This window comes from Varanus komodoensis, unplaced genomic scaffold (genome assembly GCF_004798865.1).
Source record: "Varanus komodoensis strain SLA01 unplaced genomic scaffold, ASM479886v1 scaffold30, whole genome shotgun sequence".
Taxonomy (NCBI): domain Eukaryota; kingdom Metazoa; phylum Chordata; class Lepidosauria; order Squamata; family Varanidae; genus Varanus; species Varanus komodoensis.
In genome coordinates, this window is record NW_025335762.1 from 3,791,582 (window position 1) to 3,935,760 (window position 144,179).

The 144,179-nt window shown below is 45.4% G+C and overlaps 1 protein-coding gene across 2 annotated transcripts; it reads left to right on the top strand.

The window, feature by feature from the left end:
• Nucleotides 1–42,093: 42,093 nt before the first annotated feature.
• On the top strand, nt 42,094–100,647 carry LOC123027062 (zinc metalloproteinase-disintegrin-like NaMP). 2 transcript variants are annotated; one of them, XM_044437407.1, is made up of 25 exons: nt 42,094–42,225; nt 55,937–56,049; nt 59,334–59,410; nt 63,438–63,516; nt 71,180–71,256; nt 71,793–71,988; nt 73,361–73,423; nt 75,195–75,266; nt 75,344–75,513; nt 76,879–76,963; nt 79,344–79,474; nt 83,101–83,278; nt 84,360–84,449; nt 85,479–85,674; nt 86,205–86,307; nt 86,934–87,090; nt 87,973–88,053; nt 89,226–89,304; nt 90,453–90,555; nt 91,343–91,439; nt 92,937–93,005; nt 94,293–94,340; nt 95,270–95,347; nt 97,387–97,461; nt 98,161–100,647. In XM_044437407.1, exons 1-25 carry the CDS (start codon nt 42,174–42,176, stop codon nt 98,191–98,193), a joined length of 2,502 nt encoding a protein of 833 aa, XP_044293342.1. In that variant the 5' UTR covers nt 42,094–42,173; the 3' UTR covers nt 98,194–100,647. The 2 variants fall into 2 exon arrangements, with proteins under 2 accessions (XP_044293342.1, XP_044293343.1); XM_044437408.1 differs by lacking the exon at nt 73,361–73,423.
• Nucleotides 100,648–144,179: the final 43,532 nt, after the last annotated feature.

Below are 144,179 nucleotides of genomic sequence, written 5' to 3' on the forward strand. Positions count from 1 at the left end.
GAGAACCTCTCCTGAGACATGGTGAGAGGATTCTTCCTCCTTCTAGGGACATTCAGCACAACCTCTCTCTCCCACACGTCTGATTCCTCTCCCTACAAACAGGGTAAAGAATTTCACAAACGGTTAAAAGAACCAACACCAGTATTTATTTGGCCTGACCAGCAGGAGGCAAGTTTTTTCTGTGTCTGGGAAGCCATCTTTTCCGCAGTTTAAGCCACGGCCACTGGGTAGCAGAACAACACCACAGAAGCAGGAATGGGTTCTCAGTTTGAAATGCTGAGATACTGAAATGGGACCCTGGAGTTAGGGAAGTGTAAGGCATCTTGTGGGCTTTCATGATTTGGATTCTCGTTCATCAGACCTGCACCGGTGCTGACATATGGTGGTTTAAGTTGAGCAGGCTTGCAGACGTCCATCTCTAAGACCGGCTGAAATCTGCACATTTTAAAAAATAGTTTCTATAAATTATTTGATGTTTGCAAACTGGAAGCTAAGAGTGCCACAGTTCTAGTGTGATTTACAGAAGTCACACCAAGGACTGTGTAGTTTTCAGCTTCCAGTTTGTGCAAATTTTACCAGGACTATAAAGTTCTCTGCTTTTGATTGGCATATTTCCTATTGTTTGCTGTCTTCTTTTTAAGTCAGCTCTTAAAGATGGAAGTGCAGAACCCCTTTTCCTGATTCTGCCTGCTTCTGAAGGAGATGGGAGGGAGATCTGACCTCCAATGACTCGGATTTCCCAGCACTGGCATATCCCCACCTGGAACTCTGTGTATGGAAAGAAGCACGTGCTTTTCCACTGGTCCAGCCATGATCCTTTGGATTCTCCTTGTTCCAAGAGATGCCACAGGTAGCATTTTGGCAGAGTGTTTTCCTTGTCACCCCCCGCCCCCCACATTACACCTTGACCTGTTGTGTTTGTATGCGCGCCCAACAAGGATGGGAGACAAAATGATTCAGGTTTCATTTCAGTACAAAGTTAGAAGTCCTGCATTTCCCAAACCTAATTATGAATGCTCTTTGCCACCAAAATCCACACATTTATGAAATGTGTAGTACAGTTCATAAGAAAGAGAAACTGTATGAAAATGCATGCACAAATTTGTACATTTGAAAATAATGCTCATATATTTTGGGAAGAAATCTGCAGGAAAACAATTTATTCATGGGAACTCCTTGGAAGAAGTGTGCATATAATTTACACATTTTTTCAAAAATGAACATGAAAATAGATGCAATTTCTCTGCAGGCTAAAAAGAGTGCACAATGCTTGGAGCTGGATTGGATTAACTTTGTGTGTTTATTTATTTATAGCTGAGATTCACCCCTCCCTAGCACGCACCCATGTGGTAAGGGAGTGATTATTCTGGTTGCCATGTCTTTCCCACTGTACTGGCTGTTATGTGGAAAGCTCATCTGAGATATCAGGCAGTATAGAAATGTAAGCGAACACTTCTAGTTTCCTCCATCAGCATCCTTTTTGTGGGCAAATCAGAACAGAGGATGTAATACCAATAAGCTGGAGTAGCACTGGAGACCATCAAAAGGTTGAGAGACCTGGAGGCCCACGTGCGACCGATAGATTAAAGGTTCTCCACCACAAGTCTAGAAACTGGCTTGAAATCCATGGCTCAGTGGCAAATTTTCAAGGCTTTCTCTTCATGCAGTTCAAGCCATTTTTCACCACCATCAGGAGCAGGTATTTTATACCGCTAATCACAGATCTTAATCATCCATTCAAAACCAAGCCACCTTACAATGCTTCACATTCCAACAGCGAACGATCTGTAGTTGTTGGGAAAATTCCTATTTTTTTCAGTGCCTGTGAGGATATTCTCAGCTAAAATCAAAGGGAATGCTAGCCGAAAGGGCATGTGTTGCATCTTTGGAAGGCCTTGCTTCCCCGGCGACATCGCAGGAGCTCCATGGAAACCTATAGAAGGCATTTGGCCTTGCATCCAATCACATCACTCTGTCAGCATATAGGTGAGGCTGTAAGTCTCACCTCATGGTTGCAGAAGAAAGCTCCTGCTTCATCACAGCAGTTTTTCAGTGTATGCAAACTGAAGCTAAATCACAGCTCTTTATAGGAACAGAAGGAGAGACCAGCAGCAATTGCTGTTCAAGGAATCAGGGTGAGCACAGACACTCATGCCTGACTTGGTGCCTGTGATTCTCTTCAAGGACTTTCTTCGGCTTTCATGGTATTTGGAGCAGGTACTCTGATGCCCACTGACAGCCCTCTTGCTGCCTGCCAGGATCCATGCCCCTCCCGATTTTTATTTCATCAAGGTCATTTTAAAATAGACACACAATTTCAAAACAAAGCACTGTCCTTCAGCATGGACTTCATATGGATTCAAGGGAATAGCTTTGGGCATGTAGTCTCTGCCTCTAACTCAGACTTTGGACTGGGGCAAGTTACCTTTCCTTTAGTCTCACCCGTCTCCCTTCTCATTCTTGTACCTAGTCATTCCCACCCTGCCAGCCATTTTAGGAATGGCCCAGCTGCCCTCTTGGAGCCATTTTGTGACAGCACCCCCAACACTCTCTCAAACTTCCAGATGTGTCTATCGTTTTCCTGTTATATGGGGTGCTTTTATTTGTAAATGCCTCTTCCCATGGACGAGTTCAGTGCACTCACAATCAATGTCCGTAGCTGGGTTTTGCATGTTCTGAAATCTAGCAGTGAGGGCCAGATCCAGGTTGGAGGGAGCACCTTGCAATGCAGTGAGTCCTTTGCTTGGCCACTCCTTTCCCCAAATAGAAACACAGAAACAGAGCAAGTCAGAAGGAACCTCCTGGGCCATCTAGTCTGACCCCCGACTCATGACATGCCTACCATAGCAGCGGCAAGGGTCTGGCACTCTGCACTGGCACCCGGGAGTCGCCTGCTGTTTTGATCTGCCAAATGTCCTGGATGCAGCCTTGACCTGAGATGTCCTGGGGAGTGAAAGTATGGGATAACTCCAGGCCCAGATCCAGCAGGGGGCATGGGGGGGGGGGCTGTTGAGGTCCCAGTCGCTGCCTGCAGGTGTAAGGGCAAATCTGACCCTACCACTAGTGAGAAAGGAACAAGTGCTTTCCAACTGTGTGTACAGGCAGCTGGTTTGTTGCCACATTGGCTCAGCTCCTGGCGGAATAATTTATCCTCCAGCTCTAGCTCTGTTGCTGTAGATTCGTTCTGGCCTCTCTGGAACAGCCACTATTTTATTTTGGATCGGCTGCTAAAAGGCAAAGGGATACCAGATCCCCTCAATGAGCTCCCACTACTGACGTTCGCTGGGCTTTGTGCCCCCAGTGCCTTAACAGGCGAGCTGGGCCTCCCCTCCCCTCTGCAGGAAAGGGAGCGTCGCATCGCTGTGTGCAGCCCGGGCACAATTCTTGTATAAGCTCCTGCTATTGTTTGGAAGTGGCAGTGGACTGCTAGTTTCCCCCACCCCCTGCCAAACCCGAAAAACAGGAACAGAAATAACACAGTGATTTCATTTGGGGAAGCAAATTTGCCACTAGCAAGTCACATCTATCATGTTTGTGCCTAACCTAGGCAGGTGGTTGTTCCTTACCTACTTACAAGATTTGACAGTTCATTGATTATAAGGCAGCAAAGCTGAATGGGCCACTAGATTTCTCTGTGACTCGGAGCTGCAGGTATGTGACCTGGCTTGCCGGTAGCAAGCCAGAGTGTGTGTTGTCATGTGCAGATCCTATGTTATGATCTAACCCTGGATTGCTCACTATGAAAAATGCAAAGTTCACAGACTGAGAACAAACCAGGCTTTCTCCTTCTGGGTTGTTAGTGGTTAAATCTGACTCAGAGCTAAAGTGTTTGCATGGAATGCGAGTCCACAATCACCTTCTATCCAATGACATTCTACTCTCTGGATTGTTGCTCCTGTATGTCTGCGATAGATGTGTATGCTGCACGTTTGTCATATTCCGCTTTCTATTTTTTGTGTACACCTAAAGAGCTTGGGTGCATATCCTAGGTATGTGGAATGACTGAAAGCTGCAGTGGATGATAAGAGAGAGAAATGGGGACTGGGGGAGAATGACTATTCAAATTCGTCAAAAATAAGTGGCATGGGGCAACCTCCCCCAACATGGATCATAATTTGCTTATGGGCTGATAAATCTCTCCATCTAATTTCCAGTTCACACCCTCAGTTACTCGGTGGCATATATATGAACGGCTGCCAAAGCTCAGATCTCCTCGCCCACCCAGCAGGGCTCCTGGCTGTAGCACCCCTCCCAACCAGTCCTTCGAAATGCCGCAGCTGCAGTTGGGTCTCTTTGCAGGTGGCCTCCCACTCTGACAGCACCTTCTGGAAAGCCCATGTCATCCTGCACAGCTGTGTGACCCCTGGGTAGTCCGGGAAGGGCTGCCAGACTGAAAGGCCATCTGCAAAGGGACCCGCTTTGCTGCACGGGAGGCATTTTCAAAGTTTCAAAGAGGAAGAAATTAGAAAGAGATGCTTATTCATGCAGAGCCACGTTATCAATCTCAATTCCATTTTATGTTAGACAGTTGCTCAAGTTCAGCCTCTATGCAGGCATTATAAATTTAACAGGGCTGATTAACCAACAGTCGAATTTCAAGTTACAGTGGCATCACTTAAAAGAAAAGAAAACTGACACCATTTTCTTCTTTCTGGTGATTTTCAGGGGTGGGTGGCCATGAGACTGAAAATATCAATAAAGAGCAGGAAACATTGCCCACACTCTGATCTGTCTTGGTGACATCATTTTAAAGACAGATCTGATTGGCCAAGTGGCATTATGGGGAATACTGTTCAGAGTGAAGGTACTGCTTTCTGCCATTGCTCTTTATGATGTCATGGAGCCATTGCCGACTGGCCGCATGACGCTATGTCTGGTTGCTCGCTTAACTCTAGCACTGGGCTGAGCAAGTGGTTGCAGAAAATACCAGTGAATGTGATCCAGTAATCGAAGAGGAATAGGATGGAAATATTGGATTGTTTTCACAAATGTTTCTATGGTTTCTTGTTGGCTAACAGTGGCCACTCAAAGTCTCTCCCATCTCCATTTCTGAAAAAGAAAAAGAAAAAAAGGGGAAAAAGACACTTTAATTCCATCCTGTTTGTATATTCATTGAGGGATATTATTTGGCATATGAGAATTAACACACACATTGGTATACATTTCTCCATACTTACAATTTGTGTGCACAGTTTCCCCAAATACACGTCCAATTGTTCCTAATCTTTGCATGTTTCTATGATGATTTGGATTGGAAAATCTCTCCTCAAAATCGTAGAAGCACAAAAAGTAGATGATAATCGCTTTCTGTTTCACATGCCACTTTCTAATTGTCCTCTGTAAGGTTCTTAGCTCAGCCTTCCCCAGTATGGTGCGCTCCAGATGCTCCGGACCAGAACTTTCTGCATTTCTTACTGTCAGCCACGCTGCTCTGGCTGATGGGAACAAATGCTGAACACCCCTGGTGGACACCAGGTTGGAAAAGTCAGCCTCAGATGATTCTGAATGTTCTCCAACTACTGTCTGGTAAAGAACATGTGATGGCCACACAGCAAAGTGCGAGCTCCTTAGCTATCGCAATCCTATTAGTATTCCATTTCTCTCCTGAGAGCGTTCTGGAAATGTAATGGACCCTCTTTGCTTGCTTCTTGAAGCAAACATGGTCAACGGCTCACTGAGCAAAATGTTCTCATGCCATCTGGACACAGCCATCCATGCTTCATTATGGAGCTGACCATCAGCGTGGGAGGTGAGCTCCTTTCAACTCCAAGTCTATTGTTTGGCAAACAAAAGGAGAGACAGTCAGAACACAAAGTTGCTTTTGTGGGAATGCAGAGGTTGGCCAGCATCAGTGATCTATCGGATTTGGCTCTCATGATGCAACAATGTAAATGAGAGCTCACCTGGAGAACCCGAAGGAGGCTATTCTTTCTCCCAGCAGCTGTTCTTTGCTATTACAGAACATCTTGTTCTCAGTGCTGTTTTGCTCTTGTGTGTATCCTTTCCCAAAATGAATGTTCTCTGTGCAGGAATGGTAATATCTGCCCCTGGTTGTCTGCCTGTTATGCACCCAGATGAATTTGGGTGGGTGGGTGTTTCTATCTGGCCTTTTTCCACAGATGCTGGGCCAAATGTGACTCCTAAAAGACAGTCTGGAAAGATATGCCCAGACGCTTTTAAAGCAATAGTTCTGCATCTTGCTGGGCTATGTACCCCCAGATGTTGCTTAATGAGAGTTGGTGGAGAAGAAAGGCCCTCAGATTGGGTGGCCTTGTTTCCATTTGCACTCCATTTCTCTTGCAGAACATTTTCTGAAGTGTAAAAACTAAAGGCAGAAGAATGTTAATTGGAGAGCTTTTCACTTCCAGTTCTTTGACATTTCCTTCAGACTGACTGAGAAAATTGTCTCTTGTCACACCGCTTGTGCATACATGGGATGAGGAGGAGTAACAAGAATGTCTCTTTGGGGCCATAAAGCAGGAAGAAATTGTCTCCTGGAACCAATTCGCTTTCTTCCTCCGTTGCGGCAGAACTAATGGACGCGAGCCGGGGGCACGCTGGGAACAGCGCGGTTCTTCCCGGCCACTCTAACTCAGTTCTGCAACAAGCTGACACTTCTTTCCCACCAGTTCTGTCAGAATCCTTAAAAACCTCCCAGGAGCTGGTCTGAGAGGCACACGTGTAAGATGGGCACCGACATTAGAGACGGGTTGAACACTGAGGCAAGTCATTTATTAACAGAACGTTTTGTACATAAGGGATGACTAATATTTACTGTGAGGGTTTCAAAAGACTGCTCAAGAAACACTGTTGTTGTTCCAAGCATCGAAGGGTTTGTTATCCCTCAGGCCAAATTCCCTAACCCTCCGCCCCAGCCAAATCTCGTTACAGTGAAACCGGGCTTCTGCACGCAGGCTTCCTGTGACGCCAAGGTAGGGCTCCGGTGAACCCTATCGGAATCCGTCCCTCCAAGCCACTGTGGGCTTCCTCTGGTGCTTGGCTGGTCTTGCGACGTGAGCCGAGCCGAGAGGAAGTCTGTGAGTGCTCGTGCATCCCCGGTTGCACAACTGACCCCTTCCTCCGTGTCAGTTGCAGTGGCTCAAAAGTCCCTTGCAGCTGGCTTGGAAGAGGACTCCTGCCTGACAAGCATCACGAGGGACTCGCTGTCCTGGCAGGCCATGGTGACCAGCCTTCTTCAACATCAGCTGCAGCTGTCGAAATGGCAGCAGTTCCTGGCTGCAAGAGAGGTGCTGTTTTGCCAGTTCGTGAGGCTCGATTCCTGGCAAGCTCCTGCAAGCCCTGGGAGGCCTCGCCAGGAGTTCAGAGTCTGGGCTGCTGCAAAATGGACTGAAGTCCAGGGAGCGGACCTGAGGGTACCTGATGGACTCCCACCCCTGGACAGATTCCTCACACATCGCTACACCAAAGCTCCTCCAGTGGCACTGCTGGCATGCTTTATCTGGGGTTTCGTTGCCTGCTTTCCTTCAGCAAAGATACTTGGGCAGACTCTGGGTATAACAGACCTTCACCACCATCCTAAGGTCCTCCCATAGGGAAGGAATGGCGAAAATGCAAGCTGTATAGTTACTCCTCTGCTTTCTCTTAGTCTTTCCCAAACACCACTCACCAACCCACAGAACTTCTCTCTTTCTCACCACGGCCAACTGTGACTCCTTAATTAACTCAACTGATTGTCAACGGACATGCCCTGACTGTCATTTCCCACAGCTCTTTCCCCCTTAGCTAGAATCCTGAGCCAATCAGAATTGGATTTGCCTGATCCAGAGCCCACGTACAAATATCCCGAGGAATTCTCTTTCTCTCCCTTCCTTCCAAGCATCACTAAGCATCCACCACGCGGGCCTTTGACAAAACCCACGCAAGATTCGCGGATGCGCTCTAGCCTCACAGAAGCATTGCAAGATACAGACCTTTCTTCACATGTGAGATTAGCATATGGGGAGAGCAAATGGCAGTGGGGGGATAAAACCATTGGCAAAGGAGGACGGAACACATGAAGGGATTGTAGCACAGGGCATTGGGAAAAAACCCAGCAGCAAATGACGGCTAAATCCAGCAGCAGCCTTGGCTGTGTGGGGAGAAGTGGCGCTGCCTGTACCCACCCATTTTGCTCCACCAGCTGCATTTTCTTCCCCTCCTGCAATTAACCCTTGTGGCATTTCGAGGTTCCAGAGGCCTGTGAGCATGCTCACTTCTCACTTGGTTGGCGCATGCTTGCTGCTACGGTCAGGTGAGTGCATATTTGTGCTTCGTCACTTGGGATTGAGCATCTTGTGTATTTCCACATGGAGGGATAGCCCCTAAATGTGTCCAACCCTCAGTCTCCAGAGCCTATTATTCGTCCATCTAATCCCTTTCCTCTCTGGAGGCTGCGTATTCTGAGCAGAAACCTCAGGGAACGAGTGAGTCACCCCCCCACCTTTCACATCAGTCCTCCTTGAGGTCCCAACTGAAAGCCGAAAGCCGCCCACAACTGCTTTCCCTGATGAAAGGAGCCCTTGGAGGAAACAAATGCATGCGGCTGACCAGACAGAAGCCGGTCCCTTTAGCCTCCTCTTCATATTTAAAGTAACCAAACAGGCTTTCTCATTTCCCCCCTTTTATCAGATCTCTTCCTGGAGAGTGACGAATATTCCCTTTGAGCAACCGGTGACCTCATCAGGCAGTCACCAGACCAGTCAGCAAGATGAATTCATGAATTAAAAGAGAGCTGTCCCTTGCAATGTTTTTAAAAGCACGCCTTCACATTCTTTTCCTCCTAGCCTTCGCATTTTTCTGGACTTCAGATCTCACGATGCAGGAATATCTTAGACTGCTCCTCTCTCTATGTGTGTGTATCTAACTCCTCATTTCCTGACATTCTGATCGCGAGGATTACACTCCCTAGACTTTGCACAAAAAGCACCCGGAATTGAAATGGTTGGTTTCAGCGAATGAGACAGATCAAAGGCTGCATGGAGCGGCCAAAAGCACAGTGCTGATGCACCTTGTCCATCACAGTCAGCCAGAAGAAGTGGCAGATGCCCGAGACATCCGTTCTTCCCAACACTTCAGAGGAAGGCAGGGATTCCCTCTCTGCTTGATTTCCTGCCGCCCTGGGCAGCAGGAAGAAGGGGTGAAGCAGCAAAATGGAAGCTCAAGAATTCTCCAAATTACAACTTGCATTTGATTCCAACTTATGTTTGTGTTGAATCATGAGCTTTGTTTTCTGTTTCCACATGAACTTCCATGCACTGCTTTGGCATATTTCCTAAACACACAGCTCAGTGGTGAGAATTTTTCAAATAAGCACATTTTGTTTCCCTTGAGTAAAGTGTATTTGTGCACATTTTGCATACATATATTTTCATGCACGTTTTTCGGTGTCCATGGTTTTCAAGGACTGGCTTTGTTTTGCGAATCACATCACTAGTTTGGAAATGTACTAACTGGGTACACTCGTGTTGAAATCAAACTGAAATGGCTTATTCAAACTTTCCCAGATGACCATTCCAAATGTTGAACCAACTTGCCACCTGCAGCTGTAGGTGTCTCAACATTTTAACAAGAGGTGAAAAATGAATTTAATAGACTCCTTTAATTTTAGCTACAGAACCCAATGGGCACCACCACCATGCCAAATGAATTCAAAATGCGAAGTGTTTTTCATTTGCATGTAGAGAAATGTTACAGAAAAGGAGAATGAGAGATAATTTAGCTCCTCCAATTAACCTCTATCACCCCAGCTGACATTTTACTTAAAACGCTCAAACACTGGAACACTAAATGTTATGCTTGAGAGATCCATCTTCACAGTTTCTTTTAGAAAATGACTGTGTGCACTTCCCAGAGGCATCTGAGGATCAGATCTTAAGTGACCTACTTTCCCCCACTTCTCTGAAGGTTGCGATGGGGTCCTCAGCAGTCCTCACCAAATTGCAAACTAAAATATCCTTTGGAAGAAAAGCTGCATTGAGGTACAGATTTAATTGTACATTTTGAGAGGATCTCTCTCTCTCTCTATCTATTGATCTGTCATCCATCCATTGATCCATGGCTAAGGCAGACATAAAAAGAAATGATAGGCAAACACAAGCACACTGATGGATCACGAAACAGATCAAGCCGTCCTTCCTCCTGTACCATAAGGCAGGGGAGGCAACTGCAGTATTGGCTCTTCGGCCATTGCTCCCAAGGGCCCTGGTCATTCTCTTCCCTTGCAGGGCAGAGCTCTGGGCGGCAGCTCCTGCATGAACCTGCTGAGCTCAGGGATTGTGGAGGACAGATCCAACTGTCAGCCTAGCAGTTGTCTGGAGAACATCAAGCCACCCTTTGTCTCTGGTGGAAACATGTCTCAGGTTGGCCCTGCTGGCTCATGCTGAATTTATGGATCTGTCCAGCCTGGAGAGGGCATCCCAGTGGGGGCAGGGAGAGGGGAGGTTCTAGGACTACAAAAGTTGTGGCCCTCTGGAGACCCCTAGAAGGCCACTTCTCTTCCCCTGAAGCCACCCTTATTTCCCCAACCACCTTACCAGACAGAGGTTTTCCAGCTTTTGTGCACTTCCCTCCTTTATTCCAAATCTTTGCAATATTTCTTTTACCAGTTATGGAAAGGAAAAGCTTTATGCTAAAATGTACAGGTAGGCTTGGGTATTTTTTTTGGAATGGCTTCTTTTGCCTTTAACCATGCACGCACTGGAGAACTTATCCAGAATGGAATCTGGTCCTCAGGTTGAAAGATGCTCTGGACCCTGGCCCTTGTTATTTATTTTATTTCACTTACTGCATGGATACTCAGCCTTTTTTCCTGCAAGAACCCAAGGTGACTCAAAAGGTTCTCCCCCTCCCCCTCCTCCCCCTCCCCATTTTATGTGGGTGGGTTAAGCTGAGAGTTCATGACTAGCCAAAGTCACCCAGTCCAGCACACAAAGGACCACGACCCACTGTTCTCCACCGCGCATGCATGCCGAACCTTTCCTCTGGTGTTAGGCTTCCTTTTTCAAAACACTGATCCAGAAGGAGAGAAAATGCAGTCACTGTAAACATTACAAAAAGCTTCCCATTTAGTAAATGCTGTTTGACAGTTGAACAGGCTGTCTGTGGAAATGGCGGGGTTTCCTTTGCTGGAATGTTCCAGGTGAGCCTGCTGTCAAATAATTGGTAGTTATTTATTATATTTATATCCCATCTTATCCCTTCTTGCAAGGAACTGAAGAAGGTTCACAGAGTTCTTCTTCTTTAAAGGAGGGTGGTGACTTTGATGCCAGTGGGGTCCTCATTCATGTCAGCATTTATTTTGAGCTTGATAGGGGCTATCCATGGTGGTGAACTTGTTTTGGGAGAGAGTTCAGCACCATGAACAACTCCTTTAAATCTCCAACACACACACGCACACACACACACCCTGTCAGGGGTGAAAAGAACCTCTTTCATAGGAGTCCCTGGCCTCCCCCTGGCTTCTGTTTCATTCCCACTAGTAGCTGGGTCATTGCAGCTTTGGTATTTAGCTGAAGTTCAGTCCAGACGATGATCAAGTGGAGAAGTTGGAGAAACTGCATCAGACTTGAATGCGTTCAGATTTCTACTAATATGCCCTACAGAATACAGAGCAAACAGTCTTTCCCTGAGTCAGGACCTTTCGGGGCTTTATTTTCGGGACCTTCTATTTTTAGCTTTTCACATGCTTAGTCAAATTTAGCCATGGGAAAGTTAAAACAAACCACCTACTGAAAATGCACATTTCCTCCCATAGACTAAAGCACGAGCTTGCATGTGGGGAGTGACATATTTCAGGGGGAATTTGTGCATTTTCTGTGGTGCAGATTTGCACAAATGCATATGAATACATTTCAGCAAAATCCAGTTCTACCAATGAGCAGAGAGAGAAATGAGAGGCACCTGAAAACCTGCAAAAACAAAGATGGAAGAGATTTAGCTAAGACTGTATATCCCTACTGCCAAGTTCCCTTTTAATTCCCTTACTCTGTGAGTCTGTCTCTGATTCCCTGACCATTGCTCTTGCATGCGGCAGAATGTCGATCTCAAAGGCCATTTCTGCTACATCCGCTGGCTTTTTCTTTTCTTTTCTTTTTTTAATTTTAATTTTCTTTTTTTAGGGCAGCCAGTAGCGATTCTCATTTTGTGCATAGTCCTCAGGTGAGTGGCTGGATTATCCAAGGCTCCCTGGACCGAGATTGTGATCTTTTAAGAATGAACGCACAGCTTGAGGAAGGATCTATTCCTGAAACTTCTTTATTTTTATGTGTTTCACCCACTCGTCTGCTCTGGTGTCAGCACTTCCAAGTGAAACTCAGAAGGCAAAACAGTTGAGTCTGTCTAGTAAAATGACATCACTGGTGGTAGAAACGAACGGCAAACAGAAACTGGTTGTAAAAGTAAACATGGAGTCACATAAAATGTAGAATTCTCTTGACTTCAGCTCCAATCCGATGACATCTACACAGTGACTTGGGGCCATAGTATTGTGCGAGATAACTCCTCTGAGGCTGTAGCCAGAGGTTCAAGTTCAGAGGGATTTTCCCAAAGTTAGAGCTTCCCCTGAGGTTGTACCAGCTACCAGGGTGCTTCCCATGACAGCTCTCCACAAGCTCCAAATTGCACCCTCCTAGAGTGGGGAATGGCACTAATAGGGTCTTCTGGTGGATAGAGAGGGGATGCCAAGGATCCAGGGGCCCTACACTCTCCTGTCCATGGCCCAGCCAACTTTTCCAGGAGTGCACTGGAATTTTCCCTCCTGCTTGGAGAGAGCAGTTTTAGTTCCATCCACGGATGGAGGAGATGTTCCAACCACCCTCCTGCCTTCCACACTGCCAGAGAGAATGCGATGCTCCAGCTTCTGAGTGCCCCAGAGGACGGGTGAGAAGAATTCATGGCTTTAGCAGTAGCCATTGCCCACTTCATGCACAGTGGGCATCATATTTATCATGATCATTTTATAAAGTGCCTAAAGTTTTCTAAAGTGCTGAGTGAACTCCTTCCATAGAGCCCTTTCAGTGCAGGAAGTGCAGACATTCTGGAAAGCTGCAGACGTGGAAAGATGTATACCAGGAGGGAAACAGACCTCGGCCAGCCTGATTAGGAAGACTTAAAAAATTCACAATAACATACTATAAAAGGCCTGGTGAATGAAGTAGTCAATGCAGGCCTCTTTCATGTGGGGAAAACACTACAAGAATTTGGAGGCCAGATTTCGATGCAGCAGCAGCTCCACTTCATCCCTGGAGCTGGACACGAAACTGTCCCCCTCACACCTGCTTCCTCCTCTCCAGAGAAATGTGGTAAAAATGTTCCCCCAGTTTCTCTGCCCACAATTAGGGTGCAAAATCTCAAAGGGCTATTTCTGAGCAGTTCTAATGAAAAGTTAAGGCTTTTAATCCATCACACAAGATCATAAACAAAACAAGATGAAATGAGATGAAATGAGGTGGGATGGGACAGAAAGGAATGAAATGAAATGAAATGAAATGAAATGAAATGAAATGAAATGAAATGAAGCAAGACAAAACAAAGCAGGACGGGGAGGAAAGGGAGGGGAGGGGAGGGGAAAGTGCTCCTTCTTTGACCATGGATGGGGACAAGTTAGCCTTCCTTTGCCATTGCGTTTTTCCTGGGAGGTGGAGATGAGTGACAAATTCTCCCCATCAGGGCTTTTAAAAAGATGGATTTACCAGATTCACACTTCTTGTGCCTTTCAGTGAGGCAAAGCCAAGCTACATTCCAAAGTTTGCTTTGTGTCAGCTTTCCAATTCAAGCAAGAGCTTTCCCTAGAAGCAGAAATGACACAACTGAGACTGCCATACTTTGGACACATCATTGGAAGTCAAAACTCCCTGGAGGAGAGCATCATGCCTGGGAAAGTGGAAGGCAGAAGAAGACAAGGAGGACCAGCTATGAGAGGGATGAAGCCACAGTCATGAGCTTAGGAGAGCTGAATGGAGCTGTTATGGAGAAGACTTTTTTTTTGGGGGGGGGGGTTCATCCGTAGGGGCAGCATAAGTTGGCAATAACTTGATGGCACATAACAATAACAACAGCAAAGCTTTCCAGTGCAGCTCATGTGGGGAAAAGACACACAGACACGAGCACATTGGCTTGCAGGGGGCACAAAATGGTATATATGAGAATAAGGCACATAAAACATTTTAGCATATGTACCTGGGGGGGGGTTGCTTCAAAAAAGAATCCACATAAACACATGTATATTAATGCAGATGTGTGGGTGGGAAAGAAGCAAGGGTTTCCATATTTTCCCCTAATGGCAAGCTTGTGCAGAATTGGCACACCACAAGCTTAATTTCCAAGAACCAGCAGGACTTGGCAAGGGACATCCAGATCTCACCAAGGTGCACCTGAAGAGAAGCAACTTCCCCGTAGCTGTCAGCTCTATGAATGGTTTTCTTTGTAACAGTGGCTACTATCAAGCTCATTTTTATTTGTAAGGACAAACATCATAATAGTTCCCAGAACACACCATGGGGAAGCCCAAAGACAACTCTGAATTGTTATTTATCACTGATATTTCACACAAATGCACTTCGCCATGGTGGATTACTCCAGTCTATTCTCGTGGGATTAGGACTGTCTCTTTCTGTGGAACTCTGTGCTCTTCTTGAGCTGGCAACGATTCAGTGAAAGGCTGGTTTGGGACAGCAATGGCTTTATGTGACTATGTGAGGCACAGCGAGGAATCCTTTGGCCCAGTTTATACAATAGGCAAGGCTGTGAAAAGCGCAACAGGTAAGGTGGGCTTGGAATTGATTTTTCACTCTTTGATAGAGGAAAGAGCCACAATATATTGTGCTTCAGAATTTGCTGCTCTCTCAATTTCTGTTTAAAAGAAAAGAAAGAGAAGAGCATGTTGTAACTGCTGACTGTATCTACCATTTCAGGGTGCGAGTTCTAATGAAGTTCTGTGACAGAGCCTAAGTTACACAGTTCTGAGAAGACCAGCTATGCTTCTCAAGGAAACAAGGTAGGAAGAGATCAGCACCATAGAAAGCTCTGAGCTGTACCAGGGCTCGAAGTCAAAAAGTGTTGCCTTAAGTTGCTCCAGGAAGATTCGGATAGAAACAAACAATTAGGAGTTTTGTTGCCCTTAGTCCAGTTGGCTATGCTTCTAAATGACAAGTCGGAACAAAATCGAACCCATCCTACACATGGAGTAAAATATCTCATATTAGTAAAGTGGGACATACCTGGCCGGCTGGCATTAGGCAGGGGCCAGCTAGTCACGTCCCAAGCATCTATACAATACAGAACCTCCGATGCAGCTGCACAATCACAGAGAGTCACCAAAGGCCAGAGATGGAAAAATCTCTCACCTAGAAGCTTTCATCATAGCCCTAAGGTGGTCTTGCCCCCAGGTGTGCCAGTGACCCTGTGAATTTGAATTGCCAACTGGGAGCCCCGGCAGGGATTTCAACCCAGTAAGTGTTCCGCAGGGGTCCATTTAGTCCCCCTTGCTATTTAACATCTACATGAAACCGCTGGGAGAGGTCATTAGGAGGTGTGGGCTGCGGAGTCATCAGTACGCTGTTGATACCCAGCTCTACCTCTCGTTTTCAACTAATCCAGGTGAGGCAGTGGCTGTACTGAACTGGTACCTGGCCGAGGTAATGGGCTGGATGAGGGCCAATAAACTGAGCCTTAATCCAGAAAAGACAGAGGTTCTGTTGGTAGGTGGGTAGGGCTTCGGGATGGGGGACCTGGACCTTGTCCTGAACGGGGTTGCACTCCCTCTTAGGGACAGGGTTCGCAGCTTGGGAGTGCTCCTCGACCCTGAGCTGACATTAGAAGCTCAAGTAACAGCGGTGGTGAGGAGCGCCTTCCTTCAGCTTCAGCTGATCCACCAGCTGCGTCCCTACCTGGAGAACAACTGCCTGGCGACTGTGACACATGCGTCTGTAACTTCCCGATTAGATTTCTGTAATGGGCTCTATGTGGGGCTGCCCTTGAAGACAGTCTGGATACTTCAACTGGTGCAAAATAGAGCTGCCAGGTTGCTGACTGGGACTGGGCATTGTTCTCATATAACCCCAGTTCTCCGTCAGCTTCACTGGCTCCCCATCGAAGTCCTGGCCCAATTCAAGGTGTTGGTTATCACCTATAAAGCCCTCAACGGCTTGGGACCTGGATATCTAAAGGAGCACTTGCATCCATATATGCCCTCCCACCCCTTGAGATCGGCGGAGGAGGCCCTTTTCTGGGAACCCTCCGTGAAGGATATTAGGAGGGTGAGTACCCGGAGGAGGGCCTTCTCCACGGTGGCGCCCCACCTATGGAATGCGCTCCCCAGAGAGGTCCGCCTGGTGCCGTTGTTATTTGTTTTTCGGTGCCAGGCTAAGACCTTTTTATTCAAACAATATTTTAAATGTTAATTACTGTTTTTAATTTATTGGTTTTAAATTATTGCCGAGATGCTCCAAAATTTTTAATATTATTTGATGTTTGTTTATTCTTCCTTGTAAGCCACCCCGAGGCTTTCTGCGATGGGGGTGGCATAAAGATGTTATAAATAAATAAATTAAATAAATAAATAAGTGACGGCCCTGCTACCTGGTCATTCAGGGTATAAAGGGAGCTCTGCCATGTGCCCTGGTCGATTGCCTCTTCGCTGTAATCAAATTTATTCTTGAGAATAAAACTTAGCCTTATAATCTCTCCATAAGTTCACCACCATGGAGCACCAAGGTATGGACCCTATGTGTCCAACAGTAAATATACAGTGAGATGAAATAGTCTGGCAAGATTACATAGTCATACTAAGATCTGACAAAAGAGCTATATCTATATTAACAAATATTGTATCAAAGTTAAATGATGTCCTAGTTGCAACTGCTAAATAACACTCCATTCTGGCCATTTCTAGGATCCAGAAGCAGAGGCAGGAGGGGTGCTTGGTCAGGGCTCCTTCCACACATTCCACTTTGGAACGGGCCATTCTGCTGTGGTTATTTGAAAAATGCATGTTATATGATGAATGGTTTTATTTAAAAATGATTTTGCATATTGTGTTTGGCTTTGCTGGTAGCTTGAGGGTTCTGCTTCAGCCCATTTGTCATGCATGTAACAAATCACTTTGAACTTTGCTTGGGTTCACCATTTAAAAAGTCCTCAGACAACCGTTTAGTACGAAGAAAGGGAGTGGGATGACTAGGCCGGGCTTTTTTGCAATAACATGAGAAAACCCCAACGACACCTTCCTGAATTCCTTAAATGAAGAGACAGCACAACTGCAGAGTCATTCTGGTGCAGCAGTTAGATATCTAAAACTCCTAAACAGACCTAGAATCTGTAGATTGCAAAAGTGCTACAGGATGAATTTTACCACTGGCAAACCAACAGAGATGGAAAAAAGCTCTACAAAAGAAATGGGAAGTTGGGGTTAAACATTTTTGCCTGCTTTTTTATCAGGTGAGAGAGAGAAAGAGAGAGAGAGAGAGAGAGAGAGAGAGAGAGATTGCAACACCCCACATGAATTTTGGGTGCTTACCTCAACAATACATGATTTCAGATTCTCTCACAGACATTTCTGGAAGCACAAACAGATGAAGAGGCTGAACAGCACAAAGCTCTTTTATTTTAAAGTTAAAAGGAAGAATGCTGCATGGCCAGCTCATAAAGCTATTCTGGTAAGCCCCATGTAGGAATATCTGAAACATGCAGTTCAGTTCATTTCTTTAAAAAAAATCAGAATTCACCTGGTTCACACAATCTGGACTGAATATCAACTTGAACGTAATCCCGGAGGACTGTGTTCAAGGCGCAGTTAAGGGCCTGTCCATGAAGATGGTAGTCCTGTCTCTCATTTGATGCCTCAAACCTCTGGGAGCCAGTTGTGCCATTGTACCACCTTGTTGCCCAGGTGTGCTCGCTAGAGGACTGGTACGGGGTCCTTGTTGCATCCTCTGGCAGCTCATAAAATGTAGGCCCATCCTCTGTAGAGGAGGGCACGTGGATGGAAAAGAGGAGGGTTGGGGAATGGCCTTTGTCACACCATCTTGGGAGCTTGCAGGGCCAGCAGCAAAGGTAGGCGGTGGGTGCCCTGCTGAAGTTCCACACCCCAGCAGAGAGTCCTGACAAGGTGGCCCTGTACCTGGGGCCCCCATCAGCCTTCCAACCTGCTTGTTCGCCCAGCTCTTGCTCTGCCCCATGTGACAACAGGTAGGCACTGCTGGTACAGCTTGGATGGTTGGGGCTTCTTGGTGGGAACCCAGATGCCATTAAGGGCATCTCCCACTGCTTCTGGCCTGAGGAGAAAGAGGTCAAAACCTGAGCCAGTTCTCTTGTTTGTGCAAAACCTGAAAGGTTATTCATAAAATGGAGTGCCTGATTCTATCAAGGTGCAATATATAGAGTCTGAAACAGCCAAGACAACAAGGATGGCATGAAGCTGGAGCAGTAGATGGCGCAGCCGGCTTACGCACCAGCTCTCAACCTGTTGAGCAAGTGATGGCAAAGATGAAAAAAGGGGGAGGGACCGGAGCAGCTGGTGACCATGGTGGTGAGGAAATGGAAAGGGTGCCTTACCCAGACAGGGTCCTGGATTGGGGGCCTGTTCATTCCACAAGGAGCCCAGCTGTCTGCCTCCCTGCCATGGCTGGATTCTGGCTTTGATATGGCAGAGCAGACATTTAGTCAACAAGGAAGCCACCTCCGTCCAGTGTTGCCTTGTGGGTCGCTGCACTGGATGTGGGCCACCCATCTCGAGCAATGTGATCTCCGGGAGACTTAGGGGCTGCATGAAGTAACATGGCAGGATGCAAACAAACAAGCGCAGTCTGGGTATGGATGCCCCGGGAGGCATGCTCTGGAGCTGCATAGCGTTGCCAGGGGACCATTGCTTTTGAGGGGTTTGATTAAGGACAGAGGGGTTCAATCAAGCTTGCATTGAGAGCCAGTGTGGGGTAGTGGTTATGAGCAAGGGACTGGGACTCGGACGACCTGGGTTCGAGTCCCCGCTCAGCCATGGAGCCAGCAGGGTGACTTTGGGCCAGTCACAGACTCTCAGCCCAACCTACCTCACAGGGTTGTTGTTGTGGGGATAAGATGGGGGAGGAGAATGATGTAAGCTGCCTTGAGCCCTGTGTAGGAAAAACGCAGGATATAAATAAATAAATATATGTCCCTCCTGTGCATTGCAGTTTGCAGAACTCTGGGGTATTGGTTTGGTCTTTGTGAAAGCATTAGGAAATTTTGGACTCTCGGCTACATGAGCTTTTAGGGACCTTTGTTATTTTGTCGGTAAACTGCATTCCTTATGAAGCTACAAGAGTTTTGCTTTGATGCATTTTTTACCCGATCTGTAAGTCAAAACCCTAAGCACATTTTGGGGGCAAATCTTACATATTCACAAGCTTGCATTTGACGCACACAAAAACACAATGGGGGAATTGCTTCTGCCAATGGGGGAAAATACACATCCAAGTATTTGATTTTGTTCCATTGGAATGACAACAGGCGAAAGGCTCCCAGTTCAGGAGGAGACACACCAGGCTGCTTGGTAGAACTGGGAGAACCTTGATGAACTTGGTCAGCATGGATTCTCCTGAGCGTTCCTTCGCTCGCTTCAAAATGTGCCAAGCCGTCCCTGCTCCCCTTTGGCCACTTCTGCTGAGGGGCCACTGCTCATTCTGCTGAGTCAGAACCCCTGGACCCCTGCTGCAGAATCTGCCCAGATAGTGGCACTACCAAGCTCTGTGCAAGCAGCTGCACCAGCTTGGTGACACCAAGGCATGAATGAATGAATGAATGAATGAATGAATGAATAGATGACTTCTTGAAAGTCTCCCCTTGGGTCCACAGCTATATTTACTTATTACATTTCTGTGCTGTACCCATAGCTGGCAGGGCTCTCTGGGCAGCTTGCAAGAAGTAATAGCAAACAATAAAACAGCAGTTAAAGCTAAAATCCATTATAACAATAAAACCAAACAATTTCAATCTAAGAGCGATCAAATCAAAATTATGAATCAACCAAAAGATGAAAACAATTAAAAGGTATAAGTACAATTTGGGGACAAAAGGACACAAAAAGGCAGAAGGAAGAGCAAGAAAACATGTCAAAACCAATGACCAAAACATGTATGAAATGTGAAAGTTTTCACTTGGTGCCGGAAGAAGAGCAGGTGTCCAAAATGAGGTGCCAGTACAGAGGAGGACCTTTTCCTGGCCACTCCCCCCTTCACTTCATTAGGGGGTATTTCTTGGAGAAGGACTTCTGGAGAAGATCTCAGTGATCACTCAGGCATATGCAGTGATGGATGCTCCCTCAAGAACCTGCACTGTGTATAAGCCATACTCAGGTTCAGGAAGTCTGGGTGTCAGACCTGGGGTGCAGGGGCAGGTGTCTACAGAGGGATGGTGGAGGTCTTAGCAGAATGAAAGAGGACTAGAGGCCAAGGCAGAGCCAGGAACAAGCAAGAGCAGATACTAACAAGCACGGCAGGTCCAGAAACAGAGGCAGAGTCAAGAAGAGGCCAGGCTCAGATACTTACAGGGCAGGGCAGAGTTAGAGGAGCAGGCGAGGATCAGCTACTGAAAGGTACTGCAGGTCCAAAGGCAAGCTGAGGTCAGGTACTAGCAGCGTAGAGCGGGCAGGGAGCAAGGTCAGGTCAGAGAGTGAACAAGGGACAAACAACAGTTAAGTGGGGACATGCTAATGGCAAGGCGGGAGCGGGAGCTGGCAGGAGGAAGAGCACGGCCAAGGCAAGTTTAGGAGTAGGAAGATCGACCTGCACCAAGTGAATGCACCAGGTGTATTCCCTGAGCAGTGCAGGGGAACCTTCTTTCAGACTTTCCCAGAACTCCTAGCTGTGCTGAAGGGTTGCACGGGCTCTGGTCCTTGCAAGCAGGGATCTGTGAGGGACCTGTCCAGGGACAGCACCCTGGGGAAGATGCTCCTGCCCGAGCCATGGTGTGGGAACTTTGTAAGAATCATGAAAATAGTTTGTGCCCCTTTGACTAACACTTCACTAAGAAGTTATCCAAGTAATAGAATCATAGAATGGTAGAGTTGGAAGGGGCCATGAAGGCCATCGAGTCCAACTCCCTGCTGTTGCAGGACACCACGTTACAGCATCCCACTCAGAGGGCTGTCCAGTTTCTTTCTGAATGTCCCCAGTGTGGGAGAGCCCACCACCTCTCCAGGCAGCTGGTTCCACCTTCGTATTGCTCTGACAGTGAGGAAGCTTTTCCTGCTGTCCAGCCTGCATCTGGGTTGTCTCAACTCGAACTGATTATTCTGTCCTACACTCTGGCATCAGCCAGAAGAGATTCTGGCCTTCCTCTTTGTGACAGCCTTTGAGGGACTTCTAGACTCTAGAAGTCTAGAATCTAGAGGAACATCATGTGTCCCCTCAGTCTTCTCTTCTCAAGGCTGAACATGCCCAGTTCTCTCTGTCATGTGCCTTTGAAGCAATCCACCTGTCCCTCCTTTCCTTCAAACTTTGCAGTGCGTGCAAAGTAGAAAGGGGAATCCAACCCAAGAAAGAATGCTCAGTTGACTTCTACCTGGGAATCCTAAAGGTCCTCATCTGATAAAACTTGCCTTGCATTGTCGGAGTGCCTGCTCCGACAATCGGCGCGAGAAAGTTTAGAGAGAGAAATAAAACACTGCAGACGAGAGATAAAGTTTTAAAGCATGCTTGGTTGGTTGTTTGGGAGAACAAAGAAGATCTTCGCAGAAAAGTCTACTGCGTCAACACAAGCAGCCCTTTTTATTATTTCACAGATTGATACATTTATACTTGCGTAATCCAATAGCCATCGAGTAAAGCAGTGAACACCCTAGTTGATTGTGCGCAAGCGCAGGATTCACAAAGGCTTATTGATTGCTTATGCGCAGGCGCGGGTAACAGGAAGTGTACTTATTGCTATATATGGTCACAAGCCTTATATGGTTACACAGGTGAAGTACAATGCTATTAGCTGAGTAAGTTGCAATACTATTGGCTGGTAAATTACAATACTATTGGCTGAGCGTAGCGTGCCTAGCTACAGCATGAATGCGGCGAGGCAGGGATGAATTCCCACATTGCATAAATCCGTCTGGCCTCAGCAAGTGGCTGCGGATAGTTGCAGCTACACTTCCTTACCTTTTGCAACTCACTTGAGTCCAGTCAGGGCCATGAGGCTGAGTCTAATAGAACGCTGATTTTTCAGAAGCCTCAGAATGACCCTTTAATGCCATATAGGGCACTGGAGAAAAACAAAAAATGCAAATCTCACCATTCCTGGAATATGGTTTCCAACAGTACAATACATCTGTCTGGGGTGATGACTCTCTTTTCGTCTGTTGCTTTGAATCCAGAATTGCATTTTGGCATCAGACTGAGCAAAGCAAGTATGAGACTATTATTAACATTTCAACCTTGGGGAAGTAAGTTATTATTGCGACTTCTCTTGCTGTGGTTGCAACTTTCTGAACTGAGAAGTTATTACGTGACAGCAATGAGATCACCAGCTTCTTGCAATCGTTAGCACCGTGCCAAAAAAGGAGAGAAGGAAGGCAGCATCTGGAGACTGCATGTGCTTCAACTGACCCCATAGGAACTGATAACACTGCCCCTTGCTCTCTTTTCCATGGAAGCCTCAGCTGAAGGAGCCCCCTCTAAAAAGCAATGTGCCTGAAGTTGCATTTTGATGCCACTGTGGCTGAGAAACTCAATGGTTGCCATGATCTGTGGGGCTGGACATCTCTTTTCCTGTGATGCTCTAAAACTGGAACTTGCAATCCAAGGGAAATTGAGGAGAGTATAAAATGTGTTCCAGGTTTTCCCTCCCTCCAGGGAAAGAAGCTGTTGTACCAACGAGGGGCCCTACTTACCAATGGGAAGTCCGGTGTGAAAAACTATTGGAGAATTTTTCTTCCCTCTGGAGGAAGTTGGTGAAATTGTGTCCCCAATTTCTTTGGCCCCAAATAGGGTGTGGGATTCTGAGGGGTTATTTGTGCAGGTGTAGTTTCTTCAGGATCTATTTGGGGCCAGGATCAAACACACCTGGATCCCCCAAAGCATCGTTCGACATGGCATCCCTTCTCGGTGTGGAGGGGTGCACAGCGAGGGCCACCCAGTGGAGAGGGAGCTCAAGCTGCCAGGGCCAATGGGAGCTTGAGGAAGCCCACTGCCATGGTGGACTTCCCTGCTGGGAAAGAGAGGCCAGACTCCCCTGAGCTGTGTGAGACACCTGGGAGGTGCCGGTTGGCGAGGATTCCAAGGAGGGTGCTGGACACCCCATGGCCTAGCTGACCCAGCTCGCAGCCCTTGAGTTGAGTGGAAGACATCGCTCCATCATTCCTGCTGAAGGTTCATTGGCTAATCCAGGGGGCTTGGTGCCTGGAATGCAAGGAGGCGCCATCTTGTCCTTCAGACCTCAGGTCTTGGCTCATCCTGAAACTCTGAGGTCGTTCAGCCTGAGGAGGTGAATTCTGGGGAAGCTTTCAGAGGCTTTAGGGCCTTGATGGGAGCAGGGGAAGGCCAAAGCAGAGGGGTTAATACTTGCATATTTTAATTAAAGTGGTTCCTGCTGGAAACGAATCACCACAGCCTACCCTAGCTTTGTTGGGTTGAAGTGCGCCCCGGTGGCCATTTTGAATATTCTCTCCTCAGGGGAAGGTAGCCATGACTTGTGCTTAAATCCAAAGCTGTTGAGAGTTAAATGACCATCCAATAATCTATGTTCTGTTGTAGGGTACCCATGCAGTGATTCTTTAAGGATAAGCACCAATTTGTGGCAATTGCTACAAGGAAATAAAACAGTGGGGCTTCTTTCCTCGAATAATTCCTAAAATGTACAATATAAACATGAACAGTAGCTCCACCAGTCTTCTAATACTAAAAGCTGCTCTTGCGTCTGTTGGGAAAAGGATAGGAAAGGGATGGGCCAGGACGGGCTGGGGAAGGGACGGGATGAGACGGGCTGGGCCGGGACAAGATGAAAAGCAAAACAAAACAAAATTGATAGGAGCCACTTGGTTTAATTTATGTATGGCCTCCCACCCCTTGAGATCTGAGGTGGAGGTCCTGATCTGGGAGCCCTCCTTGAAGGAGATCAGGAGGGTGGCTACCCAGGGGAAGGCCTTCTCTGTGGTGGTGCCCCATCTATGGAATATGCTCCCCAGTGAGCTTTGCCTGGCACTGACACTTTATTCTTTTCGGTGTCAGGTGAAAACCTTTTTATTTTCCCACTATTTTAATGTTTAGTTGGTTTTAATTTGGGTTTTTTATCTTGACTTGCTGGATGCTGTGCTTGTTTTGTTTTGTAATTTTATTTGCTATTGCAAGCTGTGCCAAGATGTCAGTGGTGGACTGGGTACAAAAGTTTTAAATAAAGAAAAATGTATATTCATTCCAAAATGGATGCATCAAGGAACAAATGAGTGCCACATGTATGCGTCTCATTAATCCGTTGCAGGGACAAAATGGTGAGAAGAGGGTAAGCCTGCTTTTGGATCACGCGCTGGCTCAGCTAGGCCCAGGGCTAGCAGAAATGGTTCTCTGTCCTCACCCATTGGACTCTATAAAAAGGGAGCTGAGTTTATTTCTGTGATCTCCACCATTCTTTTTCCTGCTTTGAAATTCTCCATGGCAGGAGGAAACGCCAATTGTGATGTGAACTTTTGCAGCATCTCTCTCTTTCTAGATGTAGCTATGTGGAAGCCTTTCCATTGTGAGGATCAGGCAGTCCACAAGGTGCCGTGGCAGAGCAAAGTTTATCAAGGCAAGCTGGAGCATCTATCAACACACGCCAAGAATATTACTTAACAAAGGCAGCTTGCCAGGATAGAACCAGGAACCTGTAGTTCTGCACGCAGCTGCCCCGTGTGGTGAAGTGCCAGAACTGCAGCTTAGAAACTTCTTTTTTCTAACAACAAAATATTTTCCAGACCTAGACTGGGCCAGTCCCTCAGCTCCTCAGTTCTGAGGAGTCTCAGACAAGACAACTAGAAACATAGAAACAGAATGAGTCAGTAGGGGTCTCCTGGGCCATCTAGTCTGACCCTTGACTCCAGCCAGCTCCGCTCATGACAACTCCGATGCGCTCCATCCCCATGGCTCTTCCTTCTCCACTTGCTCTTTCTCATCATTGCTACTGCTTGCTTACTGGACAGAGAGACAGCCAGGGAGCAAGCAGGTGGTGCATTTACTGTTCCTCTTTCTCACCACCATCTCTGGGCCAGGCTGAGATTCAGGCGGGCAAGTGGCTTGCAATACAAAGTGGAGAAGCAGCTCCACGGGGTTCTTGCTGGTAGGCCTCAAAGGTGAGCGGTCCTCAACTGGTGGCCAATCACGTCAGCCGTTGAGGCAGATCCTGTAGACTTTATTTTAAGGTGCCAAGGCCCTTTAGGACCTGGAGAACCAGTGATCAAGTTACGTATGAGATAAGAGTAAGCTAAATGGCTGTAAGCAGCAAGTTGTGATTAGGTGAGGGAGAAATTCTTTCCTAAGTACTGTAAGACATCATGCAGGTGGAACTTTTCTGAAGAAAGCTGAGGCTTTATTACAAAGGAAGCCTTGTCCTTTTACTATTTGGACCGTGACTCAGGTGTGATTGGGGCCCACTGTATATAGCATCTCAGAGAACCAGTGTTACCCTTTCTGCAACCTCTAGTGCTGTTCCTGTTAGCTGTGCAGGTGTGGAGTGGGACAGAAGACATGGCCTCCCCAGAGAGAGAGACTCTGCAGGTTTCCCTTGCTCAGTTTCATGGGGCAGTGATGGGAAGGCCGGGTGGTCTGCCAGACTGAAAGTCTTGCAAGCCCCGTTGAGCTTAAGCATTGTGCTCCAGTCTTCCCAATGGAAAGTGATGATTTTCTCTGGGTCTTTTTGGAGCAGGCAGAATGCTTATCAGAGCCTTGGAAACTAGCGGTCAGCGAAACTCTGGCTTGTCAAAGTGGTCTAATTTCCAGCACAACCCTTGTCCCAATTTATGCCTCTCAGATTATGAACTTTGAAAGGAGAGGGGGTTGGCATAAAAATCATTCTGGTAACCTTTTTTCATAAGTATACAGCAATCACTCAATTTTTAAATGTACATTTTCCCATCCTATTGACTAAAGCATCTTGCATGCATTTTTAAATCATATATTACTTACGTATATTTTTCAAATGGATGCATTTTTGAATAGGAAAAGTCTACTTTCCATGTACAATTTTCAAAAATACCCTTGCCACCCATTGATAAAAGCATGAGAATCCACCTTTTTTAAAGAATTCTAACCTTTTTAAATGCATTGTTTTGAATTCAGGAATTTGCTCACATTTTCAGAGAATATGTTTACTAGCTTGTGTTCTCTTCCAGGAAATGTGAACTGGACAAACAGGACATTTTCACATGTTTTGCGAACACAAAAGAATTCTCGTGCATTCCTGGGGGCAAGCCTGGGGCTTCCATTTCATCTCAGTGATGCTGCTGCTGGATGCCTCGTTCCCGCAATGTTACCACAGGAATAAGACCAGGTAAATCTACGCCGTTCGTGCTGGAAACCTGTGCTGGAGAGACATTCTGGTTTGCTGGAATGGAGCACCAGGGGGCATGATGAAATTTGTCCACATGATAGCACTGACCCCATTGAGCCAAAAATGGGATCATTATGGGGCAGGATTGTGACAGAACATCCCACGGTACCATAGTCCTGAAGGGCAGAAGAGAATCCTTTTCACACATTTCCAGCTGTGTAAGGACATGAAGTCTTGAGGGTGTTCATGAGCTGATTCTCTCCTTCCTGGACTTCAAGACAATGTTTCGGAATGCAGTTCCTTTATTGAAACTCTACCGTTTAACTCTAAAGAGCCTTCCACTGAAGCTGGAAGAAGCCTCTGCTCGTGTAAAGAGGTGAATCCAAACTGGAAACCACCCCGTAGGCCCTCCCTTTCAGCAAGTCTGCCAATTCCACCTTCAGGGGGACTCTCTTCATTGCAGAGCAAGATGGAGAGAACGTAGACGCCCCTCCAGCTGGGCAGCTTGTCTCTCCCAACATCTCTTCCCATCATCAAGAATGGTGCCTCACATCTGCTGCCCCTCCTCTCCTGGAAACCCTTGAGCCTCTTCTGAGACAGACTGAGCATCACTAGGCAACCTTGTGGGCAACCCAGGCACCTTCACTCGGCAGCCTTGAAGGAGCTTCCAGGGGTCTAGTCCCACTTGCTCCTGCCCTCCCCCTCCTCCTTTTGAGAATCCCACTGCAGCGTCTGCAGTGAGTGAGAGGCTGGTCCACTCTCTGCAGGCACATAGAAACATAGAGAGTGAGCAAGTCAGAAGGGGCTTCCTGGGCCACCTAGTGTGACCTCCGGCTCCAGCCGGTTACACTCATGACATGCCTACCATGTGCATGTCTAGCCTATCCTTGAACACCCTCACCGATGGGGCCTCAACCACCTCCTGTGGAAGCCCACTCCATACCCTTGGGGTCCTTTCTCTGAGAAAGTTCTTCCTGGCATACGACCCTGAATCTTGGATCCCTGAGCTTTGCCCCACTGGAATGCAGCCTGCCCTCTACTGCAGGGTAAAAAATATTGTGACCCACCTCTGTGTGGCACCCCCTCACATACCTGTATGTTGCTAACAGGGGTATGAGACGAGACTGAGGGAACTGGGTCTCTTCAGCCTGGAGAAGAGGAGACTCAGAGGGGATATGTTGGCGACATACAGGTACGTGAGGGGATGTCACATGGAGGTGGGTAGAGACCTCTTCTCCCCTGCAGAGGAAGGCAGGACGTGCTCCAACGGAGCAAAGCTCAGGGAACCCAGGTTCCATTTAGATGCCAGTAAGCACTTCCTGACAGTTAGGACCCCGAGGGTGTGGAATGGGCTTCCACGAGAGGTCGTTGAGGCCCCATTGGTGTGGGTGTTCAAGGATAGGCTGGACGTCCACATGGTGGGCATGTCGTGAATGGAGCCGGGTGGTGCCGGAGGTCAGACTAGATGGCCCGGGAGACCCCTTCTGACTCGCTCTGTTTCTATGTTTCTATGTCCCCTCTGAGTCTCCTGCTCTCAAGGCTGAAAGACCCAGCTCCCTCAGTCTCTCCTCATATGGCTTCCCCTGCAAACCAGCCTCCACCCTAGTGGCCCTTCGATGCACTGATTCCAACCTTGCTGTATCCCTCTTGTAATGAGGGGCCCAGAATTGAACAAAGTCCTCCAGCCACAGAGTATACACAGATACATGCATATCATGCCTTGACACGTGATGCTGGGAGCCATGGCCAGTAATGTCTCCTGAACTCATGGTGCTGCTGGTGGTGCTGGTAGAAGACGAAAGTCCAGGAATATCCTGTCAGGTCTGAATCCTAAGGCCCAGGAAGCTGATCTCATTAGTCCCAATGGATCCTGGAGCATGGCTTGCATGGCTGCTCCTGGCCACAACTACAGGGACTGCAACGAGGCCTGTAAGGAGCGCCATCTTTGGAAGGAAGCCGGTGGCTGCCTTGCACAGCCCCAGTGGCTGTTCTGGAGCCAGCAAGGTGTAAAGCTGCCCCCTTTGTTTGCGTTTTTATATCAAGTGTACAGCTATGAGATGGCCAGATAAAAATGTTCAGTATGTACTTTAAGTGGGCGGGGAAGCAGCCTGAACCCATCAAGAGGACATTTTGACAGGACATCTGAGTTAAAGTATTTCTGCTTCCTCCTTTGCGGGAATCTGGCAAGAAATGGCTTTATCTGGCTTTCTGCTCCCAAACCCGTGTCGTTTAGGGAGTGCAAAGAAGTATGGAATAGGGCAGAAAAGGGAAGAATGAGGTGTGCATGGCCCTGCTTGCAAGGCGAAGGAGAGCAGGTTTCTAAAGTGGGTGCGGAGAGCTAAAATGTTTGCTCTGTTTCCTGAAGTGGAAATTGCTTCATGAAGTGGAAATGAGCATTAGCTGCTGCTAGTTCAGAACACCTTCCGACTGCCTCGTTACCTGGAGTAAATCAAGGTGCAAAGCTGGGATATGCGGAAGGCTGAAGGAATCCAGGCAAAGGCAGGCTGGAAATGCTGATGGCATTTGGGGCCATTCAGCCTTCAATATCTCATGCAGGACGTCTTTCTCTTTTCACTAGGGTTGCTTCAAATATTATATTCATATCCATATTTTGTCCTTGGTTTCAGAGATTTATTTATTTACTATTAATGTTTTTATACCCCATGATACAATAAAATACCTATATGGTGATAAATTAAGTTTTAATTTGCTTGGTCTCATTTTAAATGTGGAGGTAACATATTATGAATTCTTGGTTTTCAGAGGCTTTGGGGCGCTTACTACGGGGAAAAAGCTCCCATTGAAATAAATGGGAGCTTTCCTCCTGATGTTAATAGTAGGTTGTAGGAAGTAGGGAGAGACTCCAAATCAGGACCAAAACAGGGGCAAAGGCTTAAAGAATGATTGAAAAAAGTAAACCGTGCACTTGTTGGATAGCCTGTGGCTGGGCAGCAGTCCCATGCGGAGGGACACAAAATTGTGTGCATGTGCGTGCGTGCGTGCAATCTCTTACTGATGTGCAGTCAAGATCCTCCTGCTTTGAATCCACTAACCCAGATTGGCAGTTGTATTTGCACAGAAAGGGAGAAGAGAAGCCCACCTGCCCCAGGCATGTCTTGCCTAAACAACAACCCTTTCCAGACTCGTTCTGGCTTGTTCCTCGGCCCTGGCTTGGTCCTGACTCCTGGCTTCATTTTAGTCCTGCTTCCTGGTTTGTCCTTTGTTTCTGACATCCTCATCGATGCTAGGCTGGGAAAGAAAACTGCAGTGGATTAAATGCATTCCGATTTCCCCCAGCCCAGCCTGCAGATGCCACAGTAGATCAACTTTTGCTGGAGGCGCAGAGTCAGTGGGGCTTCTGGGCCATGTTACATGTTCAGTGGCTACAATAGAGCCACTGACAAATATGCACATTCCTCCATAAAGTGTGAAAACATATATTTGGGGGTGATTTAGACATTTTGGCTGATTTGTGAAAATGAAAGCATGTGGATTTGTGCCGATGCACAACGGGTTCCCGTGGTTTGAGACCATGGTGGATGCACGGTGGTGTGCTAAATGCTCCAATGTCCGCAAAATGTTGAGAGAGTGGCATTTGTTCTGTTTGCATATTTTGATCCCTAAATCCTGGCCCACTTCTAGATCATCTCAGGCTGTTTCCCTGGTCCAGCCCGGACAGAGTGTATGCATATTGAATTTTGTACCATCTCCAAAATTGTTTTCTGAGTCAAAGCACCAGATTTTCCAGATCAAACCACATCTTTTCTCGTTGTTTATGTGCATTCCTCTGACCCCTTTGTGCAAACGAAGAGCTGAGCAGAGCTTCAAGTTGCAAGGTTTAGCAGGCGCGGGCATTTGGGAAAAACTTTGATGCACACAGTACAGCCCCTTTGCAATGTGACAGAACTGAAATCAAGATATGAAGCAAACGACAGACAGGGCTCATTGACGTGAGTGGCTTGCAAAATTAGGAAATCTCTGTAACTTATCTTGCATCAGACATGTTGTCTCCATCAAGAACAACCGAACAAACAAAAAGGACAATACAATAATCACTGCTTTCATTTTTGCTTTTGAAGAATAACAGAAAGTAAAATAAGAAATGTATAAAGAAACATTTGCTGCGTTGAAAAGGACCGAGGGATGAAAGGAGTGGGGAGACACTGAGCACTTTGTTTGCCATCAGACAATTTCAACAAGTGATCAAAAGGGGAACATGTGCAAGATGTGAGAAGGATGATGGAAGGGAATGATTTCATCAACGGCAGGGCAATCCATCAGAGGCAGAGGAGAGGGAACCATGATGTCAGTCCTGCCGAGTCCAAAGCCAAGCTGAATTCATGTGTGCTGCTCAGGGCAGGAGCCTTTACCCCTTTCTGGCTCTGAATGCTACCGAAGTCCCAACATGTTGAGATAAGAGCAGTGGTGTTTTCCATGACCCCAAAGATCCTGTGGACCTGCAGAACATTTAAAAAAATATATATATAATCATGTAAATTTGGCCATAGAAATATTTATTTAAAAACCACTGTCCAGAAATGTACATTTGCTCCAAAGATTAAAGTTTGCAAATATGGATTTTTCAAGGATTTGTGTATTTTCCAACATGTGAATGTGAAAAATTTTGAATCTGAATGCATTTGTATGGAACTGAATGCCATCAATGAGTGGATGGTGGAATGCAAGTTTCCAATCCATGAAGCAAAAAGGGAATGGCTTTGATGACACCTCAGTGCCACTGCATATGCTTGCAAGTGAGAATTTGCACAAATCTCCACAAAGAGTTTAAAAGAACTGTCCAGAATTCAGCAGAAACTGCAGGTCTTGGAAAATGATCCTTAACTGCAGAACCCAAATACTGGATTCATAGAAATATGATTTAATTAGGCTCCCGAAATGCATGGAACCTTTCTGGTAAATGTAGCCAGTTTTATTCCTGCAGAAATTTGGTGGGAAGTTTGAGGCCCACAGGGGGTCTGCGGGGAATTGAAATTGGTCTCTGAAGTCCCTGAAGTTGCCCATCCTGGTTTAGGAAAAATATGGCAGCATCCAAGGGATGGTAGGAATTACTCTGAGAGTTGCCCTTAGTTTTCTCAAAAATCCTTTATGCTTCTCACCATTTCCCCCAGAAATTCTGTTTAAGAAGTTCTTGCAGTATTTGCTATTTAAGTAACACATTGGGTGTAATTAAGGAATTGTCCTGAATACATTTAAGGAATTGTCCTTTGTTCTGCCATCTAGGGCAGTTGTCCCACAGGCTTTTCAAGGCATCTTCCCCTTCCAAACAGCAATGCAAAGTGGGCAAATACAGCCACAAAAGCAATAGAATTATGTGTACATGATTACGATGAATTATACTACAGGTGGGAAGGACCTTGGAATTGCTGCAGATCACAAGCTGAGTATCAGTCAATAATGTGATGTGTTCGCAGACAAGGCAAATGCTATTTTGGGCATCATGAACAGACATACCACTTCCAAACCACTTCCCATCTAGCGCTGGTTGAGTCTCATCACGATTACTGCCTCCAGCATGGGCACCGCAGTTTAAGAAAGATGCAAGCTAACCGGAAAAGGCTCAGAGGAGGACAGCAAGGATGATCCGGGGACTAGAGACAAAGCCCTGCGAGGAGATACTGAAAAAAGAACGGGCGAGGATATGATAGTACTTTTCAGGTACTTGAAAGGCTGTCACAAAGAGGATGTACAGGGTCCCCTTTTGATCTTCCCAGAGAGCAGGACAGGGAATAAGGGGTTCCAGCTAAGGGAAGCCGGATTCTAGTTGGACATCAGGAAAAACTTCCTGTTAGAGCAACAGGACAATGGAAAAAATTACCTGGGGAGGCTTTCCCACACTTGGAGGCATTGAAGATGCAGAGTCCTGAACTGAGCAGGAGGCTGGACAAAATAGCCTTGTTTACTCTATATATACACAATCCAACTGACTGGTCAACCAACAAATATTGCAGTTCTCACAGGATGGAACATTTAAATTGTTTGAGTTTGGTAGATTGGAAAAGCTAATATAGTTTCGACTTTTCAAATGCTTTTCCAACTCAGTCGTGTTCTTATCTTCTTTTATGTAACTGAGTAATATCTAAAAAGCATTCCATTGCCTCAATACTCTTTGTTGCAACCTGTTCTCTTCATGTCTTCCACTTCTACTCCTTAAAAAAAAAAGCAGCAGGCACATTGTCTTCCAAGTTTTTTTGTTCTTTATTTATTTAGCTTTTGAAAGTACAGTTTGTCCAAACTAATAATAATTTTCTGTGGACTGAGATTAGAAGAAATCATTATGAGATCCAGATGGACACAGCAGCAGTAATGCCTGCACTGATTCAATTTTTCAAAAAGGATCTTTGACTTAGCTTGAGTGTACCAAGAAAATTCATATTAAGGCAATATTTTGTTGTCCCCAGAATTTAATTTAGAGAATATTCCTATGCATATAGGGGTTATCTCAAAATACAGTGTCTTGAATTTGTAGCAAATCTCGACCTACGATTAAAGGTTACAGTCTAAGGACTGGCTTTGGTGCATCCTCGTGGTATATAGCAATTAATGTTATTTATAGCAAATCCACCAAGAACATGCAAATGGAGATGGAGGGATGGGTAGCTGGGAAGACCTTGCGAAGGTACAGCAGGTCATGGGTAGGCAGAGAAGGTGTTCGCACTGGGTATGAAGGGCAGAAATCTACAGCCTTCTAGTCCAGTAGCTACATGTGGTCAGGCATATTTATACAATGGCCCTTAGTGTGTTTTAAGGCACTTGTGCGCATCTGGGCAAAGAAGCAAGAACAAAGGAGCGTGTTGATGAAGTCAGACACCAAATCCCAGGACACTCAAATCTAACCAAGATGGCAGGTCTGAAAACAGAAATGGGCAGCTGATGGTCCACACTGTCTGGTCTGCAGCACGTGGCAACTAGACGTGGGCAAAAAGTCTCAACTGCCCAGATGGGAACCTTTTCCAAAGCCTTATTGCCCTGTGTGTATTGGTCAGGTAGGGATAATTAATCCTGTTTGTATCCTGTGTGGAAAAGGTCCCTCGGTGACAACGAAACTTGAGGGAAGGAGGAGAGTATATTTCTGAAATGTCAACTGTGTTGAAAAATCCAGCTCCCATGTGGGTACAATTTTGTTGGTGTCAGAAGAAGAGAAAGAGGAAGACAGGGAGAGAAAGGGAGAAGCTGAAAGAACTGCTGAGAGGAAGGGGAGAAGGAGAGCATAAAGCTGGCGGGAAGAGCAGAAAAGTGGAGAGAAACTTAAAGCAAGAGAGAGAAGGGGAGAAAGAGAGAGGGAGATAACAGAAGAAGTGGAAAATGAGAAGGGTGGTAGAGGGAAAGAAAGAGAGAACACTGGAGAGTAGATAGAAAACAATGCTGGGTGTATGCAGACCAAGCCAGATCCATTGCAATCAGTTCATTGCATCACTGTTAGCGTGACTGACACCAAGTTCCATTGATTTCAGTGGGTCCAGTCTAACAAAGTCTGGATCTAACACATAGAATGTAGTATCTTAAAGTTAGACCTGTGAGTCATCAACACAGATCATAACGATGCGATTATACCAACTTTGGGGGTTTTGAAACTCATTGTGACCAAGTGAGATTGGCTTTTCCTGAGTGCAGCTTCTGCTATTGTTCGGTGGCTAAATGGCGGGGGCCACCATCAGTCCTGCACCATCAGCCCAGCAGAGGAAAGAATGAACGAGATTTCCTCTGCACATGCCAGGGAATTTTGGGCCATGGTTACGTAGAAAGTACGTTGGACGCCGTGTTCACTGGAGGCCCAGTAAAACTGAGACATCTACTTATTTTGCAAGAAGTATGACTCATATCTGCAACAGTGACTTTGGTTTGAAAATATGTAAATTTCTGATTGCCAAAGAAAGCTGAGTGCTGTGAAAAATATATGGGATTCATTTTCAATACAATCTGTGAGCGAGTATTAGTCACAGTAACTCCTATCCACTGTTCTGGGAAAAACAAAATATGAATGCACGTGAATTGTGTTTTTGTTTGCAAATCATGCAAATAAGTGCTTTGCAACCCGAGCATGAATGCAATTAGGAGTACTTTTCTTGTCTTTTTCTTTGTTTTTTTTTTAGAAAACTTAGCAAGTGAATGACTGAGTGAAAAAATGCACACTTTGAAATGCAAGCAATATCAAGTGTCCTCTTCCAGGAAGGAAGTGACAGCTACACCTTCTTAACGGGTTTCTGGTAACGGAAGAAGTACGGCCACCACCAGTGTCATCATAGACTCATCTGAGTCCATCTGTCTGCACAAGCAATTCCTTTCTGTTTCCCACGTTGCCCTACTCTGTCCAAGGGATCCCTGTATATTTGGCAGTTCTTTAGGAACACACTATTGTTAGTGACCTGACTAGATTGTTGGGTGGCCAGATGGCCATTTAGGACCCCCCTTGTAGTGCTACCACAGGCTGACAGATCATAGCAACAGAATCAAACCGTAGGCTTGTTTCTTCACTGTCCAGCTTTCACACCCATTCATGGGGATCAGCAAAACAAGAGTGTGGGTGATGCTGGCTTTGGTCTGCAGTGAAATGTCCTGACAAGTGACGAACTTCTCTAGTGCTTTCACTGCTGCCCTTCCGAGTCCCAGTCTTCTTTACATTCTTTGGCTGCGTCTGCATTTGAATTGAGGACTGCGCCATGGCATGCAAAACCTTTCTCATTTCCACTTCTTCATTGTTGGCAGTAAAGATCTGTAATTCTTCTGTAGCCATAAATCTGTCCAACCCCCTTTAAAACTGATCAAATTGGTGGCCATCAGTGCATCTCAAGGAAGCAATAGCCCAGCTTTGGTCCAGAGTCCAGCTTTGCACACAAATGTGTCTATAGCCAAACCTCAGTCCCAGGGGCTATTCCTATTCCTCCAATATGGCCCCTTGAGGTTTCCCAAGTGGCCATGACCCGCCCTGCTTTTCCCAACTGCTGTTTCCTTGGCGTTTTCCTGGATTTTGTGCGATCTCCACCTCATATAAAGTTTGCTAAGTCTTAGTTAGTGGCAGTCTAGGAGTGAAAACATGAGTCTAGCTTTGGTTTATTCGTTTGTGTTTCTTTGCCTGACCTCATTTAGACTTCAGCCTTCAACTGCAGCCCCTGAGAGCTTCAGCAAATTGAATTCAGCTCTCATTATTAAAGCATTTCTGCACTCCTGCTTGTTGTTGTTGTTGTTGTTGTTGTTGTTAGTCGTGAAGTCCTGTCTGACCCATCGTGACCCCATGGACAACACTCCTCCAGGCCTTCCTGTCCTCCGCCATCCCCCAGAGTCCACTTAAGCTCACACCACCTGCTTCAGTGACTCCATCCAGCCACCTCATTCTCTGCCGTCCCCTTCTTCTTTTGCCCTCAATCGTTCCCAGCATTAGGCTCTTCTCCAGGGAGTCCTCCCTTCTCATTAAGTGGCCAAAGTATTTGAGGTTCATCTTCAGGATCTGGCCTTCTAAAGAGCAGTCAGGGTTGATCTCCTCTGACTGGTTTGATCGCCTTGCGGTCCAGGGGACTTGCAGGAGTCTCCTCCAGCACCACAATTCAAAGGCCTCAATCCTTCGGCACTCAGCCTTCCTTATGGTCCAGCTTTCACAGCCATACATTGCAACTGGAAAAGCCATAGCCTTGACTATACGCACTTTTGTTGGCAGGGTGATGTCTCTGCTTTTTAGTATGCTGTCTAGATTTGCCATAGCTTTCCTCCCCAGGAGCAAGCGTCTTTTAATTTCTTGGCTGCAGTCCCTGTAGTTTGCTAGCATGTGAAATGAGTGCAATGGTGCGGTAGTTTGAACATTCTTTGGCATTGCCCTTCTTTGGGATTGGAATGTAAACTGACCTTTTCCAATCCTGTGGCTACTGTTGAGTTTTCCAAATTTGCTGGCATATTGAGTGTAGCACTTTTACTGCATCATAAGATTTTAAGATTTTGAATAGCTCAGCTGAAATACTGTCACTTCCACTAGTTTTGTTGTTGCTCAGACTTCCCCATTTGACTTCACGTTCCAGGATGTCTGGCTCCAGGTCAGTGACCACCCCATCGTGGTTATCAGGGACGTTAAGCTCTTTCTTGTATAGTTCCTCTGTGTAATCTTGCTACCTCTTCTTAATCTCTTCTCCCTCTGTTAGGTCCCTGCCATTTTGGTCCTTTATCATGCCCATCTTTGCATGAAATGTTCCCTTCATATCTCCAATTTTCTTGAAGAAATCTCTGGTCCTCTCTATTCTATTGTTTTCTTCTATTTCTTTGCACTGTTCATTTAAGAAGGCATTCTTATCTCTTCTAGCTATTCTCTGGAATTCTGCATTCAATTGGGTGTATCTTTCTCTTTCTCCCTTGCCTTTTGCTTCCCTTCTTTCCTCAGCTATTTGTAAAGCTTCCTCAGACAGCCATTTTGCTTCTTGCATTTCTTTTTCTTTGGGATGGTTTTAGTTGCTACCTCTTGTACAATGTTGTGAACCTCCGTCCATAGTTCTTCAGGCATTCTGTCTATCAGATCTAATTCCTTAAATCTATTTGTCACCTCTACTGTATATTCATCAGGGATATGATTTCGGTCATACCTGAGTGGCCTAGTGCTTTTCCCTACTTTCTTCAACTTAAGCCTAAATTTTGCAACAAGAAGCTCATGATCTGAGCCACAATCAGCTCCTGGTCTACTTTTTACTGACTGTATAGAGCTTCTCCATCTTTGGCTGCAGAGCACATTGTCAATCTGATTTCTGTGTTGACTGTCTGGTGATGTCCATGTGTAGAGTTGTCTCTTGGGTTGTTGGAAAAGAGTGATTGCTATGACCATCGTATTCTCTTGACAAAATTCTACCAGCCTGTGCCCTGCTTCATTTTGTACTCCAAGGCCAAACTTGCCTGTTATTCCAGTTATCTTTTGGCTTCCTACTTTAGCATTCCAATCCCCCAGGATGATAAGGACATCATTTTTTGGTGTTAATTCTAGAAGGTGTTGTAGGCCTTCATAGAACTGGTCAACATCAGCCTCTTCAGCACCAGTGGTTAAGGCATAGACTTGGACTATTGTGATGTTGAATGGTTTGCCTTGGATTCGAACTGAGATCATTCTGTCATTTTGGAGATTGTATCCCAGTACTGCTTTTCCTACTCTTTTATTGACTATGAAGGCTACTCCATTTCTTCTGAGTGATTCTTGCCCTCAGTAGTATACCTGATGGTCATCTGAATTAAATTCACCCATTCCTGTCCATTTTAGTTCACTGATTACTAAGATGTCAATGTTCAGTCTTGTCACCTCTTGTTTGACCACATCCAGCTTGCCTTGATTCATGGATCTTACATTCCAGGTTCCTGTGGAGTACAGATCTTTGCAGCATTGGACTCTCCTTTCACCACCAGATACATCGGCAACTGAGTGTCCCTTCGGCTTTGACCCAGTCGCTTCATTCTTTCTGGCGCTACTAGTACTAGCCCTCTTCCCTTCCCCAGTAGCATATTGGACACCTTCCGACGTGAGGGGCTCATCTTCCGGCGTCATATCTGTTTGCCTTTTGGCACTGTCCATGGGGTTTTCATGGCAAAGATACTGGAGTGGGTTGCCCTTTCCTTCTCCAGTGGATCACCTTTTGTCAGAGCTCTCTGCTGTGACCTGTCCGTCTTGGGTGACCCTGCACAGCATAGCTCATATCTTCATTAAGATAAGCAAGCCCCTTCGCCACGACAAGGCAGTGATCCATGAAGGAGGCACTCCAGCTAGAAACTGTTTAATAGGTTGGAGGGGACTCTTTCTCTCAAAATTATAATAGGGTGGGCATAGGCGAGATGTTTATGTACGCAGCTCGGCAGCTATATCAGGCAGGTACAGTAGTGGTCAAAAATAGATTTAATATACCTGCAGTCCATCTTGAACCAGTGAGCTTAGGGATAGCAGGTAGCCCATTTCTGCTTAACCTGTACATCTGCACCGCTCAGGTTTGGGCAAAGGAAAGGGCTCCATGCATTTCTAGACTAGCATGCACCTGTTGCTCTTTAAAAATGTCTGAGTCAGGCCTTTCATCATCAGTCTGAGCTATAAAGTTACCTGCTTTTTCTGGCTGTGGGCCTCCTCCTTTTTTTCTCCACACAGGAACTGGGCTGGAACATTACTGAAAATTGCTTCACGTAGTGACCCTGGGACTTTTTCTCTGTCACAAATAACTTCAAATGAAAGTGAAGGAATGCCACTTCGAAAGCTGGAAGTCTCATGCAGTGCGAATGTTCCAGAGATCTGAAGGCCAGTTTCAAAACATCACATGCATGCACAAAACCTCATGGTTAGATTAGCAGTCCTTCATTCCTGAGTTTTGCGTGTTACAGTGGGAAATGGTGGCAGTGGATGAAGACAAAGATGAGTTCTTGCTCCACTTTTAAAAACCACTGCAAAAGGGAAATGCTCTCCATGGATAGATCCATGCGGTCTAAACATGGGCATGTCACATGTATCCCCCAACAAGGAAGTTCTAAAAGATCTCTTGATTGCACATGATGTAAGCACTGGGAAAAAAAGAATGCACAAGCGGCCCGGACTTGTGATGCTGGGTTGTTCTGTAGCAGAGGGAGCTGCCCCCACCTCAAACTCCTTTCACGGCAGAAAGGCCAGCAAGGAACACACACTGGGATAACATTGTCTGCTTGTACCACCCCACCAAGAGGGGCGGAGCTGTTTTCCTAGAAAGGATATGCAACTCGGCAAAGCTAGGGCTTGTTCAAAGCTGAGTCGTTCTACTAGTCCTTCACAGGGTACACGGGCTGCCAAGTGCTTCCAATAACACACAGGGCCCTAAACGGCCGGGGGCCGGGCGATCCGAGGGAGTCCCTTTCCCCATATCTGCCCTCCTGATCTCTGTGCACCGCATCCAAGGCCCTCCCCCCGCAGGCGAAGTGTGGGAGCCTGGCAAGGAGGACAGGGTCCTCTTGCATTGTATCCCAGATGTGGGATTCAATTCCACAAGTTGCTGGTACCATTTTAACCTTAACTTTATGGTTTTTAAATTTTGGTTGTGAACTATGTTGGATATTTGTTTTATATCCCCTCTCAGTTTATTAATTTACCATTTAGTTATTTATTTTGTTCCTCCTCTTCCTCCTCCTTGTTATTGACACTATTCTTTTATTGTATTGTTGAATTTTACTCTCTTTGATTATATGTAAACCTCCCAGACAAGTTATGGCTAATTGGATGGCATATACACGAAATAAAACAAATAAACAATAAATGATCAGATTGGGAGCTTTGCTCATTCTTTTCACATGAGAATCCATGGAGAGAAGTCTTACAGGAAAACAACATTCATGGCACCTTCAGTTATCTCACAGGGAAGAGCAAAAGCATCACAAAAACACAGTATAAAAACCCCGTGAACGAGGCAAAACAGTGGAGGTCTCTTTCATGGGGGACGGCAACTTCCAGGAATTTGGAGAACAGGTTCAGATGTTGCACTAAATGCACTGCTTCCTGGGAGCTTTGTGCCAGCCTGGTGGCAGATGCCAAGATGAAGGCTGGCCTGCCAGTGCAGCGCACTTCTTGTGATGGTAACACAACCCCTGGCCACCCCCACCAATAAAAATCCTTGTGAAAGAAAGAAAGGAACCCAGACCTCACTGAGCCTACCTGTAAGAAACCTTTGAGAATTTGTCCTTTCTGTGGAATTCAAAATTTCTCCCCACCTATACAGTGGAGAGTTTTGAAAAAGCTATTTATGCACAACTCTAGGTGCTGGAGGAGACTCCTGCGAGTCCCTTGGACCGCAAAACGATCAAACCGGTCAGTCCTAGAGGAGATCAGCCCTGACTGCTCTTTCGCAGGCCAGATCCTGAAGATGAAACTCAAATGTTTTGGCCACCTAATGAGAAGGAAGGAGAAGAGCCTAATGCTGGGAACGATTGAGGGCAAAAGAAGAAGGGGACGGCAGAGAATGAGGTGGATTGATGGAGTCACTGAAGCAGTCGGCGTGAGATTGAGTGGACTCTGGGGGATGGTGGAGGACAGGAAGGCCTGGAGGAATGTTGTCCATGGGGTCACGATGAGTTGAACATGACTTCGCAACTAACAACAACAACTAGGTTTCAGTGGATTTTCAAGTGAAAAAAGGTTCTGGCAAAACCACAGTGCAACCACTCCTTGCATATTTGTGCATATTTAGACAGAAGAAAGTTAAAACTCCAAGCACTGTTCACCAGCATAGATCGTTATCGCTCAATCCCAATAAAGAGATTGCCATCCATAAAGATATAGATGCAGACCTATGCCTGTCCATCCAGAAGTACCCTGCTCATTCAAAGCTTTCTTTTCCAAGAGTATGCCAAGCACTAGCACAAGAACAAAAGCCCATTGTTGATTTCTTTTATTAAAAATAATATATAGCCTACATTTATTTATTTATTTGTTTGTTTGTTTATTTATTTATTTATATCCTGCCTTTTTCCTACAAAGGGCTCAAGGCAGCTTACATCTCCTCCTCCATCTTATCCCCACAACAACGACCCTGTGAGGTAGGTTGGGCTGAGAGTCTGTGACTGGCCCACAGTCACCCAGCTGGCTCCATGGCTGAGTGGGGACTAGAACCCAGGTCGTCCGAGTCCGAGTCCCATGCTTTTAACCACTACACCACACTGGCTCTCCCCAGACATTAAGTCCCTAGAACAAAAAAACTGCTCTTAAATAGCAGGCAGACCTAATACAAAGTAGTAGAAAACCAGATCTTCATCTTTTCCTTTCTTTTCAGTCTTTGTAGCTTTTTTCACCTCAGCTTTGTTAGGACATGGGTGCTGTTCATTTCCCCACACCTGTCTTAATTCTAAGCCTACCCAGGGTTTTGGTGTGTGCCACCTTGAGACAAACAACATGCAACAGTGTCTAGTAAGACAAGTGTCATGTCTGTTGCTGAAAAGCACCTCTTTTTCAGTCAAAACTTTCAAACTGAAACTGGAGCTCACTTCTGTGGAGAACAAATTAGAATTGCCAGTGGGAACTTTTGTTGCAGCCAGACCCAAAGTCTTGCGCTCCCTAATGTATTCATAGTGGCATATGACTCTTTTAGTGGGCAGTAGTAAAGGGGAAGTACACAGGTTTCCTTGCCAGACGGAGCCAGTCTTTAATCCAAAGCTACAATGATTCTGCCAGTCTTTAAAGTGCCACAAACTTCTTAATTGTTTGCTTCCACTGAATCACTAGAACTAGACTAGTGCATGCTAACAGTGTTGAAAGCCTTCTATAGTGGAGTTCCTCCTCCTCCTCCTCCTCCATCATCTTCATGGAAAACTGCTTAATTTAAGAAAATATATAATAGTGTTGGAATGACTCCCTTTCTCTTCTGCTAGCAGAAAAAAAGGAAGAAAAGAAGACAGATACCCACTTATTAGCATCCAGGCCAAACAAAAGAGCACCCCTAAGCAATGAAATTCATCCTGTCGGTCATTGTTTTGGGACGCACACTGAAAGAAGCTGTCCATATATCAGTGGAGTGACATTCACTAAGTCGGCTTGGGGTTGGCACTGTTGCAACCTGGAAGTTGTGCAACACCTTTGGTAAACACTTCGTCATGTAAGAACAAGAATAAAACGGAAAGACTCATTTCTTACTTCTCACATTCAAAGTAAGGACAGCACAGGTCAGCCCCTACGCTCCTGAAATCAAAGGATCGCTCCTTCACCGGATCAGCACCTAACCAGAATGATCAAAGCTGTCTTTGTTATCACGTGCTTGGTACTTATTCAGCATCAAGGTAAGGTCCAGTTTCTTTGAAGGTGTTTTTAAGGGGAAAAAACTTGAGCAGTACCTAAAGTATGTAGCACCAGATTAGTTTCTATATAGCTTTTGTGAGCCTTTTAATGATTTACAAGCACATGTTCTGTGTCAGTTTCTACAGATAGATTAAAAATTCCCCCCACATCCAGGAGCTTGCATTTGTGCCGCTGAATGAATGGATGTGTTTCCCAGTGTTTTATATTTTCAAATGTCCAAAATAGATCTTGCAACCATCAGGATGTCAGGTTGAAAAGAAAAGAAACTAGCTCTACTTAAATCTAACAGTTTGTCGGAGCGAAGCAGCTTGTTGAAAAGAGATCACATGGAAATGGGACTTAAATGGAGAGGCAAATAGTATCCGATTGTATTCCATTTTAAGTTGAAAAGAAGGGGTCATATATAAATCATCAGGATAAAATAAATAAGCATCAGGATAAGCATGGATTGCATTTAGAGAGGTGGTCAATGATATTGTTAACATTATTGAATGATGGAGTTCTCTGTATCAGTGTGGCACAGTTTGCCTTTGTCAGTGCAAAGTTGCCAGATCTCTGCTTGCAGAAGAAGTCAAAACTCACGTACTTTTAAATGAATAGCTATTTGCGATGTGGCCGTTTTATGATTCAGCATAACAGTGCCTGTAAGCATATTGGGTTAAATCCAGATCTACTTATGCTTGGAGCAGAGCCATTGATTTCAATGGGACTTAAGTAATTCATGATGTACTTCTTGTATTGTTTTCCGTAAGTGTACACCATGTTTGACAGAGGCTTGATCCAGCCAATTCCTTTGACACGTATTCCGAGTAGAGTTATGCAGGCTTCAGGTGCATACATGGAAAGTTGTCTCAGAGTGTCTCTCTCTGTCTCTCTCTCATGCGCGTGCTCTGAGCATTTAATAGCATAGCATCCCAATAGGAGAGTGTAATGCCTAGAGTGTGAGACGAGGACTGGGGCCCTGCCCAGATCTCTCAGCCCAATTTACCTCACAGGGTTGATCTGAGGATAAAACTGGAGGTAGAGAAAAAGCTGAGCTTCTTGGCAGGAAGGCTTTCATGTTAAATAAGTACAAAGAAATGTTGTTGTGAGAATAAGAGCAGGTAGAGAAGGAGCAATATGTAAGCTGCCTAGAATTCCTTGAAAGAAAAGGGATTTATAAATTTTATTAATGCATTTATAAATGTAATAAATAGATACATTGCTTATATACAAATACACATGTACAGAATCAATCAATCAATCTTGCCGGGACCTTGAGATGCAGCTGGGAAGAGAAGATTCTGCTGCAGTCTTCATCGTGTGGGCTACCCAGTTAAGATACTTCCTTAGTTAAAGGCAAGGGCTTGTTTGCTTCTCTGATTGAGAAATGACACGGGTTTGATCAGAAAAAGTGAAGAAAAAATATGCTGAATGGGCGCTAGTCCTGCGTGGGATGGACCCATTGAAATAAATCAGGCATGAATGAGTTGTACCATATTGAATAAATGTGTTATGGTCATTAGATGCATTCAAATTAAAATAAAACATCAGTGACACAGTCTCTGTTTCCAGTAGCGTGAACAGTGCCAATCATCTGAGATTTCAGATGCATGAGGATTACAACCTTGACTAGATTTGGGGCCTGCGGGGAGGGGGCAGCGCAGTTGCAAATTAGCAACAACCTCACCACACACGTCAAATAGGATAAGCTGCACCATTGTCACGCTAGCAGAAAACAGATATTGTCCTAATCGGGTCAGGCGATGGGGAGTCCTTCTCAATCTCCAGGGCAGCCTTTCCTGGGCTGGTACAGTTCCGATCACTCCCAAACAGCACAGCCAGTAAATGTGCTGGCCAAGGGTTGGGAAGCTGCAATCTCCTGCTCCGGAAGGGCACCCATTGGCAAAGACAGCTTGAGGGTCCAAGGCTGCACATTTCCCTGCCTAATAGTGCAATAGCGTTTTGGATGCTGAGGAAATGCAATGCTAGAAAAGATACTAAAATAGGAAACATACCTTGGAATTGCATGGGCAGAAATTTCACTGGATTCTTCCTCCAGGCTTCATGAAGCATGTATGTGGGTGCCTACAAATTCTTCTGTGGATTTGACACTGTCAAATCCAAAGTGGTGTCAGTTAGGCAGATATGAACTAGTCTCTGAAAAAGTATATTTTGCCACCTGTTTTGCTTCTTAAATTATGGGCCTGCACTTCCTTCCTTATTCAGAAGGAGCAATGCAGAAAGTAAAGATAATTTGCCAGCCAGTATGAAGAGAGAGTTTGCTTTTCAAACGATGGTTTGAAACCAAAACAGACCAAAAGCACAAACAGGACCATTCAAAACATTTTGTTCAACAGAGCTGCTTACAGGAAACGTAATTCCGTTATATACCTGAACGCCAAACGAACCGTTACATTGTTAGGTATTTTGCCCCTCTTGCATATTTCCTCTTTAGAAAATAGATGGGGTGGCATGTGCACAACTTCAGTTCTTTTCCTCCTGTCCTGACTGGAATTACCCTTTATTCTCAGCACCTGGGAATGGGCTCCAGGAAGACCTTTCAGCTCACTGCAAATACTGAAGCGCTTATAATGTTAAATCCACTCTGTGTTTCACAGTCTGCCATCTTTCCTTCCTTCCATCAACATCTCATTCCGAAATGTATTTTAGGAAGGTTTGCAAATTCTGTTCCATATTTATTTATTTAGTAAACTTCTATGCCGCCCCATTCGCCGAAGCCTCGGGGCGGCTCACAGACATAAATGAACTTCGTTAAAATAATATAAATTAACAGTATAAATATGCGTGCATGTGCAGGAGTGTAAGTGCTGTTTTGGGTAATTGTCCTTCCCCTGCAAGAGAGTTAGGAAGAAGTGGCCCATAGGTCTGCAGAATCCATGCAACTTAGAAAAAGCCCGAATCTGCTGCAGAAAGTTTCACGGGAATTCGAACTGATTTGAACCCATTGTGGATTTCTCCCATGTTTCTCATTGCAAATAAAGAAGTGGAAAAATGTTCTCCCATTGCCAGTCAGGTCTGTGAGGAGGACCCGGGAAACAAAGCCACTGCTTTGAATTGTATATTGTTTGACATGGCACATCACAGGGTAGGAGGGTAGGAGAGATATAATCAAAGGCAGCTCTGCAGATCTCAGACCACATATCCCGTATTTATTTTATTTCATTCATTTATAATTGAATTAATAATCCACATTAACCAATAGTCCAGGAGGGCCCCCGGGGTAAATTTACAAAACATGTGAAAACAAAACAAACAATGACAATGGAAACAATCTGCCACAACATAAACACGAACCACAGCAATATGTAATAAACATGCAATATAATATACAGTGTACAGCTGAGATTAAGACGGTGCAAGTTAAAAACTAAAGCATACCTGCACCTCTGTGTGTGCCTCACAGCACATCCCTGCATCTCTTATTTCCATGTATTTTAGAACTCCAGGGGTGATTGTACAAGCATTTCTCATGTGTGATGCCCCTTACTATTTGTGTGTCCAGCAGGGCTTAACCATATTAGTATTAGTATTGGAGTAATTAGAGTACATGGGAGTATTAGATCTACTCAGACGCCCTACCTGGGACTGTATAATTGTACCTCGTATCTCCTCTGAGATACACTCCATGCCAATACCCGATACAATTATCTCCCATGTCTTTTTGTATCTCCTGATATATTTCATAGCTTCATTTGGTGTGGGCTGCAGCTGTTAAATCACTCATTTGAAGGAGATGCCTATTTTGCCGGCATCCCGAAATAGCTCCCACATCAGCTCTTAGCATGTTCTGTTCCCCTGGTTGCGGCTGAAGAATTTGCTTTTAGGTTGGCATCCCTGAAATTGGCTCTGTGCACCCACACAGAAAAGAAAATCCATAAAAGGGCACCCACCCACTTACTCATTCAATAGCAACTGGAATGGTGCCAGTTGGAGCTGGTTGCTCATCCTTTTCTTCTTCTTTTTTGCAGCTTACGCACCAATTTCCTTTCCTTTGAAAATGTTACAATTTCTTTGCATCTGGTGACTTGTCCCCTTTAAATATGCCCCTTTTCCTCCAAGGAGCTGAAGACAGCTTCTTCCTATTTCATTCCCAAGGAGCCAGCGAGGCGGGTTTGGACAGGGGTCAGTGGCCAGCCTTCATTTTTGAATGGGGCAGCCACATTTCTAGGTGGGATTTTTGCAGAGAGGATGATCACAGGACCAGCTAGTCCCCCACCCACATTCCTGCACTCTGTGATGCAGAGAAGACAAAGGCCCGGCCAGGGGAGGGCAAGGGCACTGGCCTCCTTTTCACTTCTACTGCATGGAGAATGTGTGGCCTTCCAAAATGGTCTATGCAAAACTCACAATACCTTAAAAATTAGAATGGACACCAGGAATGAAATGATGTGCATCCTTTTGTTTTGATGAGGAAGAAAGAATGTGAAGCATACAGTGAGCAAGGAGAAACCAAAAGGGGCAAAGCAAACAAAATATTTCTTGCTGTAACAGACAAGTTTAAACAGGTGTGGACGTTGTTTTCTCAAAAAATCATTTTAATCTTGTGTTGTGACAGCACTGAAGCAGAAGAAAAGTGCATTGCAAGGTGACCACAGGCAAACGTTGGGGAGAGTGATGCTAGGAACAACAGGGCTATCTTTGCAGTGGAACCAGTGAGGCCAAGTCCTCAGCTTTGTAAAATATCTACTGTGCTTCATTTTGTACACTTAAAAAAATGCTTGAGAAACATTCAAGGATGTTTTCAGAATGGCAGTTTTACAATTCACCATTTCAGGGGAGAGAAAATAAAATGCACAGTGCCTAGAAATTATACTTTAGAACACTGTACCTTTTGGCCTTTCCTAGAATTAAAGTAATATAAATAACTATCCAAATTAAAATTATCTATCTTTTCTAAATGCTTGGAAGACTCTGAAAGTCTCTGAGGCTGATTGAACTGAGTTAAAACCAAAAGTTGGTTTGAATTGCCAGTGACTGTGCTGCAAGCAGAAGACTTCATAGCAGCCAGAAGTTGCTATGTGTTTGCAAAAAAAAAAAAAAGCAAAGCAAAACGAAACAAAACAAAACCACTCTTTTCTGGTAAACTTCTTGGAACACATTTGAATTGTCCTTCTTTTCTACAAAGTGTTTGGTCAGAGAGAAATCCTCCTTTGTTGAGATTGAGATTCCAGGAAGTAAGTGAGTTACTAACTGAACCAATGGCACTGCCACTAATGGATTGGAACTAATTGTGGAAAGCAGTTGGACTAGTCTTCTTCCCAGAAACCCTGAAAAATCCTCATGCTGAGCTGCACATTGGAGAAATCAGGAATTAGGTCTGATTTACAGTCAAGGCAGTCAAAAAGCCAGCAAACTGTAGTATCCTGAGCAGAGTGGGTTCCGCTATGGCTCTTTCAATTTTTGTCATCGAGTATTCAGTCCTGCTTTTGCCTACATAAACTCTTAAGAATAAGCTTAACTCTTGAGTCTTACTTCAGGCAAACAAACACACTTCTTTTTGTTGGTTGGGATGGGAATACAACTGAAAGTGGAAGGCAAAGTCCAAGGAGTGGAGTCACACCCTCGACTGCTGATGGCAAACCTTTTAGAGACTGCAAGCCAAAACCCACTTATTCATCACAAAGTGCCAACACTGCAATAAAACCCGAAAACTGAGGTTTTAGTTTAGAAAAAACAACTCACAGCCAGTCCAAGCAAATATATATATCTCCTTGGCAGTGTACTGACCGGCCATGCGAAAGCTCGGACGAGTCGCGGCTCATGAGTGGTGGCTTGTGATGTCATTGCCTGGTGCCGCTACTCCTTTCTGAGTGTGCGCGTGACCCCTGTGTGCGCTGTTATCTGATGCTGGGGCCGCCTGCCTCACATGCCCACTGCGGCATGCATGCCATAGGTTCGCCCCCACTGCTCTAGACCCTAATGCAAAGTATTGAACTCTTCCAGGATCAAGTTACTTTGCAGGGTGTCTTGTCGGGATCACTTAAGTAAAACGGGGTGATTGCGATCATGGAAAGCCCTGTGCCGCTCACAGAAGGTCTTGAGTGAGCAAAATTTCCGGGGTTTTCCAGATGCACCTTACCTGCCTTATACACTGGTTTTTTTCCAGAGGGTCTTTTCCTTCTATTCCTTCTGTCCTTAAAATAAGCTGTCATTCTCTAAATGGAGGCTGCCATTGTCTGTCGTGACACAAAGGGCAATCGCCCCCTGTGGGGGGAGAAAGAGCAGCTTGAGGGGAGGCAATGTGCCCTTTTGCCCCACTCTGGCTACAGGGGTACAGCCAACGAGCTACGGCGCTGAGTGGGGGCTAGAACTTGAGTGACCTGCCTCAAGTACCGCTCCCATAATCCACTGGCTCATCTTTAAAGGTGGCCTAAAAGCAAGCTTAACTGAGTGAGTTATCTCAAGAAACCATTTCCTTGAGTAATCATGAGTCAAACTCAAAGCATCACAGACAAATCAATACAATCAATATTTATTAAAAATATCTAATATGTGTTGCTCCCCAGAATGGTTTGCTTACTAGATGCCTCTGAAATCAACGAAGTAAGAAGTATTTGGTTAAATAAGGACTGCAGTCTGAGATCTCCTGATTTTTGGTAGCAAGGCAAAAAAATATGTTGGGAATAGGAATGGGTGAGAAATTGGTCCATTAAGATTTTTATACACATTCACCGAAAAGCAAGTTTCTTGTTGACATTTGAGCTTTCCGATGCAGGTTCTTTGAGGGAGATGAGGGAATACACAGCAAAATGTAAACCAAGATTTAGGCACATTAGTAAAAATATGTACAAAATGCATGGATACTTATTTGTTATATTTGTATCCTGTTATTTATCATTTCAAAGAGCTCAAGGCAGATTACATGATTCTCCTCCTCCTCTCAATCATAACATCACAACAACAACCCTGTGAGGTAGGTTGGGCTGAGAGTCTGTGACAAGCCCAAAGTCTCCCCATTGGCTCCATGGCTGAGCGGGGACTAGAACCCGGATCGGCTGAGTCCAGTTCCACAGTCTTAAGCACTAAACCACCCTGGTTCTCCTTAGAGAAAGGTGTGCAGAAAACCACATTACAACAGTGAAAAAACATTGGGAAGATGTATATATTTGAAAACCATACGCAGATGCATATATGGAAAATATGCATACAAAATGAGAATTTGCATGCAGTTTTAAAAGAGTATACACAAAACTTCCGTGTTTACATGAATATGTGATGAAATGAGTTACAGATCCCACCATATTTATGTGAATCCATATTTACGCACAATTAAGAATCTTAAAAATACAGTTTCTCCCCATTCCTTTGTGTGAGGAGAGAGGGGTTACAGATATCATCAAAATGCTGGAGGAAATCCACAAGACATACTCTGACTCTTTTCTACAGATTATTGCAACGTTTCCCAACTTGGTACCCTGGATGTATAAATCCAACAGACTTGTCTGGTTTGGGATAAGAGGAGTTATAGTCAAAGCAAACATATATGCCAGATACCTGACTGGAAAGGCTAGATTAATAAGCACCCATGAAGGTCCCTGCAGGTAACAAGAATGTGTACTGTAGTTATTCAGATGTATCTTAGAGATGCGTTCCTGTCATCAGCTGTACCAAGAAACATGGCCTACGAGACTCCATTGAAAGCTATGATTCTGCAGTGGGTATAAGAAAACAATTCCCAACAGAGAAGCATAGAGATGAGGACTTATAGGCAATCCTGCTAGATAAATGGATTCCAAAGCATCCTCAAGTGGTGGCTGTCCAGACCTTCTTCTTGAAGTTCTCCACCTGCCCTGCTTCCATCCCCATTGCTCTTACCATTTAGAAGTTCCTCCTAATAGTCAACCAAAAGCTGCTCATTAAAGCTAGTCTTATCCTCTGGGGCATGTCCATGCCTTTGTCCTCTTCTGTGTCAGCCCTTCAGGATTGGAAGAGTGCGATCATGTCCCTTCTCGGTCTTCTCTTCTCCAGTTCCTTCAACTTTTCTTCTTAGGCCTTTTCCGTTCCTGGGGCAATCTTCATGGGCTTCTTCTGAGCCTGTTTCAGCTTGTCTCCATCTTTCCGTGGTGGGACACCATGGAACTCCACACCAGGCATACTTTGACCTATTTCAGGCTGGTACAGATCATGGTGAGAGAGCCACACACTCAGTAGTGGGTGTGTGTTGTAGCCTAGTTATCTGGCATTCCTATTCACTGAGTGGTAAAGCAGCTTCATGTACTCCCTAGTTCAGTATTTAGTGAGAAGCACATATCTTTGTGCAGTGAAAGCAACTGTCAGTAAGTTAGTCATTGCTACTAATGTTTCATAGCCCAAGGCTGGTGTTATATCTGGGGTATTATACATATACAAGTGCTCAGAGTAGTAAATGAATAGATGAACTCTTTTACCTCTGTTTGGCATGTTCACACATGATCTATAAGAACAAAACCAACAAAAAAATCCATTGCACAGAAATAGTTTTGAATTAAAAATACAAGCAGTCACAGCCACCCAAAACTTGGGCAGAAAGTATGATTTCCTTTTATCCCAGCGGACGAAAAGTGATAGTTTTGCTGAGCGAATGTATAAACCACATGAAGACCTGCATCCTTTTGTAACCAGCTGGGTGACTTTATTCACTTTGGCTGCTAAATTGACTAGAGCAAAGGTCTGAACAACTGGGTTGGCTGGTCATGCGTGACCTTGTTGTAGAGCTTCTAGAAATCAGGCACAATTTATTTGAATGATCCTTCTTCTGTTTAACCTTCTCTTTTAACTGTTAGGTCTTGTTTGAGAAATTTGAGAATCTTCCATTCTACGCAAACAAATTGAGTATGCAATTTGTTTGCAAAAGACATACAAGCATTTTGTTACAGTTTTAAAAGCATCCTTGCTCACTCTGCCTGCAGCACCAAATGTGAAAGGAAGCAGTTTTAACATATATATTAAAATATCTGTGCTGTTGTAAACTAACCACAGAACTCCAGTTATTGGGAATTACAGAAATAAATAAAATGCATGCACTTTCCAAGAATTGCAATGGCATTTGAAAAAAGCATCTATATTAAGAAGGCACGCTTTGAAATATACATGGCTTTAACAAAAATATGCATTTTTGCACCGTAGCTTAACAGAGAAAAGTGTGGACTTTTGAAAAAAGATGCACATGCAAATGTACACACTTACTTTTGTTAACATGCATGTTTACTCTTCAAGCAAACTTTTAAACAAAGTTTGAAGTAAAGGGGAAGAAAGTTGTACTGAGCTTCAAGAGGAACATTTCAACGCGCTCCACCCTCTGGTTTTTCTTCTCCTACAATTGGTCCACACTCAGCAAATTATGGGTATTTTTGGCATTCAAAAGAAAAACCAGGACCACCTTCTATAAGGGAATCTTGTCTCTCTGAAAATTAGTTTGTTCTGCTTCTTCTCCAGTTTGGCAGGGTGGTGGCAGGAGGCGAATTGAAAGCAATAGCACTGGGGAACATGGAATATGTTCCTGAGTGCTCAGATGCTGCTTTCCCATGGAGCAGACTCTCCCAAAATGGGGACCTCAGGATGTGCTAGGCTACAACTCTCATAATAATAAATATAAAATATAAAATAATAAATAAATAAATAATCCTATTGGTCACAATGCTTGGGGATGATGGGAGTTATAGTCCATGGGAAAAGTACTATGGGGAGATGCACAGGGGATGATCACTGGCCCTGTGTGGTCACTCCAATCACCCACAGTGAGAATTGGAGCCAGGGGTGCCCCATTCCAGCACTGCCCCCCACTGTTTGATGGACTGAAGCCCCCAAAGCCCAAGGGGAGTCCTTCCACCTGCAGATAATGAGACACATGTTGGAACCAGGTTCCCTTGCTCCCCAGGTGCCTTGGCATTTCACCAGGGCCACCATTCTCCCTTCGTGCCTGCCTGTCCTCTAGTTGTGGCCTTGATAACTCCGATTTATTCAAGGATGTGTTCTTACATTTGTATCTCCCCTTTCCTTCAAGAGGGAAGATGAAAGATGGCCCTGGGGCCAGATGGGGAATCCGACCTGGAAATTTCTGCTCAGCCCCCACATGGAGGAAGCTGCTGTGTTGGGAGAAGTGGGTGGGAGGGGATGCGAACAGGGTACTGTGCCCTCCCACTGCACCGCCAGCTCCTGACACTCAGCCCCGCATGCCCCGTGCTCTGAGCGCGGAGGGGCTGCCATCAGTTCAGAGCCAAGAGATTGCAGCCCAACAGAGAGGCCTTGGCGTGCTTTCAAGAAATCAAGAGGGCTTGAGCTGCCCGGGGAGAGCGTTCTATCCCATCCCTGCAGAGCTGCAGTAGATTCTGTTCTATTCTGGTCTCTCTGTGTGGGCAGGCTTCTTGGTCACGAAGGGCTCTTGGCCTTGGAGGAGGGTTGCTGAGAGGGCAAAAGAAGCAGGAGGGATTGCTAAGCCCACTGTGCACAGAACTCTGCTTTAGACTGCAGGGGTGAATCATAATTCCCTCTCTAACCAACTCATTTCCCCACTAGCTTCACTCCTTTATACACTGATTCTTACTCATCCATCACTCAGCCTCCTGAGCCCAGCTATAAACAAAGCTGTAGACGGGGAAGTTCCTGCTTTCCTCATTCAGTCACCTTCTACGTGAGCAAATAAACCGACAACGATTCCAGATAAGGCAGAAGGTTGGCAGGAGAGCTAATTTGAGATCAGAGCCGGCCCTGCCCTTGGGCAGAACGAGATATTGGCCTTGGGCACCAGAGGCGGTGGAAGATGGAGGCATGAGTGCTGTGGAGTCTGTCTTGCAATCCCTAAACTATCTTGCTGTCCTTGATTTTGGAGGGAGATGGTGCCCCATCACCCCTGTGAAAACCTGATTCGGCCATCACTTTGTCCTTGCCTGCCATGTGGTTGTTTCAGATGAAGGATTTATCAGGAAACAGGTGGGCATGGGGGACCCTGATATAGCACTATCTTGGATGCAGATATGGAGACACAAACATTGACTTTGTTTTGTCTACCAGGCATTCAGACAGCATTTTCCCTAATCTTCTCCCTGAACGTCTTAATATGTTGGGCTCTTTTTCATTTGGTTGCAATTTTGTTGAATTTTAAAATCTAATTGCCTGTTCTCTTGGAGGTTTTCATAGCTTATAGACTGAAGAGAAATTGCTAAATGCATACCTAAACAAATGAACATTATAACATCTTTTCTCTCTCAATATATGAATGTGGGGTGATGAGATGGAAAAGATGCAACATCTCTCCAACTGAATTCACGGAGGCTAACCACTAAGATGACTAACCACAACGCAGGTCCCCCACCAGCCTTTCAGACCATGGTGCTAACTTTGAAATCCGCATGAATGTCAATGTGATTGCCATGGCCTTGCAGTGGATGCTGTGATGCCACGGATTGTTTATCAGCTTTTTAAGTGCTTCAAGAGAAAGATGAAGGGATGCTGGAAGCCAGCACAGCCACCCTTGGGGGAACTGGAAGATCAGTTTGGCTGGGGAAGAAATTCATAGAGATTTTAAACACAGGACTGGCAGGTTTAAAGTTGGAGGATGTTGGAGAAGGGAGGGCTTAGAGCATTTGCAACTAGTAAGTCCGACGTCCCAGGAGGGTGTTTCATAGAATCATGGAAGGGGCCAGGGAGGCCATCAGGCTCAAGCTCCTGCTCAGTCCTAGAATCCATGTTAAAGAATCCCAAACAGATGACTGCCCACCTACAGGAGAATCCACTGTTGGCTTTCAGTAGTATCATTTTGAGGCACATATACAGAAGTGTGGGTCCAATCCCTACACATCCAAGGCAACTCTTTGGAGCCTGGTCATTATTTATTTACATATTCCTCCCTCTATCTGTCTGTCTGTCTGTCTGTCTGTCTATCTATCTATCTATCTGTCTATCTATCTAAAACTTTTGTATGCCGTCCCTTATGCCTTGGCATCTCAAGATGGCTCACAATCCATAAAATTAAGATACAATAAAATCACATATATAAATAACATCATTCAATTAAAAAAATACATAAAAGACAAAATCAAAGTGACAGTTCAAAATGATTAAAATACTAATTTTTAAAATAGCAATTAAATAAAAAGATTTAATCAGTTAATGAATTCATTCATTTCTGTTGAGATAACATATTACTCGGCTTTCTGCTAAACTTGCACTTAGGGGAGTTAAAAGTCAGCAATGCTTAGATTGCTCCGTGGGCTCCATTTTTACCTTCTGTGGGGAACTGATACAGTGGAGCATGGTTTTGACAGACTGGGGAGTTTTGGTTTTTATGGATTTTGTTAAGTCCCCTACCACTTTCCTTCCCGTAAATTGAGCATTGATACCTAGCATCAGTAGCTTGTGCAGTCTACCGTAGATTTTTGTACACCTGTACATGAATTGGTTAGAACAAGACATAATTCTTAAATCACATTGCAGTAAGAGAAAACAGTCCTTCATGGGATCAGTATCTCATGTACACAGTTACAAGAGATGAAAAATGAGGATTTTCTAAGAGTGGGTACATGAATGAAAAATGTCAGATTGCATTTCCACAAGAGATTCAGAGAAGCATTTTCCAAGCAGGAGTCTGAGATTGTCTTCAGGCTAACTGGGAACATGACGAAGTAAAAACCTATTTACCATAACTGGAGCAGCTAAGACAAATTCTTGTAGGTTATTCTGTGTCACGGCCTGGGGATAGTTCATTGTGTAAGCTCCCCTGACTTCAGCCTGATCTCACTTTCCAATTGTAAAATATTAAGAAAAGAGAGAGCAAAGATGGAAGCTCCCGTGGCTATCTAAAAACAACCCAAATTTTGAATTAGCTTTGGGCATGTGATATCATCTGGTGGCCCACCAGTGATGCCCCCAACCCTTCCCCTTAATCCACCCCAAAGCTCCTGGATCTGGTAGCATTAGGGTAGCAACTTTAAAGAGAGGGAAAAGGTTTGCACGACATTTGCATTATTTATCGATCCAAATTCAGGAACTATAACTCTAACTAGAAATCCACTGTATCTTGGTACAGAAAGCAAGACTGATGGGGTGACCCATGTGCCTCCTTTTTCTGCTTTGGCTAGCTGTTGCTGGGAAACTTCAAGGCCCCTGCTTTGCCCGGTCTTAGAAGGATAAATTTTATTTCCCAGCTAGGCTTAGATCGGGCAGCCATTTGAAAAGAGACATTCCAAGAGAGGACTTTCCTACTTCAAATAGGTGACTATCCTCAGTAGAGAAGAAGCCCACCACCTTAGACACGTTGATCAGAGCAGAGCAGACTGAAATAATCTTTAGATCATGTCCTTTTCTGCTGAAGTAAGTGCATATGGACCTGTCCCCGCCATCCTACTCTCCTTCACCAACTAACTGCAAAAATTGGAGTGTTCAGCCGAAAGTTTGCTCCACTTTGTTTAATGGCACTTAGAAAGCACACAACATTGTTATGCTTAGTCCTTTTTTGCTGACTTCATTTAAATTGCCAGACCATCTCAGATACATGCAATAACTCTCAGGCAAGAGCTGTCAAAGGCTGCTCAACCAACACCTTCAAGCAAGCGAAAGAGACAAAAACATGTTGTCAAGGTCCCATACTTCATTTCTGCAGCAAACCAAATCCACACTGCACTGCGACCTCAGATAACCGCTAAGTACACTGGAGCAGCATGTGCGAAAGGTGGAGCCACCTAACAAAACAAACTTGTTTTTTTCCACCTGAAGGGAGTACAATGAAGGAGCCGCCTGGGGTGGAGGACTACAAAGTGGTGTATCCAAAAAAGCTCCATGCACTGCATAAAAGGGATGTAAAGGGAATTCAGAACCCTCAAGAGAAGGTAAGAAGAACTGCACCAGCTTCAAGAGCAGCCCAACCCCTGAGCTGAACCGGGTTGCCTTGGGCTGCCACTTCCTGATGGGAACCAGGCTGTCCTTCAACATGAGCGCAGCTGAAATTAGAACCTGCATGAGGCTTCATTTTGTAATTCATTTCGAAAGGAGCCTCATATTTCCAAACGCAGAGTCCCAAATGGCCAACTTGAGGGGCACCCCAATCCAGCCTTCACAGGTCTTGGAATTCCTCCAGGGGTGAAGCTCAGTCTAAAAGTCCCGGATTCTCAAGGCATTTCCTTGGATAGCATCCTCGCTGTGACCACTGACCTCAAGTCAGAAATAAGAGAGGCCTTCTCCTGCCAGCCCTTCCTGTGCTATCTCCAGCCCCGGACTGGAGACAGCAGCAAGAATCCTAAGCAGCCGGGATCTGACCTCCCTGTCCCAGGGAGAGTGGCAATTTCCTCCTGCCCTGGGCTGTCCCGCTGCCCCCATCCGTGGTGCAAGGCTGTGTGGAAGCCTGGAGAATGGGGCTCCTTCACGGCAGGGAAAGTGGGCAGTCCTTCCTGTGCATGGGTGACTTCCAGGGCCTGCCACTCCTGGTCTGTGCCTCTCTCTCTGGCCTGAGATTGGAGAGAGCGTTGACCATGGGGGACCATGCTGGCAGGCCTCACCTGCACCAGGGAGAGTGGATGGTCTCCCATGCACAGGTGGCCCTGAGGCCGAGGCTGCCTTCCTTCTCCCTTCTGTGCCTCTCTCTCCATGCCTCCTTGCAGTGGGAACATGGCAGAGCAGGGGGGGTGTTTTGGGTACTGCCTGTCATATGCCCTTATATGACATCTGTGCCCTAAAACCTGTCCACACACCTGATGTCATTCACCTGCATTCTGGTGTGATTCCCAGGTGCTGATGAAAAGCTGACCATCTTGGTGGAACTGATAGCTCAGAGTCTGAGGGTGATGGGGAGCTGGCTGTAACTGATGGGACTCGGAGCTCAAACACTGATAACAGCCCTGCACCTGCGGACTCAACCTCTCAGTACCAGTCTGAGCCTGCTCTGGATGAAAGTCACTCAAGGACTGCTGTGGGGCCCAGTTCTCCCACCTGTGGGAATGAAGGACCAAACCTTCTTGAGGGAGGAGATTTGGAAATGGGTGGCCCCCAGATGGAGAACGCCAGCCCCTGGAAGAGGTGAACCTGAGTGCTCATCATCAGAGCCGCAGGCTGGCCCAATCGGGGGTTCAGACTGCAGAGTGCAGGGCCGCCCGGTTCCACAGCGCCCCTCCTTCCAGGGACAGGCCCCGAAGGGTTCATATGCAAAGCTTTGGGTAAATGGGCTGGATGAGGGCCAATAAACTGAAGCTCAATCCAGACAAGACGGAGGTCCTGTTGGTGGGTGGCTCGGGCTTCGAGATGGGGGACTTGGGCCTTTTTCTAAATGGGGTTGCACTCCCTCTGAGGGACAGGGTTTGCAGCCTGGGAGTGCTCCTCGACCCTGAGCTGTCTCTAGAAGCTCAGGCGATGGCGGTGGCGAGGAGCGCCTTCCTTCAGCGTGGGGCTACCCTTGAAGACGGTCCGGATACTTCAGTTGGTGCAGAATAGAGCTGCCAGGTTGCTGACGGGGACTGGGCGTTGTTCTCATATAACCCCAGTTCTCCGTCAGCTCCACTGGCTCCCGATTGAAGTCCGGGCCCAATTCAAGGTGTTGGTTATGACCTATAAAGCCCTAAACGGCTTGGGACCTGGATATCTAAAGGAACGCTTGCGCCCATATATGCCCTCCTGCCCCTTGAGATCAGCAACAGATGCCCTCCTCCGGGAACCCTCTGTGAATGAGATTGGGAGGGTGAGTACCCGGACGAGGGCTTTCTCTGCGGTGGCACCCCATCTATGGAATGCACTCCCCAGAGAGGTCCGCCAGGCGCCATCGTTATTTGTTTTTCGGCGCCAGGCTAAGACCTTTTTATTTAAAACTTATTTTAATTGTTAAATTATTTGAATTAATAGGATTTTAAATTTTTAGCCGAGAATGCACTGGGGGTTTTTAATCAATTTTTTAAAATTGTTATATTGTTATTATTTATGTATTTATGTATCCTTTGTGAGCCACCCCGAGGCTTTGTTGCGATGGGGGTGGCATAGAAATGTTGGACATGCTTTCAGTGCTACCAGGATTCACCATGACAAAAGCCTTACACTCACAACAACAACGACAACCCTCTAACCTCTGAACTTGCCTTTCTGAAAATGTGTCATTTCCTCGCCCGCAGGCACTTCTGTGACAGTTTCATACAAATTACAGAAAAAGCCTCAGAGAAAGAGCAAAGGAAGGAAATCACTCAGAGGCACACAGGCAGACGTGTGGCCTCCCTTCCCAGCCTGATCCTACTGAAGTTCCATTTGTATTATTCATGGCCATTTCTGTGCTGTCATTTCCAGAAGAATCGTCCGCAAGGAATATAGGGGGAATCAGTGCATTCCTGATACTTGGATGCCTTCACAAAAATCCTATCTGAAAATTGTGACACTCAAATTGTGCAAAATGTGATGCTGAAGGGCTGCCCATCCCTGAAATGGAAGATTTGGATTCTTCCCCGCTGTTTGCTTCTTCCGTTACTCATAGACGGTGGGGAGACAACCCTTCTCTGCCTAAAAGCTGGCCACTTACGCATTTACATGCAGGGAAATAAAACATACAAAAAGGATGTGAGAGGACTGAAATTTCCATCCACTTTGCATGTGTGAATTTGTACAAAGAACTGCAACTTTAGGAATATGATCATTTATGCTGAAAAGCAGTCCATCCCACTGGCGGGCCTGCTTCTGGTCCCAGCTGTCCATGGGTGACATCAAGGCCCCTCTGTTCTCTTGGGATTCCTGCCTTAAGCTGAGCCAAGCTTGGACTGGGCAGCCTTCCACAGAGGGCCAGTCCCTGTAAAGTTAGATACTTGGGTATCCCTAATAGGTGGATGCATCTGAGGGAATGGAGTTCCCATAGTTCCCTGATCGCACCATGCAGCAGCTCTAATCCTCCTTGGCTCAAGGCTGGGCTGTGGCCTTCAAGCTAAATATCCACACAGTGAGTGAACAGGGCACAGGGGCTGAACCCAGCCATGCTCAGCCGGAAGAGAAATCTGCACCTCCTCCGCAGCCAGTTTGGGGCGGTTTCCCCCTGTCCAAACATGCATAACGTTGTGCTCTGGATCTCAGTCCAGAAGCATGGTTGTCGGTTAGTGAACTGCAGTGATTGAATGTAATCAGTTACTCACCCACGTTCCAACTTTAAATACAGGCCAAGTATGAAGATACTGTACAGTATGAAATCGAAGTGAATGGAGAGAAGGTGGTCCTTCATCTAGAAAAAAATAGGTAAGTGGGTCAAGGGGTCTCCAGTGCCGACTAAGACAAGGCCAGAAAATAATGATGGGGGTGCTCTTGTGGGGATACCCCTTCTTGCAGCGATTACTGCATGGAGGCTTAAGTCAGAGCTACGGCGCTACTTGGCACCATGACAGAACTGCAGGTGTCAGCAGAAGAACGGAGGCACTGGTGACGTTTGGTCTTTCCCTTTCTTGGTTCCATGCACTGCAGGGGTGGGGAACTGATGGGCACTGGGCAGATGCCATCTTCAGGCCTGCTTGACCTGCCTGCAACTCTTTGCCATACCTGCCCCCCAAAGCCACGTCTGTTTTAGAGCCAGGCCCCATAGCAGCATGATGGTGGTTGGGGTTAGGCCACAGCTGGGGAAAGAGGAGCCAGCCCTCACCTTCTCATGCCGTGATCTGACCCAAATGCTGCCCCTTTGGCAGCTGTTGGGGTGGAGAAAAGTCCCAGTGAAGGGTCTTTTGTGAACAAATTGTTGCACGGGGCATCTTTGTCTTTGCGCGTTAGTGCCGGTGTTTATGGCCGTGAGTGAGCATGTAGGGGGGTGTGCATGTGTGAATGCATGAACAGATGTGTGGGAAAGGGGTGTGCGTGATGTGGTTTTGTGAAGAGCCATGTTAACGGCTGGTATAGCCCCACAGGAGCCCAGCCAGGCCCAAGAGTCCATCTTCAGAGCCAGGCATTGTGGGTAGAGGTCTCCTGGAGAACACATGTTCCTCAGCAGCAGTGGGGCATGGGGGTTGATGGGAATTGCAGTGACAAGGGGAGTGTGCATGGTCACATAGCAGCGACAGGTCATCCTGAGATCAGCCCCAGCAAGTGAGAAGAGTGGCTCCTGGGGACCCAACCCAGCGCTCCTGGAAGCCCTCCACTTGAGCCAAGAGCAGTTTGTGGAAGTGGTGTGAGAGGCAGACACACCAGGGAAGAAGGCCCATGAAGGGCGACGTGCCCACAGGCCCTCAAAGCCTGGAGCAGCCGTGGTGGCGGGAGTGACCCAGAGCGCCCCTCTTCCTCCTGTACCCCCTTCGCGTTTTCCATGATCTTTCTCGAGCACTGGAATTCTGTAAACCGTCCATTACAGCTGAACTTGAACTGCACATTGAGATATTAAGAAAGATAATCAGAAATAGAATGGCCACTTGCCCGGTTTTGCAGAATTGCGAACCAGCCGGACAGGTTTCTTCCCTTGCCACCAGCAAGACCGGTCGGGGCTTGGCATTCTTTTCAAAAAGATTTGTTTCAAGAGTAGGCAGTGGGCCTCCCCTGGAACTCTTTCCCACATACAAATGAGGTGCTTTAATGGCCCCCTTTGCTCTCTTGCAGCTAAAGAGGGAGGTGACTGCAGTAACCAAATGATTATTGCCCCAGTGTAGTAACAGCTAGGAAGTCTTGGTGGCTATTGAGCTACAAAGCCGGAACTTGTCAGCTCAGAGTTTACCTGTCCTGGGGAAATCATTAAGTGCTCTTAGAACTTGGTTACACATTTGCTGGGCTTGGAAGCAGGAGCTTTTCATCTATTCTGCTTCCTTGTTCTGTATTATTGATTTGATTCTTTGGAAGGAAGATGTTGAAAGGCGTTTCTCAGGGTTTACATCAGTATGCATAATCCTTGGGGAGCTGCCAAGGTTTTATCAGGGCCCATTGCGAAAGCCTGCTCGGAAGTGGCTTTTGGGCCTCACCCACTGGAAAGGACTCCAGATCACGGTTTCTGCGATGCCTCACCAGCCTGAGTCAGGTTTCAGGTCCTCTTGGTGAAAAGAAGCATGCCATGCCTTCGTGGTAGGAGCCATGCTCTCCCCCACACATACAATGACTGAATGGCTGCATTCAGACCACACAGCAAGCCATGGTGTTTGTTTCCCGTTGTTTGTCTGCTATTTCACCATGGTATGTTTGTTTGCTACAAACCACAGTGCGAAACAATGGTTTGTTCTTGGCCTGTCTGTACCACCATGGTTTTTCATGTGGTCTAAACCCTGGATGATGTTTTCCAGGGTCCTGGTATGCAATTGCCACAAAGTCCCCAGGAAAGAGCAGCAACTGCAGGAGCCTCTCCAGCCTTCCATCCTCTATGGATGGAGTGATGAGAAAGAGGCAGGTGACACAGTGATGCATCTTGGGAATGGATTTCAGGCATGGGATATATGCCAGCAGTGGGAGGACTGAGTAGGGAAGATGGAAACCACAACCGTATGGAACCACTTAATTGTCTGCCATGGCAAAAAATGGTGAAATATGGTGACCACGCAGGGCTGCTTGTCATGTTGTGTGAAAGCGGCCAGTGTCCTGTCTTGCTGGAGCTACAAAGCCACCGCTCCCACAGTGGGGGTAATCCCTAGGGGTCCACTGAGGGTGCAATGGACAGTACTTTTCTGAGGGATCAATTCTCTTTTATTTTAAGATGCTTCAAGAATATTGGTTAGCAGTTAGCACAAAATTGGCAAGTCAGCAAATAATACATTTTGACGTGAAGATGAATTCATGATAGCTGAATCATGGCAAGAGTGGCTGACAGGCCGTAAAGATATTACGTAAGACCTCAGTTTTCGACATGCTATGGTGAAATATGGGCCACAAAGTCACTTGCCTTCCCATATATGCACCATCTCTTTTCTTTATGGCCAGTTAAGGACTATTCCATATCGACCAGACGAACAAATGGTCAACGTACTCTTGCATGCTCCCACTGCAACTAGCTTCTGTGTATAGTTTGCTTATTTCCATGTGCAAACCAGACTTCTGGCTTCTCTGTTCCCAACAAAGCCAGAGCTATAAGCGAATAACAAACCACAGCTTGCAGTAGGTAAGGATGAGAATTCCATTTCTGTTTGCAAATCATGTGAATATGTCTCTTTTTCAATCTTAAAAAGCAGGAATAATTTTTTAAGTTTTTAAAATAAATGCACATCCCTGAATTTGTGATTTATGTTTGGAACAGGGCATGTAAAACACTCTGAAATGCATGTTTTTTTTAAAAAAATATGGATTCATACTTGAATGTGCTCAACAATGCATGTTTCTCCCATTTGAAACGCACACTTTCCCCATCTGAATGATTTGAATAGGAGCGAGCTGAAAGAGGGTAATAAGAGATGTGCAGAGAACATCGGGTGACCCAAAAGCCATTGGTTCCCTCACCCTCAGCTTGTAGTGGGAGTGGGAATGGAAAACCATGTTGGAGGCAAGCTCTCTTGTTCTTGGCAACTTCTTTCCTGGACTCCGCCCCGTCCAGGAAGCAAGCAAGCTGGAATCGAGTGCACAAAAGCTCAAGACTGCCAGCAGCCTCTTTGGGCAAAGTATGCAAAGCCTGAAAATGTTGTGTGAAGAACTCAGTTTACACCGCAGGCACATGGGCTGCATGTGTGCAAACTGGTTTGTGGATTTTCTCGGCCTTGCTTCCTGCCACACCTGTGTGCTCAATGCAAGGTGGACTTAGAGCAGAGAGAAAACAGGCCAGAGTTTGGGGAGCAAAGGTGAAGAAATCCAACAGATTCCTTCCCCCAAATCAGATCCCTCACACATCACTAAGTGGGGAAGATTGGGTGTGCACATTTATTTATTTATTTATTTATTTATTATTTATTTTATTCAGTGCATATTCTGTCCTTTCCCTTTTCTTTTAAAGAACTCAAAGCAGCTTGCCCAATTCTTCTCCACCTGCTCTCAGTCTTATCCCCACAGCAAGAACCTTGTGAGGTGGTTGGGCTGGGAGTCTGTGAGTCGCCCGGAGTCACCCTGGTGGCTCCATGGCTGAGCGGGGACGAGAACCAGGATCGCCTGAGGGCCAGTCCTGCACTTTTAACCACTGCACCACACTGTCTCTCAGCCGCTGCATAAATGACAAGTCCGTATTCCCCCAGAACCTCTCTGCTCCCTCCATAAACGTCTCCTTCTCTCCTTTGATATCCTACTCAATGTCCTCGGAAAAAATGAGTTGCAGGCTCATTATGTCATTATCTTTGGTCCAAGTTAATTTCTGCCTTGAATAACAAACCTGTTGTCTTCTTTCCAGGGATCTTTTTTCTAAAGACTACACTGAGACCCATTCTTCCCACGATGGCAAGGAAATTACAACAAGCCCCCAGACTGAGGTAATGTCCAAAGCATGATCCTCTAGCTGATCTGTCATGGAAAGAGTGCCTGCAGAGCAAGCACCCCAGCTGTGCAAGCATGCGATCCAGCCACACACATATATAGAAGCAGCAGGGATTGTCTTTCACAGACAGCACTGCCAGACCTGGTCCTGAGACCCATCTTAGCAGAGAACATAGAAACAGAGCGAGTCAGAAGGGGTCTCCCGGGCCATCTAGTCTGACCCCCGGCTCCAGTTGGCTCCGCTCACAACATGCCCACCATGTGCAGGAGATGTCAGGAACTGAAAGAGCAATTCGCGCAAGAAGCCAGGGATGGGAGATCTGGATTCTTTTGGGTCCAATTCTTTTGATCAACTTGGAATGCACATAAAAGGCATACAGCCCAATAGGACAATAAATCTTAGGAAGATGTAATTTGCTCTTTACTCAATGAAATTTGTTCTCAGGTAAGTTGGAATGTCTACAGTCCTCAGTCAGGACTGAGACCTTTAGGCCTGGAGTTGCCAGTCATTCAAACTGTGTAGGTGAAGTTTAATGATTCATCAGACATTTTATCATGTGAGGTTTGGTGACCTGTTTATGATATGATATGACCAGATACGGCACTTGAAGCAAGGGCCCGCTCTTTGGCCTCAGTCTAGCTCTTTGATTAATGTGTGTGTGTCTGGGAGCTTTATCATGTGCTCCCAAATGATATTCCTGGAAAGGAAACGGTGGGTAATTGTGAAAACTCAATTTCCTGCTATGCAATGGTACCAATGTGTGGGTCAACTGGGTGTCTGAGTTCATGTTGCAGATCTTGTAGAGCAGTGGTGCTGACCCCCAGTTTGGAGGGAAGAATGGTTTGTAATCTGGACAGAACGTTCTACATTCTTTCCTCTTTGATTGCCCGTCCTTGCCCATAACTTGTTAGCTTCTCTCAGATGGCTTGCTGTCAGCCGTGTTCCCTCGGCACCGATCTCTTGTTCTTCCAAATAACCATGAGTTATGAACTGTAACGGCACATTTGTTTGAAATTCAATAAGCCCTCCTGGCATTTGCCTGTGTAAATAATGTCTCTGGGCATTTGTGTACAGCATGCGATGTTTCTCCCTGTTATAGACATTCACTTCCTTCAATAGTTTTAGAACAGTTCTGACCCACCGCTGTTTGAGGGCAAGCATTTGCGGTGCTATCTCTCGTGTAATCAGCACGGAATTCGGCACACGGCTTAATTTTCACTTCACCTTTGTTGGTGTGAACTGCGGCCACTGGATAGCTTCTGTTTGTTCTGCTGGGGTCAGCTTTTGAACTCCACCCTGGGGAGACACTATAAAAGTAGCTTGATGGGCCTCTGGATGTGTGTTTGCGTTTGATGAAGGGACTGAATTTCTTATGGAGCAGCTCTGGAGAGGAGATCCAGGGCAGAAGCAAAGGCAGTTCATCTCACAGCACACGGCTGATCCATTCACTGCCTCGAGTCGCAGTGATGCCTTGCCAACTTGGATGGCCTCCAAAGGAGATCCAGAAGGGGATTCTTGGTGATTTTATGTGCATTAGCTGTACATTTGATGCTTTGTTATTGTTTTAATATTATTATTACCCACTCTGAGAGTTTTATGAAGGGCAAAGGATACACAGAATGAAAACATACCTCTTAAAATGGCTGCCAACAACAAATAGTCAGTATATAAAACTTCCAGGGTCAGAGGTGTATGTCTCTGGTTACCCCTTGCTAGGAAAAAAATCCATTAGGGAAACCACAGCCTTGAATTGGGAAGACCTGAGCAGGCCTGCCATGGAGAAGACATTTTGGAGGGCTGTCATGCATAAGGTCACCATAAGCTGGAGACAACTTGATGGCTCGTAGCAGCAACAACAGGAACACTGATGACCCTGGAAACCTGGTTGGCTGTTACTCTATTCATGCCCTGCAGAGCTTTCCCACAGGCATTTAATTGGCCACTTTGAAAGCAAGATGCTGGGCCACTGCAGGTAGGCCTGTTCCAACAAGTCCTTTTTATGTTCTTCCTTAAAACTAAATTCCATTGATTGCGCTGGGATTTACTTCTAGGATTCTCAGATGGTGTAGGTTTTATGACAGAAAAAGACCGGCACTGCAGGAACCAGGAGCAAAGGCCTTGCTTCTCATTGGCTCTTACTGTTGTTTTTGCATGTTTTGCACAAATTGACACCCGAAAAGCATGTGGCTCAAGTGTGATTTGTGCAAATGGACTGATTTTACGGAAATTACTGTAGCTGCAAATGCTTTTCAGTGCACCTTTGCACAAGACATGGAAGAGATGGCCATTTACACAATTCGCAAGTTGCACAAATATTGCCTTGTGAACAAATTTCCTGAGTATATTTTTTAAAAACTCACAGAGTATGCCCTGCCTTGAAGAAGAAAGTCCATAGGAAAAAGGGTCCAATTCCACCTGCTTCCAGGACCTTGCCTGGGAGCAGGTAGGAAGCCCATCAAGCTCCAACAAGCCAATGAGCCAAATTCCCTACCATCAGTGCATCCCAAGAAGATACTGCCTACAAAGCCCATGCTTTGGGATAAATGCACACCAAAGGCATTTTTCAAAGGTACTATGGGAAAACAGCAGGGTGAGCTGATGGGGCTTCCCACCTGCTTCCAGGACCTTGCCTGGGAGCAGGTAGGAAGCCCATCAAGCTCCAACAAGCCAATGAGCCAAATTCCCTACCATCAGTGCATCCCAAGAAGATACTGCCTACAAAGCCCATGCTTTGGGATAAATGCACACCAAAGGCATTTTTCAAAGGTACTATGGGAAAACAGCAGGGTGAGCTGATGGGGCTTCCCATAACCCCCTGCACACAGAGGTTTATGAGCATCTTCTCATGGGCAGGAGTGCAGGGGCAAAGGTCACCATTGTACTTCCTCACCGTGCAAAAGGCTTAGTCTTTTGCCCCTGTTCACAACAGGTAGGGCCTGAAGGCCTTCACAGGTTGCAATATGCCCCAGTGGAGCCCCACTCTTCCCTACCCCACCATATACATATATCACTGTGTAATATTTATTTCACTAATATACTGCACTAGTTTTTGCACATATTCTCCCCACCCCTCATGATTTGCCTTTCTGTGCAGCTTTTTGGAGAAGTGTGGACATCACTAGGCACCTTGAAATTTGGTGTCTCCATTGGTTTGGGAGCTGAAATATTCCGGTACATAACCATGTCACATTATGATCAATGTGTTAGGCTAGAAGACATCTTCTGTGAATGAGAAGTCCTCTTGTTCCAGCCTGTAATTCTGGACTGTTGTGTTCAGAATTACATCCTAACCCTAACCCTGAACTACTGTGTTCAGAATTGATTGCAAAGTTCCAAGCATCACAGTGAAGGCGTATACAGGTTCCTTCCTCACATGTTTGGCCATCCTACCACCTAGATAGCCTTCTAAGCTTACGTGATGCTGTTTCCTTTGCTGTTTCCCTCATCACTCTTGAAGCTTTACCTCTGAGGAGAAAGCGGAAATAAAGAACTCTGTGAACCTATTTCACATATGACATCACCAAGCCAGGAACCACCTGGAATCAGAAGGGGGGGGGCACAAGGTGGGGACACATGATGTCATGTTCGAGCAGTACAGCAATGGAGCCCATGACCTGGGGAGGCGGTGGGCTCTCCCACACTAGGGGCCTTCAAGAGGCATCTGGTCAGCCATCTGAGAGGGATGGTGTAACTTGGTGTTCTGAACCAGCAGAGCGTTGCCTTCTTGGCCCCTTCCAACCCTACAATTCTACGGCACACTAGACAATTCCAAACTAGCAGCACCAAGATGCTAGATTCTGTAGATGTGCAAACACTTGTATCCATGGAACAAGCATTCAGACTAACGGGGAACCCTCGTCTGAACTTACTTAGAAAATTTTATCTACTTATTTATTTTATTTACAACCTTTCTATGCCGTCACCACACGCCTCAGCATCTTGGGACGGCTCACAGCACGTACAATTAAAAACCATAAAACAACAACAAATTCCATAAAATTATATAAAAACAAAAAAAAGTGACTGTTAATGATAAACTATTGATTTTTAACATAGCAATTAAATAAAAAAGTTTTAACCTGGCACCAAAAAGAATATAAACTCGGTGCCAGGCGCACCTCTCCAGGGAGCACATTCCACAATCTGGGCGCCACCGCAGAGATGATCTATTTTCTGAATAAATAACACATTCAAGTTTGCCCATTACTAGTGAAAATTTCTTTTGATTCAGTTTTTGATGAGAATGTTTAAGAAAATCACATCTGTAAGGACAGAAGTTGATATTTAAAAGATATGAATGTGGGAGAAAGCAAAATTCACATATTTGTTCATCCAGGTAGAGGGCTCTGAGTGTCTTAACAGAATGCCTGCATATCCACTCATATTTTGGTACAGTAGCAGTCCCCATCTCGTTTTTCCTGAGCGGTACATCATCTGCAGCAGCTCCAGGGCAGATTTTTACAACATGATATTCCCTATGTAGGAATAGCTGTGCCTATTGAATTGAGCCAGTGCAGCTGGATAAGGATTTTGTTCAGTGTTTTTTTTTATACGAACTTAAATAAGATCTGCAAATCCTTTTATGAAAAAATAAAGAACTTCAGATTTTTCTTTTAAACCGAACAGGGGAAAAAATGAAACAGACAGATGTCCAACTGTAATTTGAACCTGCATTTAAATTTCCTTATCCCTTTCCAAGCCCCTCCAATTTGTATAAGTTCTCTATCTGGAACAAATCTTTCCTCACAAAAGGAGCATTTGTCCTGCCCAGGGGCCAATGAACATGCCCTGTTCTTGCCGCAGCATTTCTGCAGAAAAGAACATGGAGCGCTGGCATGAGAGTATGGCCACTTTTAACTATGTGATCTAAGAAACGGTGAGACTCATTTCATAATGTTCAGGCCCAGCAGGTATCTCCCACAACAGATGTTCCACAGGTTATGCCAGATGGTTTCCTTGGACCATGAAAATAATTTACTCAGGTATGAGCACAAAGGCAGGGACTGTCTAAGTACCCTTCTTTCTTAATTAATTGTGGGTTCGAAGCAGTTCCTTGCTTTTCAGCATGTCATCAGAACTCTATTTTTAGCCCATGTCTGTTGCCAAGATACCTGTCTCCCTTAGCTTTTTACAAATATCCCAATGTACTTTTGAAAACTCATACTGGGGGGAATCCAGTCACATTGCAGGAGGACTCTGGTGGCAGGATAGGAGAGGGTCCCTGCATCCCTGCTAGAACACATGCTGACAGTCCTGATTTTAATGTTCGGCACCTCTGATCGACCAAATCGCAAATGGGGAATGGAAAGCCGCTCGGTGCAGTTGGGGTGGCTTGGTGCAGGGCCAGGAAAAATTCAAATGAGTTCAGGTTTCTAGGAATCCAACCATCAGATGCTGGATATGCAGGTGCTGCCCACCTATCGCTTTGCATGCACCTGAAAGAGGAGGTGGACTTGGCATGTTGCAAACACGGGCTCCAATTCTGGCTCCATATCTCAAGGACGGGCTCACCCAGGTGGCTTCTTCCTGAACAACTGGAGAGAGGAGAATTCTTCCTTCCTTCCCCAATGAGGTTTGAACTAAAATACTCCTCTCCCTAATGTGGCTAAACCCCTCAGGGGGGAAAGTTCCCGTTTGTGTGAATGGAAAGTTCCCCACACCTTTTTTATTTATTTATTTTATTTATTAAAACATTTCTATGCTGCCCCTTGCCAAAGCCTCGGGGCGGCTCACAGCACAGAATAAAATACAATAAAATACAAAAATAACAATATAAAACCAACAACATAAAATAAATAACAATATAAAAGAAGTCAAGATCAGAGCCCTTAAGTACTTCTGTCTTTAGTAATTTGGTTCTGATCTCATTGCAAACGGGACAGAGGAGGACATAGTAAATTACATGTATAGCATTGGACTACATGGCAGGTTTGCTGTAAACAGTTCTCTGCCTCCACTACAAGATACGGACAGTAACAGTGGATGCTGCTGCTACTGATTAATGCTGGGGAGGGAGTATTCTGATAACAATGTAGAGGGAAGATATAAATTCCTTTGCACACCATGTTCTTCCTAGGGAATATGACTGCTTCCTCCTAGGGATAGGTGAGAAATCTGATAAGGGGTGAAAATCCAGTGCCCCTTGAATCCTGTTTTGCCATCCCTGCGCTGGTGCAAGCTTGCTTTGATGTGGGTTGAGTCAGCTCACAGGCTTCCAAAGCAGACCATGCGCTGCGCATTCACAGCAAACCAAAGAACAAGCTAAGTGACCGCAAATGGTGCTATTTGCATGATTTACACAACATCACCTTATTTGCATAGATTTGCACAGAGTGGGTGAATTGTGGCATTTTGAATGTTTTCCTCAAATCAGCACCAAAATAGCATGTCATTCTGGCACAATTTCCTAGAATAATAGAGTTGGAAGGGGCCCAGAAGGGAATCAAATCCTAATTTGAGAAAATTAGCCTATACTGAGGTAGCAAATTATTCTTGTTCCATGCTTTTTGGATGCCAATTTGTGTAAGGCATGCAACATCTTGTGAGTTACACAATTTGTATGATGTTACACAAATTTCATAAAATTATGCAAACATATGCAAATTGTGTACGTGTCATCAAGTTGTCTTTGATTTTGCTGACCCTATGAAAGAAAGCCCTCCAAAATGTCTGACCTTGACAGTCCCACTTAACTGTTCTAAATTCAAGACTGTGGAATCCATCCCATATTTTCTCTTCCTTTCCTTTTCTGCCACAAATGTCTTCTCCTGTGGGCCTTGCTTCTCATGGTGTGTCCGAAGTATGATGGCCTCAGTTTTGTCATTTTGCCATTTTTGCTTCTAGGGAATTCTCTGGCTTGATTGGATCTGGAACCTCCTTGTTTGTCTTTCTGTTGGTCCAGGTGTTCAGAAAGCGCTTCTCCAGTCCCATGCATTCATTTTATTCTTTTCAGCATTGAGACTGGGAATACAATGGTGTGAATGATCTTAGCCTTGGTCTTCACTGAAATGTCCTTACACTTGATGAACTTTTCTAATTCCTTCCACCTCAGTCATCTTCAAATTTCTCAGCTACAGTCGCCTCTTAAATGGATGACTGAACCAAGGTACGCAAATCTGCATATTAGGGAAAATCCATACAATAGGCATCTATTAGGACAAATGGGCCCACAACTGCTCATTGATTCCCATGCAAACTTTAAAAATAGTTCTCACAGTTTGAGATGATCTAAACTTAAAAAATAGAAAAATGAGATACTAATGCTGATGGATTTGCTTATCTTCTAGAAAAGGATGCCCTACCTTTGCTACAGAACCACAAAATGAGGGTACTAGTTATTTGGCTTCCAAAAAAGCAGTGACCATGGGGTGAAAAATCTCTGGCTTCCTTGAGCAGTGGATTTGGGGCTCCTCGGAGTGGCTGAGGGGACAATGGCCAGCTCTTCGATGCAAAGTTCTCCTCCTTGAAATGCCCAGTTGCTCAGCATTTCTGTGTGTAGTGCCTGCTCGTTTTCATGAGAGTTGTGCATGCCCTGTGTTAATTAATGGGATGGATACAGGTATATGGATTCTCTAGCACAGGAACCAGAGTCTCCTGTATTGGACAACAAGTCACACTCTAGCCAAGGCGTACCAGTATGTTCCTCTGTCTCCTTGCAGGACCACTGTTATTATGGAGGACACATCCAGGGTGATACCAGCTCTGGCGCAAGCATCAGTACATGCCGTGGTTTGAGGTAAGATGATCGGTAGCCTTTTCAACATTGAGATGGTGATCGGCCATGGTGACTTTCTGCTGTTGAAAAATTACTATTTAATACTTCTCGCTATGGATGCATGTTGAAACAGGATAGGCAAATGGTCCTTCAGAGAACGTTTCTTTTGGTGAGCAATGGGTACTGCTCAGTTCTCATCAACCTCAGTCCCCATAGTCAAGATTAGTCAGGCAGACAGGAGTACTGAGAATCATCACCAAAATATCTGGAGGGTGGCAGGATTAGGGCAGGATCGACTATTCCAAGTGGGAACAGCATTAACACACAGCATAGTCAAGCCAAGTTGTTTTGGTTGTCTTGAAGTAGAGCAGCAAATCTGTCTCTCCCCACCCTGCTGCTGCTACTCAAGGTAGGAGGAGGTGGATTTGAATCATGAATTCTTTCATTATGATTGCCATAACTATCATTATTTAGGAAAGGAGGTTCCTTGATTAGTAGAAACTGGGTGTTCAGCCTCATCATCCTATTCTGAAATGGTGTCTTCCAATGTTTTTCAGAGGGTATTTCAAGAGTCGTGGCAAGAGGTACCTTATCGAACCCTTGAAGCTTTTGGACAGTGAAGCTCATGCAGTCTTCAAATATGAAAGTCTAGAAAAAGAAGATGAGGCCCCCAAAGTCTGTGGGGTGACCAACACTACTTGGCAAATGGAAGAACCAATCCAAAAAATTGCCAGGTCAAGCACAAGTGCAGAAGTAAGTCTCAGGTCACATCGTCAAGCATAATCTCAAGAAGACAGGTCGCAAGTCATCATTCAGTGCTGCAGAATTCGATGGGGGCACAAAAACCAGGTTGAAGAAGCTTCTAAAGCCCTGCTCAACTCATTCTGGGCAGAGGAGAAGCTGGCTGAATGGGAGACTGGAGGGAAAAGAAGTACATGGGTGGTGCTGATTTGTGGGAGCAGGGTGTTGTGGGTTTAGGAGTTAGACTTTTTCTTTCACTTCCAGAATTTCATTGGTGGGAATTATTTCCTTCTCACCCTGCTCCCCATGGGGGTGGACATTTCAAAGAAAAATAGTGGTGATGGGGGAAGTTTTAATTCCCCTTTCACAGCTCTATGGTCCTCTTTGAAAGTGGGACTGCGTCCCATGCTAATCACATAATGGGCCAGAAAAAAATGACTCAGGCAACAGAAAAGCTTCATAGGGAAAATACTTCATTGTGGCTGAATATTTCTCCTGGAAGTTTGGAATCGGCATAAGAATGGCGTTCAGGTTTTAGCTGGGATGGGTAATTGAAGACTTAATCTTTCCTGAGACTATGCATAGCAAAAAAATGTGCATAACAAATGTGGCCTATTGACCTTTGTGATGCAGAACAATAATTTGGTTCAAGCAACAACGAAATAAAAAAACCAATAGAAAAGCTGTTCCTCAATGGAATTTAATTTTGTTTGCTGGAAAATGTAGTGCAGAGTATCAGCTTTCAAAGGAGATTTAGTTGACTTGTAGTTACCCTCCCTCTGTGCCTTTTTGGGGGGCATAAAAGTACCCCACAGAATCATTTTCATCCAAATTTTGTAACATTTTTGGTGTTGGTTTATCAAAAGAGTACAATCCTGCATATACAGTGTGCACTATGCAAGATTAGTAGCCAAGTTAAGGATTGCCTGTTACGCCACCATCCATTAATGATTTGTGTTCATACAGGCAGGGCTGTTTTTGTGCTCTAAATATTTGCATCTCACCATCTTCAAAATGAGCGTGGTTTGGGATATACAACAGTGACACTATTTGGGAAGTGACTCATCAAAACATCTCTGCATCTCAGCAGATTTCTTCAAATGTGGGCAGCCTCAGCTTCTGCCTGGGATTGCATTGCATAATTCCTTCAGCCCTGAGATTTTTTCCATTCCTCAAATGCAAAACATTTAACAAGCTCTGACCCTATCCACGTCTTGTTAAATGGAACCAGTGCTTCCAAAACATGGTGTGCGTTGACCAGGCTGTAAAACCAGCTTTTTAAAAAAGGTTATCTGATGATTCAGCATTCTTGCCGACTTCGGGGGCTGGGACGTTGGCCACTCTGCATCCATCTGAACCGTCTTCACTGTCTTGTTCCATTTAGAAGCAGGCATACCTGAAGAGCAGGAAGTACGTGGAACTCTACATTGCCGTGGACAACACAGTGGTAAATATCACTGTCCAGCTCCCAGACAGCCTTGGCTATGGAGCAGTACAGAAATGAAATTAGTAATGAGAATGAATGCTTTTGCTTCCTTTTACAATTCTTTCCGGCCGTCCCCCATCTCTTTTTTACTGGAAGAGTATTTCTATGTCTCACGATCATGTGGAGCGTGTCATGGCTTATGAATCCAAAATGACACCACCAAACTTGGGAGAAATCTTAGATTTGAAGAAGCATCCAAATCTTTTGGGGAAAACCCTATGCAGGGGAAAAACGTAGAACAGCCCAGTGTGGCCGGAACGTTCTCAGTACGCATGAAGCGCTGACTAAGGGCTGGAGAAACACGCCTTTCTCTAAAAACAGAAACGCAATGAGATGGCAGAGGAAGGGGGTGGTGGAAGGAAGCATACATCCCGAGCAAATGCAGCACTAATCCAAGTGAAGGCCCACGCTTCTACCTCGCTTCTTCATCTCCAAGTTCCACTGAGCCCCAAATTTTCTGTTTCCAGGAGCCAATCATCCTCATCTTGGAAGTTCATAGAGGGGACCAGTGGTGAAGAGCTTCCCTTATTCTTTTTCCTCAGCATCTATTTGCTTTTAATATTTCTTAACCACTCTTTATCCAAAGGATTCCAGAGTGGGATACTGTCAGCATCCTGGAATCTCAATTTGAGAAGAGGGAATAAAACTCAGGTTCGTGGGAAAGACCAAGGGTCCAGACCATCTGAGGCTTTATTGTTTTGCCCCCAAGGTTCCCGCGGTTCTCACGATAATGCATGCTGCATTACCGGGCAGGCAGAGGTGAACTCTGCTGCAAAGCTTCAATACCATTACAGGGCATTTATAGGTGCACAGGTACAGGGCAATTGATGACAGAATGCAGAGATTACAATGCGATTCTGAGGTCATCACGTACAGAACAGATAAAGAAATGTCAGTCAATCACACTGTAACAATGAGATTAAAATATTTCTAATTGTCTGTATTGAACTTTAGTTGAGTAACTTGAACCCATCTCCAGGTCTGCTCAGACATGCAAATTCAAGCCACTAGAAACTATTCATGATAAGCTCAGGCCCTTATCTCGACTCTAAACATTCTGCATGATCAGGGCACATGAAGTCCTCTGGGCTATCAAAAGATTATTGTAAACTGAATTCCAACAATGACTATTTATAATGGATATTTGGGCTAAAATGGCCTACTGTAGCCTACAGCTAAAGGTGAGAGAAAGGAGCGGGGGAACTCCATTTTAAACAGTGACAGCTTGGTTTGGAGAAGGAAGACAGGATTTGATCCCACAATGCAAAGGCACACAGGAGTAATGCTTTTCAGACAGGATTTAACCAAATCTTCCCAACAATACAAAACTGTGCTTAGAAGTATTTATGCACACGCATATCTATATATTATGCTAAAGAAAGGATAGCATAAGTAAACACAGCAACAAATTAAACAGAATAAAAAGCAGACTCACAACATAAAAATGAAGACAGTGACCTTTCCTTTAAAATGCTGAAAAGATGGTAAGGTTTTAAATCGCACAGTGCACTGGTTACAATATACTATGACTAATTTAAGTGATATAATAAACCTTTTCTCCCTAGAAGCAGCTTCACTGATTTTTCACTTCGTAGATATCTTCCTTTTTTTTTCATGCCCTCTCCTCTGCTTCTGTTTGCATCTCTCTCTCTCTCTCTCTCTCGCTCTTTCTCTTTTTCGCTCTCTCTCATTGAAGTCTCTTCCTAACACTTGCATTTTTGTTATTTTGCAGTTCAGGAAGTACAGCCGCAACCTGAATGGCGTAAAGACAAGAGTATATGAAATTGTCAACTATATAAACCTGGTAGGATGTCATGCCAATCTTTTTCTTGAAGTTTCTCAGTGTATTTTTGTTCTGATAATGTTTTGTCCACCTTGCAGGTTTACAAAGCCATAAACATTCATGTGGCATTGATTGGCCTAGAAATTTGGTCAGAAGGGGATAAGATCATTGTGGATGAATCAGCAAGCGTCACCCTGGACCGGTTTTCGGAGTGGAGGCAGGACGTTCTGCTTAAGCGGAGAAAGAACGATAATGCTCAGTTACTTACGTATGTACTGCAGTGGTGAAAAGGAGCGGGTACAGCTGGGTGTGGACTACAGGACGATATTTTGTGGGTGGCATGGGACTCAGGCACTCACCTACACACTTGAGATGCTCCAAATGTGTGTTTGGGGATTGTTTTCCCAGAATGCTGTCAAGGTGAGCCTGTGGTAGAGCTACCTATAACGGTCTTAATTTTTCACAGTCTCTGGATAGGGTGCATCCTCAGACTAAGTGGGTTTCTATGACATGACTGGTTTCTTGCACAAGACGGTCTGTTGTGTCATCCAAAGCCCGTTGTTATATTTCAGCATGGACTGTTTGGTTTTTAGAAACCACTGTAAGAAACAGCAGTCTTTTCTAGGGTTTCCACACTTCACCATGGGTTTTCCAGTTTTCCAGTCCTGGTATTCAGCTGCTGCAGAAAGAGCAGCAGCAGCAGGAGCTGTTCCAGCCATCCAGTGTCTGATTGAATTTCAGGCACTGTGGCAGATGGGATATGTGCCAATGGCAGGAGGACTGAGCAAGGAGGGTAGAAACCATGCTATCAGAGAAAACACTTGGTCATCTCTCAGGAACATTCATGAAAAAACACATATACCATGGAACCTATGCAGGGTTGCTTGTCATGACTTGCAAACCCAGGCACTGTCTCTGGCTAGGGAAGAACTACTTTCTCTCTAAACAAAGGTATCTAGATTTCTTTTAAAATGAACGCTGTCTGTGTTTTGTGGATTTCGAGCTGTCTTTCATCCCGTTGTCTGCACATTGGCAGAAGCAGATATTTGCCTGATTCTGCTTGCAAACAGGCATTTGTGCTAATGCACAGATCTACCCCCAGACACCAAAACACAAATCAGATTTCCACGTCAAGGAATGCACATGACTTAGAGAAAGGCAGCTACCAGTCAGGTCAGGCTGGGGTGGGGATGATGTCAGAGGTACAGAGTTCTGGACCTCTTTGCAGCACATAGAAACAGACCTGGACATACTTTCCGTCACTCACCAAATCCATGCTTCTAGTGCCCCCTGCAAACTGGGCCCTGCATGGGACCAGTTCTTTTCACCTGCATCCAAACTGCGACTTCTGACCTACACTGCAGTTAACAACAGGGATGGCACCCCTTGGGGTGGGATTCCTCCAGGGAGTGCAGCTTGAAGGCCAAATCCCACCAGTGTAGGAAGCCAGGGAAGCTTTGGCTAGACTGGGAAATCTGATGCTCCAGTGATTCTACGTCCCTGGTGCAGAATCCACAATGCCAGACAGAAAAATTGGTGGCCTCTTTGCCTGGGGCAGTGACAATACAGCAAAGTAATACAGTTCTATGAAATCCCACCGTCTTGTTCTCCCCTGCCCTCTTCTTTTTTGCAGGGGTATTGACTTCAATGGACCAACCGTAGGACTGGCCTATGTGGGGACCATGTGCAATCCTTCCCATTCCTTGGGAATTGTCCAGGTTTGTGGGATCAGATAATATCTGGAATAACCAGCATTAGCTGGCAGGCAAGGGAGGCTTATAAAGAGGGCAACCTTTGTGGGCTGGTGGGCATATCTGGAACATGTTAGAAACTCTCCTGGGTGCCTGCACCACACGGGAGGTGTGGCTGGTCACCAAGGCCCATCACCATGTGGTTCAAAGATACTCGCAGGAATTGAACCAGGTAGTTACTGCATGCTATTTCCTCGCTTTCAAGCTATCCCAGCTGCTGGTAAGAATTCTAGTTTTACTTTTATTTTATTATGGTGGGGGTTAGGACTCCTTGATGGTTTCAAGAAATGTGCCCATGGTTCATTTCTGACTATGGGTGCTACTCTGCCTGCCTCTGTCATTTCTTTACTACAAACAAGGGTGGGTGGGTGGATGGGTCTCTTTTTAATTCACTTCACATATGTTAATTCATGAGTCCAAGAGATGTAGGAAGTCAAGGAATCTTTGTGAGCAAGATAGGGAAGTTCTCTTCAGTTCTCTTTATTTCTTAATCATGCATTGTTTTAAACAGACCCAAACTATGCAGTCCATACACACTGAATAATACTATATACATTTTATATGCATTTTATTGGAAAAGACATGTTTTGCAATACACCCATTTTGGTATAATTATAAAGCCAAAACCAGCATTTTAAATTCAGAGAAGTGCAAAATTAGAAGCATAACTGTGCTCTGTTCCATGCAGTAGTTTGGGAGGTGCAACCATGTGAATTTACTTGCAAAAACAGACTAAATGACATTCTCAAGCCACCTCAGTCATATCCAATTCGTCTGCTACAGCTCCCTCATCCCACAGAACATGAGCAACTTGGTTGTGTGTGCAGCTGAGCTGGCGTAGAATTAAAAAAAATATAACAGAATCCTTAGTTTGCGCACAAAACTGCTTTTAGGGATGCAGGGGCATTTCATATGTGCTCAGAAAACATTTGCGCAGGCTCCCTGCAAAACTCCATCTGCCAGCGCAGCACATGCCCTGATTTGCTCAGAGTTCTTCTGTGGACTGAACCAGCCCCACGTTATTCAGTGGAGGAAAGGTGCACAGATCTCCTGTCCAATTGCTGCTTGATTTCCCATTCACACAGAAGGTAGAGTGTAAATACAAGTAGGATCCAGGTGGGAGATAAGTGGTGGGACAATGTTCAGACAACCTGGGTTGCTCTCGGGCATTGCTCGCTCACCCATCTTGCTACAATCCACAGTGGCGTCAGCATCTGAGCAGGCCGAGTTGGGCAGCTGCCAAGAGTCCATAGCCTGCCAGGGCTCCACCATCAAGAGCCCCTGGAATTGCCGACTCTCCTCCACCTGCTTGTTCACCTGCCTCTCGCACTGGCCTGGTTGTAGATGCTGCTGCCTCCTTGCTCAAGGAGGCCCTCTGCCTGTTCAGCAACCCAGTGGCAGGAAGGAGCAGAAAGAGGAGGAGCAGCCCATGCTCTCCTGGACGGAGGCAGTGTCTGCTGAGGGTGCCTTGCCCAAGTTCCCTTGCAGGCTTGGAGCTGGCCGGACCTCCAGGCTCTGCCGAGGAAGCTGTGCAGCACGTCCTGTGCTCTTTTGCTCAGGTGTGAGGCTCCTCCTTTCATAAACATTGAAGATTGCAGGATTTCATTTCACTGCATTTAGCTTGGCCCAAATACTTCTGGGCTCCTACGTTTCTCCAGTGTGAAGCTGGAAATTATCTTGTACATGTGAGCTCTGCATAGATAACTCAGTTGAGTTGAACACCTCCGACCCAGCAAACAGATGCACGTTTGTTCCTCCATTCTGGAGCCATGCATTTGGTATGCACTGTGCTGGCTATTTTGGGGACTGATCAGAAAATCCAGGAATTTTCAGGTGTGGTGCTTGGTCAATAACACCAGTAGGAGCTGCCCCATCACACATTCATACAATGCCCCAGAAAGATTTCCCAAGGTCGCATCATCATAGCTTCTGTATCGCCTGAAGGGCCTGATCCTGCCTAACCTTGGAAGCTAAGCAGGGCCTGGTTGAAATCTGGATGGGTGGCGTAAAAGGTTCGAACCACCAGAAGAGCTGTGGTTACACACTGTCTAGACATGTAATGTAATAACAATTCTAGGGGCATCATAATGTGGAAAATACTGGTTCACTGAGTAGGCCAGAATTGGCATTTATAGCCGTGACAGAACAATTTTATTTTAAAAGAAGGAAATAGGCAGAGGGAACCTGCCACCCGACAGTTCCAGCTTCTGGAAACTACCAGACCGATTCCCCTTTCATCTTTCACTGGAGACGTCTGTTTGAAAGTTTCTGGCAAAGTGCTAAGAATCATAGCTCTCTTTTGTTTCCTGGAAGACTAACAATAGATCAACTGTTCTCCTTTGTGCAGGACCATAGCACAAATCCCATTGCCATTGGTGCTACAATGGCCCATGAGATGGGCCACAACTTTGGCATGAATCACGACACAAACTTCTGCACATGCAACTCAGGGTCTTGCATCATGGCAGCACAACTCAGGTGAGGGGTCTGACAGCACCAGTGGCTGAAAGGAGCTGCTTCGAAACTGTCTGGAATTAATGATTCAGCTAAGGAGGCAAAGTGCAGAATTCCTATCAAGGTGGGGCCCTATTATGGGTGAAGTCACCTGGGTGCCCTGCTGCACAGCCAGGTCATGGAAATCACAGCATGTGGGACGTAGGGAATTTATAACCAGAAAAGTTAGGTAAGATATGCTAATATACTGGAAGGTCACTTGGCGTGAAGGAAAGGAAAGCTTTTCTCGTGGTTGCTAGGCTATTATCTAGAGAATATATACAAGCTGTGTGCAAACAAATCTCTTGAAAATCTCCAGAAAACTGGGAAGACCATTCCCCTGAATTTCCCCGGCAGGAGGAGAAAGTCTTCAAAGGTTTCTCAGGCATGGTGACCACCTTTTTCAGTACCCTAGTTGCATTGTGTGGCTTCGCTTCACTACTAGGGCAGCTTGGCCACCATATTACATGGTACACAATGATCCAGAGTGGATGAAATTTGTCACAAGACATTTTGATGAGAATATTTCTGAGGCTGAGGGCTGGTTCTCAGCCCTCCTAGAAATTCTCTACCATTTCTGGTGGCCACCAATGGTAAGATGGAGAACTGCCATCAATTCTAGCATCATTCCTGTTGGGCAGCTTAATAGCAATTGCATTTTTTTCTGCTTCCAAGGATACTTTCAGACTTGCAGGGAAAGAGATGGTGTTCCATGCAAATTAGGCCAAGAAAGGCAAAATGGAAAAGCCAATGGGTGACAGGAGAAAGGGTTAACCAGTTCCTCCCGCACTGATCTTGTTTTGAAAATGGCAGAAGCTTCCCTCTCCCTCTCTTTTCAAGTTTGGGGGTGATTGATTGTGTGCCAGAATATCTCTGAAACCAAGAGAGAGCAAACATTTTGTTCACTGGCCCTTGTCTTGCTTGCCTGATCATTTATGATCACAAGTCATCACAGGCATCTCACTATCAGAAAAAAGCAGCGGCTGCAACAACCCACCTATAACCTACTGAGTCTACCAGGACTCCTGCTGACAAGCTTGTGCAGCAGGAGCCCGGGGTGCTCATGGTCTCGTGCTCTAATGCAATGAGCTATGCAGGCCTTCCTGCGTCATCTGCAGGTAAAATGCCCTTGAAATGGCTCGCTCGGCATTTCACACGGAAAATCTTGCTTAGAGAATGACTGCTTTGTTCCAGAAAGCAAGTGCTGGACTTCCTGGCACAGCATTAACCTTCTCGGAAAACCACATCACTGTGGCCAGTCTCTCTTGCTAGGCAGGGCACATTCCTAGGTGGGGCATTTGGGGGAAGCGGAGGGGGCATGCTGGCCAATTCCCCCTGCCCCCCACCACTGGTGAAGGCGATGTAAGGGCCGGCACAAGGGAAGGGAAAGGAAGGGATTCCCCCCACCCTGTACTCCCACTCCATACAAGAGAGCGCTTTGACCTCCATAATGGGCTATAGGATCCAGGAATTAGATGACTGGCTTTTTTGTTTGTTGTATAAGAAAAAATGACAGTAAGAATATAGTGAACAAGGGCAGAACAAAAGGTATAAAGCTAAGAAAGTATTTCCTGCTGTGATGAACACGTTAAAACTTGTGTGCAGCTTGTTTTCTCAAAACAAAATTCAGTTTTATTCTTTTATCATGACAACCACAATGCAAAAAGCGGGTTTAGAAAGAGTGTGAGCCCATCGCAAGGTACCTGCAGTTGACCATTGACTGAGAATGGGGCTGAGAACAATATGCATCACTTTTCTTGTTGAAGGCTGAATCCTTAACTTTGTAAAATGTTTGCTGCATAAAAATGCTTGAGAAACATGCAGGAAAGATTTCTGAACATAAGCTTCACAATACACCCTCTCAAAAAGAGAAAAAATGCCCAGATTTCACTTTTCAGTTGCAATTTTCAGCTGTTAAAGAATTAATGTTTTGTTTTGTTTTGTTTTAAATCATAGTTACGGTTAGCTGTCCACTTTTTTCCAAATACAAGAAAAAATCAGATTTCGTAGTGGCTGTGAATTGTTGAAAGTCTCTGTGACTGAATGGTCCCAGTTAGAACAAAAACTCACAGATGGTAATGCTTCAGGTCTCTGTAGCACCTGGAAGTTGATACAGATCCACAAATATCATTTTTGATGGTGGATCTCTTGGAACACGTTCAGATTATTAAGGTTTTTTCATCATGACTGAGAATCCAGAGAGCTAAGTGGATTTGCTTGCTCAAAATTCAAGTCATCAGCATATGCTTCTACAGTGATACTTGCATCATTTTTGGAAAATCTTAATTTCATTTAAATGAAAACAACATAAATGTCTCCAAAATATGTTATTTCTACTTTGCATTGTATCACTTATTTTACTAATCTATTTTGACATAACCAAATCTTTAATGCTTACACTGGTCTTTAGTGCTGGCTAATTGTTGAGCTCCTGCAATTTTTCAGTTTCTTGATGGACTTCATGCAAAGGGTTAATGTTCATCCTTTGCCATCAAGAGTAGAAGAACAATGAGAAAAAAAATAAGCTGCTGTAATAGTGACTATATTGACTGCTTCAAAGGAGTAAAGGGTAACTTAGGACAGGCTTTTTATCATTTTATCTTATCTTGCTATTTCACCCCTTAGCAATAAACACCAATCATGCTCTAATCATCATGATAGCTGTGGAATAAGCCTGCCCGTACCGTACGCTGCAAGCAAAGAGAGAACAGAGCTAAAACAGAACAGGAGAGCAATGGAAAAGGGTGGAGTCCGACTGCAGTGAAAAATCTCACACTCAATTCTTCCAGGGTTGTTTTACCAAGCAGGCTGTACAGGATTCCTGGATTTTCAGGATCATGGAAATAATTGCCCGGTGACTGTGATCACTGAGGCTGGGAGAGTCGTGACTGAGCAGACTTTTTTGAGGGGGAGGGGGGCTCTTCCAAATGCAGCTTTTAAAAAATATATATATATGCAGGCTCTGCCTTATTCGCTGAATTTTCTGGAGTATCCTATTTTTCAAAAGCTCAGAGCATCTTCCATCATTGAAATGGAGGCTGACACGGTCTGTCCTGTCACAAAACAGAAGACAAATTTCCAAAAAGTTCCTAGGAAGAAAGCACAGTTCTGGGGGTGTTATACACCTCTCTGCCCCTCCCTGCCCATTGGGCAGCCTTTGCGGTTAGCATTATGCCGGCTTTGTGACTCTACAATGCAGGGAAAGACTTACATCCCACTCCTCAGGGATACCTTAGTAAGAATTATATTATGTGCTGAGGACGAAATACGTGGCAAGCCGGTGACTCACACATCCCTCCAAAATAACCCCTATTCTCCCATATTTTGCAGGCTACATAAGAGATGCCTGAATTGCAGCAAGCCCTGGTTTATCCACTGTATCCCCTCAGCAGTGCAGAGAACATTACAATGGATAGTTTGGGTTGGTTTAGTGCTGAAGGACCTGTTTCCATATTTGTTGCCTCTCATGCATCAAGAAGCCACCAGATGAATTTGTTTGTCCACGCAACCCTATCACCTACTTTTGGCATCGTTCTTTTTAACTGGAGAGAATCTCTGCATTCAGAGTAGGTGCTTTACCACTGATCTGTGCCCGTGGTTCGTTTTTACAGCTACAACACACCCCAGTATTTCAGTTCCTGCAGCCTCCAAGATTTTCAGAAATACATTTTGGAGAGAAGCCCAGCTTGTATCGTCAACATGCCGTTGCCACAGGACATCGTTGCAAAGCCAGTGTGCGGAAATGACTTTGTGGAGGAGGGGGAAGAATGTGACTGTGGTTCTCCAGAGGTATCTTATTTTCAGAAACTGTCAGGAAAAGCAACCTGCCGAGAGATGGGATTCTTGCAGAAGCTGCTTGCATTTGAAGCCTCCTGTCTGCAGGCAAATTCTGTGATTAGATGCACTTTGGGTGGAATAGGAACAAAAATACCCTAATTCCAACACCTATATATGGTTGGGATAGATGGATTTTGTAAAATCCACTGTCTGTGCTTTGCATGTTGCCAGGCACCTTTGCTCATTGACAGAATCAGATTTTGGGAAATGTGTTTGTACCATTCATACAAACTGGCATGTGCCCAACTTGCACACTTGGAAAAGTGCTAAGCCCCCCAAAGTGTGCATTTCCCCAGCTAGCCTACTGGAGAAATGCGCATTTGTTATTTTTAATATTTTTCCAATAAATGGGCAGAAAATGATGGGCATTTTGGAAATGGCTAAAGAATTCATGGAATTTGCACAACCTGGGAAGATCCAGTGTGGAATCTGTGGGTCAGATTCTTAGAAATTTCAGCTCATTGGAGTCCATTGCTAGTTTCTCCAGCATCCTTGACTGAGGTCAGAATATGCTTGAATTTGTGCAGCCCTTGCTAGCTGAAATCTTACGAGGCGGACAGGTCCCAGAGCTCCAAAGGACAGAGGTATGTGTCTACGTAGGGGACATGACATCTTCCTGCAAAATCCCACAAGGAGCAAAACCAGAATTTCTGATGCAAACAACTGCAGGAAAATGATTTATTAGGCAAATGTGCTTGATTTGCACAACTTGTGTGGGCTGCAGAATTCAGCATTTTTTGACAGAGGATTTGGGTGACCTTGGTGCATGTTTTTGAAAGATGCATTTTTCTGTTTTTTAGCATCAAAAACATGTTCAAATAAGCACAGCACCTGCAGCTCATAAGAAGCAACCGGGCATATTACCTTCAGCTCACTGACATGTACATGCGGTCGCTCGTGCAAATCATGAAGCTTGCTGCAGAAATTCCTTTGCCTTATAGACTATCTTCCCCAATAAATACTATCTGGAAAAGTCCAGACTGAATGGTCTGTTAAGGCAAGTAGATAATGTACTTCTGTTCTTGTTTTTAAGGAGTGCAAAAATGAGTGCTGTGACGCCGCAACATGCAAACTGAAGCCAGGTGCTAAATGTGGATTCGGGGAGTGTTGTGAGAACTGCCAGGTAAAGCTTCATTTCTTATGGGAAAATACATCTCAGTCCTACTATGCATGAGCCAGGTGGAGATTTAGTATTCACATCTCTCTGACGCTTACCTTGTCTGTGAGCATCTTCACCTGTCTCACTGTCCCTTCCACTAGTTCAGTTGAAACTAGATCAGTCCAAATTCCAGCTGAAATCTTAGTCTGGAGATCCTTCTGCCCCTTCCTGGATCCGTGTTGAGTTGGAGCCTAATCCAGATGGGATTGGTGCAGAAGCTGAGGCACATGAGCCATATCCGGCTCTTGCGGGGTGCCAGTATGACATTCCGGGACTTTGCAAAGGAAAACACCTCTTCCCCTGCCTCCACCTGTTTTTCCCAAACACTGGTCACTTTTTCAGCTTCTGTGCAGACTCCCCATGCACCACTATTCTAAAAGCAAACCCTGAAATGGCTCCACCAAGGCTTAGCCAAACAGCAGCAAGAGATTTAAATTAAAATAGCCTAGTGTTTCAGCCCTGTATCTTTTGTCCTTGGATTTGCCTCTTCTGCCTTCAGCCACATGCCCCATGGAAATTTTGCTCTTGATCTGGAAATCGGCCTTGGGCCTCAAAGAGGTTCAGAAGTGCCACTGTATGGGATCTAAATTGGGCCCTTTTGACAGGCCCAGCCTGTGGCACATGCAGCTGTGATGCTGTTATTGCCCATCTAGGCTGGTGTTGCGGGGGCCTGCCGTTCCCAGTATCCCCGGTGGCGGTGTGTGGATGCGTCGTGTGTGGGTGCCTTCAGTCCCCGATTCAGGAGCTGAATGCCACTTACTCCTGGAAAGTCACACAAGGCAGAGGTGGCGCTCCTCTGTCTGATCATGAGGCAAGTGCTCTGGAGCTCTTGGGGCCCCGTCTGGAGCCTGGGCTCCTTCTGGAGCAGGCTGAGGCGTGCTCTGGATGCCCAGCCTTCATGGCGATCTGTGGATCCATGAAGCCATGATCTCTGGGCCACCTCTAATACGATCAGCGACGGAGGAATGGGACGACTCTGTCTTTGCCCAACAGCTGAGAGCCGCAGGAGCAGTCTGCCGCCCCGCGAAACACGACTGTGATCTGCCGGATCTGTGCACGGGCCACTCCCATCAGTGCCCCGCCGATCGCTTCCGTGTGAACGGACACCCGTGCATGAACCATCAGGGGTACTGCTACATGGGGCAGTGCCCCACTTTGCAGAACCAGTGCACTGCCCTCTGGGGGACAGGTGAGTGTGTGTGCCCTGGAAAAGCAGGACATCGGGAATGAGAGAGCTTGAGCACAGGAGAGGGGCCCCACTTGCAGGTTTGCAGGGCTCCACTCGTGGGGAGCCCACGTGACCAAGCTTCTTCCACAGCAGGTGCCACCTCTGACGGAGTCTCTTCCCAAACAGTTTTCTCTCACATCTGTAGCTTTCATCAACCTCACGTCAAGAGTAGCCAAAGCCAAGCAAATTATTACGAAACCTCAGTTAGGAAGGCTCACCAAAAGATTTCTTTTCCATGGCATACAAATACTAGTTTGTTATAACGCTTTGAAATCCATCCGGTATAGTTCATATGTTTATATAATGATTAAGACTCATAATAGTAAACTAGCCGTATCGGCAATTACTAACATTCAATTAAACCACCATTAATAGCTGCTTTGCGTTATCTGAAGCCCTTGCTCTCCCTCTCTCTCATGTGCATTCACTCATGCACAGAAACACAACGCAACACACACTGATGAATTCATGCATTTGCTTTTTCGTTGCAGCTGCCACGGTGGCTTCAGATTCCTGCTTTGCTATCAATAAGAATGGAGTTTACTATGGCCATTGCAAGAAGGCTAACGGCACATTCCTCCCATGTGGAAAAAAGTAAGCAATGCATATTCTTCACTGCTAGGAATTGTGGCATTCTCAGGAAAGATGGTCTGAGGAAATATGTTTCAGCTGAGAAAGCCATCCTCCTTGCTGCCTCTTTCCCAGGCTTCTTTGGAAGCTACCGTCAAAGGAAGGTATCTTGGTAGACAGAGAGACCTGAAAGTCAAATGCCCCTCCTTGATACCTTCTCCTGGAGAAGTGGGGTGGGAAACACAGTTCTGATCAAATGAGGTTGTTGTTTTTTTTTAAAGTCCTTCCCCGCTTCTCTCTGTACACACACACACACACACACACGCACACACCAGGCTGCCTTTGAAGGCAGGGATAATGCAGACTGATGAGCGTGGGAGAAGGGTTTCCATTCCCAAGTTCTTTTGGTCCACAACCAAAATGTAGTCATCACAGTTCTTTTGAACCTTTAAATCCCGCTTGAAGAGCTTCTAATAATCGGGTTGGTAAGAGTGGAGTAGTCCTCTGCTTGTCCATCTCAGGCAATAAATAGTAACAAATAAAGGTTAGTTAATGGACAAATGATAGTACCAAGGGAATGGATTCAATAGACTGTTTTATTAGCCTATTCATAAATAGAAATTATGGATACCTGTCTGTTGCCTTTCCAGAGATCTGAAATGTGGCAAGTTGTATTGCACTGGCGGTTCAAGAATGCCTTCAGCTGGAAGCCTGGTGACATTTGAAAATTGCAAAGGCAGTTTCCCAAGTGGAACCCAAGAAGATGGTGGAATGGTTGCTGATGGAACAAAATGTGGAGAGAGCATGGTTAGTGCTTCATGTTGAGTGATGTCTTCTCCGTAGTGGTGATTGCAGAGAGAGTTTCTGATGGGGTTGCATAAGATTTTATGTCCCCAGATCATGTAAGCATGTCCCACACTGCTTATGATTCTAAGGTTACAGTGATCATAAGACAAGTTCAGACATCTGAGATGGTTCAGTGCCACCTTGAGCCCGAAGGACCAGGGATTCTCAGCTCAAGCTCCTTGAGGGATGTATCTCCATGGACCACAATTCCACACTTTCCCCCATTCAGTGTGGGTAGGGGGAGTCTGGGCTCACAGGCTCAAGAAAGCAACAGATGGCCTGCTTGGGATCAGACTAGGGTCTGTGTGTGCCTACCAACACGGAGAGGTTGCATTACAGGGCGGCTTTGGTGGCACCTTTCCCCATCACCTTTTACCTGTAGCTGGGACCTGGATTGAACCTGCAACATTTTGCATGGAAAGCAGATGCCCTACCGCTGAGCTATTGTCTCCCTCTAGAGGCGTTCATGAGTACGTGACTTCCCCAATCTACCTGTATTTCTCCTGTTATACTCTCAAACTCCCCTATTCTCTATAATACTCCCCTACTCACTCCCCTAGTATGGGAGCATGAGATGCAGGGCTAATTCTTACTTCTCTTGAGGAAGGTGGGAGATCTCGAGAAATCAAAGCTGGGCCGTTGTGTGGCCCATGGGCCCCCACTGAGCCATCTGTGAGATGGACAGAAGCTGGTAGAAGAAGTACTTCTGAAGCTTAAAGCCATGGTGCGGGTAGAAACACAGCAGGAGGTGGCAGCCTGGTCTTGGGCATTTAAAAAAACATATCAAAAGGGTTTTTTTAAGGTTTCGTTTCCTGATGATCATGTATGGCATTTGGCTTCCAGGTCTGTAACGATGGGCAGTGTGTTGACATTGAGAAAGTCTACAGGTCTACCAACTGTTCCAACCAATGCCGTGGACATGCTGTAAGTGTTACATATTGAAGGAGGAACAAAGCTTTTTAAGGGGTTGTATTGATGCTATGCTTAGAGATGGGCTCCAAAATCCTTACCTTGCCCTGAGAAGTATTTATAGCTCTACTGTCTCTTCCTTCTTTCACAGTATTCTCCCACACTCTGTCCCTCAACTCAACAAGTCATTGTACTTCTCTGAATGCATCTTTTGCTCTTTTGCTCTTGCCATGGTGCGTTTCTCCCCACGCCCAACATCTTTTGCAGCTAGCAATGGATGCCAGTCACCCAGTACTCTCTGAAAAGTCCAAGGTGTCAAGCTATAGGTTGATTTCTAACAGATCATTATCTGCCATGATACTAGAGTAAATCTGGATTACCCAGGAGGGTGGTACTGGAGTTGTATCTGGAAATGTACATGACTCACTAGCTGAGATTCTCATTTGGATCTAATGCCATGGATGACCCCACAGCTTGCTGCACTGTCAAAATAAGTGCTTTACTGAATAGCAAGGTCTTTCTTGCTGGCATGGTCTATTGGTGGAAGCAGGCCCTGAACCAGATACGAATGCATCACCTACCAGCAGCGCTCATTAAATAACCATAAAATTAAAAGCCATCATGAAAAGCAATCATCACCATGATTAAAAAAGCAACAAAATGAGAAGATTGCAACAAAATTAGAGGGAACAGGGAAGTAGGCAGATGATGTCCTGCTAATTAAGAAACATAGAAACCGAGCGAGTCAGAAGGGGTATCCCAGGTCATCTAGTCTGACCCCTGGCTCCAGCTGGCTCTGCTCACGACACGCTCATGACTTAAGAAGTCCTAGTACTTCTACCCGATGAGTCCTCATTCTACTACAAAACCAAACACTTGATTCTTTAGACACATCTTTTAGCCAGCTGGTACATGATGGTTTTGTTGGTCGCCATTTGTTGGACTGTTTGATCTGCAGCACCTGTTTACAGAAGACTAGTCTTGTAGAAAACTAATTAGCATTTTTTAAATTATTGTCATTATGCTTTATGCTGTATAGCTACCACATGTGTCAGCTTGAGAAAAACAGGAGGGAATGAGAGAGAGGGAGAGAGGGAGAGGGAGAAAGAGAGAAAGAAAGAGAAACATGTTATCTGCTTTTTTCCCTCTGAGCGTTCTAGAGACTAATGCTGGGTTTGTTCTGTCAGGTGTGTGACCATGAACTGCAATGCCAGTGTGAAGAAGGATGGGCGCCACCGAACTGTGATGACGCCATATCAAATCGATGTGAGTTAAAGGATGCGGCTGGCGGGGGCGGGGGGGCGACGCCATTGTCCTCCTTTGCTCTACAAAACAGTTCACTGCAGATCCTTTGGGAATCAGATTAAGCACAATCTTAAACAAAACTTTCCAACCCATCTACAGGTGACAAATCTCAGGGATGGGGGATTTTGACTATTTTTAGATAGGGCCTCTTGATGGAATCAGAGGGCTTACCACATGCACTGCTTTTCTGCCATAATGGGTGGAATTTTTCCACCATGATGTCTTCCAAAAATCAACCCCACTTTCAGTGACCAGTTCCTTGACTCCTCACAGAAAAACTGAGTTGTGTTTGAGGTTGTCAGCTTTTAGTTTGGCACCAGTCAATGCACCTCTCTTCATCATTTCACATAATTACGCTAGAATACATATTAAGTTGTGTTCACATTGTTGGAATTCACAGCTACCATTTTGAATGGCTTTCCTTTGCTTCTCATAATGTAAAATTTCCTTCTGAAGTCTGATTTAAGTGGCTTTAGGTTAGTTTTCCTTGCTTATCTCTTCCATATATAATTTATACAAAACACACAGTGCTTTTTTCATACATGAACACATGTTCCTTCTTGTAGAAGAGAATCACAATCAAATCCTGGTTTGGGAAACCTGGTTTGTTAATTCACTAGAATTTGGGCATCCTGTAATTCCCTAAATTTGTACAAAATGGCAAACTGATTAAGAGCAAATTTTTCAATCCTTGCCTGTGGTGAAGGGAGAAGGAATGAGATTGGGGGCGGGTACATGAATCTTACAAAAGTTTATTTGCATTAATAATCCATGGTTTGGATGACTGTCTGAACTGGGCCTCAGGATGAGACATGCTAATTTGACTAGTGGTGAGATCCAAGCAGGGTTCATTCTCACATTTACTGTGTGCCATTATTTCTCTCAACAACCCTCTAAGCTAGATCAGCTTGAAAGACTTGGCCAAGCAATCCGGTAGGCAGAGATTTTGGTCCAGGTCTTTCCAAATAATACTCTTAACCACCACACAAGAGTAGTAGGTACAGGAATTGTCCATGTCAAAAGTAAAGAATGCAAAAGCTTGAGGGCAACAAAGCGAATGGCTTCTTTGTTTCCTGCAGTGTAACCCCAGAACCTCTTTTTGTTTGCAGATATTATCATCATTGTTGCTGTGTTGGCGGTCCTTTTATCCATCGCTGTTGCCATAACCTTCCTGTTCCGTTGCCAAATTTTGAGGAAGAAAGGAAGTCCAAGGTGAATCTTTCATGCGCAGAATTTTCCACTTAACTCCCTCTGGGTGTCTAGGGGCCACATTGCCAGGAATGAGGTGGGAGGTCCAGATTGAGAGGGTGGGTGGAACACCACAGTTGTCTTGCATAAAGAGAATTCCATCTGAATTCCAAAAACCTTCTCATCTGAAGCTGCGAAGCAGGATGGGATTGAGCTAAGGTTTAGGAGATTGTGTCTGACACCAAATGAGTGGGGAAAAATGGGTCCACCTATCACAAAGAGCCACACTAAGAAAATAAGCGATGTAGTACAGAATTCCATCCAGTGGCTAGACATGTGCTTGCCAATATCCCCACTTTTTGAAAAAGAAAGTTCCTAGTCCTCTGTATTTCATGAAAGATCTCCCCCGCCCCACTGCCGCACCTTCTCTCTCTCTAAAAACCAATAACCCGTGAAACTGTTTCCTCTCCTCTCGCACATTTGCTGCCTCTCTTTGGAGCTGAAATTTGTCAGATGGCCCTCCGATCCACTCTGGCAACCAAGCACTGGGGGCAGGATGGGATGGATGGGGTTGAACTGCAGTTTCCCAACACCGCTCTCCAGCACCAGCCAGACTTGGAAGCACCAGCTTCCTTTTTGCTGCCTCACTGCCAAAATTCAGTGCCCCCACCCCTAGCAGAGCTTTCATTCATAGGGTCACTATTTGTCTGAGAAGATTAGAGAGCCTGTCACAGCGACAGTCCCCAGGAAAGTAAGGAAACAAACAGGTGGCAGGCTTTTGATGTTCTTTAATTCAATGGTTTCATGACAGCACCCACAAGCGTGTGGCTGGAGCCACAAACCTCGGCTTCTCGGGGCAAGAACAGAGGATCAGGCAAAATGCTGGCCCCACACCTGGCCCTCCAGAGGTAAGATGTACCACAGGAAACAACTTGATAGTAGAACATCTGTACTCCACCCACTTGTGGGTGGACTCAAAAAATGTTGGGCTGAGACACAATAAATTTCTTGTGAATTCTGGTTATTGAGCTCCTTACAGTGTGGACATGAAATGTGGCCACCCAAAACCAAGGTAGTGGCTTCTGTACATCCTTGAGTGGCAGCAGGAAGGAACTCTGTAAGTGCACAGATGTGTATAAGTTTGTAAATTGAAAGACGCATATTTTTAAAGAAATAGAAAGCCAGCCTTTCAAGATCCTGTGTTTCAAGATGTTCAGGATGTTACAGGAACATGGATGTGCAGGAAGGTCAATGGACTTGACGTGCTTCAGCCTCTCAAGGATCATAGAGTGTATCTTAGAGGTGGGAGGGAAGTGGAGGTGGGAGATACATGTGCCACAAAGTGAAAATCCTCCTTCCTCTGCACCTTGCAGGGTTGTTCCAAGAGAAAGGCAAGCAACCGTTCCACTTTCTCACTCTCCAGATGCCCATCCTGTTATCTACCTATCCAATGTTCAGGTGCACAGCTGGCAGGCAACCCAAATCTGGGCTTCTGCCACTGGTCTGAACATAGCTCCACTACAGCCTGAGGTGCTTGATCCTGCCTACTCTGGGAAGCTATGTAGGATTGGGCCTGGAGGAAATCTAGATGGGAGACCTGAGTCCTGCATTGAACAGGCAGTTGGACCTGATGGCCTGCTAGGCTTCTTTCAACTGTATGATTCTATGATTCTATAACAGACCTATTACAATGAGCCCAGTGGCCCTCCTGGATAAATATTTTAAGTGAGCTGTGCTGGATGCTTGAGAGCAGGGCTTTGTTCCTTCTGGATGTCGAACCTCTTACGAGTTAAGGTAGAAACAAAGAAATGTAGAATCAGAGTTAGTCAGAAGTTGGCTCCACTCATGACATGCCTACCATGTGCACGTCCAGCCTAGCCTTAAACACCTCACCGCTGGGGCTTCAACCACCTCCCGTGGAAGCCCATTCTGTACCCTTGGGGTCCTAACCATCAGGAAGTCCTTCCTGGCATCCACCCTAAACCTTGTTTCCCTGAGCTTTGCTCCATTGGAACACATCCTGCCCTCCACTGCAGGGGGGAAAAGGTCATGACCCAGGTAAAATAGCTTTTATTTGTCTTTCATTTATTCTTAGGATTATTGTTGTGGTTCTTCTTATTATCATGTGTATATTCCACCTTTTGTCCATAATGGAACTCCAGGGGATTGCATGGGTTCTCCATTAGTCCTAAATAGGCCTCCCCTCCAAGAATCAGATCTACAGAATCAGATCTACAGGTGGCTGCCTCCTGCACATTCAGGCCATGCTCTGAGACAACCTTGTATACGTTTATAGAAATATGGAGGAACAAGACTGTATCTCTTATACTTCATCTTAAGATGCTGCAAAACTCTTTGTGGTTTTTAGTGCAAGAATAGCACAACTGTTCCCTTCCTGTTTTCAGGTTAACTCAGCTAGATGTCTTCTTCCTCCACCTCCACCGCAAGCAAACAAGCCATCAGTTTGTGTTGTGGTAAGTAGAACTGAATGAGATATTTCTTGGCTAAGGCACAGGACTTAATATACTGATAATGCAGTAAATATCTAAGGAACCAAATAAAACTGAAGGGGCCATGGGTACGGACGTATACAACTGTATCTCCCTGTGGGGACAGCACAATATAATGAAACAGCTTTTAAAATGCTCCAATTTAAAAAAAAATGCAGACTCCGCAGAACAATCTAGATATTAGGAATGTATGAGGCATTTAATTGTTGCTGTCATGTGCCATCAACTCGTCTTCAACCTATGGCAACCCTATGAAAAGCTCTCTAAAATGTCCCATCCGTGACAGCCCCGTTCAGCTCTTCCAAGTCCAAGGCTGTGGCTTCCTTTATGGATTCAGTCCATCTCATATTTGGCCTTCCTTTGTGTGTTTTGCCTTCAACTTTCCTAAACATCAAATGGAGGGGGCAGGGGTGTGAAAATGTGGTAGATTTTCTCAGTTTGGACCCAGGGTTTCTGTTCTGTCAAGCCTGTGCTGACCCCAACTCAATCAGATGTGAGATAAGACAGCCTGCAAACTTCCATTTTAAGGCAAGCTCTGATTTTCATTTTTTTCTTTAAAAGCCAGGGCAAATCATGCAAAATTTGAGCCTCTGCTTGACAGATTTGCAGAAACTGCAGTGCAGAGGCTAGAAATCATCAGGAAATGCAAGGCAGTCAAGATGGGTCATGTGTCCATGCAGTCAGAGAAGGATGCTTCCACACTTTCCTTATTAAATATTGCAACAACAGCAATAGCAACTCAGATCTATATATGCTGGTCCCTTTTTGCACAAACTGCATTCTGTTCAGATTGCACTAGAGATAAGCACTAGAGATAATCCTGGCAACAAATCTGCACAAATATTTCAGAGAATTTTGCAGAAGCAGGGAAAACATTGCTTCTCAGTTTGCTTTTGACGGTTAGGTTGGAAATATGTTGAAAGCAGGTTGAGCTCAAGGGGAACAAGTTTTCCAGTGCCACCAATCAGACGCACATCTCACTGAGCTCAATGTACGCTTACATCTGAGGAACTATGCGTGGGATCCTGTTGTGCTGTCAATGGCTTAAAACAGCAAGGTTCCAACATGTGCTGAGTTCTGCTTGCTCGAATTGTTTCAGGATTCCTGCAGTGAGCAAGGCACTGGATTAGCTCTCCCTCACCGTGCCTGAAAAACCATGATATATTAGGATTGGAGTAAATTAGGTGAAATCAGGCTGCATATGATCATTCTAGTTACACTGATCTAATGCTACTTTTGGTTATTCCCCAGAAAATCCCTGGTGAACACCCACCAGCACCCTATGAAAATGCCAGAATGGTAAGTTGAGCAATTGAACCCTTCAAGATTAAGAACACATTTCTGTCTCTAAGAATGATCAGGCAACTGCTTCTGGAAAGTGGATTATTATTATTATTATTATTATAACATTTCTATGCTGCCCCTTGCCGAAGCCTCGGGGCGGCTTACAACACAATAAAATACATTGAAATACAATAGAACATAATATAATATCATGGCATATAATAGGGTAATATTATATAATATATAATATAATAATATAATAATCATGGAAGAAATGTGTCATACACATCCCCTCCATCGTTAATTTTCAACTGCCTCTGAACTTGGACCTTTACATGACTGGGGTGCCTGCCAATGGCTACCCTTCCTGACCTTTTGAAAGCCACCTGAAGGATTATGGCACTGGTTCTTGGACCAGTGACCACCTGGTCCAAGAACCTTGTGGCCATGCAGTTAAATAATTGCATTCTTTTTCTAAGGACCGTGGAAGCCCTCAAGCTAATTAATCATCATGGCTCCAAGCTAGTGATTAATTGCACAAAGGGAACAAAAAGTGCCTAGCAACATGCACACATTAAAAAATACATGCAAAGAGAAATGTGTATCTCTCCCAGATGTGCACGAACACATCAGTAGGTGCATGCACCAAACATACCTTTTTTAAAGGTGTTTTTTTTAAGTCAGAAGCTCCTGTCAGAAGGAAATGACATGAACCTGGCCTCAAAGAACCGACAGTCTTAGCATCGCAAAGATGATCAGACCCATCCATCCCTGTTTGGATCATGGAACAGTGAGGAACAAATAACCAGCTCAGCCCTATTCTGCTTTCCACCCCATAAAGATATCCGATGGACGGGAGCCCTATCAGTCAAAGCTGGGCTGAAAAGTGAAGAAAGAGAATATATCGCATATTACTAGCTAAGCTCTATTTCCTTTCATTCCAGCCCATCATAAAGCCGAATGTGCCGCCACCTCCGGTTCCAACTGCCAAGCCGGCCTTATCTCCTGCCACGGGCAATTCAGTAAGCCAGCTTTTCCTTTGTCATCATTTTCCGTGACATTTTTCTCCTTTTAAGCAGAATGCTGGTGAGAATAGCATCACGGCGTGAATATAACAGTCTCCGACAAGTGTCTCCTTTTAACTTTTCCTGGAGGGCAAAAAGAGGCAAAGGGAAACCAGTGTGACTGGGAAACACTGAAGAGTGGTGTTCCATTGCTTTTGCCTTGCTTAGCTGTGGGGCTTGAGTTCCATTTTGAGGGATTTCCCAAGGCGCTCCAAACTGGGAATTCTGCCACCTTAGGCAGCCGCCCAGACTGCCCATTGTGCTGGACCAGGCCTAGTTACAACTCAGAAATTTCCTCCAACTGCAAGGCTTTGAGAAGAGCAACTGCAAGGCTTTGAGAAACCCCACCAGGGCTTTGAGAAGAGAAACCCTACCAGCCTCATGTCGGTGTTTCTGGGAAGGTTGCACAGTGCAACAGAGGTGATTGTATAACATAAGACTAGAATTTACTTGGTCACTGTGAGAAGGTGTTGGGGCTTTCCACCTCCCACCCAGGGAGCAGATACGGGAAAAGCAAACAACATAGGCAGGATGAAAGAGTTTCCTCTCCCAGGGAGAGGCTTCAGAGGGAGGTGTGTTGGCCGCAGCTGGTGAAATCCAATGCTTTACCACCGCATGGATTGAACTCAATAAGGAACACCTGGGAGAGGGCATGGGAAGGACGATGCGAGGGAAGGAGGATAAAGGGAGGGGGGGAGAAGGCTTGGGAAGGAGAGGGAAGAGGTGTGAGGGAAGAATGTAGAAGAGAACAGCATAGGGAGAGGTGGGCCGGTGCCGTGGCTGCTAGCTGCAGAAGGTGAGGTTGAAAACTGAGGCTGGTTGGGCATCTCGAGGCTGGGGAAGAGGTGCAGGACTCTGGGCTCTAGGAGCTGGGGCTGGCCTCCCAGAACACAGCACGTTGCCCAGTGAGATTCCTGAAGCAATCACCAGGGCCACTGCAGAGCCAAGAGGAGCATTTGATAGCGTTCCCTGCACAAGTGAGAAAGGAACATCAGGGACAGAGAGAAGGCAGGCACTCAACCCCTCTGGGAACTGGAAGGTCCCAAAGGGAATATCGGAGAGGTGTCACTCTCTGTCCTAGACTGAACCAAAAGACTGTGTGTGTTTGTGTCTCCTGATAAGGCCAGCGAGTTGTCTTCCTTGGGGGCTAATTTCTGACAAGGAGCTAATTCCCCAATAAACCAAATTACTACCAGAACCAGAGTGGTCCTTGGACATTATACCGTGGATCAGGGGAGCTTTGATGCTCCTCTCCCCTCACCAAATCCTACAGCCACCTTGTTATTAAGGGTTTACACCTGAAGCCTCTCTCCAAGTTCTACCTCTGAGATTGGCCTGTGCGTGTGTGTGTGTGTGCGTGTGTGTGTGTTGGCGGCGGAGGTGACAAGGGAGAAAACTTTGTCACTGTTGGCCCTTTAATTCTGAAGATCTTCCTGCTGACAACCGTTCAGTGCCAGGCCAAAACTGTCCTCTAAACCTGGGCATACAATGGGGCATGTCAGCTGTTTTACCATGTCTGGTTTCTATGGAAATTGTTCTAATTAATTGTGCATGTTGTATGCTGTATTTTCTTTCTTTTGTATTTGTGTTGTATGAATTGCTGTGACTGCCAAGAAACCTTCATGTATCGGGCAGTATACGTAGCAATGAAATCAATCAATCAATACAGCAAAAACCTGTGAGAATTTCTTGTTCCATGGATGAGAATGCATTGTGGTTTTCATCTCCTTTGAAAATGCTTTGATAAGAAATTCATTTTCTATCCAGTTGAATAAGGATGATTGCAAACTCTTTGGCAGAGCACCACACCGGACCGACACCACAGATACGTGGTGGTGCTCAACAGTGGGGTCTCCAATTAAGGGGAAGTGATCAATAGAGTGAGAGCAATTTGAGGGCGACACTGATTGTGCAGGGCTGCTAAAGGACAAAGAGTGTTTGACAAAGGGTATGCTTGATCACAAAAATACTCTTCCGCCTCCTCTTCTTTTTCTCAGCAAACAGCAACAAGGCCAGTTCCTTCTCCTCATTTCAAATCCAAGCCAGCTCCTCCACCTCCACCACCACCCCAGGTAAGGCTCACACGAAATATAGAAATCTGAGTTATCGACTAGAGTAATTAAGGGATCAATCCCATTCATGTTTAGGCAGAAAATTATTCTGCAGTGCCACTGGGGAAGGAGTATCATGACCTCCTTTTTGTAGATCCGAAAGACCAAGAAGCCACGTTAGTAATCCCTCTCTTCCCTTTTTGCTTTCCGATGAACAATGAATGAAGGAGAGGTGGCAAAGCAATTCCATCCACAGATATGCAGTAACCCAATCCACACCTCCCAAGCTGGTGATTTGAATCTCACCTGGGGTCCTGCCCTACTCTCAGCAAGTCTCACAGCGATGCACTACCAGGACTTACTTATCAGCATGGTCTCTGGAGTCATCTTACTTGCAATTCCCTGTTCTGCTGACTTTAGTTGGAATTGACCAGGATCTGCACTGTGGGGAGGGAATTTCACTTTTCCAGCAACTGAATATTGCCCCCTCTTGTAGTGCAAAGTCATGGGTGTGTGCATGATCATTTACAAAAGGCCTACTCCTAGCTGAGGAAAGCCCCCAGAACTGCACTGTTGTCATGGATCAACACCAGGTCCAGTAGTTTTGGTCTCTCCTTAGGCTCATAGGCATGAAGACAGTTATACCTGCATTTCAAAATGTCTCAACACACCAGTGGATTTCAGTGACTTGATTCCCGGATCTCTTTGCTTTTGTCTTAGGCTCTGAAACCCCCAGGAAACCGCAAGGTGTGAAAGTGAACCAAGTACCAGACCTGCTGCTGTTCTCCAGTTTCAAGGAAACCTTTCCCATCTTGTTCGGTCCTCCATCTGCAAAGGAAAGAGATTAGCTGGTTTTTTCTACAGGTCTAATAATTTCTCTGCCAACAGAATGCCATGTCTGCACTTGGGCTGTCACTGCTTGCCCAAGTGGTCATTTTTGGAAAGGAGACAGATTGGCATATTGTCAGTCTATGTCCATGCTGTCCATACTGATGAAGAGAATCATGATAAGGGAGATCCTGGTTTAACCGGAACGCTTTTGTAAATAACTGTGAATTGAGCCTTGTAATTTTACACATCAGAGAGCAACTGCGCTTTTTTGCCAGTGATTCCTGGACCAGTCCGTATCACCCATCACTGCCAGCCGTGGACAACCCCTGAGACTTTAGAAGGCTCCCCAAAGCTTTGCCTTGCTGGGAAAAGAACCTTTTCTCCATGCAGTGAGAAGGTGGCAGAGCTTTGCCCAATGCCTCAAAACAACACCACTCCTTCGACATAAAGGAGAGTCAGAATCTTGATCCAGCCTTTTACAAGCCGCTGCTTTCCTGGGAAGCGTGCAAGCAAAGCTTAGACTGCTTACTTCTGTGTGCCTTGAGGAATTGCTGCAATGTATAATGGTACGAAGATGGCCAATTTCTTTTACCAGCTTCTGTCCCTGCACTTGTAACAGCAACTTGATGTGCAAATATGTGCCAGGGATTATGTTTTCCTTCTTGTTGTCGAAAGCTTCCTTTCCTAATTCTTGAAACTCAAGTGTTTCGTCCAAAGCACAGGGGAAGCCCAAACAGGGGGCAGCTCTAAATAGCAGAGGGCCATCCTTCTAGCACTTTATCAGGCCAGGGCAACCATGTGGCTAATTTTTAGCAGCATATTTATGGTGCAGCATACAGTTAAAAACAGCAACACTAGAACTCGAGTGCTCACACCTTTCACCTGATGATATGTGAATTAAGCACCTTATTTGTCCATGCAGCTGAAATACATCAAGAGGTTTTAGGGCAGGACTGCACAGGACCTTGTATATTTCTTTTTTATGTTATTGTATGAAAAGGTCAGTAGGGGAAAGGGGTTAATGTAGAAACTTTGGGCTGAAGAAAAAGGATCAGATGTACTTAGCATGATTTGACAAAATTGGTCTGCAGACCTAGTCAGCAGAATGTAGACTTGCTAGGTTAGGGGAAAAATGTGCTCGCTCACTCTTAATGTAAGGGTAGTTTCCGTGTGAGTTTGCACAACGACTTCTGGTGGTCTGAATGGCCTCATCTTGTTTCCACAGCCAAACTTACACAATCCAGAATTCTCCAGGTCTCTTTCCGAGTTGTGCACACAGCACCAGACCCGCTTCGTGTGCTCTGTGTTCAGTTTATGGGCACTGAGTGTTTCGCTTCAATGCTCCCTCTCACTAAAAAGCAAGGAAAGAAACAGATTTGTTTCCCTGCAGCTAGAGCAAAGAACAAGCCAGGCAAAGAACCCCTCCTCTCCTCTTTGCAGAGATTGTTTTAAAAGGAGGGTGGGCATTCTGAAATAGCATCCTCCCCACGCCGCCCTTCCAGGCCATTTAACCACCAGGATTCCCAATACCTTGTTCTACTGCCTGTATCTGTATAGGAGCCTTTCCCAAGCTGGTGCCCTTCTGGCGGCTTGGGTAGTCTCTCCCCTAATTCCCACCGTCTGGGGCAGTAGGTTCACCAAGACTCAAGATCCAGTGTTCTTGCTCTGGTGAGGAATTGCTGGCTGAGCCGGGCCAGGGAGCAAAGAAGAGGGTTTCAGAGGAAAGGCAACCGGTGGAGTGGTGAATCACTCATTCCCCTCCTAAACCTGATTTTCTTTCTCCATCCTACTTGTGATTGCTACTGCAGTGGCAGGCTGTTACAAACAGGGGACGCCCATCACCAGCAGCCGTGCCCCCCTGCTGGGGCAATCTGGTCTCACGTTCTGGTCTGATGTTCGGCAAACTGTTCCCATCCCGAGCGAATGCCTGGCCTGTCAGCAATTTGGTCCTTGAAACACAGATGCCTATGGAAGGCTGGCCTCCACCGCATTCTGGTTTGCCAGCTTTTCCTGCCCAAGAGGAAGTGGTCATGAAATAAGAGCCTCAGTCTGTGACTGGCTCTCTGCTTTGCTCAGCATAGCTGCAGCATTTCTTGCACTTTCTCAAATGCACCTTGCATACATTTCAACAGGCCCAGTGGAAAAGAGCTTCCTGCTTCACCATTACCTTTCCTCAGAACCGTGGCCTCTCCAGTAATTATTTCTTTTCTGCTCTGGGGGCTGCCCTCCCCTGGTTGAAGAGAATATTTAAAAATCTCAGTGAGTTTGCATCCACTGGATAGTGGTTTACCTGTATTTTGTTATCTATGAAGAGTGTATATTTACAGAGTTATCTTTATTTAAAATGTTCTTATATAAAGTCACAATGTCCCCTCCCACCAAAAAAAAAAAAAAAAAAGACAAAGCAATCTTCATGTGTCTGTCTTCTTCATCTACAATGGCTTCCCATTTGTTGATCTGCATTCTGAATTGTCATTTTACAATGCTACGCTTCTTCAGATGACAAAACTATGGCCCAGAAAGATATTCAGAGGCTACCCGAGGTCAAACAAAATGAACTGATGATGCATTAAGTCTGCAGTCCTACCAGCTTGATCCTTGGTAGATGTTGGAACCCTCTCGCTACCCTTTGTTGGATGGGAAAAGTGACAAGAACAGTGTGGAATTTGTGCTGTTTGCACAAGGTAGAGCTTTGTGCAAACAGCTTCTTCAAGTTGTTTGCCGGATCTGTAGGCAAAGTAACTGGAGACGCAATTTCATGCTATTTCTCCAGGAGGGTGGGTAAATTTTCCTACAGGTTATCCCAGCAACCAGTGAGACAAATTGTAGAACAACTTTGCCCTTCCTAAGTGTGCACACATGCATCTGGGGGAAGAGATAGGCACACAACAACTGCGGTGTTGGCCAGTTGACCTCCATTTTACATGTTCCACAATGTCCCATTCAATGCATTGTTCTAGGACATCATTGCGGAAGAACGGGAGGATGGCCACCATATGCAATTAACTGAAGTGCAAGAAGCCCAAAAAACCACACAGCCCAGTCAGCTCATAACACATGAACCCTGAATTCAGCCCTCCAAGCTGATCTAGCTGAAAGGGGTCACTAGGGGTGAGGATCCCATAGAGTCACATCTTCTCTCCTCCTCACCCCCCAAAATCTGTTTCTTCTCTCCCAAGGTCATGACACTGACCTGGCAAGAGGGAGCGACCAGGAAGCTTTTGGTGGGAGTTACATGGTCATTATCCTATATCTTAGTCAAATGGCAAGCATTTAGTTGTGCACTGGATAATCATCTAAGCATGCTCATTCAATTTTATAGAACGGAAATGGCTTCTGAAAAGAAATTTGAAGGAACAGAGCATTTTGGAGAAATTTTCATGGGTTGTGTTTGGACTTAGAAACAAAGAAACACAGAAACAAAGCAAGTCAGAAGTGGCCCCTTGAGCCATCTAGTCTGACCCCCAGCTCCAGCCAGCTCTGTTTATGTAATCACCAACATGTGGCTGTCCAATCTTTCCTTGAACTCCCTCACTGATGGGGCCTCAACCACCTCCCTTGGAAGCCCAGTCCATATCCTAGGGATCCTAACCATCAGGAAGTACTTCCTGGCATCCAATCCCTTGAATTTTGCCCCACTGGAACACATTCTGCCCTCCACCACAGGGAAGAACAACTCATGGCCCTCTTCCACATGACATCATCTCACTTACCTGTAAGCCACTAAAAGGTCCTCTTGGAGTCTCCTCTTCTCCAGGTTGAAAAGACCCAGTTCCCTCAATCTCTCTTCGTATGTCATCCTTCCCAACCAGGCTTCCATTCTTGTGACCCTGTGCTGAACCGATTCTAACCTAGCTATGTCTCTCTTATAATGTGGAGCCCAGAACTGGATGCAGTACTCCAGTTGTGGGTACACCAGAGTCGTGTACAGTGGTATCAACATTCCCTAGATCTGGAAGTCACAATTTGGCTATACATCCAAGGGTGGCGTACGGCCTCTTGACCGTCGCATCACACTGCTGACTCATGTTTAGCTTGCAGTCAACCAGCACCCCGAGGTCCCTTTCATAAGTGCTGCTCTCCAGCCACTTGTCCCCTATCCTGTACTTATGACACCCATTCCTATGACCCAGGTGCAAGACCTTGCACTTCTCCACATTGAACGCCATCCTGTTGTCTCCTGCCCACTTCCACAGTCTGTCCAGATCCAGACTTCTTGCACTTATCCTGCATAGGAGAAAGAGGAGTGGGTGCAAAGGCCTTTCACTGTACAGTCATCTCTGCAGCAGCCTCCCCGACTTCCCACAACTCAATTAAGTCCACAGTGACACAGTCGGGTAATAATGCCTTCCCACAGGGATTTCAGATCGGGAAGCAAAAGCAGCCCAGGAACCGGCTGTGAAATGGCAAGGCTGGTTAGAAGAAGAAAGCAAGCATACACATGCAGAGCAAGCTCACGGATCCAGAAAGGCTAAAACCTGTTGCAGAAATACTTCACGCAAAAAAGAAAAGAAAAGAAAAGAAAAGAAAAGAAAAGAAAAGAAAAGAAAAGAAAAGAAAAGCAAGCAAGCAAGCAAGCAAGCAAGCAAGCAAGCAAGCAAGCAAGCAGAAGGATAGAAACCACTCTCACGGGGAAAGGAAACTTTTGGGATGTGGATTCAGGCACAGCAATGTCTAGCCTCCGCTATGTAGCACCAAGGAAACTAGGCACAATAGTACCTACAAAACTTATGTAAATGTCATTTGACTTTTTGGCATGCTTTCCCAAAGTGACGAAGAATTTAATTCCATTAACAAGGTGGCAACGGCATGAAAGATGCCTGGGAATTCATGAAGAACACATGAAATGGATGATGTGAAATCCACATAGCCCTGTGCGACTATTGCTACACCCACACCGCAATTCCAACAAAAATTCTACTCCTAATCTCCTCTCCCCATGCTAGCACTGGCAACTTCCCCATGGGGTGGATTGCGAATACCTTAGATGCAGTGTAGTGGTTAAAAGCATGGGACTGGGACTCAGACGATCTGGGTTCTAGTCCCCGCTTGGCCATGGAGCCAACTGGGTGACTTCGGGCCAGTCACAGACTCTCAGCCCAACCTACCTCACAGGGTTGTTGTTGTGGGGATAAGATGGAGGAGGAGATGTAAGCTGCCTTGAGTCCTTTGTAGAAAAAAGGCAGGATATAAATCGAATAATAATAGTAATAATAATAATAATAATAATAATAATAATAATAATAATAATTTGAAATATAGAATGGTGCATCTACAGAAAAGCTTATTTCTATAAGTGTAATGAAAATCTGACATCTACTGTTTAAAAGCCTCAACTGCATTCCAAACGCAAATGTAGTTTCTGAGTTTTTTGCAAGCTACACTTTGTTCTGAGCAAAAAAGTAGAAAGTGTATATCTTGTAAGTGCTTATAAGTGCTTTTTCTGGTACTAGAACTGATCCTTCCTTCCTTCCTTCCTTCCTTCCTTCCTTCCTTCCTTTCTGGCAGTGGGGGAAGAGGTATTCCTGTTTCAAGTAGTAAAATTGAACATGATAAAATCTCTGAACCTGAGATTTGCATAAAGACAAGTAGCTTTTTTAAAACCTTCAGAAACAAAGCCAAACAAATGGACAAAAAGAAAATGACATTGTGTTTCAATTGTCATGGTTAACAAAGACTCGTACATTTAATCTGCAAAAATCAGGGAGAGTCCTTTGTCCTGTTTGGGACTGCTGACTGGGAAATGGCTGGGAGTTGTAGGACTCATTCCGGTCCAGGCTCACACAGGACTACAGTACAGCTGTGTAGACAGCCATGGGAATTTTTGAATTTCCGAGATGAGGTCAGAAGTTCCTCTGACCGCGTGCCCAGAAGCCGCTCATCATCCGCACAGGAAGAACAATTTGCCAGCTGCTTCTTCATGGCCGTTAAGCGCAACCTCAGAGAAGGGCTTTTAGAGGTGGGGGCAAGGAGGGGTGGCGACCAGCATTACAAAGATGGGATATATTCTGGCAGCATTGCAGCCTCCTTCTCGCCTGCTCTGAAGTGCCACACTTAGAGGGACAAAATCAACCTTGAGTGAGAGGACAAAAGAAGTGACCTTCACCTACACACTCTTCCTGCCATCCATAGGATGCCCTTCATCCAAAGCTTCCATATAGCCTGAAGTGCACAATCCTGCCTAATCTTGGAAGCTAAGCAGGGGCGAACCTGGTTAGAATTTGGAAGGGTGACTTCAGTGATGTGAACCACCCAGAGAGCTTTGGCTATGGGTGGTATAGAAAGGTGATTCAGAGGATTATGGGCCATCCTGTAAGGTTGCATCCTTAGGGCACATTCCAAGGCTTCCTGCTCTTTCTGCATGTCGGCCTCCAATTTGGAAGCTTGGGTGACTCCAGGCATGCAGCAGGCACAGCAATGCTGATATTCCCCACCACTGTGCCTCACGCCCTGCGTTCCTTCCAGACCGCCATTTAGACCGGCCGGCTGGAGTAGCACGGTAGGGAAGGAAAGGCGCTGGGGATACATCTGAAGCAGAGCACAGGGCTCAGCTTGATGGCCTTATGGGTCCCTCCCCTCTCCTCTCCTCTTCCAATCCTCCATGTAAAGCCATCCAACTCGATGGCCATCACATCTTTCAACAGCTAGTTCCATAAATGAATTATAGGCACCCTCCATGGAAAGTCACTCCTCTCCCTTTCTGAGTTGCTGCTCAGATGGCTTACAACCTACATCCCAACTTGTAACCCAGTTCCTTTAGGCTCCAGGATGCTTACGGCGCAGAGAAGTTCTCTGTGGTCTCCGGTTTGCCGTTTTCCTCCAACGTGGAGGCCTGTCCACAAGGGGGAGCAAGAGGATGACTAGCAAGAAGAAGAGACTTGCAAGGAGAAGAAAACGCTCCACTCTGTCCTACATTACAGTAACTGATCGCCTGTTCCATGACAAATTTCACTTACCCTTAACTAATTATGCATCTCAGGACATTTCCTGTTGCAGACACATACATTAACCATGGCAGCTTTAACCTGGCTGTGCAAAAGCCTCAGACAGTCTGGCACCAAAAGGAATCGATAGGTAAAGCCTGTTTCTCCTCATGATGCATTGCCACAGGAATTGCTTGTTCAGGAAGGACGAGACTTGACAAAGGTTTTCATTTTGTAATCTTGCATGATCCACCCGTTTAATCCGAGCTGCGGACTCTCTGTCTAGTTATGAAGGGATGGGCAGGATGCTCAGAACAAAGGAGGACACGTAGGGAAGACTCGAGACACTTAGAGGACAAGACAAAGCCCTGTCCCTTAGGCAGAGCCAATATAATGATGATGCGCTAATTGAGGGGCGAGGTTTTGGAGTACAGTTGGCACAATTGACCACACTGTCCAGGGCTATTGGGGGTTGTAGTCCAAAATACTTGGAAGGGACCAGTTGTGTCAGCTCCAGCTTTTTGAGGTCCCTTGGGAGGATGTCTTCAATGGTCCTCCTCCCTCAGTGGGTCTACCTTCTCACCATCGTTGTAACCAGCTGCACTGTCCCTTCCTCCTTTTTCTCAACGTTGCTACCTTTGGCCTGCTTAACAGGCGGAGAGTTGGGAGAAAGCAGATAGTGGCATCTTCCATGCCTTCTTCTCACCATGACTGCCTGGCCGAAAGGAAGAGGCGGGCGCAATGGTGCCGAGGAGGAACACATCCATGAGACTCGTCTCTGTGGCTCCCCACTGGACAGTGGACCTTTGGCCAGAATCCCACCATGCCTACAACTGGTACCAGTTCCCCAACCTCGCTGGTAGTTAACTGGCAATTTGCTACTCTCTGGTTGCACCTGGCTATTAGGAAAGGGAAAGAAATTCATCCAGTGTGCTCTTTAATCCTAACTTAACTAATTTCCCTCTTTCAACCAATACATGAACCAGTTGCCCTTCAAAGTTGGCAGTGGCGATCTCCGGCTAAAAATGGTGCACACAAATGCGCGTATTGGAGGAAAGTGCCCACAAAAGGGCATGCCTAGTGAAATGGCCCGACCCTACCTGTCAGGTGAAGTGGGAGTTGTATTATTCTGTCCAAGTGAAAATCTTTAAAAAATGAAGCTCTTCTGACCCAGATGAAGCAAGCTTCCCTGGACAACTCCCATGGCTCTTCAAAACAAATGAAGTGTCATTTTAAAATGCTAAGGTATGCTCTAGTCATGCTCACAGAAAATGGGATAACACTGAGCTGTAATTCCCCAGAAGACACTACTTTTGAGAATGTGGCTTTCTCTTCTTCTCACCCCTCTTGCCTCGGCCTTGTAGAATTGTCTCCAAATGTTCCACAGCATTTAAAGAGAAAAATGGTGGTGAGCGCAGCCTCCTTGCCCCTGCGACCCACATGCCCCAGAATGATGTTTGGACCTGAGCATCTTGGAAGACGCTGCATCAGCAAAACAAATGCAGACTATTAGGAGGGTGTGGAGCACAAAGCTGCTAATGGGGATACTGCTGAATCCCACCCCCGAGAAACGACTGGAGGAACTGGAGGAAATGTGATGTACTCAACTTTGCGTGATTTCTCTGCCCAGAGACAGGGTGAAACACTAAGAGAAGCCATTGGGCAGGACTGTGGTCGTCCCAAAACAGACAAAGGGGCCACTGGCAGTGCATCCAGTTTATACATTTTATAGATTGGCATTTTTTAAAAGTCACTTAAACAAGAAGGGGAGAAGAAGCGTGGTGGGGGATTGTTGCTGGCGATGCCTGGCATTCCTACAAGCCAATCTTCTCCTGCTCCCACCCCCGCACCCCATCCCAACAATCAAAATACCCTTGTCTGCTAACCCATGAGATAGTCCACCACTCCTTTTGCTGAAGGAACTGCACCACTGCATATTTCTCCCTGGGCCAGGTTTAAGGTTTCGGGGGCAGTGAAAGCTGCTTACGGCCAGGAAACTTGGAAGAGCCACTTCTCCAGTAGCCACATATTTGGTCACTGAGGCCACCTGCTTGCGTGTTCCTGGTGGTTCCAGATGGAGTCCACCCAGAGGAGGTCCTTGACTGTGACAGCTCTATTTCTCAGGAACTCTCTGCCTCTGGAGGCCATGCAGTGCCAACATGTTGCTGTTCTGGGCACCAGTTCTGGCACATCTTGAAAACACTTGTTTCAAGGAGACTTCCTGATCTAACCAGATGAACAGTTTTATTGATTTTGCTTGATCTTTCATCCATTAAATCTTACATTGTTATCTGCTCCAGAATCCCCATACCAGCATACAGATCAGTTAATAACTCTTGTAGAAATAAAGAATGAAATAAATAAGTGGCTGGAAACTGCTCAGTAACATTGATGGTCAAGTTGGGATTGAAAGCCAGTTCAATGGGATTGAAAGCCAGTTCAACCCAGTGGCAATGCTGTGCTAAATTTGGAAAGTAAGGTGCTCATTCTGTGCCCATAGCCTTACCCCCGATGAGAGTCCAAGCTGGCCGGCATCTGCCTTCATCTATGTCATCTAACTACTTCAGAAGATTCCAACTTTTAGTAGCTCATCTTTTGTAAAGCTGGTGGGAATTGCTGGAATTGCCTATGCAAGACCAAGCCTAGCACAAATATTTTACATTATAATGAGGGACCCTATACAGTTGCTGGGAAACATTAATCTCCCCGCTTTCCATAGCTACTGTGAGGATTGCCACTAAGTTCAAAAGAAACAGGGGAATTCAGAGATGAGACAGTTTTAATGTATTGTTTTGACTCTTTCATCTGCTTTCGCTTTGTGTTGCTCACTGCTCTGGAAACTGCCTAGTTATGAAGTAGTATAAAAATATTGTAAACAAACACACAAACAAATAAATGGCATCAGTACTGCTGCTGCTTAAATAAAACTCATCCTTGTATCCCGGTGAGTCCTTACTCCAGTACACCATTGCTTCTGGGTCCAAACCAAAACCTCAACATATATCACCAGCATCCATTTTGTGGTGATCAGATGGAACTCCAAACTGCACTGCTGAAATGTGGGTAATCAGAAGGTGGTGATGATAAAGATGAAGATGATGATGATGGGGTGTTGTTTCTCATGCTTCTTATCCACCTGGAGAAGTTTTGCAGACACTTTGGACTGGCCCAGTTTGGCACATTAATCCCATCTGAGCCATCGGCTGTACAGCATTAGGAGGGAAAGGACATCCATGGTTAATTACTGGCTTATTGACAGCATTCCCAGTGCTGCCTAACCCGTGGGGGCTCATGCGCTCAAAGGCCAGGGGATGAGGGACCGTGATGGGACAGCCAGGCAGACGTGGGATTCCCTGATTGCTTTTAAAGCAATCTTTAGTACGATGTCCAGGATATTGACATGCTGTAACTGACATCAGATCCATAAATAATTCCCTATGTATGCATGACCTCAGCCTTCCAAGAATCCAGGGGAAGGAAAGCAAAGGTTGGGATATTGATTGCTAGATCTCTACCAGCTACTGAGGAAAAGAAAAGGAAGCACCATGGGATTCCCACCCTCCATCCCTCTGTGGAAAAGCCCAAAAAATTCTTTGATCCTCCATTCACACAATAGAAAAGATGAAAACTACAAAATTACTGGGACACTGCCCTGTGTAATATAGCTTAGCTCCCACACTAAAGACAATTCACAGCTGAAATCAGTTATTGAGAAACAGAGCCAGGATCTCATTCAGTTCTATGGATCCATATGTAGCATTAACATTGGATACAGCCTTGCATGTGCTCAGCTCTAGAATTTCTTAAATTGGAGCAGTTTTCTGCAACTTGGTGTCATCCATGTGCTTTGAACCAGAACTCCAGCATTCCCAACCACTGGCTGTTGGTGGTTGAAGTCTCAAACATCCAGGGCACACCAGGCTGGGGAAAGAGGATCAGAGGAAGGAATGCAAATGGACCAAAGGCAGCCAGCTGGCTTCTGCGAAGAAGCTTCCATCAGCTCTCCTATTATTCCCTCTTTGTGATTCTTAGCGTAGCAACAATGGGCATTAGAGTCACTGGTGTGATTTAAGTGAAGGTGCTTCTCAGGACTACCTCTATACTGTCTAGATATTTTTGGAGAGTCCAAAAATTCAGGCAGTTGAATTAATCCATATCAACCACCCAGTTTGGGCAGCTTTATTTCTGGCAGGAGCAGGTATTTAGGGTGCAAAACTATGCATGTTAAGAGAGAAAACTGCCCAACAACCTCTAGCATTCCCTAGCCAACGTGGTAGGACATTTTCTACTGGTAGGACATGATTGTCTCCTCCAATGAGTGTTGCCTTCCCATGATGTTTCTAAAGTAAGACAGTTTTGTCATTTTTGCTTCCAGAGAAAGCTCTGGCTTGATTTGATCTGGGACTCACTTTGTATTTCTGACAGTCCGTGGCGTCCGCAAAGCTTTTCTCCCTGGAAATGCGTCCATCCAGCTTTACACACCCAAATGTCTATATTAGTAAAAATAATGTTTTAAAATGCATTATATTAGGAAGATTGCTCAGGCACAATGTACATGTGGGGCAACACTGCTACAAAACGCATTCATTAGGACACATGTGCAAACACTAGCTCTGAATGTTGATGCAGAACTTTTTTTTTTAATGTTTAGAGCACATGTTTGGATTTTGTCCATCATTGGTGGTTCCTGCACAGGAATAAGCAAAACACAATGGATGTTAAAGAAGGCATCTTCTCAGCATCTGGTCCATCCCTAAATGCATGCAGACAGAAAGATGTTGTTACGGCGAGACAGGGGATATATACTCCCTATAGATGTTTCCCACATCAGCTCAAGACTTCAACATCCCAGTTTGCTACGATACATTACTGAGCTTCATGCTGAATTTCACCATTACTGCACCTCTGTCCATGTTGCCTCTGGAGCAAGTCTCAGTGAGTTCAGTGGGCTTTTCTCCCAGGGCAGTGTGTTTGTGAGGGCTGCAACTTTGCCGTGTGTGTAAGGACTGCAACTTTGTCTCCCAGGAAATTTGAAAAGTGATCGTGAATCATATGCGATCAAGATGCTTCTTTGCGTCTTCTCTCTGACCTGATTCTGGCAAATTTAAAGTAAAGCATGAAAGCTCTGAAAAGTGCAGTCTCTTTTAAGAGTATGTCCTCTGCAGAAAGAATGATAATTAAAAAACCCCTCTGTCCTTAAGAGAGCAGTGGGCGATTCCCCATCTCTGAATCATCCGGCAATCACCCGATCTTTGGGATGCCTGTAATTTGCCAGAAATTATCGTGCCAGAATGAGCTGTGCCCTGAAGAATAGAGCCGAGTGGAAAAGAGAGCTGAAATATTAATGATACGGAGTGCAGCCCAGGCAAAATACACAGAAGGTCTGCATCTAAGAAAAGCACAGGCAGGACGTCAAAAGAAGAGGCAGAGCAGAAAAACCACTTCACCTGCTTTCCTGCAAATGCACTGCAGGAATCTGGTCTCTTAGTTATGGCTGTGCAAGTTAGGATAGACTCTGAATCTATAGGACTTTTTCTCCCCACGACTGTGACTTTCATTGCTGTTTGGATCTTATAAACCTTGCCAGTTGCCTTCGCTTCATTGCTGTATGACACACCCAGTCACCAAAGTTTGCAAGGTGGAGTTGAGCCAGAGTTATTCACAGGAATGGAGAGAATTCCATTTTAGATTGGTTTTGAGAAGAATGTACAAAACTTCACAAATTATCCATGCTGAGGGCAAAGCAGACTTGGATTTAATGATGAGACAATGACAAAATGGATGCAGGGGAAACAAAATTGGCAGGTCCATACAATAAGGTTCAGGGCTTTCCTCTCAAATATCTAAGTTCTACATTTTCAACCATTTAGAACTATTTCAATAGTGTCACTTTTCACCCTGTGCCAGGCTTCATGCCGTTAAATGCTATAGATAGTGACATGTAAGAAATATGTTTTGATTCCTTTTTTGGTCAAGGATATTACCCAGTTTGTACCTTCCATGTTAAACACAGACTCAAATGGAATCTCAAGTCGGTATCTGTACAATTCCAACTTTCAGTGTGATTTGCTATAAATGAATAGCATTCCTTTGACAGCATGTTTTTGCATGAATAAAGTTTAATTAATGGAAAGAAGGTGCATGCATTAGAAAGAGGGATACATTTGAGGCATACATTTGGAAAAAAAGGCAATACATGTTTATGCTATAAATAAACATGTCTTGGAAAAAAAGAAGGAAAAAAATCTTGCAATCTGACACAGATTCATATCAGAATGACCTTGGACTTTGGAGAGCTCTTGTGATCTTGAACTGTGTTGATTTGTGCAGCCATAGATCCATAGCTGCAGAGCTGGCTGGTACAAAGTGGTCTTATCTGCGGTGAATAGCTGTACCCACTTTTTTTTTTTTGGCACAGAAGGGTGACAATTCAGTCTGAGTTCATTTTAAATGAATTTACCAACATTCACATAATTATTCTTGTACAAAAAAGAGAGAATCTGTGCATTTGGTGCTTTTAAAAAAATGCAGAACAAGCAAAATGGTCACATTCATCCACCCCTCTTTCTAGCAGCACTATGCTTCAGCATTTGCAGCACGTTTTCCATGACCACCAGGGTGGTATAGTGGTTAGAGTGCCAGCCTGGGATCTAGAAGTTCTGTGTTCTAGTCCCTACTCAGGGTGCTGAAACTCCCTTGGGGACTTTGGGCCAGGCATGGAGTCTCATCCCAACCTTCTTTACAGGGTTGTTGTGAGGATAAATGGAGCGGAGGAGAATTATGTTTGCTCCCTTGGATTCCTCGCAAGAGAAAATAAAGTGGAGTATAAATGCAATGCAATAAGAGTAATAACATATCACCTTGTAATTGCCGTGAATGTACCAATGAAAAGACGAATGGGTTACAAAAATGAAAAGAACCCCAGGAAGGAAATTGAAGCAACAGCAAATAGCTAATGGCTGCCAGTGGAAAAAGCCAACAGGTTGAGTAGAAGAGGCAAAATGTGGCCAGTCACATAATCTAGGGCAGCATTTTCCAACCTGGTGCCCTCCAGTTACATTGAACTACAAGTCCTATCAACCCCAGTGAACATAGCTGGGGATAATGGGAGCTGTAAATCAAAACACCAGGTGAAGCCCAATCTCCGGTCATGAACCAAGGTTCCCATGGGATCAACAGGCCCATTCAGCCTATTTCTTCCCTCCATTCCATTTATACCTTATAAATCCAATTAAAAAGTTGAATTTTAAGCCCATATTTGGGTCGCAGCACAGAGCAACACCATCCTACATGGAAGTTATGAAAAGAAGAGAGTAGAAGCTCTTCATTACTTATTTAAAAGATGGAAACTAGAATAGATTCTTTTCCTGAGATAGATTTCAGCCCTTTAGCCATAGAATCCAGCTGGGAAAGAGCGCAGAAAGAAAGACTGTTCCATTTCTGTATCACACCACCTGCAAACCGTATCTCCATCTAAGAGTAGTGGGGTCTCTGGTCTGTTCTCACAGCTGCTAAAGGCAATTTTAATAGAAATGCAGAGGAGGGAGAGCCCTGCAAAATGTACGTTCAAACCACAAAGAATCACATTTGATGCTCCCCAACTGTATAGGCTGTGCCTATGGAAATGATGCTCCAGGGTGATCTTGACAGTGGAGAAAAGAGGCAGAGAGAAGGCAGATGTAACCTGCTCCCCCACCCCATGGCAACTAATTTAAAACGTGAACTTGTGCTAGTTTTGTGCAAACTGCGGCATTTGTCCTTTAGCTTGCACACCAAGGACACACCCACGCAATTCAGGGGCACCCAAAGGGCCACTGACTTGGAGAAGCATGCCAGGACTGAGATGCATCTCAGATCCAGATAACTGGGCAGCCAGAAGCCTGCTTAGACAGGTGGAATTCCCCTTGCTTGGACTGAAGCAACAGTTCTGCAGGCCGCAGCTCCAGTGCGCTCGCTGAAATGCGCTCATGTGCTTCTGTGTTTGCTTGCCTGGGCCTCTTTTTCTTCCCTTTTCAAGAAGCGTTGGAACCGTCCAAATATACCCTTCTTTCCTCTCTCTTCTCCTTTTCTTCTCCCCTCTGTTTTCACTACATGCGTAATCTGTGTCCTGCCATCAGGCGAAGACAGTGCTTGTTAAACCATCATTTCACTGAGCAGTGGCTTAATTTTATGTGCTGAATGTTAGTTTGTCCTTTTTAAATCTGTCCACTGCTTTTAGCTGATGAAGGTGTTTTTGTGCTTTTACATGTTGCAAGGCTTCTTGGGGTGAGTCCTGCTTTAAAGGGAGAACGCACGGTATACATTTCTTAAATGAGCAGGCATTCGTTCTCCTTTTCTCATGAAAGCCAGCCTGCCTCTGTGTGCTCCATGGGCACCGGTTCTGAGGAGCAGATGGGGCAGGCTGACCTGGGGACAGGTGAGGAATTCCTGGGCAGTGGGGGCCCTTTGGATCCCCTGGGCTCAGCTCACTGGGCCCCGGCCCACTTTGCAGCAGCCCTGCACTGGCGAGAGCATCCCGCTCCCCCGCTGCACAAGCAGCATCTTTCTTCCGCCTCATGTGCAGCTGCCATTTGGGCTGCTGTGCCTGATGCCAGAGAGAGCTGGCTGCAAGGAGCTCATCAGGACAGGAGCTCAGGACACAGCCAGTGGCCCTGTTCTCCTGCCACTGCCCAGCCTGCTGCTGCTGCACCAGAAATGGAACAGGGTCCATGGGGTCCTTGCGAGGTTGCAGACTTCCTCTCAGCTCAGCTGGCTTTGGAAGACCAGCACAAGATGCTTGGAGTGAAGGACCGCAATAGTGTTTGCCCCATTCCGTGGCCGGGCCACCTTCCCATCCAAGCTGAACATGGCCTGGAAGGGAGGTGCTGCATGCACACGAATCACATGGGCACTGTGCCTGGTGAGGGCTGCTTGGATTGCCAGAATTTTGGACTCACATCCATCACAAAGCAGACCGAACTCTGGGGAGCCAAGCCCAGGACATTCAACAGATCCCTACCTGAAAAACACATGCCTCACATACCCCAGACCCCATGGGATGGCTCGGAAAATCCATCACATGGTTGGAAAGAGTGTTTTGGAGATCTGACACTCAGCCCTACCCCCTTCCAGCTGATGCAGAGAAAACAGAGCTGGTTCTGTTAAGGTTGACTCGGGGAGGGGAAAAGGGGGTATTGTGGTGGGTGGGAAGTGGAGAAAACTGAAATGGCCTGGTTACAATTTATTCTGTGCCTCCTCCAGCCTTCTTCCCTTGTTCTCCGAAGCACCTTTTCTAGGTGAGGTTTTGCGCTTCAAAGTATAGGAGATCAGTGGATGAGAAGGCAAACATCATCGCCATCATGTCCGACCATGCTGGCTGCAGCCCAGTGGGCACATGAATCTCTGAAGACTGGGGTCTTCCAAGAACTGAAGGTGCCATGGGCCCAAATATGTTCATCTTTAAGGATCCAAAGCACTCTTGCTTGGTTTCAAACAGAAAAGTGGCATTCCACACTTATCCCAGTCTTCTTCCACCATGGAAGTCAAGGGGACATTCCTTGGGTCCTCGGGCTACCTTCCTTCCAAGCTGTGGCCAGGCACAATCTGCTTAGCTTTGACAGAGCTGCTACCTTGGTGTACTCTCAGGCCACACTGTGTGAACTGCAGTACGAGAACTCTGGACCATGTTCGGGAGCCATTGCAATAGGAGGAGGATGTCTGAGGAACATGAACTCCATCCATTTCCTCCTTGCATGTGTTATTGGGGTATCCGTTTAATGGATCTGAAACTGCAGATATAGATTTGTTTCAGCATGGCAATAAACCAGAAGCCAAAGGTCTATAGCAGGGGCATTTTTCTTGCTTGCAGAAGGATGTGGGGGAAGGGCAGGGTCAGGAGAGCAGCTTCAGATAATCCCATTAGCAGAATGTGCATGTTTTTCCCAGAAGGTCCAGGACCAAGATCTCAGAAAATAATACTTAAATTTAGCTTCTTCAACTCTGCACAAGCTCCCCTCCCCCAGTATATTTTGGGTTTCATAATTTAGAAAAAAATCAGTCCTTTTGCTACATTATGAAGCAATAACATTTTATGTAGGAAAGAAGGAATGGAGTTATAGATCAATAAAACATGTTATCTACTATATTGCATTGCATAGTGCAGTACAATAAAAATAATTTAACATGAGAGAGGGAGGGAGGAAGAGAATTCTAATATGCATCTAAGCTGGAAGGCAACAAGATCTAGTTGTACATCATTTTACTATATTTAGGGTCTAAGTGAATTACTTCTTCAACAGGCAACTTAAAACTGAGGATATTTCTCTTTCTTTAATAATCAAAATTTTTCCATGTACAGGTTTGTTCCATCCTGTTTCTAGATCTTGTTGCAAAGGTTTTTCCCCTTAAACACAAAATCCACATGAAATGCATATACATATTTTGCTTATTAAAATCCATATACTATTTTCCCTAATGTGCACAGATTTGTTGGTCATTTTCCTGATTTATTGTCAAACATTTCAATTGTTTAATTAATTTTCCAAGCCTGAAGCAATACAGGCAAATATAAATGCATCAAGTTTAAATGGACTTACTGACAGAGTAGAACATTTGAAAAATCCCTCAATTAACCAGTTTACTTATGCTTACATATTTGACTTATATACACTTTCATTGTATTCGCTAGATATTTTAAAGACACCCGCACACCCTGCTCTGTGTCAAAGCTTGTTAATGTCTGAAAAGATGTGCTATGCTGAACTGCACGGGAATGAGGCTCTCTACAATGTTAATACTTACCAAGCTTGTTCCCCGGAATGAATTTGTTTCATTCAAATCAGTTGGAAATAATAGTGTAAAATTAGGTATGATAATACAGATGAGTGGTCGGTGTCTCTTCCGGTATAAAGCTTCCACGTTCTGTAGGACTTTACTTTCTACTTCTTGGCTGCTAGCACAAAACTTGGCACGAAGTTGATTGCCATCTTCTTGAAGATTTCTGGGTAATTTGCATGGATCAGCCGGGTTTCCTGATTCCTATTCCTTTAGCAACAACTAAGAAGCCATTTTTTGGGGGGGATATTTTAAATTAGAAGATGAAACATAGAAAACTTGATAGGGGACACTGGGGGGCTGGATCTGGTCACTGTGAGGGCAAGGTCTGTTTGCAGAAGAAGACCTCTTTGCTCTGTCCTCCTTCTTGCAGCCCCGCACCCCACTTGGGATCCAGATCTGGTCTGGAGGATCTCCCAACCTTCTGGGCAAGGTCTGGGGAAGTGTGGGGGAGAAATCCAGTCCACTAGCAGTTTCCATTGTGTTTTCATTGTCCTAGAGGGTTGAGCAGTGTTGGACCCAACCCCAGGAATAGATTTTGGTGAGAGAGGACTGTGAGCTCAACTCTGGTGCTAAAAGCAATTTTGGACTCCACAGCACTCTGTTCCTTAATGCCCAATATCTGCCTGCTCCCGTTACTTGCACCAGTATTGTCCCCTTGCTTGGGTTGGACCTCAGAGTTGCAATAAATAAATATTTATTTATTTAGAAAATTTCTATGCCGCCCCATTCGCCGAAGCCTCGGGCGGCTTCCAAATAGCCATATAGATGCCAGAAGACTGATGTCTGTCCATTCCAGTTGTACCCAGAGCATGCTCACCCCAATTTACAGGTAGACAGAAGCTGCCTCCTTGCTCGTTATTGTTAAGGAATCTGTGGAAGTTTGGTAAATATTGATACAGAATGATAGCATGTATGTTTACCTTTTAAAAGAGAAGAAATGGTCATTTATTCATTTAATCCCATTTCATCCTATTTCCATCCATTATTCCTTTCTGTGTTGGATATTCAAGATGCATATATAGCAGCCTCCTGCAATGGGATGCAAGCAAACTATTGAGAACGCTTTACCTAATACAGTCTGATTCCAGCTGAGAACCATCCATGTAAACATAGCAGGTAAAATTCATGGGAGGTCAGACATACCTGACTCCTGGTCATGTCATGTGAATTTTTCTGATTATTTCAGACTAACAGCTTTGGAAACATAAAATGCCTCTACGTGAAGTGTATAGAATCTGTTAAGGTTAGGATTTAAATTTCCTTTTCATCTATTCTTAAAACTGTATTTTATTCCCTTGTCATGGCAAACCATTAAATAAGTGAGTGAGTCATCTTCTGTATTCTTCCTTTTTGGTGGTGAAGCTTAAAAGGAGGCCAGAAAAGCATCTCCAATGTGCTTCTGGAATGAACAAAGGCTTGATCTGGGAAGAGAAGCTGCAGACAGATTCGATCATGGAAAGTGTTACTGTGCATTTGGACAGAGCCAACCCAACAGAAAGCTGGTTGTGCTAAAAGGCAGGCAGGCAGGCCGGTTGGCTGGTCAGTCGGCCCACTGATTCATGCGGGGAGAAACAGTGCTGCATCTGAGCACAGCTGCCAAAAATAGTGCTGCAGAGAGAATCCCATAGGCAGCTTACCGGAACAAAGACACGTACTGGGTGGGGTACATGCAGCATATGTTATGCAGAAGCCAAGCAGAGCTGACTGCAGCGAAGACAAGCAGGCAGATTCGAGCAGGGCAGCCCTTAATAGACCATGGAGTCTGTGTGCTTCCGAAGCTCCTTGCAGCCCATTTACATGCAGAAAGGGGCACATGTGCTTGGATGCAAAGTGGAGTGCAAAGGCACAGGCCCCCGGTACCTGCTCTGGCTGTAGCTGTCCAGCGAAGAGACTGCAGGGTGTGGAGGATGGCTGACTGACAACCTTGACCTGGTGTGCAGCCACACTGTGGGAAAGGCAAATGCAAGGATAGGAACTATTAGGAAGGGATTAAAGGCTGAGGCTGGTTCTTTCTTTTGCTACAAGATGGGACGATATTGTCATGAGGCCCCTACCAGAACCACTCCTGACAAAGTCAAGCACATGCCACTTTGAAGCCTACTAAAATATCTGTTCTGTTTTTTGGGTCTTCCTTTCCTCCAGCTCAACTTTAGGGAAAAAGCCATTTCATGAGTCAGTCCATTTGAAGAGTACACAATATTATCTGATTTTCTTATTTTTCCTCCTATCCACAGATGATCACTTGACCAAAAATGTGTGCAAGAAATTCTGCACATGAGAGCTGGGAAGCATATATAGGCATAGACCAGGAAAAGAAAGTAATGCCTTGGATCTACGTGCAGAAATAGATACGCAGGCCTTTCATCTGGCCATCCAAACATGGCCAGATAAACTGGAATCCGGAGTCTGGCTTTCCCATTCAGAGCCACATCAGTGGATCAGTGCAGAATATCCTGTTTGTCATTTGCAGTGAGATCCCACATTAGATTATGCACAAAGAAGAGAGATCCATCCATTTGCCTGTTGTTCCCAACACAGTGAGATCCTGGGTTGCGAGAGGACACATTTACAGGCAAGTAAGTGTCATCGAAAATAACGGCATGGGACCAGGGGCAAATGTGCAGGCTGCTAGCCTTTGCATGCTTACCCAGGAGTAAGGCCTATCGAACACAGTGAGATTTACACCTGAGTAAGCACTCAAAATCTTCCATTGCTAATCCCATTGTTCACCGGGAATTCATGTACAATGTTCAGATGAACCCAATTCACAGGTACACTGGCTAGACTGCTCTCCACCACTGGGTGGCTTCTGATATTTACTTGCTACATTTTTATAGCACCCAATAGCTGATGAACCTCTGGTGGCAGAGCGTTCCAAAACTGGGGTGCCACTACAGAAAAGGCTCTCCTTCTTGCAGCCTCCCCCTTAACCTCCTTGAGGAGAGGAGATTGTAGAATGGCCCCAGTGAAAGATTTTAGACAATGGGCAGGGATATATGGAGTGAGGAGGGGAGGAGAGGAGAGGAGAGGAGAGGAGAGGAGAGGGGGAACATATGCAGGGCCCAGTCCTTGACTGTTGGGAGAGATGCGCTTCTCAGCAGGATGGGCTCTGTTGCTCTCGCCATCTTGCTCTCCAATGGCAAGAGGGAAGAGTCAACAGCCATGCTGAAAGAGAGCGACCATGCAAAAGATTCAGCTCTTTGCATGAGGAGAGGCTTCTGCTCCGCTTTGGCCAAAGGTTATCTGGCCAAGTTGTTTTGTCGGCTGCAGAGTTCGATAAAAGGACTGCATTCCAAAGGACTTCCTTGAGTTCTTGAACCCAAGGGAAGGTGGGGCAAGGTTATCTCGCAGCACAGAGGATCTACACAGAAGCGCCAGTTCCAAGTTTTTGCGGGCGATATCCATTCGGACATCACCACCACTACCTTCGTTACAGGGGACTGCTGGTTTTCCTGGAAGGCAGGGCACTGGGGAACAAGCAGCCATGGCAACTCTGCTCGCCCTTCTCGCCACCACCATCGTCTGGGCCAGAGCAAGAGGCAGAAGGATAAGCGGGATGCATGGATGAAGAGAAGGAGCAAATCCGAAGAGCTCTCTCCGGGGATCTGATGAGGAGCAAGCCCCGTCTCTACCAGACCGGGCCTTCACTTGGCACTGGCTTTGCCCTATGCGCCGTGAAGAACCTTTAAAGCCCAAAAACTCCTAGGAGGTGGAGGTAGGGCTTGTATGCATATGGACAGATTCTGCAGAAGCAGGAGGGTGATCCAGTCCATGGCAAGAGGCGTTGTCCGTCGTTCTTGGCTCTGGAAAGGAACTGATGCATCACTCACCCAGGCAGTTTTGGAAGTACATACAGCATCCTCTGGTCCATTCAGGGAGCCATCACAGACACAGAGAAGGAGAGCGCAAGCTTTTGTTCGCTGGTGTATACTCTGCATCCAAGGAACAGTGTTACAGTACATCTTTCACACAAGTGGTTTTGCTTCTCCAGAAATATCCTCAAATCTAAGTGAGGTGACTTGGCTGGACCAGGCTCCTAGAGGTAAACCACCGTCTAATCTCTAATTGTCATTTCTCCTCTTCCTCCATTTCTGTTTCCAAGGTATATTATCAGCATGCAGATCAAACTGTATCAAAAAATAAGGAGCCCTAAAGAACCAAATCAAAGTCTCTGTATGTTTCTAACATTGCAATTTCCCGCATTCCATTATACGTCCCTCTGCCTTTCAAGCCCCTCAATGTCAAAATTTAGACAACGATTCCTCTGGGGCAGAGAACCAAAGTCTGCACACACTCTGCCCACTAATGAGTCCCTCTGCTGAACTGGAAGCACGCATGTCACGGCCGTTTTCTCACCGACTGCAAGGGAATAGCAACATCTGGAGGAGGTGCTGATCACGTGGTGGCTCTTGTAGGTTATATAGCTCCCGCTGCACCGATCTATACTAGACTTTTTTTCCTGGTTAGTACATGACTTGGCTCACTCACACGGCACTAAACGGCACTTGCCAACTCATTGTCTCAGTGCGATTTCCGCCTCCATATTCCTGTTTCCTTTCAGACCCCTGTGCACACACAAACCCACCTTTGGAGCATGTGCATGATAAGGGAGGCCCTATTTTCTTCACCTTCATTTCTGGGCTCAGCATGGGGTTTTGCAAGCAGGAACTCTCCAGGCAGTTCTCCCCCACTTTCACTTATTGAACAACATGGTGGGGGCTGGTTAGCTAATTTGTGGGTGGGGGGTGAGAATAATTTCTAATGCATATCTACTAATTTCCAGCTTACATCATCCCACAGGCTTGATTTGATCTAAGACACTTTTATTTGTCTTTCTCTTGGTCTTGGCAAAGCTCGACTCCAGCACCTTGTTTCAAAAGCATCACTTTTCCTCCTGTCAGTTTTCTTCACTGTCCAGCTTTCATACCCACAGAAAGTGATGAACAGCTCGACTTCCTGCTCATAAGGAAGGGAAAGGAAGGGCAAGGGAGCAGCAGGAAGAGAAGTGACTCATGCATTTTCTGTGCATTAAGAACAGAGCAGCTGGACCTTTTTCTCCACTGATTGGGTAGGGCATTAAAACTGTACCCCAAGGGTGGGCAACTCTTGGCCCAAAGGGCACGTGGGTCACACCGGCCTTCCTGTGGCTCCCATGCCCCTTGAACAATTGCAGCTTGGTTTCCAACAGCAGAAACATGGCACCAGCAAAGCAAAGCAAAGCAAAGCAAAGGCAGACCTTTTGGGTGGGGTGGGAGAGATCCATGTGATTCTGCATCCAGCCTCTGAAAGGTTCCACTTCTGCCTTACACATTTGCCCAGATATAAGCACATGCCCGTCTTTCTCCCCACACCAATATTTTTATTATTAAAATTACCTGCCCACACGGCTGTGAATGAGCTTGCCTGAGTCAGAGGAGAGGAGAGGAGAGAGACAGAAACACCATCCATGGCCTTACAGTTACTGTTTTTATTTATTTATTATTATTCAATTTATATTCAGCAACCAATTAGACCAACAGGGCTCTCTGCATAGGTGGATTACAAAGCAAGTAAGATCAGAACATACATTCCAATGAAATAACAATAAAACAATAATAAACACATTATAGCAATAAAACAATAAAAACATAACAATAGACACAATCCACAACAATATACAGTTCACAACCATTTACACCTGAGAATTAGATGGTAATGTAAGACAGTAAAGCAACATGAGATAAAATTCTGAGACTCAATAAAATTGAATTCAAATAACATTTGTAAAAAGTAAAAACCATTGTTAAAATGTCTGGAGAATAATGTTTTCACCTGGCTCCAAAAAGAAGGCGCCAGGCAAATGGCTCTTAGGCAGCTATTGTTATTGTAGGTTTTTGTTACATTCCATCCACACCCCACCTTTCTTCTTCTTGCAAGGAACCCAGGCGGCTTCCAAGATTCTCCTCCTTCCATTTTATCCTCACAACAGCAACCCTGTGAGGCAGATGAGGCTGAGAATCTGTGACCAGCCCAAATCCACCCAGGGAGCTTCATGGCTGCATGAGGACTAGAACCCAGGTCTCCAGAGTCCCAGTCCAGCACTCGAACCACTTTGCCAACCAGCTCTTGTCACAGCCTTTGTGCAGTAACCATTCCATACATTGCCTCATGTCAATTCCCACACGTGGCTGGGAACACCTTCCACAGTTCCAGCCATGTGCATGGCGTGGGGGGCCTGACCTCATCAGGAACACAGAGAAACGCAGTGGTGCTCCAGAATGGAAAGAGGCTCCGGCACAGAGTCTCGCCCAGAGTCCCCAGAGCCGAGTCCAAGCAGTTGGTGCTGACATGAAAATGGAGAGCGAGCAAGCGAGCAAGCAAGCCTGCACTTAAATTATGGGCAGGACACCAAAGCCCAAAAGCTTTCATCTTCATTAACTGTGATTAGATCTGACATGTCTTTTATCAACCTCTTCCTCTGATATTCACTTTATTAAAAAAAGTCCATCATGCCAGGCCTCATAATGGAATTGGCATGGAAAGGGAGTGAATTTATTGTGTCTGAAGAGGCCCATGGGAACAGAAAATGCCGCTTTCACCCCACCCAAGGTAGCATCTCCTTCTTTGAGAAAGATGTATTTAGGACACAGAAAATGTCAAGCTATGGCAAGCACAGAGTACTATTCTGCAGAAGAAAGTAAGATGCTCCAGAAAGAAAGCCTGCGGAATCAACACATTAAATCTTCCCAAATATACAGATGCGTCGAGATGTTCTGAATCTCTCCAAGGAATGAAGCAAAACTGAATCCATTCAAAAGGGAGGGGGAAGAACTCAGAGGAGGAAGAAGGACTCTGCACACAGAGAGTTCCCAGGTTAGTTCCTGGCATCTCCAGTCAAATATGTCAAGCAGCAGATGATAACACGGAAGATTTTTACATGAGACCAAGGATAGCTTGCAGCGGACGATATGCACAGCTGATGCATAGGTGATCTGAGCTCACACACGACACCTTTCCTATCTGCCAGATTTGTATGGGGCCGGTGAATCCTGTGAATTCAGAGGATTATGGGCATCCTATGCTTGACAAGAAGAGGATGGAGGCAAAGGTCACCTCTACACTTCTTCCATTCCAAGCACTTAGCCAATTTTGGCTGTCGGTGCTCAACCTTGGAGCAAAAACTTTCCTTGCTGGCAGAGCCCGACTCCTCCCTCTCTGCCTCCCTCCCCTCCCCAAAGCCTTTGTCCAAAGTTGCGTCTTTCTCCTCCCCTTCCCTTCCACTGGAAAGCCTCGCTCTCGTCCCAGGAGATTTCTGGTGTGGGGTTTGCTTGCTTGCTTGCTTTTAATTTTCAGGTAACACATATGCCTTTCTCTGGATCTATTTCTTCTTCACTCCTTTCCCCATGCTTCTTCTAACTAATAATAATAATAATAATAATAATAATAATAATAATCAGGTGTCTAATAATCAAGGGTATACGAGTCCACATTTGTTCCTCACCTCACTGTTTGTTTATTAAGCACTCATTGGCTATTCAGAACTTGAGGAACTGCACTGGCGTGTGTGGAAAAGGGCTGTGCCACCCAGACCAAACAATCAGGGTTGTGGAAATGAGCACAACCAATTTCTCTTGAGCTCATTCCCACAGAAACATTTTCCATCTGACCAAAACTATGTGGATGAAGACTCACAGCAGCTTGTGCACGTCGTTTTATTAATTATTTTGTGGAGTATTGACTTGGATATTAATGGGACAAAAATCAATTGTGTACCTGCACTCAGCTGGATATGTATTCCATGAGCATGCACTATTTTTATGGAATGTTAGTATTTCCCATAATATGTGGAAAAGAAAGATTGTCCACATGTTCTCATGTACAAAAGGATCGAGACAGGAGGAGATTTTCCTTTCCAATTTGCTGTTATCCTCTCTTTTCTTTTATGATTACCAGCACCACCCAGTTCCAATTTGGGCTGGGTTGCCTGCCACGGCACTTTTCTGAGTTGTCAGATAATGTTTAAATCTTCCTGCAAATGCAGTGCTCAATGCCACTGAAACCCAAATCAAGATGTCTCTCTTTCATTTAGTTACTTATTGATTTGCAATAGTAACTAGCAGTGCATGAAAAATGGGCAGTGTTCGTGCCACTGGCCCATAAAATTGCAGCAATAATCAGGGCTGTGCTGTTTTAAGCATTTTTTAAAAAAATCCCTTTCTTTCATGCTAAGTCTGTGCAGGGGAAGATGTTGCTCCTCATCTTAAACTGTCGATGAGCACTTAGGCAAACGAAACGACCAATTTATCATACACTTAATGCTTGCCAATTGTAACTAAATATAACATCTCACTGAAGAAGGGATTAAAGCATTCCTGTAATTATAAAGGTAATTTAAGAAAGCTATATAAAAGAGGGAAAATTGCCTGGCAATTGTGATTCTTAGCCTGGAAAGATCTTCAGAATCTCCCCGTTCTGTTTATGGTAAATTTTTACTTTTTCCATTGAACCCAATTAAATTTCCAGACATCCCAACGTTCTGTTCACACTGGGTTGGTGCGCAGATAGCTTTCAGAATTCTCTTGCCTATCTATGGATGGGAAAACAGGAGCAAGAGGGGAAGTTCACTGAATTTCTCCAAGGGGAGGAGAAATTCTCAGATATTTCTCACAGGCAGGACTTTCCATTGGAGAAGTTGCAGCGCAGTGTCTTCCTCATTCTCTTTTGCAAGAAGTGCATTTTCCCCGCTGCCTCCTGCTGTCGCAAGTAGCAAGAATCTCAGTTAGGCTGGCCTCTTTGCATCCACTAGGTTGCTGGCACAAGGAGGACGACGTTGTTTCTGGGTTTAGGGAGGAGAGAGAGCTGGTACTGTGTCCGAATTCGTCCTCCAAATTTCTGGAAGCCTGCTTCCTTCATGAAAGAGGTTGCCTTCATTCTGCCTCATACACACGGCCTTTTAGTGTGCATTTTTGTGATGTTTTGAGCTTACCTATGAGAGGAATCACTGCAATGTGGCTGACGGTGCTGTATGTGCATGGTGTTTCTCCTACACACCTCCTCCTTGCTCTGCAGCCTCTCAAGCTGCCTGGATTTCCTCATCTGAAGAAGCCCCATGGGAGGATGTCACGATGCTTTCCCCTGGGCTGGAACTGAAATGTGGGAAGCCAGGGGGAGTAGGAAAGGCAGCTGCCCACTCCCCACAAGAAACGCAAAAGAAACCCATGAGAATTTCCCCTAAATCTTCTTCTCCTTTGCATTTCTTTTCAAGATCAAGGTCTTTTCCATCAAACTGAGTGAGAATAAGGGGGAAAACTGGGAGAAATTTTCAGCACAAGACTAATTCACACAGTGGCCAGGCAGTTGCCTGTGCAAGAAATCTTATCAGAGGAGTTAAACTATGAGAGGGGACCCAAACCCCCCAGGAATGATCTTTTGGAGGGCGGGCCTCTTGTAATACAGGCTTCCCCGCTAGGCGACTGTTCTAGGAACCATCTGCATCAGAGGACCCAGCTGGGTTGTTGTGAGAGGATGCATTTGGCTTCAGTGAGGTGTTTTTTTTGGTTTGGAGACTCTTTCGACGTGTTTGCCTACTTCGTGATGACAAACTTGCACAAATAACATTTGGCGGTGAAATTTTGCTCAGCTGAGTGTTCAGCAGTTTGTGACCCAAACAGCACGACCTTTGTGCCCACCCTCCCTATTCACCTGATCTCACCCCGAGCCACTTTTTTGTTTGTTTGCCTGGATGAAAAAAGTCCCCAGAGTTTCCTGCTTTTTGCCAATATGGAAGAGGTGAAACAAAAATGGCAGAAGCACTAAAAGGCATCAAAATCGATAAGCCCAAAACCTGTTTGGAACAGTGGAAAAAGGTCCCGATAGGTGTATTGCATCAAACAGAGAGTACTTTGAAGTTGACTGACATTTGAACATGTAAAAATAAATACATGATTTTTTAATAAAGACATTCCTGGGGTTTTTTGGGTCATCCATGATATGGCAGTCAGTCGCAGCTCTGCACTCTGGATTCTAGTCCATCGACCCAGCACTAGTGCCAACATTGGCGCAAGTCAAACCAGTACACATTTCTGCTTTTAAAGCAGACAATTTATTTTTCAGAGCCAGGAATTTTGCATAGAGTTCAAGCAGAATTTTCACTTTCCTCCACATTAATGTTCAGGTTTCATTTGCAACCTGTAAAACCTCCAAAAGCAGTGTTTTCAAAACCCCTACATTTCAATCCGATAGTAACATTTTTATAAGAACTTCCCTGTGCTCCCCTTTACCCTGGAGTACAGCAGTCTGTTCACCACTAACAGAATCCTTTGTTTTCCTCGAACTTCACAGTGAATTGTTCATCTTAAACTTCCTCCCCATGATCGAAAGGATATTAGTATTGCCCTTCTTAAGTTTTTCAGCCTGTGGGAGTCTTCTGCTACGGTCATTAGAGGACCAAAATGATGAAGCACCCTTTCACATGCATATAAAACAGTATCGATGGTTCATTAAGTAATACAATCAGAATTAGCAGTGAACATGCTGATAACACTGGCTCTAATGAACTTCTACTGTTCAAAAGAGGAGCCTTATCATTATATCGCAAGTACAACAAAATAGCATAAGAGCTCATAGATATGTAGACACAATTCCTTTTTCTGCACTCCTTTTAAAGCTATTATGTTACTATTATTACCATTATTACCACCCCCAGCCTTCCCATAAGGAGTTCATGGAATGCACATAATTCATCCTCTTAAGGAAATGGGAGGCCAAGAGAAATGATTGGACTGAGATTGGACAGTGAGTTCCATGTTTGGGAAGAAATTGGAATCCAGATCTCCTCAACCCATGGTCAAAAATCAATCCACACTATACCACATTCAAAACAGTTGCAGACTTTGTATTACCATGTTCACCTGGTCAAACTGGGACTTTCCTGAAGCTCAAGTTCATTTCAACCCTATTTTTTTTCCAAATGAGCTTATTGCTACCACAACCCAGTTATCCATGCCCAGAATTCTAGCTGCATATTGTGACCATTTCTACTGGCCAGCACCTGGCATCCTTAGACAACACCTAGAACTTTGGCTTCCAGCCAAGAGGACCCCTCGTGCCTGGAAGCCAGTATTTTTATTTCCCACACTGTCCCTAATGTTGCCCCACTCCACAGCCTTTGTGTCTTCCCTTAGTACAGCCACTAATTTTTACCCACTCCATTTTATATGTAATTAATTCTATCTTACGTTAAAACACAACCCATATATCCCATATATTGTGTTGTAAGCCACCCCGAGGCTTCGGCAAGGGGCAGCATAGAAATGTTATAATAATAATAATAATAATAATAATAATAATAATAATAATAATAATAGAAGGCAAGTCATGCCTCCATGAAAATGGCTCATAAGATGTATTCTTTTCTGTGTCTGCAGAAGAATAAGTTCTATTCTTAGTACCTAGCACCAGCAATTGCGGCAAAAGTAAGCTGAATATTCTCTTAAAATCTATGTCACTCCATGGATAGCTGGATGGGTCCAGGGAATTGAACCCAGTGGCCCACTCAATGACTTTTAGTCCTGGGTTCTCCAGCAAAGTATTCAGGGGTACCTCTTTTGTTGCTTGCCTGCCACTAAAAATTTATTTAAAAATACCTGGGAAGCTGGCATGCTACCAAATGAAAGGTCATCATCCAATGCCATCTTTCCTTCCAGAAATGCTCTAGGCCTATGCCTCTGAGTCTCAACAGTCTGAGTTCAGGGATATAAAATGTGGTTTCAAAAGAACAGCTTTGGAGCTCAGCCCAAACTGTGACTTGTACTTAGGTCCTTGGGTAAGTTACTTCGCTTGCAATCTCAGAAGATTGTCTTCTGGGAAAAGGGTGCTTTGCAACCCAACCTCACGGTCATTTTGTGGAGAGGCAGCTCCCTGAGTGACCATTTTGTGAAGTGTCAACAACACTCTCAGCATTCCAACACTCTCGGCATTATGCCAGCATCCCTCTTTGTCCTGAGAAAATACCGGTGAGGATTAATTAAATAAAACTTAGGTGATGCTTTTGCTGTGTGTGAGTGGTGGGCAGGTCTGTTGCCTAGCAGGACACTGTAGGCCTTGGAGAAGGCCAGAGAAGCTGGCCTTTTTGGCAGGACTGCCTTGCCTGAATCTTTTTTGGAGCATTTGCAGCAGCTCTCAGAGAGAGAGGGGTGGGGGGAGTCATAACATTTGGGACAAGCAGTTGCATCACACTTTCCATTATGAACTGCTGTCCTGACCATCAGCCAGGTACTTGTGTACTTGTGCCAAGGATTACTGTCTGGGCTTCGTGCAGTGTCCTTCAGAATGTAATGAGAACACATTTTATCTCTCTCTCTCTCTCTCTCTCTCTCTCTCTCTCTCTCTCTCTCTCTCTCTCTCTCTCTCTCATTGTCAGGAAGTTTTAGCATTCAAAGCAACCTTTCATCAGGCAGCTCAAGCTATAATTCTGATCTTGCGGGAGGTGGGGAGATTTAGAAAGCATCTCCTTTCCTCTCAAAAGACACACAGCAACTCCACTGCTGCTACTGAGAATAGAAGGCCAAAGATTTGATTAAAAAAAGAACCTTGAACATATTTCCTGCACAACCTTTGTAACCAACCGAGACACCAAGTTGTGATGGTAGCTGGAATAAATAGCCTAAAAAAATGTTTGACAGATGAACATGGAGGATGTGTCTGTCAATGTGTGTTAATTCTGGTAGTCGGTTTGCCTTTTCAGTTTATTGCTATTTCTGGCTATCCAATATTTGGGATTAACCAAATGGAAAAGGAATAGACCCAAATGATTTGATGGCATTGCTCTAAAATTATAATAATAATGTAGTGTGGGTGTGAAGGGTTAGGAAACTATTAATCATATTTCCAGATGACTTAGCAGTGCTACCCAAAATATGTTTACTTACTTATCATTGTGTTTAATGGAGCTTACTATCAGGTACAGAACTCCATTCTAAAAGGCAACACTGAGAAAGGATATACTGCTAGGATTATGGTGGGAACAGTATATTTTGCAAGTATGAAATGATCAAATGGTCCACTTATATTAGGTCAAAGGGAAAAGTAAATTCATCGATTCATCAGTTGAAAATTGGGTCTTGTTTGTACATTAAAGAAATGGTAAATCTAATGGTAGCACTCACTTTGATACCATATTTACTTCAGCTTCTGTATGGAAAATGAATAACTTATTTCTTTGCATTCTCTTCTGATTTTGATGCTAAAACTCCCCCTTTAAAATGAATGAGGAAATGACAGTTGCTGTGATTTCCTGATTAGGTCCCTCTGTGATGAATCTGTTGAGCATCTACTGGTAGACAAAATATGAATGTTGATGCACTATTGCTCCAACACAGCAAGAATTTCCAGCAAGGAAACTTCCAGCAAGGAAAGTCTTATGTCCAGATCCTCTTGAAGATAATACAAATTAAAGTCCTTCCTGTGAATTGTATGAGAAAGCTCGGTTAGGATAAGAGGAAGGAGAGAAAATGGGCGGATGCCACTTTAATAATGCAAAATATTATGCAGATGATACCATATTACTAGCAGAAAACAACAGTGAATGGGAACTACTACTGGTCCAAGTGAAGAAGCAAGTGCAAAAGAAGTTTTAAAGAAGTTTATACTCAGCAGCAAAGACATTGAAATTATGGGAGATTTTGCGTACCTTGGTGAAGTCATCAATTCAAATGGATGCTACAGCCAAGAAATGTTAAGAAGACTGAGACTCGGAAGGGCAGCAATGGAACAACTAGAGAAGGTCATCAGGTGTAAGGACTTTTCACTGGAGACCAAGGCCAAGGTCACCTGCACCATTGTCTTCCTGATCACTATGTGTGGGTGTGGGCAGTGTAGAAAACTGACAGGAAGAAAATTGATGAGCTAGAGGAGAATCTAGTGACTCTCCTGGACCACAAAAAAGACAAGCAATTGGCCATATATCAAATCAAGCTGGAACTTTCCCAGGAAGTAAAAATGGCAAAATTGAAGCTGTCGTACTTTGGGCATCTCATGAGAGGGCATAAGAGCATAAGAAAAGCCACTGGACAAAAGGTCCATCTAGTCCGGCTCTCCACACATAGTCAGCTGCCTACCGGATCTCTCAAGCAGGATGGTTGTAAGATTTGCTGGAGGAGACAATCATGTTAGGGAACACTGAAGGCAGAAGAAGAAAAGGAAGACCTAACGTGAGATGCCCTGACCCTGCTAAGAAAGCCTCGTTCTCAGATTTAGAACAGCTAGGCCATGAATGGGACATTTTGGAGGGCTCTCTTTCATAGGGTTGCCAAAAGTTGGCGATGACTTGATGGCACATAACACAACTGGGTTCTACCCAGTATAGCCTGACTTAGGTCCCATTCTTTTCAGAGGTTTAATTTAAACAGGACTAACATTGGATACAGCCCTATGGGTTCAGATGGTTGTGAGTAGATTGGAAGATGCCTATAAGCTAGTGTTGCATATGGAGCATGCTTGAAAGAACATGTGGTTCTCTCCCATGTAGTTCTTTCCCAACAACCCAACCTTTCGGTTTCCCCAATTATTTGGAAAATCAGAACTCTTGCATTCTCCCCAGTAGTGGGCAGTGGGGATGGTGCTATGTGTGTGTATAATTAAGCTTCCTTTTGCAGGACGGGAATTAGAGGCATGGAAATATATCATTGCTTTCTACTGAGTAGACTAGACATCTAGCCTTGACATCAACTCTGAAGGTCCAACTACATCTTACTTCCATTATTTAGGACTGGCTTCAGATTGAGGTACATGCAATGTACCTCAATCTTGTACAATCTTGTACTTGCTGACTTTAACCCCTTCCTTCCCATAGCTGTGCCTCCCACACCCTAAAAATGCCACCTAGAGGTTCAAGGGGCTATGAACTGTGGTGTATGGATAAGAACCCTTTGAAGGTCGCATCCAGTGCACAAACAAGATAGTCCCCAGTCCTGCCTCACTCTTTCAGAGAGCAGACAAGTGCTTACATGACGAAGAGATACTCCATACACAAAACTCCTCTGCACAGACAATGGAGACACCCAAGAGAAGGAGTTTAGCTGATCTTTTTCCTTGACAGGCCAAGGGGGTGGGGTGTGCAGAGAGGTGGGACATTCCATTCTGTGATCCCACACCTGGACTCACAGGTGGGATGGCTCAGAAAGCAGGGTGGAAAAGCTATAGTTCTTACTTCCGGTTCCTTAAAAGGAGGGGAAACTAGAATTGTTTCTTTATGTGAGCTGGCTCAGCAAGGAGGAAAAAATATTTCTGCCAGTAGCACACTTCTGTGTGGGCATAGTCTGCAGACTGATGTCACATCTGCCCATTCCTGAGCAAGACGTCTCAGCAGACTTTTAAATTCAAGCTGCAGACACTGCAGAGATATGGGTGAGACTTGGTTTTTGTTTTTTTAATGAAAGGCCTCCTCTCAGGAGGAAAGATAAAGGCATTTAAGGATGCAGCCAGTCCCTGAGTTTCTGGTTTGTGAAGGAATGGATTTAAAACCACAGTGTGCTATGCAGATGAAACAAATAACATTTTAATTAGAGATGAAGCATTTTAACTCCCTATCCCATTTGCTTGATGGAGCTGAAATTTAAATGGTCCCATTTACAAGGCAAAGTCGCCAGCTGATTGTAGGGTTGTGCTGTATAATCGCACTGGGTACACGCTTGAAATGCACTGCAATCAGCAGGTAAAATTGCTGGAGCTGCCAACAATGTTCTCCCCAGGCAGAAGCAAAGAAGTTGTGGGGCTTATAAAAGCCTGTTGCAAATGCCAGGGAAACTTCAGAAGCCCCACATCCTTCTGTGGTTTGGAATAATACCAGAACCAGGGAAGAATTCCTGCCTCCCCCCACTTTCCCCAAGCACTGCTTTCTTGTGGTCCCCTGGGTGTGTCTTACTGGCATATGATTATGCCCTAGCATTTCAGTGTGAGGAACAATGGAAAGGGGGAGTGAAATGGGGGGGGGGGAACCTACCTTCACTCCTTCCTCACATGCCATTTCTGCTATTCCCATTGCCGCTTGACAAGTAAGAAAAGGAAAGTGTGAAATTTTGGGGAAAGTGGAAGCCAGCAGCATGGGGATCTTGCAGACCGAGAGGTCAAGTGAGGAAAGGCAGAAACATTTTTTGAGTGCTCAGATTGGCTTTGGAAAAGAATCTACATTCAGCTGATTTTTAAAATATCTGCAGAAAAACAAGGATCAGGGCCAAAACAGATATTATTTCAAGTGCATGCCCAACAGCTCCATCTTTTCCTCTCATTTTTTTTCCTACAGAGTATGCACAGTGGAAGAAGGGGAATTAAAAATTGGATTGGTCCCTCTTCCCTAGAGTAAAGAAATGGAAAAGATCTACCTTCTAGATTGCCTGCTAGAGACTAATATCTCTTTCTGTCCTTCATTCTGAATTAATTTGGGGTGACATGTTATGCATCTTTGAACATCGAGGCTTTCACTGAGGAACATTCTGGAGGCCAAAACCCACTTGCAAATTTGGCATATCCTGTACTAAAATATTGAAGTAATGTGTAAACAGTTTAAATATTGAGAAGGACTAATACTGGGTATGTAGCATCACATAACTGTCTCAGCTTGGAATCTTTTGCTTGGATTACCATAAGATATTGGAGGTTTGAGAAGAGTTTACTGTGACTACATCAAAGAAGAGCAAGGAAATAAAGGGGGTAATGGTTGCAGAGTACTAGAAAGAAGGAACGGTTACATTGCCAAGGAGCACGAGGGAGGGCACAGATGTACGGGATGCCCTACTAAGAGGGAATTTACTCTCACAGGTTCTGTAATGCAGCAGCCAGCAAAACTGCTATTTCATTGCACCTCAGCTCACTTCACTGTACCGGTAAGATTCACAATTTCTAGTTTCCCCTCTCAGCTCAGGGCCAGAAGAGAGCCACTGCAGTAGCGATCCATCACACGCATGTGTCGGTGGAAGTCAATTGGTGCCTCTGAAGTGATAGCCATTTGCTCCATAAACCAAGAGGGCTTGAAGGAAGAGGTAAAGTATCACCTAGAATGACAGACTGCAGTAAGTGCCTCCTTTCAGTTTTCCTCTTTTCCCATCTATTACCTCTACCTCAGCAGCAGGAGCTGGTGGTCTGATGTCAGTAGATCAACTCCTAAACTTGTAGAGAACTATCAATGCTGCTGAACATATCTGGGGGATAGGCAGAGACGTCCACTTCCTGACACCGGAGCCTCGCCAGCCTTCTCTGTATTAGGTTGTTTGGTTTAAGATTGACCTGAAAGATGGCAGGGCAAAAGTCCATGCTGAGTGGACTCCACACGAACATTTGTTTAAAAGCGCATTCTACAAGAAGAAAAAGCATTGGTGAAACCTACACCTGCCCATGGCTTTTTTTTAAAGCTGAATTCAAAATTCAAAGTGAATTCAACAGAATAGAACACAGAGCTGAAACAGGGATAAGAGAAATAGGGATGCTTGGTTTTCTGAGATTCTCTAAATTTCCATCCATGGCTTAGTTCTTTTCACTCCTACTCTTGTTTGTGGCCTATTTTTCCATTTGTTCAAATGGGAGAAATGTTTTGGATTGGGAGAGTCCACTTTAATGAAAGCATGGTATTATTTCTCACTGACTAAAGTGACAAAATGTATTTTTATGTCTACTTTTATTTTAAAGTGCATATTTTCCAAAACACACGTTTTAATGCAATCACAAGTTTGGGAATTAGTGAATGTTTCTCAAGAAACATTCCTGTTCATTTTCAGCATTGCATGCAGAGCAAATTCAAATGTTGTGCCGGCAATAGTTCAGTTCTCATGCGTTCTCGCAGGAACTAACACAATGAAATCCAAAGGAGGCAATGATAGAATTCTATACAGGAGCAGAATCAAAGGCATAGGTGGAAAATGGGAGGTGCCTCACCTATAGCAGGAGTACATGTGAAAAGTTTCTTGCTACTGTGGTTGATCACCAACTGAACTTGAGTAAATAATGTGATGTGACAACAGCAAGAAGGCCAACATGCCTGCGGGCTGTATTACTAGAAGGGCAGTTTCCAAGTCATAAGAAGTAATAGTCCTGTGATGCCTCTGGTTTGAAGCACTCTGTCTGCTTCTGGAGACCACAGTTTAAGATGGACATAATCAAATTGTAATGGATTCAAAGGAGAGCAAAAATGATGGTCAACACTGTGCAAACCAAGTCCTATTCGGAAAGGCTGAAAGGAGTTGGTAAAGGGAAGACTGAGGAAGACCATGATAACAGTCTTGAAATAAATGCCACAAGGGCTGTTATGCAGAAAAGGGTATGGACTTCCTGTTTACTCCTCCAAGTGGCAGGACTGGTTGTAAGTAGTTTAGGCTATGGAAGAGTAGATTTCAACTGCATATATGGATACACTTCTTGATGGAAAGAAGAGTTTGACGATGGAAGCGATTACCCGGGGTTTTAGTATGTATGTATGTATGTATTTAAAACATTTCTATGCTGCTCCCATCGCAACAGAGCCTCGGGGCGGCTCACAAAGAATACATAAATAATAACAATACAACAAATTTTTAAAAAATTGTTTAAAAACCCCCAGTGCATTCTCGGCTAAAAATGTAAAATCCTACTAATTAAATAATTTAACAATTAAAATAAGTTTTAAATAAAAAGGTCTTAGCCTGGTGCCAAAATACAAATAATGATGGTGCCAGGCGGACCTCTATGGAGAGAGCATTCCATAGATGGGGCGCCACTGCAGAGAAGGCCCTCCTCCGGGTACTCACCCTCCTAATATCATTCACAGAGGATTCCCGGAGAAGGGCATCCGTTGCTGATCTCAAGGGGCGGGAGGGCATATATGGGCGCAAGTGTTCCTTTAGATATCCAGGTCCCAAGCTGTTTAGGGCTTTATAGGTCATAACCAACACCTTGAATTGGGCCCGGACTTCAATCGGGAGCCAGTGGAGCTGACGGAGAACTAGGGTTATATGAGAACAACGCTCAGTCCCCGTCAGCAACCTGGCAGCTCTATTCTGCACCAATTGAAGTATTCGGACCATTTTCAAGGGTAGCCCCACGTACAGCATGTTACAGAAATCTAATCGGGAAGTTACCAGCGCGTGTGTCACTGTCGCCAGGCAGTCGTTCTCCAGGAAGGGACGCAGCTGATGTATCAGCTGAAGCTGAGGGAAGGCGCTCCTCGCCACCGCTGTCACCTGAGCTTCTAGAGACAGCTCAGGGTCGAGGAGCATTCCCAGGCTGCAAACCCTGTCCCTCAGAGGGAGTGCAACCCCATTTAGGACAAGGCCCAAGTCCCCCATCCTGAGGCCCAAGTCACCCACCAACAGGACCTCTGTCTTGTCTGGATTGAGCTTCAGTTTATTGGCCCTCATCCAGCCAATTACCTCAGCCAGGCACCAGTTCAGCACAGCCACTGCCTCACCTGGATTGGTGGAAAAAGAGAGGTAGAGCTGGGTATCATCAGCATTCTGATGATTCCGCAGCCCACACCTCCTAATGACCTCTCCCAGCGGTTTCATGTAGATGTTGAATAGCAAGGGGGACAAAATGGACCCCTGCGGAACTCCATGGCATAGCTGCCATGGCGCAGAGCCATAGTCCCCCAGCACCACCTTCTGAAATCGGCCGTTGAGATAGGAGCGGAACCACCGCCATGCGGTGCTTCCAACTCCCAAACCTGCTAGCCTATTCAGAAGGATACCATGGTCGATGGGATTGAAAGCTGCTGAGAGGTCCAGGAGAACTAACAGGAACACACTCCCCCTGTCTCTCTCCCTGCACAGGTCATCGTATAGGGCGACCAAGGCAGATTCAGTGCCATACCCAGGTCTGAAGCCGGACTGAAATGGGTCCAGATAATCAGTTTCATCCAAGAGTGCTTGGGGTTGTCCCGCCACCACCCACTCCAGCACCTTGCCCAAAAACAGGATGCTGGCCACTGGTATATAATTGGCAGCCACCTCTGGATCCAGGGATGCCTTCTTTAGGACTGGCTGGACTACCGCCTCCTTTAAAGGGGCAGGTACCAGGCCATCCCTTAAAGAGGCGTTGATCCAGGTCCCAATCAGCATAGGCCCGATAGTGGGCTCTTAAGTGTGTTCGGTCAGAATCAGAATCTGTTTTTATTTATTTATTTATTTATTTATTTATTTTTCAATTTCTATCCTGCCTTTTCCCTACAAAGGGCTCAAGGCAGCTCACAACATTCTCCTCCTCCATCTTATCCCCGCAGCAACAACCCTGCGAGGTAGGTTGGGCTGAGAGTCTGTGACTGGCCCAAAGTCACCCAGCTGGCTCCATGGCTGAGTGGGGACTCGAACCCAGGTCGTCCGAGTCCCAGTCCCATGCTCTTCACCACCACACCATCCTGGCTCTTTTGTGGCAGGTTCTCTGCTGCTGGGAATCTCCAAGCAGCGTCTGCACTATCATTTCTTTGGAATCTCCAGATGCATATTTTCTGTTTCAAGCTGAGACTTGGACTAGTTGAAGCTCCTTCAACATTACAATTCAACGATTCTCATGTTGCACAATCTATTCTGCATTTTTAGAAGGGCATGATTTGTTCTGGCTCTATTAGCCCAGGGAGGATCAAGGAACAAAGGAATGAAACCTCTTTCAGAGATATGAGTAAGCATAGACCAAAGGAATATCTTGATAACCACAAAGGTGAAGTCCTGGAACTTACTTATAAATCTGTCATCCTGGTCAATTTTCTGTGTTCTACAAAATCACCGTTGGGCAGAGTTTTGCCACTGGGGAGCTGTCCAAGGTCCTGAAACACATTGGAATCCCTACAGCTGTGAAGGTAAAGCCAAACCCTGATTACCCTGCTGAAGTACAGCAGCTAAGAGACAGAGCTGTGAGTGAGGAGTCAATTCATATCAGACCTTACCAGACTTGAGCTCACAAGGAGACACATGGCAAGCCATTATTCAATCTACTTTCAAGGTGGCTCACAATAGATGATTGTTTGCAGGGGGAGGGAAGGTGGGAATAAAGACCTTTGCTCCGAAGCTTGGGCAGCATTAGGGATTCTTCAACTGCTATGGGTATTTCACCACTGCAGGATCAGCAACTGCAGAGTGCAGGAAGAGAAGCATATTTTCTTGCAGGCAACTAGCTTCCTTTGGTCAAGCTCCTCTGGATTTCCACAGTCTTTGCCTCGGACTCACACAATGTAAGGGCGGCAGGAGGTGTGTGGGTCACTCCAACCCAGTGCCACGCAACTCTGAGCAGGAGAGACAAATTGGTCCCAAAGGCAGACTGTACCCTGACTTGTGAGGAAAGAAACCAAACCCATCTCTCCACCAGCAATACCTTGAAGAGAATGGTATAAACTTAGCAAAGGTGTTGTTTAGGGTTTTTTTTTTAGAAAAGTAAGGCTGGCAGCAAAATATCAATGGGGTCTCCTGTCCAAGAGAAAAAAAACTAAGGCCTGCTGCTGGTACCAGCCGCTGTCTTGAGGTACAAATGTATGAATCAGCAACATTTGAGATCCCTGCAGTTCCCCATCCTCTACCCCAAAGCTCACCCCAACTCAGGGCTATTTTGTGCATTTGTGACTTTTTCTCACATGGAAATGAATGTATGTTTCTGTGCAGATTGATCAAAATGGCAGTTTTAAAATCACACACTGTTCCTCCATTAAAGCACATGGGCACAATTAAAAATGCATTTTTCAAATATGTTTACATTTAGTACATGAAGGAAAATGTGAGCTGGTAAATATGCACGTTTCAGAGCACAAGTTGCACTCAGGTCCCCATCAAGCCCCAGATGTTGCAAATTGGATAACCCTATATATATATTTACAAGCTCAGTGAATTTGCTCTCTGTCCCTCTCTAGGAGCACTACCATCACTTAACCACTGTGGCAACAAACAAATAAAAACACTGATGATTATCAGGTTATTCTAATGTAGAGACAGGGTCCAGGGATATTTCAATCAACCAAGGTTCTCAAAGCTTCACTTCAAAACCCAGTTCACCTAGCTCTATTCTTCTTCTTCTTATCTTGTTTTACCAGAAAAATTGTCTTTTGAATGAAAAATTGTGCTTTCTGGTGCATTTTTGGTCCACCAATGTGCTCTTTTTTCATGGACTGAAGTGTGAAAATGCCTTTTTAAGGCACATTTAAAGACAGGATCAAATCAAGATGACCCTAAGCCTCCAAGTGGGAAAGATGATGGGAATGTTATCCGGGAGGGGGCACAAACATGATCTCCGTCCCTTTACCTCTCTACCCTGCACTTCTGCTATCTAGCTCTTTTCTGCTGTCTATCTGGAGCACTTCAGAGGGTGAGGGAAAGAGGCTGCAGAGGACACAAATGATGTTGTATCCCAACCTCTGCTGTCTCCTTTTCAATTTTTTTCAAATGTGATCACAAGTTTGCAAAAATGTGAGCATTTTCTGAAAAAATGTGTTTCCATTTATGTTTAGTGAGCCCATACAAGTATAAATAACAACAACAACATACCATTGCATTTCTATACTACATGCAGCTGAAGCTCTTTGAGAAGTTGCCCATCCAGATTTCAACCAGGCCCACCCTTGCTTAGCTTCCAAGATCAGACAGGACCAGGCCATTCAAGCTCTATGGAAGCTACTTGTCTACACTTGTTTATATGGGAAGAAACAAATTTCCTGTGGTCTTCCCCATCAGCTGTCTTGATACATGATGCCTCACGTCACACCGAGCAAGAACCCTCCAAGAAAACCTGGATGCCCCATGCTTACTACTCTGATCCTAATCTGAAGGTCTTTCTTAAGAAGTGGCCAACATTCGTGTTATGTTGGTAACAGAGGCACGGATTTGAATTTTAATCATACAATTGTAAGCTGGAGACACGCGGGGACACACACACTGAGTTTGGAGACCCTGGACTCCAGCTCCATTTGAAAAATCAATAGACCCCAAAGAGGAGGAAATGATCAATAAAGAGATGCAAGCAACTCAGAATTAAAGAGGCGCGTTCGTTTGAAAGCCTCCTGGGGATAGAGGTCACATATCAATATACAGCAGCATAATGCATGTAAGGAGCATGCAAAACGAACCCAACTGTGGGTAGTGCTCTTGATTGTTCTTGGCAGGAAGCTGAGCTTTCACTGACTGTAGTACAAACAGATGGGGCTCAATACCATGCTGGAGGAGCGTCTCCTGAATCCACAGAGGTATCTGCACTCTCTGTGTCTTCCCATGTAAAGCAAGCAAGCAGCCAGCAGCCTTGCCTTCCTGCATCTCAAGTGCCCTGTTTTGCACCAGGCCTAGGTCCGCCTGTGTTGCACACCTGTGTCTCAGCTACATCACTTCATATCTCAAGTATAGGCTCACGGAACTGAACTGAACGACTTATACTAAAGTAGAGGGAGGAAATCCTTGTACAATCAATGGAAGACCACAGGGAGAAGAGTTCTAGCTCAGCATTCTCCTGCCATGAAGCTTTCTAGGTGCAATACATTATTCCTCAGTTTGGAAGCATTCCGTGATGCAAGATCACGCAATCAATCTGAAGTGTACAGCCATGATCTGGGGTGCATCTCCAGAAGATTGCATGTCCTGAGATGTACCCAGAAGGCCCTCAGACATAAGCTGGACCATCTGATCTTGATTCATTGGTCCCTTTCTTACCTAGTGGGCATGCACACAAGCAACTCGAAACTGAACTACATTTAGTGGCTCAAGAAGTTTTGTAAGAAACCTGGAGGTCCCTCTTGAAAAATCAAGTCATGGTGATTTTAGCACAATCCACCCAATTCAACGATACATTTCATGTGTGTTCATAATTTACTCTGAATCAGGGGTAGGGAACCTCAAGCCTGTATGATACCTCCAACCAGCCTGAGAACGTCTTCCCCGGCCTCTCAGCCAGCACAGGAATGGGGAACAGAAAACTGAATTCACCCAGCAGCTGAGCTAAAATAGCTCTTTTTTCTGTGCTTCACACTCAAAAATTCTTCCTTTCTAGGGGCTTAGCAGAAGAAATAGTTGCCTCCGTTCCATGTGACGGGGGAAGCCAGAGGGGAAACTGCTGACTGATTTCGTGCTGTGTCCCTCTGAGTGCTGTCCTGCCTACTTCTGAGCAGAGATGAGGCAGTTTGCCTTGCTTACTTGTGAGCGGACACACTGGCCATGCTGGCGTCGGAGTAGGAGCACAAGAAGTACCAACAACCAATTTCTGCTTCCTTTTGAGCCTTGTCACACTGACTTGCCTTGCTTTCTTGGGAGGAGACATTCTTCCTGCAAAGAATAGCTAATACTGCCACTGGAGAAATTGGAATTTTCAGCCCTGTCCACTTTTGCCCTAGGCCCCGCCTAGCAGGGGAACCTGGCTTCCAAGAGCTTCAGCACTTCAGGATCTGCCCCTCAGAAAAAGGTTCCCGACCTTCCCTTTAGCTCTCCCCCAGGCAACTCTCTGGAATAGGTTCTTTTGCTGCTCAACTTCTAAGCCTGCCTGCATCTTCCCTGGATTCTTCCTTGGCCCCTCCCCTCCCCTCCCTTTTCTTTTCTCTTCTTTTCTTTTCCTTTCCAGACTTGAAAGTCTACAACACCTTGAGGCTGTTGCTAACACCTCTGATTATGCAGACTGGGTCCTTCCAAGTCTAAAATTAATAGCCCTTATTGGCAGAATGACTCAGGGAGCTGCAGTTCCTGCCGTCTCGTCTCTCTGCATTTGCAGTGAGACAATCCTGATTTATCTCATCTGCAGTAATTAAGGCAGCTTTTTCTTCCCCTTCCTCCAGCATTGCTGCAGAGACTGAAAAATAACAAAGCAGTGATAACCCTAAGGAAAAAAGGAATAGAAAGGAAAGGAAGTGTTATATAAATTGATGCCGCTTGGGATAGTTGACATTCCACTTCTGTATTCATATAGTCTCCATGTATTTCTTCAGTGCTCACCTTACTTGGGAAGCAGCTTGAAGACTTTCCAGCTTTTGCAGTTTCTGCTGCGGTTCTGTCTGCCTGGAGAAGCCGGCTGGGTGGCCGCTCCCAGTGCTGCAACCACCGCATTCTCCTTGCAGAACTGCAGCTGATCTGATGGGGCCACAGAGGTGAATTTGCTAAGAGCTGTGGAATTGCTGCCTGACTCCAGCACAAACCTTCCTGTAAAGGGATTTCAGAAAAGAGAACGCTCTGCCTTGATCATGTCAAATCACGTCCCGGTTTGGCCCACCACAGTTCCCTGAAGACCCTGTCTTATTCTCTTAGCTCCAGATCCTTTTCCCAACCTTCAATTATTAGGCAGACCCCTGGATTTAAAAAAAAAAAAATATTTGTTTTTTTTGCTGGGGGACAAGTCTTTCAGCGGCTGTTCGCCATGATAATGCAAAGGAACCTCCACGTGGAGAGGATGCGTGCCTGGAAGACCAGACCAGACACTGGCCTGCCAAATCAGCAGGGGCACCACTGCCTTTCTGAATGCCCGAGGGCATCTTGTTGGGCGAGGGTGCAAGACTAGCTGGCCCCTTGGTCCAAACTGATGAGAAAGAGAGTTGGCAAAGAAATGCAAAGGGGGCAAAAAGACTGATATTCTTAGCTAAGCAAGCGTATGGGGCAGAGGAGAGAGGCTTCATGAAGAGAAAGCCAGCCTCCCCACAGCCTGATGTGCTCACAGGGCACAATGCGTGAGCATCTTTTCTCTCCCTTTTGGCCCTTTCCAGCTTTCTCCTCTGCCTTCTCATCTCCCTTCCCTTCCCTTCCCTTCCCTTCAAGAAGGAATACAAGTGCCAGCTGTATTCACATATCCACAGCACCTTGCAGTGATTATGTAAGCTAAACAAAGCCATAAAATTGCATTACACAAAACCCTGTGAATGAGGCACAACAAAGGAAGCTTCTTTCAAAGAGGAAGAAAACTTCCAGAAATTTGGTGGACAGATCTCTTCCCTGGAGCTCCAGCCAGAACTGTCCCCCTCCTGCCTGCATTGCAGAGGATGGAAACTGGGGGCCCTTTGCAGTTGGTACTTTTTGCAGCAGCAGAACAATAGAACCCACAAGTCCTTGTGCAAAAGGAGAAGTGCCGTGCTACGTCGAGGGCTGTGTGAGGAATTGGGTCATGGGGATATGGGGGTGGGGATCTGTTTGATTCCCCGGCTTAGCTCCCTAGACCTTGGTCTATGCAGCGAGCACCAGGAATTCCTGGGGAGCATAGCCAGTGCTGGCTCAGCATTTCCATGTAGGTAGCTAGGAAGGGATGCAGGCAGGCATGTTGAATGCAGTCTGATGTGCGTTCAATGAACACTGGACTTTGAAAGAGCCTTGAGGTGCAATTTGGAGAATTCCAGTGGCTCGAGTTTTGCTGATTCACACCCCCCCCCCACCACAAATAGCCTGAAGAATTGAGAAGGACCTTTGTGCGCCATTCTAGTTGCGATGAGTTACTTACCGCGCCTTCGACGGACACTTAAGCTTAAGATATGAAGGAAGTTATCGCAGCAATGTGACAACCTGTGAGGGAGATTCTTATTGCCCTTTTCTGGAGGACAGTTGGTTTTGTACATATAATAGCTCATCATATACTGGATAAGAGGAAGTTAAATGCCTGTTTTTTTCTCCTTGCTCATATGGAAAGATTGAAAAAGCAGCAGCACCAACTGGTCAGAATGAAAGAAGGCTGCTATATAGGATCGGTAGGTTTCTGGGAAGGACAGGGGCTAAATCTAACGCAGGACAGACTCTAGTTGTTCCTGACATCCGGAATGATTCAGAAACCAGTGGGAGATGTTTCAATGAGGCATTGTGTCAGTGAAGCAGAAGAGCCCACTCTGGAGCAAAGAAATCACAGGCAAATCTTACCATCCGCTCTGCTCTTCCCTCACAGCATTTGCTTATAAGACAAGCCCCTGCCTTCAGTGCAGCAGAGGCTGCCCTACTTTCAGCAGCATGTGCTCCAGCAGCAGGAAATGCATTTTGCATAAATGCCAAGGCGGTTCTCCTTGATCAAAGGAAGGGGCTCGAGTGTAAATATGTCTGAAGTCTTCCAAATCATAACCTACGTGAGACATGCCCAGCCCACTACCCCCATCATCCACTGCTATTGACAATGATATGGGTTATAGTTAACCCATCTGGATATCGGCAGGTTGGGGAAGGATGGCTTACATTTATGTTTCTCATCCTACCCCCTGATGCTGGAGGAGAATGTCCCAGATGTTCAGTCGGCCTCCTTCTTTGCAGCACAATGTAAAACTGCTGAAGTACGATTGGTCAGGAGATTTATCCTGATGTCCTCTGGTCTGATGCACTGAAGCTCTGTGGAATCCAGAGGAAAGTGCATTTGTGGGCATCTTTTCATGCCTGTTCCTATCTTAGAAAGAAAGCTAGGCTGAGAGGAAGCCTCCAAACCCTTGCAGAACGCCGACGGTGCAACCAGCAACCTTCTTCCACATCCCATGCAACAGCACGCGCGTGAGGCACGGAAGAGGGCTGCCATGTGGGCAGCCGTTGCTGCGGTTCTTGGTGATCCCCATGCGAAGGCCAGTCACACTTGCCAGGAGCTTGGACTCGAGGCTGCGTCAAAGTGGACCAGAGTCCCAGGAGCTGAGACATCTTGGGGGGTCCCCCCCAAGGCAGATTCCTCACACAGCCATTGCCTGAATAAGGAGCAAGGTGTTTGTGTGTGTTTTTCTCACACTGTATTTGTTAATCAACTCACCATTGATTTGATTTTGCAGTGATGATGATCAGCCCAAGACATTTTGTGACTGGCAAGGGCGAGGTAATTGTCACTGCTTGCATGTTGTTTCCCCTGGACAATGCAGGCCACATCCTTCCTCCCCACCCCACACTTCATGCACCTGTTAAGTTAGGCATTGTCCATGAAACACGCAAGTCTGCCAGAGTACAATATAACTTTCTGCCTTTGGGTCATCATAGGTATCCCACGGAGGGGAAGAAATGCCCTTCACTTTCTCCCATCCTGCAAAACACTTAGCTGAGTTCCTTCCATTGCAAGCACACCAAATTCTTTGTCACTTGTTAATATCACATGAAGGAATGCATTCATTCTCGCCCGTCTGTATGCACAGGTGCAGAAGAAAATGTATTTCTCTGTCAATCTCCTTTAAATAATGCTTCTTATCGAAAAGAAATAAATCTCTTGGATAGCAAGGACAGAAGCACAAAGAAAGGCCAGTGAATTTATGGTGGCATATGCACTATTCCCCTTGAGTTCCAAACTCAA

Coding starts and splice junctions, on each gene's coding strand:
- LOC123027062 (XM_044437407.1), top strand. CDS start 42,174: ATGATCAAAGCTGTCTTTGTTATCACGTGCTTGGTACTTATTCAGCAT. Junction 63,517..71,179: donor CAACAAGCCCCCAGACTGAG/GTAATGTCCAAA, acceptor GTCTCCTTGCAG/GACCACTGTTATTATGGAGG. Junction 87,091..87,972: donor CAAAATGTGGAGAGAGCATG/GTTAGTGCTTCA, acceptor TTTGGCTTCCAG/GTCTGTAACGATGGGCAGTG.